At 36.4% G+C, this 125,872-nt stretch overlaps 7 protein-coding genes across 13 annotated transcripts in view; 3 read left to right on the top strand and 4 right to left on the bottom strand.

The window, feature by feature from the left end:
* LOC125650469 (ubiquitin carboxyl-terminal hydrolase 3-like) overlaps window positions 1-5,832 on the bottom strand; it is a 26,422-nt gene extending 20,590 nt beyond the window's left edge. For 2 of the 4 annotated variants that reach the window (XM_048878808.2, XM_048878809.2), the window contains exons 1-2: window positions 5,362-5,815; window positions 1,034-1,094 (exon numbers count right to left, since the gene is read on the bottom strand). In XM_048878808.2, coding sequence (XP_048734765.2) covers window positions 1,034-1,094; window positions 5,362-5,449 — 149 coding nt within the window. In that variant the 5' untranslated portion in view covers window positions 5,450-5,815. Of the gene's footprint in view, window positions 1-1,033; window positions 1,095-1,201; window positions 1,267-5,361 lie in introns of all 4 variants that reach the window. The other 2 variants (XM_048878810.2, XM_048878807.2) reach the window with 2 other exon arrangements.
* A 9,910-nt stretch (window positions 5,833-15,742) lies between these two features.
* LOC125650549 (peptidyl-prolyl cis-trans isomerase FKBP8-like) lies at window positions 15,743-37,192 on the bottom strand. Its single transcript, XM_056164524.1, has 11 exons — window positions 37,111-37,192; window positions 32,371-32,936; window positions 32,016-32,163; window positions 30,751-30,838; window positions 28,667-28,777; window positions 27,297-27,371; window positions 26,995-27,106; window positions 25,454-25,543; window positions 22,624-22,701; window positions 19,429-19,566; window positions 15,743-16,104 (listed from the first exon to the last, which is right to left on the bottom strand). Exons 2-11 carry the CDS (start codon window positions 32,902-32,904, stop codon window positions 16,021-16,023), a joined length of 1,458 nt encoding a protein of 485 aa, XP_056020499.1. The 5' UTR covers window positions 32,905-32,936; window positions 37,111-37,192; the 3' UTR covers window positions 15,743-16,020.
* On the top strand, window positions 37,053-40,914 carry LOC125650548 (U11/U12 small nuclear ribonucleoprotein 35 kDa protein-like). 3 transcript variants are annotated; one of them, XM_048878921.2, is made up of 3 exons: window positions 37,138-37,186; window positions 37,302-37,458; window positions 40,004-40,914. In XM_048878921.2, exon 3 carries the CDS (start codon window positions 40,005-40,007, stop codon window positions 40,731-40,733), a length of 729 nt encoding a protein of 242 aa, XP_048734878.1. In that variant the 5' UTR covers window positions 37,138-37,186; window positions 37,302-37,458; window position 40,004; the 3' UTR covers window positions 40,734-40,914. The 3 variants fall into 3 exon arrangements, with proteins under 3 accessions (XP_048734877.1, XP_048734878.1, XP_056020500.1); XM_048878920.2 differs by lacking the exon at window positions 37,302-37,458 and having other exon boundaries at window positions 37,053-37,186; XM_056164525.1 differs by having other exon boundaries at window positions 37,152-37,458.
* A 9,043-nt stretch (window positions 40,915-49,957) lies between these two features.
* Window positions 49,958-56,234, top strand: LOC125652334 (immediate early response 3-interacting protein 1-like). Its single transcript, XM_048881425.2, has 3 exons — window positions 49,958-50,093; window positions 54,652-54,747; window positions 55,898-56,234. Exons 1-3 carry the CDS (start codon window positions 50,003-50,005, stop codon window positions 55,951-55,953), a joined length of 243 nt encoding a protein of 80 aa, XP_048737382.2. The 5' UTR covers window positions 49,958-50,002; the 3' UTR covers window positions 55,954-56,234.
* On the bottom strand, window positions 55,658-58,804 carry LOC125652333 (uncharacterized). Its single transcript, XM_048881424.2, has one exon. It carries the CDS (start codon window positions 58,611-58,613, stop codon window positions 56,298-56,300), a length of 2,316 nt encoding a protein of 771 aa, XP_048737381.1. The 5' UTR covers window positions 58,614-58,804; the 3' UTR covers window positions 55,658-56,297.
* Window positions 58,805-60,645: 1,841 nt separating this feature from the next.
* On the top strand, window positions 60,646-86,260 carry LOC125651730 (uncharacterized). 2 transcript variants are annotated; one of them, XM_048880460.2, is made up of 11 exons: window positions 68,420-68,528; window positions 68,806-69,102; window positions 76,785-76,912; window positions 77,878-78,056; window positions 79,805-79,858; window positions 82,175-82,325; window positions 82,524-82,639; window positions 82,747-82,837; window positions 83,335-83,844; window positions 84,248-84,459; window positions 84,633-86,260. In XM_048880460.2, the coding sequence occupies exons 4-11, from the start codon at window positions 77,910-77,912 to the stop codon at window positions 84,657-84,659; spliced, it is 1,308 nt and encodes a 435-aa protein (XP_048736417.2). In that variant the 5' UTR covers window positions 68,420-68,528; window positions 68,806-69,102; window positions 76,785-76,912; window positions 77,878-77,909; the 3' UTR covers window positions 84,660-86,260. The 2 variants fall into 2 exon arrangements, with proteins under 2 accessions (XP_048736416.2, XP_048736417.2); XM_048880459.2 differs by lacking the exons at window positions 68,420-68,528; window positions 68,806-69,102 and adding an exon at window positions 60,646-60,950.
* A 14,977-nt stretch (window positions 86,261-101,237) lies between these two features.
* Window positions 101,238-116,572, bottom strand: LOC125650422 (ADP-dependent glucokinase-like). The gene is made up of 5 exons (XM_048878716.2): window positions 116,166-116,572; window positions 114,078-114,303; window positions 112,280-112,345; window positions 108,365-108,781; window positions 101,238-105,451 (listed from the first exon to the last, which is right to left on the bottom strand). Exons 1-5 carry the CDS (start codon window positions 116,357-116,359, stop codon window positions 104,894-104,896), a joined length of 1,461 nt encoding a protein of 486 aa, XP_048734673.1. The 5' UTR covers window positions 116,360-116,572; the 3' UTR covers window positions 101,238-104,893.
* Window positions 116,573-125,872: the final 9,300 nt, after the last annotated feature.

The raw sequence follows: 125,872 nt of genomic DNA, 5'->3' as shown, positions 1-125,872 counted from the left end.
AAAAGTCAGACCCAGGGGAGGGGAAACAAACATTCTTTTAAATATGGCCTAAAGTCAAACCATATTTTATTTGAGCATTTTTATCATTTTGCGAGAATTTTGAAAAACCCTCGAGATGCTGACACAGGTATAGGCGAATGTAAGGAACGATAACTCTGGGTAGAGATTGCACACCACCATTGTACTACCATCACTTCCCTCTACACCCAGTTTGAAAAAAAAAATGGTCAAAGATAATGGTCAAGCCATATTGAATATACTACTTTACACATTTTAAAAAGTGAAATAAACTAATTTTTTATAGATATACGAGAGCTTATGGGAAATAAATAATTTCTAATGAAGCACAAATTTGTACACAGATTTTGCTACTGATAACAGAATTTTTAAAAAAGTAAAATTAACATTATTGATTAATAAGTAAACTAATAATAAATTATCATTTACATAACATCGCAAAAATTCTTAGACTAAAAGAATGTTAAGTAGCCACTTATGTTTATTATGATTATAATAACCTATTGTACTAGAATAGCTGCATGATACATGTAAAATTGTAAAGAAAATAAACTCAAAGTAAAGCGCTCACTATGTTTGCATTTTGGGAAATTCTGATTTGGCTTAAAAATACTTCAGAGTTGGGGTAGGGTTACATCAAATATTGCAGGTAATTACAATTTATACTTCTCTTATCATCATGAAAAATATAATTTGAAAATTATCATATACACGTGCATTCATTATTCACCAATCGGTATTATTTGAATCAGTTTGGAATGAACAGGATCTTCATTCTCTTCTTTTTTTATCCTTATCATCGATGTGACTCGGGTAACATAACAAGCTCAATGAAACGAAGCAATATTTACGGGGGGGGGGGGGGGGGAGTATCTTTGAAAGACATCTCCTATGACCTTTACTAAATAAATAACTTCACAATTTAAAGAGCTAATTGCAAAAATTTCTCTAAAGGTATTTCCTGAAAATAATTTCTCAACATAAACTGAGGGTTTATCAGAACCAATCATCTCACCTTCCACAATGGATACGTCCACATTTTACACAAATCCATGGGCTCTGTTCAGTTTTACAAACTGAAAAAAAGGAAGACATTAATTCAAAAATACTGTAGTAAAGGTGAAATGACTACAACAGGCCTCTACACATATTCATTCACAGTATTGAATAGAGCAAGCCTTGCTTTGTCATTCCTGGTCACAAAGACTGCCTCATGCAGGTGCACTGACAGCATTCATAGTCAAACAACTACAACAGGAAAAGTTCATCAGCAATGCCAATACAAGCTTCCTTAGGTTTCAATCACATGAAAAATCTCAATTAGCATGGGTGTGAGAGTTTTTAACAACAAAAATGAAAAACAAAATAATGTCCTTCAATCAGAAATTCTGTATTAATTCATTTTAGCCATGTTTTTCTGTATCAATACACAGGTCTCAAAACTTGTTTAGAAATTAATGGCATACACATAGACGATAAAAAACAGTATTTATCATTTAAAAAAGAATTTGTTATTCCAGCCTTGAAGACATATGATGTAACATTGTCTAGCTTCTTTAATGTTGCTATTGTGTAGAACATTGGTTGAGTTCAGAGTTCATAAACACAACCATTTTGATATTTTATTCAGTTGATATTGCACAGTTATTAAGGGGGAATTTTTTTTAGCTGTGACGTCATTCCTTTGTTCATTCAGTCTCAAGAATTCACATTTGTCCAGGTGATATTCGTGAGGAGTCTGATATTAATATTGTTATATCAGATTGTCTCTATACAGATATCCTTCAAAATCGGACTGTCTCAGGTAAATCAACAACTGAAATTTGAAGGGCAATGTTTTCAGTGCAATACCCTCTGCAGTTCTGTATATGAAAAAATATCAAGACAGTCTGAGGCCCTGACAGGTCTTAAACTGTCTTAAATTTTTTCATACAGAACTTATTCAGTATACATCAAATACATACACACATGCAGTAATTTTACAACACCAGCTTAATGCATTCATTGTCAAAAATCTATTATTGTTTTGATAAGAATAAATTACTGTTTCTTGAAAACTCATACTACATGGACAGTAAGCCATGCTTATAAATTAATGAACACACATATTATGATTTTGGTAGCTCTAGGCTTTCTTGCTCATCATGAGTATGCACACAGTTTGTCTGCTAGATGTCCTGAAGTAAAGCCTAAAGAAAACTATTGAAAGATGGCATAATTTTATGAGGTTTTGGAACTGCCAGAGCTGTGGAAAGCTGCAGGTCATGCCCACAAGACTACCTTAATTTGGCAGTGACCGATATAAATTGGTCAAAGGTTGGACCACATGACCGATGTTGTTTGCACAGCCCACATGTATATGGGTTCAGTAAGATGCCACAGTGTAAAAAAAATTATCCAGAGTTGTCGTTTCTTGAGATATGCATCATTCAGTAATCCTCGGCTGACTTTACTACACAGTGCTTTATACAATAGTGCAAGATGGAAGCCACTCGAAGATCTCCAAGTGAAACTAAACCGTTTGCCTGGTTCCCGACTCACTGACAAAGGTGACGCAATCAGAACTCCTTGAATGCCTCGCGCACTCGACATAGATCTCGGATGTAATACTATGGCATCCGTGAGTGAATTTGATGCATTGTTAGCTATGACGTATTTAACACAGTGCAGTAGGCTCTGACATCATAGTTAATGCATCAAATTCACTCATGGATGTCATCGTATTACATTCCAGATCTATGTTGAGTGCACTCAACATTCGAGGAGTCCCGATTGAAGGTGACTCAGAGAATAGTAGGGACAAGGGAACCCTGCAAACTAACAGAGCAAAACACAAAACGAAAGTATGGCGTCATGGCCAATCAAGTTTACGTTGAGGACAAAACCAGGCCAAGCATGAAAAATGAAAGGTGAAGTGGACAATAGTAAGAGAAAAGTATTAGATGAGAGTGTTAAGGATGGTAAAAGAGTGATGGGTGATGAAGCGAGTGAGCGTGAGCAAGATTTTGATGAAAATGAAAGAATGGTAAGAGAGGTTGTTAGAGAGTTAGAAATTAGAATTTGAAAACTATTTAAAGCGTCATGTAAGACATCTTACAATAAACTTCTAGAACCAGTGATCTGTGTGTTATTTCAGTTTAATAAATTATTTCAATTTTAACTGTTAATATTCGGACAGGCTTAAGTCTGTTCAGACAGGCAAAGTTGATTAACATGTCAGTCAAAATGACAGGCTTTCGAAACAAACCTTCCACAGGTCTGAACCGCCATTCCATGGGGGCTGGGACCATTTTTGTCCATCTCACCATTTTTCCCTGTATGCTCGCATGTAAAACTTTGATATTCTATTGTGGCCTCACCCTGCCCCCAGGGACCATGATTTGAGGAAACTTGAATCTGCATTATGTCAGGAAGCTTTCATGTAAATGTAAACTTTTCTGACCAAGTGGTTCTTGAGAAGATTTTTAAAGATTTTCCCTATATATATTTGCATGTAAACCTTTGATACCCCAACCTAACCTCAGAAGACATTATTTTAACAAACTTGAATCTGCACTATGTCAGGAACCTTTCATACAAATTTGAAAATTTCTGGCCCAGTGCTTTTTTTGAGATGATTTTTAAATGTCCCCACCATATTTTTGCATTTTCATGTCTATCTCTCCTTTGAAGGGGACATGGCCCTTCATTTGAACAAACGTGAATCCCCTTCACCCATGGATTATGCGTACAAAGTTTGATTGAAATTGGCCAAGTAGTTCTGGAGAAGATGATGAATTTTTTTCTTACATTAGTAAACAAGAAACACAGCAGTCTTTGAAATTAACCAGTGATTCAACGACTAAGACCAATAAAATTGGGCTTGGACTTCTTAAAATACATTATATGTATCAAAACCACAGGTCTGTTGGCCTTGTGATTCTCAATTTAGAAATAATTCAGTAGTGCAATATAAGGTTTGAAATTATCTGATCGTCAAACCATCACTAAAAACAAGAAAACAGCCGAAGTCAAGTCAAGATTCAAAGTGGAAATATGAACAGAAAATTTCTTCTCCAATGGAGCTGGGAAAGCATGGCTGAATTACGAGAATTATCGTATGGTGCATGAACAAAACGTGAGGGACTGCAAGTTAGTCAGTGGATCGTGGAACGCTAACGAGCAATTTCAAATGAATGCAATAAAACAACATGGACAAAGTAAATGACACAGCAGGTTTTTTTTTTTCCATTTACATATAGTAAATCAAATTCTGAAATGAACTCTAGCACAGAAATGCCTGAATCAGCTAGGAGAAGCTGACCATGATTGGATGGTTCTCAGATTCAAGAGAGCACATGCCAAATTGCTATCATAACTGAGCTAAATAAAATGACTGCAAGTGTTTCAACATATTACAAATAAGGTAGCAGCAACTTTTGTACCTTACATTGCAAAATTTAAAGAGATAATATTCAAGAGATCAACAGCTGTCAGATAAATAATGCAAACTTCTCAAGTTCCATATGCGATGGTCCGCCAAGGTCAACTCACTTCAGTCCTATCAAAAGACTTGAAATTATATATGTAGGAATTTGCTTAGCAGGGGAAAATCCCATTGTTGTAAATAGAGATGGAGTCCAGAGTCAGCCTGCTCTAAATATATTTTCACTCATCCAGTCTATCAAAGGTTTGATATGGGCTTATCATGTAGAAGTTGAAAGAGAGCTACCAGTAAACAACACATGTATATGGAGAGAGAAAAAACCACACATGGAACATAAAAACAAGAATATAGTAAATTCATGTTCGATCTAGTAAGCATTACACTCCTACAAGCCTGACTGGCCAGTGCTCAAAAAGTTTTTTCATGAAGACTTGCAGTGTTAATGTTAAAAAAGAATTAAAAAATTTGAATCTAACTTCATACATAGCCTGTCATGCTGTTGAAAGTTATTTAACCTATTTACCAATCAGATGCCCAATTTCAAAGATTTTGTTAGTTTTTTTGTCTAGTTTGTTAGGCGTTATGGTTTTTTTTTTCACTTGGCATATTTTGCAAATGAGTGATCAAATGCATTTCACAATATTTGTAAACCAATTCCTTGTTCTACAAATACCTAAGCTATGTATGGCCGGATCATTGTGATATATTTCTGCACTTGGGGAAGAACAATTTTGTTTTGTAAAATCAGCATCATGTTTTATGGAAAATTATTGAATGAAGTTTCCTCTTTTGTTCAATACATTGAATTAGAGTTATTGGCCTTACTTTCAGTAGACCTAGATTCTACAGCCCGAACTTGGTAACACTAAAACGAGTCAAAAGTAAGTCATTGAGGAAAAGTTGCAATACATACTCACCACCACATAGAAAGCGCGATGGGAGATTCTCACTCTTTATATTCGGTGTCGTTATGCAGGCATTGTCTTGAAGATGAGGGCACTCCATGAAATATATATAGTTCGGATTATATTATGTTCGAAGACCATATAGGAGTGTTCTTTTAATAAAAAACTTAAAATGACTGCTATTCAAAATAGGTACATTAATAAACTTTGCACAATGTTCGAAGCGCTCAAATACGAAACGTGCACTGGATCTAGAGGGCTAACCGTGAAGTTGAAGAAATATGCCCACTCGATTTTTGAAAAACCTAACCCTTTTGAAAATGAATGTCACAGTCTATTTATAAAACTACGGAACAATGATATTACTCCTGAAGACTTGAAATTATTTCAGTTTCAATTTGAAACGCAAGAAGATCATAGATATATATTATTAAGAGACTTAAATTATCATGGCGGAGTAATATGCGCAACGCGCCAATTTCCGGTTTTTAACAGGTCAAGCAACGTCAAAAGGTCATCGGCGGATCAAAAAATCTTGGAGCATACATTCAGCTTCGCTCAGTTTTATCAATTAATTAATGTGCATTTACACCGTGGCCAAAAGTCATTTGGACACAATTCGATTCCTTTACCGGATTATTAAATTGTCGCGCAGCGCTTTAAGGAGGTACTCTACATCGTCATAATGGCTGATTTCCTTTTAAAACATGGATGAAAATATGATTATCAGCAATTATTTGTCTATTCATTTAAAAAAATCATCGCCTAGCTAAGTATTCTCTTTAGAGAAGTCGAGAGGCATAACGTATGCCTCTCGACTTCTCTAGAGAATACTAGCTAGGTAGCTCAGTAGGTTAACAGTTCGAACTGTAGAACGCGGGTTCGAGTCCAGCAGGGAATATTTCAGATTGTTTCTACTAAAACTGCATTATTTTCACTAAATAAAGTAAATTTGAAAGTTTTCAATTTCAAAATGTTGTTTATATCCTCCACTTTTCATCAATATCAAATTTCTCTGGTGTAGCATATCTCCTTATCAACGTAGAGTATAACTAACCCCAACTGTATAGGTAAAACGTTGCCGATATATCCTAATATGGAGTTGAATGCCACAGCACAAGAATTTTTCTTCTCGTGAAGAAGCTTTTGACTAAATTCTGCTTCATAAGAATTTAAAAACAGGCCAGCTAATAAAGGAGCACAATTCGTGTCATATGGGATTTCCAACAAACTGTTGGAAAACCTGATCAAAGATATCGTCAATGAAGAACTCTGGACAGTGTCTTTTTAATATCAACTTCAGAGTTATTGTGCGTAGAATCAGAGTAGTGTTTTACAAAAATATTTTTTTAATGACTGATTACAAAATATGAATGTTTTCTTTTGTCCATTTTTGTCTTTAGTTTATCGTGAGGAATGGTTGTGTAAAGTGTTGAAAATCATACGTTTTGATGTTGCTGATTTGAGAACAGTTTCATGATTTCAATCTATACTAAAAGTTCTTCAGAATTTCTTTTAATCCACATTTGATTTAAATCATCAATTTCAACTTTGTAGACCTACTCGTGAAACGCGAACGAAGTGTTTGAGGTAAACTTGTACGGGTTTCTGAAATTCGGTGACAAATTTGAATGATCAAAATATATCTACCACACTCTATGCAATATGATGTTTGCAGAAATATGGTGTAGTTTATGAGAAAATTGATCTCATACTCGGTGATACTGCGTTTTCTCCACTTGGTAGCCGAGCCCTCATGCTCCACAATGACGACTCCTCCAATGTGACGTTGTATACGGTGCTGATGGACAAAAATTTTGAACAGTGGAATAGATGGAAAATGTTTTAGATTTATATATAAAAAAAACAAAAACAAAAAAAAAAACACCAAAAAACCATGTACAGTGGTGCAAGACAAGGGGGAAAATTTTAACCCCATTTTTATTGTTTATTAATGACCTGGAGGATTACTTATCAATAAATCAAATAGATGAATTTACATGTCCTAATACGCAAGTGCGAGACGACACGTTATGTTAAAACTTTTAAAATTTGTATTCTTTTTCATGCTGGTGACACTGTTTTAATTCCGAAACTGCGTCTGGTTTACAACGCTCGCTAGATATCTTTGCTGAATATTGTAGTTTATGGAAACTCACTGTGAACATAGCCAAAAACAAAGGTATTAATATTTTCTAAAGGTCCTATGACAAAAGGTAAGTTTTTCTACAGTGGTATTGTTGTTGAAATTGTGAGAGTTTAGTTATTTGGGTATATTTCTATCAAGAAGTGGAAAGTTTGATAATGCAAAGAAACATTTAACAGGACAAGCATCAAAAGCTCTTTATGGTATATCACGCAAGATTCATTATTTCAATTTACCAATTAACTGTCAATTAGACTTGTTTGATAAAGTAATCAACCCAATTTTACTTTATTCTTTTGAAATTTTGGGCTATGAAAATAAGGATATTATTAGAAAAAGTACACCTTCAATTTTGAAATTTACCCTGAATCTTAAATCAAGTACCCCAAACTGTATTGTGTATAGAGAAAGTGGTAGGTTTCCATTGTCATTTAATGTTAAAATAAGAATGGTTATGTACTGGGCAAAAAATGTAACAGTCCATAAGAATAAACTTACAAATGTACATGTAATATATTGCTATTTTTACAAGTGTTTTATGGATGGGTCATATATACACCTATGGATAAAATATATACCAGATATACTTAATGCTTGTGGATTGTCGTATATCTGGATAAACCAAATATTTCATAGTCTTAACTGACTAAAGTCTTGTGTTAAAGAAGCCAATTTGTACAAGAGTGTTATTTAAAATAACTCACCTAAGTGTACTAACAATAGAATTTTTAAAACAAATTTTGGTCTAGAAAATTATCTGCTGAACTTGCCTAGATTAACTAAATTGTGAACCTGTAATCGTCATCTTCCTGTAGAAACTGGTAGATGGAATAATATTGAAAGAAATTTACGGATGTGTACAATGTGTAATTGCAATAGTATTGGTGATGGATTTCAGTATGTCATGGAATGTACATATTTTTCAAACGACAGAAAAATATACCTTAACATAAGATTTTGTAAAAACCCCAACATTATTAAGTTTAACGAGTTAATGAATATAAACAATGTGACATCTTTGAAATCACTTGCAAAGTTTGTTAAAAGAATTATAGTGCTGCCTGCTCTTCCCGAACTAATTTACTTACACCTAACTATGTTTATTTATCTACTTGTACGTTTATTTGTAACCCTTACCTATAATCATAGTTTACATATGTATAAAGTTGTTTGTACCTCATGTACCAGTGCTCTGGTTTTGAGTGAATAAAGAATTGAGTATTGACGACTAGGCTGTGGAAACTGATTAAGTTAAGGATTTCTCCTAGATTCATGCGCGTGAAATCATTCAAATTGTTCATTCCACCTGGACGGAACGATTTCAAACGATGCATCCAGGAATTTTCTGTGCTCTTTTTCACTGTATCAGTCCATGTTGGGTTATGATCAATAACAACCACTCACATGTCTTGCCAAAACGTGACCTTTGTTGAGGAGTTCTCTTACGGGTTCGGTCACGCGTTTTGTTCTGATGGTTAAGCAGTGGTTGTAGGTTCTAAGTCTAATATTTGTAGTTTCCCCAACATATAGTTTGCCACATTGTTTACAGTTGATGAGGTATATGCAATTGTTGGCTTTACAGGAGACTAGAGGTGACCCAATTTGCATATAGTGAAGCTTTGGAACGTTTCTGAATCTGAATCACCGTTCAAATTCTATCCTAGGATTCATCCGCCGTGACTTTAAATATTGTTCTAAACCACTAAAGGAAACAGTCTACACTTCACCTGTCCGTTCTGTACTTGATTACGCATCCGTAGTACGGGACCTGCAGCAGGTAAAAGACAGTCCGGCTAGATAAAATACATAGTCCGGCTAGATAAAAGACATAGATCGGCTAGATAAAAGACATAGACCGGCTAGATAAAAGACATAGTCCGGCTAGATAAAAGACATAGACAGGCTAGATAAAAGACATAGACCGGCTAGATAAAAGACTTAGACAGGCTAGATAAAAGACATAGACCGGCTAGATAAAAGACATAGTCCGGCTAGATAAAAGTTATAGACCGGCTAGATAAAAGACATAGACCGGCTAGATAAAAGACTTAGACAGGCTAGATAAAAGACATAGACCGGCTAGATAAAAGACATAGTCCGGCTACATAAAAGACATAGACCGGCTAGATAAAAGACATAGTCCGGCTAGATAAAAGACTTAGAAGGCTAGATAAAAGACATACATGTAGTCCGGCTAGATAAAAGACATAGACCGGCTAGATAAAAGACTTAGAAGGCTAGATAACAGACATAGACCGGCTAGATAAAAGACATAGACCGGCTAGATAAAAGACTTAGACCGGCTAGATAAAAGACTTAGACCAGCTAGATAAAAGACATAGTCCGGCTACATAAACAAGAGGCCCAAGGGCCTAGAATCGCTCTTCTGATAAATTGTACAACCCCACCATTTCTATTCTTAGCCTCTTAGTATTCTAAATCTTTAGTTAAATCCTAAGAATTCAAAAAAAAGTAGGTCAATGTGACCTACTTTTTGTTTTACACATTTTGAGAACCCAAGAAATATCAACTGACAAAGTTTGATGATTTTAAGCCAATTAGTATCTGAATATTGAAATATAGCTGTCAAATTCCAATCGTAGGTCATGGTGACCTACTTTTTGGTCAGTGAACTCCGAACATGCAAGACCCATCAACTGACAAAGTTTGATGACTGTAGGTCAAATAGTATCTGAAATATATAAATATAGCCATCAAATTCCAAAAGTAGGTCAAGGTGACCTACTTTTTCGTTAACACCCTTCAAACATGCAAGACCCAACAACTGACAAAGTTTGATGACTGTAGGTCAAATAGTATCTGAATTATATAAATATAGCCGTCCAATTCCAAAAGTAGGTCAAGGTGACCTACTTTTTGGTCAACACCCTTTGAACATGCAAGACGCATCAACTGACAAAGTTTGATGACTGTAGGTCAAATAGTATCTGAAATATATAAATGTAGCCGTCAAATTCCAAAAGTAGGTCAAGGTGACCTACTTTTTGGTCGACACACTCCATTGACTCAAGATGCATCAACTGTCAAAGTTTGATGATTGTAGGTGAATTAGTGACTGAAATATATAAATATAACTGTCAAATGCCAAAAGTAGGTCACAGTGACCTACTTTTTGGTCGATACACTCCGAAGACTCAAGATGCATCAACTGACAAAGTTTGATGATTGTAGGTCAAATAGTGTCTGAAATATAGTAATTTAGCTTTCAAATACCAAAAGTAGGTCACGGTGACCTACTTTTTGGTCGACACAAACCGAAGACTGAAGACGCATCAATTGACAAAGTTTGATGATCCTAGGTTTTACAGTTCCCAAAATATGCATCTAAAATTGAAAATGTGAAATTTGAATATCTGCAAAATTCAAAAAGTAGGTCACTGTGACCTACTTTTTTATAAATATGTTTCAAGGCCTCAAGATGCATCAACTTACAAGATTTGATGATTCTAAACCTCTCGGTATTTGAAATAACAACTTAAAATATATCTATAAATGATAAGCCATAAAATTCAGAAAGTAGGTCACGGTGACCTATTTTTCAGTTGACGCATTTCAAGGTCCCATGATCCACCAACTGACAAGTTTTGATGATCATAGGCTTCAAAGTGTCCAAGATATGCATCAAAATTAATTTTAAAATAAATACCTGCAAAATTCAAAAAGTAGGTCACCGTGACCTACTTTTGAGACAACTTGACACAAGGTCCTAAGATGCATCAACTGTCAAAATTTGATGATCCTAGTCCTTATAATGACTAAAATATCTAAGATTTAAGGAATTTAAAAAAAATTTAAATTTAGGTCAACTTTGAAGTGACCTTGAGACCACGCCCTTTGCCTCAGGGTAATGCCTTGAACAATTTTTAATCTACAACATATCCTCATCCTTATGTGTAAGTTTGGTGATAATCTGCCCTGTGGTTCTTGAGAAGAAGATTTTTTTAGCAACCACTACTTTTGTTTGTATTTTCCTGATTATCTCCCCTTGTTAAAGGGTCACATCCCTCTATTTAGTATGTATGAAAGCCCTTGGGCCAATGATACCCTGTAACAAATTTGAAAAAAATTGGCCAAGGGGTTCTTGAGTTATAGCCCTTTTTCTAAAAAGTTTACGCACACCGCACAAATGGCCATAGCATTAGCTCTTTGAGTCTTTGGCTCAGAAGAGCTAAAAACATAGACCGGCTATATAAAAGACATAGACTGGCTACATAAAAGACATAGACAGGCTACATAAAAGACATAGTCCGGCTAGATAAAAGACTTAGACCGGCTAGATAAAAGACATAGACCGGCTAGATAAAAGACTTAGACAGGCTAGATAAAAGACATAGACCAGCTAGATAAAAGACATAGTCCGGCTAAATAAAAGACATAGATCGGCTAGATAAAAGACATAGACAGGCTAGATAAAAGACTTAGACCGGCTAGATAAAAGACTTAGACCAGCTAGATAAAAGACATAGTCCGGCTACATAAAAAACATAGACCGGCTAAATAAAAGACATAGACCGGCTACATAAAAGACATAGACCGGCTAGATAAAAGACATAGTCCGGCTAGATAAAAGACATAGACCGGCAAGATAAAAGACATAGACAGGCTAGATAAAAGACATAGACCGGCTAGATAAAAGACATAGTCCGGCTAGATAAAAGACATAGACCGGCAAGATAAAAGACATAGACAGGCTAGATAAAAGACATAGTCCGGCTAGATAAAAGACATAGACCGGCTAGATAAAAGACATAGACCGGCTAGATAAAAGACATAGACCGGCTAGATAAAAGACATACATGTAGTCCGGCTAGATAAAAGACATAGACCGGCTAGATAAAAGACTTAGACCGGCTAGATAAAAGACTTAGACCAGCTAGATAAAAGACATAGTCCGGCTACATAAAAGACATACATGTAGACCGGCTAGATAAAAGACATACATGTAGTCCGGCTAGATAAGACTTAGACCAGCTAGATAAAAGACATAGACCGGCTAGATAAAAGACATAGACCGGCTAGATAAAAGACATAGTCCGGCTAGATAAAAGACATAGACCGGCTAGATAAAAGACATAGTCCGGCTACATAAAAGACATAGTTCGGCTACATAAAAGACATAGACCGGCTAGATAAAAGACATAGTCCGGCTAGATAAAAGACTTAGACCGGCTAGATAAAAGACATAGTCCGGCTAGATAAAAGACATAGACAGGCTAGATAAAAGACATAGACAGGCTAGATAAAAGACTTAGACTGGCTAGATAAAAAACTTAGACCGGCTAGAAGGGGTACAGCGTCGTGCAGCCCGCTTCGTTTGCAACAACTTCAACAGCAGTGTATCAAACATGATGGAAAACCTACATTGGAAACCACTATCTGTGCGTAGATGGAACCAGCGATTAATCCTCCTCTACAAAATCGTACATGGTCTGGTGGCCATCCCTAAAGATTTGCTCTTCATGTACAACACCAGACCATCTAGGACTCGGCATAATAAATCTATCAAGTTGCTGACCAGTAATACTCGCATCTTTAAGAATTCATTTGTGCCAGCTACCATCAAAGTCTCGAATTTGTTACTACGATACTTTGTGAACTGTGAAACAACGGATCAGTTTAAAGCTGCTTTAGCAACTAATAGTGATTGATCATTAATTTCTGCGTACTCAATCATCCTGGATAAGCTTTGCTCAGTACTGAGACAATGCTAAATCTGAAAAACAAACAGTTCTTGTCAGAGCAAGTTGAAAAGCCTCCACTGGGTAAAAGGTTGTCCAATCTGGCCCTTACCAAATCCTTGATATTCCTGGGTCATCTATATGACACTATTGGTGGTTCACTAAATTCTCTTGCCAATCTAGGATTATCTAAGAGTTTAGGAAAGTTATCCTTTAGGATTTTGTTAAAGACCCATCTCATGACCATATGGTCTGTGAAAATGTAGGCGGAGCCTAATCTAAACAGATGTTATTTACCTGGAGTGTCCAGGGTCTACCAAGGTGTTAATTGCTATATCCCATGGCACTCAAGGAAATACACAGAGGCAGAACATGGTAGAAATCTACCTGTCCATGCTTTTTTATAGTTTTGATATACACAGGACCTGTCTCAGGGACCTCTGCAGAGTTTCTGTGGTCATAGTGTTTGAATAATAGTTGTATTCTTAAGGGTAGCTGACACACATTCTACACCCACCCCTCTTTCTCTCTCTCTGTCATTGACTCAATGAATAATTTCTGTTATAAATATAGAGGTATCATAAATTGATGACATAAATTATTTCAATAGGTTACAAGTTTTAAAACTTATTGTGCAAATTATTGTTTGATTTCTGATTGTGTAATTTATAATACATGTACAGGTTTATAGAGGGAAAAAATTATAATTATATTGAAATTGCATTGTTCAGGGGCCTTTTAAAAACAATTGAATTACAAGAAAATAGCAGTTGTGGACAGGTCATTGCTATCAAAACTCAGGTATACTGGGCTTCCTCAAGATCTAAAGAATGCCTGTAGATACTGACTGTTATTGTTATCAAAACACCTCTCTGGGGTAGCCCCAGACCACAGTGTCTGCAGATGTCACTCCACCTGAGATCTATTGTTAAATGTTTGATTGGCAGGCAGCTTACAATTTTGGATGTAGGGTGGCAAGTGGTGACCAGAAGTACTCTTCAGCCTTTGGTTTTTTCCCTATACTGCAATAGTTAAGACCTGTCAGTTGTTTTAACCTCATTAATGGCATTTGTAACAGATAGCAGCTTGTATCAATGAGATAAATGTTGATTTTGTTGTTCAAAAGATTCCTCACTGGAACAAGTTCATCTGGCATAAAATTGCTGCCTTTCGGTACACCCTTGAAAATGTGATATGGGCGACAGCCGGATGGCATTAAATATAAATGGGCGTTGGTCGATTTGGTATGGAGATCAAATTCAATTTCACCATTTCTAAGAGTGGATGCTGTATTAAGAAATGCATTGGTGGTATCTAAAATATCCTCTGTGAACTTGATACTATGGTGACAAAGGAACAAAATTCTCCAAACTTTCCCTTCCTTCAACCCATTTGATTTCTATGCCATCAATAAACCTAAGCCAACTTAGGGGTTTGATGGGGTACTTATGGAAAAAAAAAGTTGTTTTTCTAATCTACCCTTAAATATGTTTGCATAAGAGGGTGCATTTTTAGTTCCCATGGCTGTGCCACTTACTTGGAGGTAATGTTCCCCATTGAACATGAAGTTACTGGGTTTAAGTACATGTTCTAAAAGCTCAACCAAGGAGTAGTGGACATTTTTTGTTGTTGTGTTTTCTACTGTTCCTGAATTCCTTACATGCCTCAATGCCTTCATCGTGAGGAATGTTCATATATAAATAATGCAACATCAATAGTCACGAGAAGCATGTTGTCTGGCAAGTTCGAAGTTGGGGGTTTTGTTCATCATCATGTAGTCTGTCGTGTCTTTGAGGTAGGACGGTATGGTTTCTACATTAGGTTTCTATAATTTTGAAAAGATATTTCTATTGTCATCCCGACCCAATGATGGTACAAACTCTCTACACCATCGTCTGTAGATATGCATGCAATGAAAACCATTATTTTTCTCCATTTAGTATATCAGTGTTTCATTCTTGTTAACAAAGTAGATTATTAATATTTGTCATTTTTTCGTGATGTGTGATATTTGTTTATGTAATATACATCTCCTGATAAAGACTCGGGTTGTGTTGAAAATTTGAGGTTTAAATAACCAACAGTGTCATGGCCTTTTTGACCGTGTTACAGGTCTTTTTCAGTCATGTTTATCTCGTGATTAAACATCTCAAGGTTAAACACAACTGACGAAAAGTGATAATATGGTCGAAATATTTCAATACCCCTTGAGGTCATGATTTGAACAAAACTTGAATCCATTCTATGTCCGAAACTTTTTATATTAATGGCAATATCTGTTTCTTGAGAAGATTCTTAAATGACGTCTCCCTATTTTTTCATTTTCTTGATTATCTCCCCTTTGAAGGGAACATGGACCTTAAAAATTGAACAAACTTGAATCCCCTTCACTAAAGGATAATTTGTACTAAGTTTGATTGAAATTGGCCAAGTGGTTCTGGAGAACATCAGTAATGATTCCATTGCAACAATAATGTACCAGAATTGAATATTAAATTTTAAACATAAGTATGAAAAAACGGGAAATTTAAAAAAAAATAAACACAGCTTATTTTCTCCTTTTTTTACCATTAATTTTTTTTTTTTACACACACTTCCACATATATCTATTTGACAAATTCCAAGAATGCTTAGATAAATGTTTAATTATTATGAAAATCTTGGTAAACACTGCATATTCCTGACAGTTTGAATAATTTGATCTATCAAAAAGTACTATACAGTATATGAAAATTTGATAAACATTTGAGTTCAACATGGCAAATATACTTTGTAGTAGTTCTAACACAGGTATATCTTCATGTATGGTTGCTACCACTGCCCACTTCAGTGTTGCATATGCCTATATGCTGTAATTCCCATAGCAACTACTGCAATTGTAACACCACTAATGACTGAGGTCCACTTCCACTGAAAATAAAAGTAAAAATCTACATGCACAGTTGATGTCAAATTATTTTGATCATTATCACAGACATGGAGTTTTAGAGATAATGATTCTATGTTGACAGCTTATACATCACTACACATGTACTCATGTACCTAGACTTATACATCACTACACATGTACTCATGTACCTAGACTTATACATCACTACACATGTACTCATGTACCTAGACTTATACATCACTACACATGTACTCATGTACCTAGACTTATACATCACTACACATGTACTCATGTACATAGACTTATACATCACTATACATGTACTCATGTACATAGACTTATACATCACTACACATGTACTCATGTACATAGACTTATACATCACTACACATGTATGTACATAGACTTATACATCACTATACATGTACTCATGTACATAGACTTATACATCACTACACATGTACTCATGTACATAGACTTATACATCACTACACATGTACTCATGTACATAGACTTATACATCACTACACATGTACTCATGTACATAGACTTATACATCACTACACATGTACTCATGTACATAGACTTATACATCACTACGCATGTACTCATGTACATAGACTTATACATCACTATACATGTACTCATGTACATAGACTTGTACATCACTACACATGTACTCATGTACATAGACTTATACATCACTACACATGTACTCATGTACATAGACTTATACATCACTACACATGTACTTATGTACATAGACTTATACATCACTACACTTGTACTCATGTACCTAGACTTATACATCAATATACATGTACTCATGTACATAGACTTATTATTACTACACATGTATGTACATAGACTTATAAATCACTACACATGTACTCATGTACATAGACTTATACATCATTACGTGCATTGATGTACATATATACATAAACTTACTTTTCTGATCTTTAGGGGGTTCCAGTGCACAAAGTTTGATGTCTGTTGTGCAAAGGGTTTACAAGATACTGAGGTGACAATAATTTTTTTTACATCCAGAGTACTTTGACCTTGTGACCTCAAAATCAATAGACATCAATCATCTATTCCTTAGGATGCACTAGTGTACTAAGTTTGATGTCTGTCAAGCAATGGGTTCTCAAGATATAGAGTGGACAGTATCTTCCTATGTCAGTTGTTTGATTGATTGATGATATATTGTTTAACGTCCCTCTCGAGAATATTTCACTCATATGGAGACATCACCACTGCCGGTGAACGACTGCAAAATTTAGGCCTATATGCTCGGCGCTTATGGCCATTGAGCAGGGAGGGATCTTTATCGTGTCACACCTGCTGTGACACGGGACCTCAGTTTTTGCGGTCTCATCCGAAAAACCGCCCCATTTAGTCGCCTCTTACAACAAGCAAGGGGTTATTGAGGACCTATTCTAACCAGGATCCCCACAGTATCAGTTGTTTGACTCTTGACCTCAAAATCAATGGGGGTTAACTACTCCTTTGGTAAAACCAGTGTAACAAGTTTGATGTGTGTTAAGGAGATGTTTCCCAAGGTATTGAGCAGACAGTTTCTTACTATGTCCAGTTTGAGCAGACAATATCTTACTATCTCCAGTTTGACCTTTGACCTTGTAACCTCAAAATCAATAGAAGACATCTGTTTCTTAAGGGGACCCAGTGTACCAAGTTTCATGTCTGTCAAGCTAAGGGTTCTGAAGATATTGAGTGGACAATATCTTGTCCACATATCAATGTCCATAGAAGATTGACCCTTAACCTTTGGACCTAAATTTCAATAGGGTCATCAGTATAACAAGTTCAATGTCTGTCAAGCACAGATTCTTAAGATAATAAAGTTCGAATATTGTTTCAGTACATTGATATGTTGCTGAGTTATGGCAGTGTTTTAAACTCACTGTAAAATTAGCTAGACATGCAGGGCTGACTGTTTGTAAAATAGAAGTTATCAAGAAGCTAAAAATGTTCAGTTGTTAATCACTTACCATTTTTGCCCCAACCTGATACTAAAACTCCTATCCCTCGGATCATGAAATTTACAATTTTGGTAAAGGGCTACCTGCTCATTCTAAATATCCATTTAGTTTCAATTTAGTAGCAATAACATTAAAGAAGATGTTTCCTGAATATTTTACATATAAATACTATATACCAAGTTTGGTCCTACCCTAGATTCAGAATCTCTACCCTAGGGATCATGAAATTTACAATTTTGGTAAAGACCTTTGTACTCTACATCACTATGCATTTAGTTTTTCTTACACAGGTGCGATTGTAGAGAAAATTTTAGAGAATTGGTCCATTTTTGGTGCTTTTTGTCCTGCCCCTAAGGCCCCAGGAATCCTGAAAATGAAAATTTACGCCCCCTTGTCCCAGAGATGCTTCATACTAAATTTCAAAAGAATTGGAATGGTAGTTATCAGGAAGAAATTAAAAATGTTCAATTGTTAGCACACGACAACGGATGCAAATCAATTGCAATAGGTCAACTGAGTTTAATTAAGTGACCTAAAAAGTGTAAACAAGAGGCCCATGGGCCACATCACTCACCTGAGTCACCTTGGCACATATTCAAAGATTTTCCCTATATATATTTGCATTTAAAACTTTGATCCCTATTGTAGCCCTAAGCTACCCCTGGGGACATGATCGTTACAAACTTTAATCTGTACTATGTCAGGAAGCTTTCATGTAAATGTAAACTGGTTTCTATAAATATAAATCTGCACTATGTCAGGAAGCTTTCTTGTAAATTTCAGTTCTTCTGGCCCAGTGGTTCTTAAAAAAAGTTTTAAATGACCCCACCATATTTTTGCATTTTTGTGATTATCTCCCCTTTGATGGGGACATGACCCTTCATTTGAACAAACTTTAAAGCCCTTCACCTAAGGATGTTTTTGTCAAGTTTGATTGAAATTACCCAGTGGTTCTGGAGAAAAAGTTGAAAATGGGAAAAGTATACAGATGGACAGACAGACGGACAACAGGTGATCAGAAAAGCTCACTTGAGCTTTCAGCTCAGGTGAGCTGAAAACTGAGTATTTGACTTAATTATCTAAGTCAAAGGGCCATAACTCAGCAGAAAATCAATGGACTGTAGCAAAATTTTAACTTTATCTGTACTTGTCATGGTAAAGAAATTTACCAAATATCAAATGAAATGAAAATCTGCAAGCATGATGAAAAAAAAGCAGAAAACTGATTTGCCAGACAGACGGACGGACAGACAGACAGAGTCTAAACCTTAAGTCCCCACCGACAGGGGACTGATAAGTGAACCAGCACACTGATACGATGCAATCTGACTCTCTTACCACACTGCTGGACTTTGGTGAGGTTTTGCTGACTTTGGCCTCAGGTTTCTGACCCAGCATTTTCTGGTACATATTCTTCTCCGATTGAGTTTCAGCTTGTAATTTTTTACTGAGCTTCATTATTTCCTGGTTGATGACCTAAAGATCAAATATTACCTTTAATCATACTAACTCTAATGTGGGCAGTATATAAGTTTTAAACTCATCTTAGGTATACCCCCTCCCCACTTTCAAATTACCAGTTCTTGTATATTTTTTTGTCAAACTGCATGTTTTTCCTATTTCTGTGTTGTTTCACGCAACCAATATTACATTGAATGTCTCAATCATACAAAGGTGCCTTATAACAAGGAGTTGTGTGAGTGTGCATGCATCTTTATAACTTTGATAACTGGCCTCAAAACCATATTTAGCTTCACAGTTATCAACAACAAAATGTACGAGGTGTAAAACAATATTTATCTCAAACTAAGTGTGTTCATTATGACTGATTGTGAACTGATATAGTTTTTTCTGTTATGGTGTCTTTCTTAAGCACGAATAATACACGATTTCCAAGTTGCGCAATAGTTATTTCCCTTTGTTGAACTCTTACACATGGTGAGGCGCAAAATATGTTTTGGTATTCACATGGTGGGTACAAATGCTTATTGATGCGTTCATATATTGCCTAAAGGATGATTACCAGGCGTCATGCATTCACCCAAATTACTGGGACACATATACACTGTATAAGGTAAGTTTGTGAGTTTTTAATAATAAAATAGCTCAAACAAAAATCGATGATCACCATCTTTCTTTGATAAAAGTATCACTATGTAGATGAAGAAATAAATAATTTCATATTTAATTTAGCGGTTCAATTCAAACAAATTATTTTTGATATGGTCAGTTTAATGTATACCAACTGTTGATATAAACAAAATTTACACTTTCAGAACTTTTATCTTTATTTACATAGTCAGCCTATACTGTATGTATATATCTTGTACCCACCAAAGCGTTCAACAGAATACTGAACATACCTCCATCACAAAAGAGCTGATATCTCGGAAATTGTGTATTGAATAGCTGAGTTTTTCCAAATGTATTGGATGAAAATAATGCACTTATATTTGAGTTGAATTTTTTAAATTGATGTCATGGATGTTTGCATTTTTTTGCCAATCATGGCTTAGCATGGTTGAAAGAAAAGTACTGACACCGCTGCCACATATACAGTGAATATTTATTAATTATTGAATTATGAAACAATTGATGAATCATTTTTTATACTGCTTATATTTCTACTCTGGAAATAGAAAATGAAGTTGATGCCGACACGTTTCATGTTTTAATATCGCAGTCTGTAGCAGCTTGAAGTCACCCTTTAAAGGGACTGATTCATGATTTCCCCCCAAATTTTGTTTTTCACTTTAAATGATCAAAATCTAGTCTAATATGTTTAGAAGGTTTCACAAAAACTTTAAGGTTATTCATCATGACAGAAGCTCACTACAGAGTTTATTAGTTGTTTTGAAAACAAAGATTGAGGTGTGTGTTTTAAAAAAAAAATTTTTTTTATTGTTTTTATCATTTTCAACAAATACATATACACCTTTTACTCACACTCTCATACAGATTAAAGAAAGCGATATAGACAATTACATGTATATTCTAGTACTTATTGTTAAAAAAAAGAAGAAATGCTGTTATCATTAATTGAAAAGACATTTCCATTTAGACCATTTCTTTTTGTAAAATATTTGTTCTGTAAGTTTTTCCTCCAAAATGTAGTAATCATAAAAACATTTCAAAACATCATCAAAAACAATATTGACATTCTTTCTTGAATATTGGAATATGTATCTCTTTACTAAGAGGATTATAAAGTTTAAAACCATGTGTTCTTTTTCTGGAAAACCAAAAATAACAGTTACACTAAATCCTATTCTTTTACCAGATTTTTGAAAAATCCAATCTGATGATTTTGTCCATAGTGTAGAGACAGAAGGACAATAAAAAAAGATATGCTTAAGAGGGTGTCCATTATGATATCAGGCAGAGGTCGGCACATGCTATCTCTCAGATTTTCATGAAACTTTGTGCACAGGTTCCTACTGACCCCAATATGAAATTTGCCAAATAAAAAGTTTCTATCATGTTTAGTTAGGGTTCGACATGGAAAAACAACTTTGAGATAATTTTCGGTGCAAAAAGGTCACGAAATATTGGAAAAAGGTGCTATGTTTGAAATTGTTTCTGGTTCTAGTGCACATATTGAACAAAGTGGAGAGTTTTTAATTTTTGAGATATGTAGGAGTTTGTTAGTATACCTAATATTCTATGAATGATTCTATAGTTGAACCATATCAGTCCTGAATCTTTTGTTACAGATTTGATGTTTGTATATACATGTTTCCAATTTAAATCTAATTGCAAATTTAAATCATTAACCCATTTGTTTTCACAAATAGGTCGATGCTGTGATTTTGATATTAAATAGTCATAAATATTCCTAGAACCTTTTTTGTATTTGCATAGAATTTTAATGAATTCAGGTTGATATGGTTGAAAAGTTGTATCATGTATAAGCAGTTTGATATTAGGCCATGAGTGCATAATACACATGTAGCTTGTTTCAATCCCTCATATGTAGTAAATTTCATTTACTACATAAGATTGAGGTGTGTTATTGTTTACAAAGTTTTCAAATAAATGGATAATTCAAGTTTATTATATATATCTTATTTCAAGTATACTTTAGGTAAAATGTGTCATTTAAAAGTTAAAATTTGTGATAGTACAAAATTAACGTTTCACTGGTTTGATTGTTTACATAAAAAGACTCGAGTCTTTGTTTACATAACACAGAATCAAAGCTAAAATATTGCTCTGGGCTGGGCTAGTAGCTATTTCTTTTAATTGCACACCCCTGGACAGCCAAACTTTCAACAGAAAAGCTTATTTTAAACCATAGGCTGAGGTGAGACAAAAGTTGCAGATTGACAAAAAATATACAAATATTCATAATTTGGAAAGGAGGTGGATGGGGATAAACAGTATCCATACCCCATGTGCCTGTGTGGATTACCATTTCAGCACAAACCACAAATTGGTATTCTTACTTCAGTTCTAAAGGCACTAAAATATAAATCCTGCTAAAATAAGTACCGATAGAGTATTTCTTACACTTACACTGTCCTATACTCCTACCTTTGTATCTGGTTCTAATTTCTGAGCTTTCCTCATATATAGCAGTCCTTCTTTTGTGTCCCCTTTAGCTGCATAGCCCTGTAAATAGCAACCCATGTAACCAAGGACAAGTTATAACACACACACATCATGCATGTACATCATATTAGTTGCTTATGAAAACAAGAGGCCCATGGGCCACATCCCTCACCTGAGCCACCTTGGCCATGCTGATCTTCAGCCATTGTGATTTTAAAAAGATTTATTCCCATGAAAAACTTAGTCCCATGGGGTCACAACATAATCATGACACAAGGTCACAAAGTAAAAAATCATGATATGAAATGTAAGATCTTGCCATAAGGAATCTAAATACAAAATATGAAAGCCTTACCTTAAATAGTACAGAAGATATTGCCTAAGTTAACTTTTCTTAAAAGTAGGTTGTAATCCAATGTCAAGGTTACAAGGTCAAAACCTTGTGTACCGAAAGGAAGATCTTGTCACAAGCAATGTATACATGAAATATGAAAGATGTATCACTCACAATTCAAAAGTTACGAGCAAGGTTGATTTGGGTAAAATTCCAAGGTCAAAGTCACAAGATCAAACATTATGGCATCAAATGAAATTTCTTGACATAAGGAATCTATACACAAAATATTAAATCACTAAACTTAAATAGTTCAGAAGATATTGCCTAGGTGAGGTTTTCTTAATAGTAGGTCAAACTCAAAGGTCAAGTTCACAAGGTAAACAATAGGCCCATAGGCCACATTGCTCATCTGAGTCACTTTGGCCCTGCTGTTGTGATTTTAAAAAGATTTTTCTTTAATCTTTATTCCCATAAAAAATTTCATAGGGCACGACTAACTGAACATGAATTCACACAACATGAGGATGCCTCAACACCAATATAAATATCAAGGTCACACAGATCATGGAACGAAATAAAAGGTCTTGCCATAAGAAATCTATATGATGGAATTTTGAATGTGTTAATGACGGTTTAGTCAGTAGCAAATCAACAAGAGTGATAGCTTAGATAACAAGGTGAAAATAACGAACAGTGAACAATCTCATATCTCCTATAGGGAATACAAAATTACCGGTAACAATAAATTACAATACCAAATACTTCCCGCTATGATATTAGGAATAAAATAAATCTGACTCATCTTCTATGTTTACAGAGCATTTTATGAAGAACGAGCCCGATTTGTACAATCATTATGTACATGTCAATTGTTGACTGCTTTGATGGTTTTATTTTATCAGTCATTCACAGTAAAAAGTCTATTTCAGATTCAGTTGTTGATTCTTTTGATTCTAAATATCGTATAAGACATTCAAGCCCATCTGGCTTCCAAGTATGTAGGAACATGCAGAGCTTCATCTTCGCTATCATCATCTAACGCTTCTGCATTCTCGCTTGAAGTAGAAGTCGCCACCGTTGACAATATTTCATCATCATTAAGTGATTCGGAAGACTCAGCATTTTTATCCAAATTCCAAAATTCTCTGACAGTCAACATCATGTCTGGTCCAAATCAAGTGAGTCTTGAACTTAAGATAGGGAAAGTGCAATGTCAAGATTATTGACAAGTGTGCTATATAGCGTGGGATCACTGTGTTCTCATGTCAAACTTTGATCTCAATTATGGCTCTAGCCTACCTTGGAGGTCCCTGAATTGAACGAACTTGAAATTTGCACTACTTGGGGATGCTTGCATATCAATAAGAGTATTCATGGCTGTGCCGTTTTCCTATACATTCCTATGTAAAAATTTGATCCCATATTGTGGCCCCATCCTACCCCTGGGGGCCATCATTTGAACACATTTGAATCTATACTATGTCCGGAAGCTTTCATGTAAATTTCAACTTTTCTGACCCTGTGGATCTTGAGAAGATTATTTAAGGGACTAGTTCATGTTTTTAGAGAAAAATATTTTTTTCCTTTTTGATGTTAAACAATAACAAGATGTGTTTGTGAAACACAAATGCCCCCGATAATGGCCAATTCTGAAGATGGCCAAGATCACAAGGACAAATATCTTGGTACCAGTAGAAAGATCTGAAATGCTCATGTGCAATATGAAAGCTCTAATATTTACCATTTAGAAGTTACGACCAACGTCAAATTTTATAAAAATAGGTCAAATGTCAACGTCAAAAGGTTTAGTACCAAATGGAAAGGTCTTGTCACAAGGAACACTCATGTGAAATATCAAAGCGGAAGGTTAAAATTTTCAAAGTAAATCAAACTCCAAGGTCAAGGTCACAGGGTCAAAACAGTTGGTACCTACGGAAAGGTCTGGTCATAAGGAATACTCATGTGAAATATCAAAGCTCTATCACTTACTGTTCAAAAGTTATTAGCAAGGTTTTAAGTTTTCAAAAAGTAGGTCAAACTCCAAGGTCAAGGCCACAGGGTCAAAAATGTTGGTACACACGGAAAGGTCTTGTCACAAGGAATACTCATATGAAATATCAAAGCTCTATCACTTACTGTTCAAAAGTTATTAGCAAGGTTAAAGTTTTCAAAAAGTAGGTCAAACTCCAAGGTCACAGGGTAAAAAATTTTGGTACCCATGGAAAGGTCTTGTCACAAGGAATACTCGTGTGAAATATCAAAGCTCTAGCACTTACTGTTCAAAAGTTATTAGCAAGGTTAAAGTTTCAGACAGAATGACAGACAGGACAAAAACAATATGCCCCCCAATCTTCGACCTCGGGGGCATAAAAATATTAAAAGTTTATGAATGGATAGATGAATGCTGGACAAAAGTGATCAGAACTTTCAGCTCATGTGAGCTAAATACTGAAGAAAGCTTGAGTGCATTTTCACCTTTCCTGTCCTAAATAAAGCTTTGACATTGTCTGGTTGTACATCAAGTACCATTCTGCAGGAGTTGATGGCAGCATCATAAGCATCTGTCTGAAAAAATTATCAGCTGCATAAATAGCCAATATCATTATCAATTTTAAAAGCTGAGGTCGATACTGTTCACGCTACTGATGTGTACCTATTCTAGCGTATTTAAGATTTGGCTTAGTAATGCATTATTTGGTGAATACGAGAATTAGCACTTTTGCCATGCAAGTGTTGGATGATGGATAAATAGAGATTTTCAGACTTTAGCACAGAAATGAATTGGTATTCTTGCTTCAGCACCCAGGGCACTAAAATATGAATTCCACTATACTAAGTACACACAGTAGTTTGATCATCATTTAAATTGTGGGTCAAAATATTGCTTTCATCCATTAACTAGAGGATATTGTTTTGTTGTTGTTTGTTTTTTGTTTTTTTTTAAAAAGAAAATAAAAAAAGATGTCTCCCCTTCAAAGTTTGGTTTTCTTATAATGGGCAATAATAATGAGTGCAAGAGCATGATACGGGCAATATCAAGAGCCAGTGTAAATGTCTTGTCGATGTCATCCTTCTTACATCAATATTCTACAACTAACTGTGTTCCTAAGTATGAAATTTTGACCTTGATTCCAAAAATGAGCAAAGTAAACTAAAAAATTTCATGTAATGCATTTATTCTTTAAAATTCCATCTTTCCATGTTCATAGTTTGAAGTCTCTATGTAAAAAGGTTTTCAAAATATACCAAGATTTGTCTTTTATTTGACTTTGAAGAAATGAGTAAAGATAAAAAAAAAAAAAAATGCAATAGACCATAAAATTACTTAAATACAAGTGATATTTCCATAAAAGCAACTTCAAATTAATCGAGATTTTGAGCAAAAAATATATCAAGAATCTAATAGGGGATTTATTTTGAATTCAATACAATTAGGGTATTTATTTTGAATTCAATACAATTAATCATTCAATACAAGGGAGTTCAGCAGGTGTAAGCTGTATAAGTATAAGCTTATATTGTTTCTCAGTTACAAAGTTCTGGTCTAGACACGGTGGGATGGAAAGACGGACAGATGGATGGACAGCCACAATTCTGTGCCCATTTCTAAAGATCTATTACAATTTTATGATATGGCCCATTTAGCCCTGTCCTAACACCTGAAACCCTACAAACCCAGTGACAATGAAATTTTACAATTTTGGTAAAGAGCTCCAACTCATTATACCCATGCACCTGGTTTATGGAGTACTGATTCTGAAGAAGATTTTTAAAAATTGCACAATTTTTCAGAGATTTTGGTCCCTTTCACTCATAGATTCACTATATCAAAATCAATTCAGTAATTTCAGAGGAGACAAAAAAATATTCAAAACTTTATAAACAACAAAAATAAATCACAATAGGTCACCAGAGCTAACTATGGTGAGTTGAATATGGAAGAAGAAAAAATAATCAGGATGAAGGCCAAGTTATTGTAAAGCATTCCTAAATCTATACAAATATTTTCCACTTACTTTCAGTTGACATGCTGCCATGTTATTGTAACACTTAAGTCTGCTCTCTAGTAATTTTTGTAAATTCTCTGCTGTATCTGAACATGTGGCGGGATCTAGAATACTAACGGCTCTACAACACAGACACCACAAAAATATATCTCAACTTTCATAATACTTCTCATGTAATACTAAGGGCTCTACAACACAGCATACACCACAAAAATATCTCAACTTGTAAATATTAAATCTATTTCAATTGCAAAATGTATACTTTAATTTTCACTACTAAATTATCACAAACTATACATGCTATGACTTACTTTGTGTAAGAATTAACAGCTGATACATAGTCTTCTCTTGTAAACAGATAATTTCCTCTCTCTCTTTTACCTTCCCTGCAGATGAAATGTATCACTTTAAACCAGTCTGATTGAAATCAAACCTTTTTATTTTGTTGCATGACAATCAATAAAAAAGAGCTATTTTTAATAAGACTGCACTTTAGACTATATAATTAACCTGGAATTTTAATCATTCACTTTATCTAATTCAGTAACAAATAATTCTGCACCTATTCTTCACATAGATCTTGCCATATTTGCATATAACCTTGTTGATGAGAAGATTTTTCAAACATTATACGTATTTTATCTATTGATTTTGGATTTCCGACATTGGAAATGAGGAATTATATATCTCTGCAATAGCAATTTTTTTGGGGGGGAGAAGTTACTGTTTACATTCATTCATTACATTGGTCTCTAGAAACTAAGGTTATGACAACATGGATACCTAGAAAGTTCTGGATAACAAGTCTCATTTTCATTTCAGCCTGACATGTAGAGAAACATATTACAACACTTATCCCATAATTAAAGTGAACTTCATCTGGTTTTTACATTCAATTCAGTTCTCATGATATTTTCTAATAGTACAATACCATCATATAAATGTCAATCTTGTGAAGATTAGAATTTTTAGAAATGACCTGTAACCATGTTAACCTATCCATGTGTAAGTCTCTCTGTTGTGAAGATTAGGATTTTTAGAAATGACCTGTAACCATGTTAACCTACCCATGTGTAAGTCTCTCTGTTGTGAAGATTAGGATTTCTAAAATTGACTTGTAACCATGTTAACCTATCCAAGTGTAAATCAATCTCTGTTGTGAAGATAAGGGTTTCTAGAAATGACCTGTAACCATGTTAACCTACCCATGTGTAAGTCTCTCTGTTGTGAAGATTAGGATTTTTAGAAATGACCTGTAACCATGTTAACCTACCCATGTGTAAGTCTCTCTGTTGTGAAGATTAGGATTTCTAGAAATGACCTGTAACCATGTTAACCTACCCATGTGTAAGTCTCTCTGTTGTGAAGATTAGGATTTTTAGAAATGACCTGTAACCATGTTAACCTATCCATGTGTAAGTCTCTCTGTTGTGAAGATTAGGATTTCTAGAAATGACCTGTAACCATGTTAACCTACCCATGTGTAAGTCTCTCTGTTGTGAAGATTAGGATTTCTAGAAATGACCTGTAACCATGTTAACCTATCCATGTGTATGTCTCTCTGTTGTGAAGATTAGGATTTCTAGAAATGACCTGTAATCATGTTAACCTATCCATGTGTAAGTCTCTCTGTTGTGAAGATTAGGCTTTCTAGAAATGACCTGTAACCATGTTAACCTACCCATGTGTAAGTCTCTCTGTTGTGGACATGCTGTCATAGTCTGGGGGATAATCTTTTTGAATCAGCTCTATGGTATAAGTGATACTGGAATAAGGTGGAATATCTGGCTTTCTACAACAAGCAAGTAAAGCATACAGAACCAGGAACATATCTTTTGAATACACTTAAGTTTTAATAACATTGAGAGCAAGTTCATATAAATTACTATAAGAGAGGCCCATGGGCCAAAACACTCACCTGAGTCACTTTGGCCCTACTGTTGTTCAGCTGTTGTGATTTTTAAGGTTTTTTTTCAATCTTTATTCCCATGAAAATTTTTGACCTAATATTATGGCCCAAACCTAGCCCTAAGGGGTCACAACATAACTATGATACAAGGTCACAAGGTTAACATGAGGCTCATGGCCACATCACCCACTGAGTCACCTTGGCCCTGCCGTTGTTCAGCTGTTGTGATTTTTAAAAGATTTTTTTGTTATCAATCTTAAATTTTCCCATGAAAATTTTTACCCCATATTGTGGCCTCAACCTAGCCCCATAGGATCAAAACATAACTGAAAATGAATTCACATTACTCAGAGATGCCTCAACACCAATATCACTAACATGATCTTGCTATTCTAGATAAGACCAAGGTCACAGATCATGGTGTGATATCTCGCCAAAAGAAATCTATATACAAAATATGAAAGCTCTTCTCAAATAGTTCAGGAGATATTGAATAGGTCAGATTTTTATTAATAGTAGGTCAAACTTCCAGGTCAAGGTTACAAGGTCAAACACTAAGAATAACATGGTCCTGCCATAAAGAATCTATACACAAAATACGAAAGCTTTACCTTAAATAGTTCAAGAGATATTGATTTGGTCATGTTTTAAAGAAAGTGTTCAAGGTCACAAGATCAAATACAATAGTATCACAAAGTCTTGTCATAAAAACTCTATATACAAACTAGAGATTGTTTTTATGAAAAACAAATGTGGAGGAGAAAGCATAAACAGGAACATAGACATTATGAGCTATGATAAGCCAAATAGGATGAAGAGTGTTCACAGATTATTTTACACCCTCCACCACTCGGATCCACTACAGGATCCTCCTGTCCCTACACTATGCACATCTGCAAATGGCATTGTTCAAGTATTGTATAAAGTTTTAAGTTTATTAGATAAGCCATAAAGGAGAAGCATTCATAAGATTTTGTGACAGACAGACAGACTGACAGAAAGTACAAAAACAATATGTCTCCTCCTGGAAGAGGGGAGGCATATATATGAAAGCCCTACCTTGAATAACTCCATATTTAACAAGTTTTATTTTCTTAATTTAAGTACTAGGTCAAATTCCAAGGTAACAAGGTCATAGTATGAAAATGAAAGGTCTTGCCATAAGAAATCTACATATAGAATATGAAAGATCTACCTTAAATAGTGCAGGAGACATTGAATAGGTCAGAGATTTAAAAAGCAGTTCCAACTCCAAGGTAAAAAGGTCAAACTTCAAGAAATAATGTCTTGTCCAATGAAAGTCCTTCCTTAAATAGTTCAGGACATATTGAATAGGTCAGATTTTTATTTAAAAGTAGGTCAAATTTTCAGATCACGGTCACAAGATCACACACACCATTGCATTACATAAAAGGTCTTGCTGTTAAGAATGTATACACAAAATATGAAAGTCCTAGCTTAAATAATAACACTTTGCTTTCCTATTGTGACCCCACCCTACCCTTGAGGACCATGATTTGAAGAAACTTGAATCTGCATTATGTCAGGAAGATTTCATGTACATTTGATCTTTTCTGGCCCAGCAGTCCTTGAAGATTTTTAAATGACCCAACCCTACTTTTGCATTTTCATGATGATCTCCCCTCTAAAGGGGGCATGGCCCTTCATTTGAACAAACTTGAATCCTATTTACCCATGGATGATTTGTACCAAGTTCGATTGAAATTGGCCTAGTGGTTCTGGAGAAGAAGATGAAAATGTGAAAAGACAACAACAATGACAAAGACGACAACAACAGATGCAGGACAAATTTTGGTTCGGGTGAGTTAAATAAATTTTATCTAGTACTTTCTCACCTTCCTTTCTCTCCATAGGCAAACCTGGCCTCTGTTTGTAGTTCTATAATTTGTCCCTCCTCCATTAGTACCACAGCCAAATCCAAAGCTAAAACAAGATGTGTTTGTGAAAACACTATGCACCCCCATTAAAAAAATGTGGCAAATTCAATCTGAACTATGGCAGACCTTCACCTATATTATTCACATAGCTTTGATCATGACCTCTCTGTTTTATATTAAAGGGACTGGTTCACGATTTTTGAACAAAATATTTTTTATTTTTGATGTTAAACATTAAAAGTATAACTCATTTGATATTGAGAACCAAAATGTTGACCTTCTGAATGCAAGAATAAAAGCTATATTCTAGACTTAAATCTGTGTTATGTAAACAAAGACTCGAGTCTTTTTATGTATACAAACAAACTGGTGAAATATGGAATTTGTAATATATAGCATCTTAATTCTGCATAGTCACAAAATTTAACTTTTAGATGACACACTTTACAAAAAGAATGCTTGAAATGTGAAAGATATAATAAACTCAGATCGATATCCATTTCTTTTGAAAATTTCGTAAACAATAACATACCGCAAGCTTTGTTTACAAACAAATAATGAACTCTCTAAAATGAGCTTCTGTGATAATGTATAACCTTAATTTTTATGTGAAACCTTTTAAACATGTTAGATAATAGATTTGGATAATTAAAAGTGAAAAATAAAATTTTGGGGAAAATTGTGAATCAGTCCCTTTAAGTATAAAGTCAAAATCATGACCAAGGTCAGAGATGTACACAGAGAAAGAGACAGACAGACCAAAAACCAATATGCCAGATCTTTGACTTTAGGGCAGGGTTGGGCGGTTAAAACCGCCCCCGGTTTTAACCGTCCCGGTCAATACTCCCCAAGTGGTCAATACTGGTCAATTGTGATTTAAACTGTCCATTTTCCTATTTTTATACATATACCCAAAGTATCCTGAGTGATTAGTTCTCAATGAAAAGCAAACAACCTTTAATCTGCGATGTTTCTTATCACCCTTTGTGAATTTTTAGGCCTCTTTTGGGGAAAACACCTGCTTTTCAGATTTGGAATGGGGTCAAATTTCAGCCCTCTACAGACCCTAAAAAATCCCTGAATATCTATCTACTTGCAATATGGTTTAAACATAGGGAATTACTATGTATAAATGGCATCAAATTATCACTTAAAATATAACTTTATAAAATTGAAAAAATGTAAAAAAATTTTAAAAACCACTCAGCTTATTAATTGCATACCTTGTACAACATCACCGTCTCCTAAAACGAATGTCAGTGAATCATTTACATCAACAACAGTTTCATCTTCCAGTTTTCCCTCAACTCTGATTGTTACTTTATCACCTGTGATGGGTCTTCTGGCATCAGGGGCAGCTGGTCTTAAAATCTATTAGAGATAAATTCATAAGGACAATCATTTCATAACTGTATATGATCCTCATAAATGTAAATGCCATTCATTATAATTTGCAATTTTGATAAAAAAAAAAAATTAAATGATGAGGAAATTCTAAATTTAAAAAAATGTTTGTATTTTAAAATCCTTTATATACATGTAATACCATATATGCAGTATGTTTATGCAACACATCACCTTTTTCTTCAGGGAACCATTTCCAAGAATGTCTAGGTATTCATCCTCTTCTTTCTTTTCTTTATCAACCTCATGCAAACACTCATCTTCTACATCATTTTCTTTCACATGTTCTGGATCTATAGTTTCCTTCTGAAGATCTGGATTATTGCTGCCCTGAGGGCTAGAGTCATTGTTTCTGTTTTGATCTATAAGCACCTTTTTCTGTGAATCCAACTTTTCATTATCATTCTTTGCAACATTCTCGTTATCTATGAGTCGAGGCATGTCCTCTTCATTCTCATCACTAGATTCTGATTGTTGATTCGTTTCTCTCGCCATTTCTTTTCCATCCTCCGGAAATGAAACACTCTCTGATAGAGGTGAAGTGTCTTTTGATTCTGATGAGTCTATGTGAATAGAACTATTTTGATTGGTATTGGCCTCTGATATATTACTTAACTCTGAGATGACCGAGTCCCCGTCTTTGCCGTCATCAAGAACGGACTTTTCTTCACTTTTCCCGATATTTGTATCCTTAGGTGAATTATCCATATCATAATCCTCTTGACTATGCTGAGATTCCACTGGAAAAAAGTTCATTATTCCGATATAAACAAAACTAAATAGGCCATCATGTTATGATACAGAGTGATGGAAAATCGAAAAAAAATCATAATTTTCAAAAAATAATGGATAGGTCATAATCAATTAAAAAATCGCAAAAATTTTAAAATCATTTCTTCTATATCAAACTCTTCATTCTCTAAAACAAAATCAAATTCAGTTTTGAAAGATATAATACTAATACACTGCACATATAATCACATGTGTTAACTTGCAAAATTTCAAACTGAATTGATGTTCCTGCTTTAAAACTTGCATCTATGAATTCTGATTTTCCAGAAACTTCATTGGAAATCAATAGTTCTTGAATTTAGTACATGTGTATCTATACAACAGAGAATACTACATATGTATGCATATCTCAGGTATCAAAACATGTGTGTATCAGATAATGGAAATGGCTAAAGATCTGCAGGTTAATTGAAGGCCTGCAGAAGACCTAGGGAAGACCCATAGAAAATCAGACAACATTCATCAAATATACTGTTATAATCTTGTTATATAAATATAGTTTATGTGTTCACAATATGATAATTTATTAGCAGTGCTCGAGCTAATGGCGAATTTTTTTCAAAAATGGCGAAAAAAAAAATTAAAGTGGCGAAAATCCCATTTTGTAGTAAATTGTATTTTAAAATCTGTCTTGTGTTTTCCTTTGTCAGTGACACATTACCGCCTGTTTGTTTATGCAGTCAAAATTTGTTTATTCAGTCAACGCGTGCGACCGGAAATCTTGCGCCGCTCCAGTGCACACAGAGCTGGTCACGATGGCCAGATAATAGCCTCAGGTAATGTATGGCTGCAAAAAAGTCGGTGATTATGTAATAAAGTACATCGGACAGCTGTGTACCCTGCTGTGGTCAATTGTTTAACATTTGAAGTCTTATTCATTATCTTGTTATCATCTTCACATTAATGTCAATTCTTAACCCCAGAACCGAACGGTAATTAAATTGGCCATATTATTGTGTATAATGTATATACATCAATTGTTTGTTTTTGCGGCCAAGCTCGTTGATTACAAGATTTTAATTTTGATGGGTTTGATTTTAGTTCGATATTTCATAAACAATGCGGTTGGTCACCATTGATATGGACATAGCAATTTTAATAAAAAAAAATTCTTTGAAGTTCGGTGCGCAACAGTATAAAAATGTTAATCTCACAAGACTATGCACTAAACTCGTAGCTTCTGAGCCAAGTCAGTCTAGAATTTTAAAAAATACCATTGTTTGGCTTTACAGTCAACCCCACCTGCTCAAACATCTTATTCTGTCCAAATTGCAAAATCTTCCATACCAAAACGGAAATTTAATAGGGAATGGTTGAGATACGACTCTAAATTGGGCTTGATGTTTTGTGACATCTGTATCTCGGGCAAAGTACACAATGTTTTCAATGAAGGGTGTAGCATCATGAAGTTTATATTGATATGATTTATTATCTGATTTTTTATTTCCATAATAGAATTTATCAAAAAACAAATCAGGTTCTTAATAATTCAGAAAGAAGTGTTTAGGTATGGTAGGTGGATATGATTAAGTACTATAACTGATTCAAAATGCTAAAATCAGTGTAATGAATAAAATAATATGATGGAAATAATTGTAAAGCATGAGATTATTTGCGCTGCGCTGCAACCCGAAAAAGTGGGGAAAGGGAATTTTGGTCCAGTGGGAGCACTGTTTATTAGATACCCATCAATAATCCAAAATTGATTTATTCGCTGGACACTCTCCATGTGCAGTTAGAGACAACCCTCCCATCAGAGATTTGTCATGAGGTGAGGTCCTCAGACCCCATCCCCCCATCAGAGATTTGTCAAGAGGTGAGGTCCTCAGACCCCATCTCTGACAAATCTCAGGGGTAGTCCGGACCCAACACGAAGTTTATTGCTTATGATTGTTTTCTGGCTAGCTTTTGCTTGCCAACTTCCTAAAAACTCTTACATAAGGGAATAAGGAACCCTCCATCAATATTTTATCATATTTTAGTTGAGTTGATCAAATGATAATAATACTTACAATGGCAGTGAAGTGACTAAATTGTGTTACTTTTCCATTAGAATATTCATATTTATTTCAGAATTACTGAATATGGAAAAGTAGCCCAATTTAATGGTCTACGATGACTATGAAATAATATTTGATATAGATCTATACTTTAAATACGAGTTTCAAGTGACCCATTTGTTTATCATATTTACTGTCTAACAAAACGTAACTCAGTATACAAGATGATACCAAATAAACTGAGGTATTGTGTCACGGTAGGAGTCAGTATGTTAAACAATCCTCACTGTGCAATGGCCTTGAGTGCCGAATAAAGGTCTAAATTTGAAGCCTGGTGCTGTTTCTAAATGAGTAAAAAATTCTCAAGTGAGACGTACGTTAAACTCCAAATAAACGAACAAATATGCCCCGTGTGACATCTATACTTCAACAGTGTCACCGCTGCCTGGCTATGGAAAGTCCATACTATAGTATAGACAGGAGTTGTTCTTGCCAAATAGTATAAAATAACTCAAGGTCATTTCACCAAATTCAAGGTCATTATGATTAGAGGGGTTATCTTACACTGAACAGTGGTATTTGCTACAAAATTTGAGGCTATGATTGTAATTCTGATATGAGGTCGCACGATCAATTGTGTGTTGTTTAATGTCCCTCATTTTTAATCATATGGAGAGTCACCATGAATGTTGGTGGAAGAGCTTCAAATTTTGACCTTTATTTTGGTACTCAAGGTCATTGAGCAGTGACACCAATAATTCTTGGTAGTTGCATATCTGACAGATAATATGTGCACCGTTTCACAACTACATGTGAATTTCCAGTGAGAAATAGATGACATTTTGCAGCTGCAAGCCACACATGCTATTTTGATACTAAATATATGCTAGATTCATTTGGACAGATTTTGCGACACAACTTTAGTTACTATTTCAAAATGGGCTTCAAAATAACATAACTCTGACGTTTAAAGTTACGCAGCCCCCCTCCCTGGAATTTGCAAAAGACATAGTACCATCATGATGTATGAAAAAATTGAGTTATTATAATACATATATTAGTTTGGTATTCTCGATCCAAATTAATTTGAACAGTCCAATTTGGCTTTAAAATTACATGTCTGTTGTAAAATGGCTTACGGTAATGGGAAACGTGGTGCCATTGGAATAATTTCTCAAGTGTCCAATAAGTGTGTTTTTGCAACTGCCGGTGACATTGTCACTGCACAAAGATCGATCTGTATTAAATGCAGGTCATGTTTATATTTTGATCTTTAAGAAAAACATGCAGTTCTAACAGTAAGGTGCAATTAAATGATACCAAAATCAGTGCAATTGTTCATTTGTTATTATTCATAGCATCTTAAAAGTATCGTGACACGTACCGTATTGTCAATGTCTGTATCATGGTACGTATCATATGGCAAGCGTATCGTTGCACATTAAGTAGTGGTGAATGGTAGTGGAAATGCAAAGTTGAACTGATGGATTGTACTGAACAGTACCCCCCCCCCCCTTCAATCTATGATTTTAGGGTTTGGACAGAACTACTTTGCCAACCAAGAATTTTCAGACAAATACCCCCCCCCCCCCCCCGATAATAGATCCGACGAAGCAAGTTTCCAATATCGACCTTCAAAATCATTTTGCAAATATTTTCACATATTGTGTACATACAAACCATATATCACAATACTATAACATCATAAAAAGTATATATAGTATGATTTTCTGCAGATTTTCAATCACATGTAGGACTTATAATATATGGGTCATTCGGCGAATGTCAAGACATTCTAGAACATGCTGCATGTCAATTTGTATTGGGAAATTTAGGGGAGAAACATGACCAAAAAACCCATTTATTTAAAATTAACACATAGAATATAAATTATTTCACATTAATTGTTCAAACTGTAAGCTATGAACAGATTATGAACATAGAAGAAAAAACATATTCCTACTTTCTGTTTCCTTCCAAGATATGCCGTAAGTCAATTTTCACCTACTTTTGCGACAATAACTTCTTGTTTTAAGAAGAAAAGAAATTATATTGACATGAAAATGATATCATTACTTTGAAAATTTTCATATGATAACAATCTAAATACCGCTAGGCCTACCTATCACAGATTGAAATAATGCACTACGACAACCAGAACTCAGAAGGTTATTGTACGGTGCCTGCGACAAGTAAAAGTAAGCCCTATTTATCACCTTATTTTGTCCGAGTGTTATATAGCTAGATATTTTCCATGTGATAATGACTAGTTTTGATCAGATTAGCATCCTTTTATTTTGACTCGAATCACAGCTCCTTGTCGCGCCTTAACCTCAGCGGAGATTATGCTCGGCTAGACACAAGCTAGTGTAACAGAGACCTGTCACGAAATATTAGACCTAGTCCTTGTGAACTGACAACTTCATCGGTGAAGGCATCAGTCCAAAAATCCAGCCGAGTCCAGTCTCAGGCAAGATTAGTCGCACCATAGTATAACAATGAATAGACCTAGTACTGTTAACGCTATTCTCTTTAGAGAAGTCGGGAGGCATAGCCTTCATCGACTTCTCTTCATAAGCATTCATGTTTTGATTCTGGAAAACGTGTAAATGCCGGAGTTGGTGACGGTTTATGCTTCGACCAACCTGTCGACTCGGATGTGCCTGGATTTACGCAATAGACAAGTTGTTTTCAAATATTTAACAGTAATGCACAAAACTGTAGATCAATATATGTCAAGAAATTAGAGCAGTTTCCCTGGGTGGCAATTTTGTAACCAGGTTACAGTAAGGACAATATTTTTTATCCAATTTAGCATATGAAACATATATGTCCTATAGTGCTAAACTTTATTTTAAGGTTGCGAGAGTTAGACCTTTCTCTCAACACTCACTTATCACAATCTAATTAAAATTAGATCCTTTGATCCGCTCACGTATATCGCTACACGCTTGTGTAGCGATATACGTGAGCGGATCAAAGGATCTAATTTTAATTAGATTGCACTTATCATTAACTGTTAAATGCAGGGTTACAGGAGTTACGAGGGTTACAGACCATTGTTTCAACACCCACTTATCTTTAAATGCAGGGTTACAGGGGTTATGAGGGTTACTGACCTTTCTCTCAACAAACTGCAGGGTTATAGACCATTGCTTCAACACCTGCTTATCTTTAAATGCAGGGTTACAGACCATTGTTTCAACATGAGAGAAAGGTCTGTAACCCTGCATTTAAAAATAAGTGGGTATTGAGAGAAAGGTCTGTAACCCTCGTAACCCTGCATTTAACCTTGTAACCCTGTTTTCTAATGTAACCCTTGTAACCCCTGTAACCCTGCATTTAATCTTGTAACCCTGTTTTCTAGTGTAACCTGGTTACAAAATTGCCACCCGGGGAAACTGCTGATTTCTTGCCATATATGCAATTATAGATAAACTGTCACAAGGAAATCAACACTTACGTGCTTTTAATCCATTTTCAACATGTCCCTTGTCCCGGGTTTAAATCACAACTCTGATTACGTCAGCCATTTCTCTAAAATAACTGGTCCCCTATTGTGACAGCTTCTCCCAAGACCAGTTAACGTAATCCTGGGACATGTTGAAAATGGATTTAAAGCAAGTAAATGTTGATTTCCTTATGACAGTATTGTGCATTTATTGTTAAATGTTTGAAAACAACTTGTCTATTGCGTAAATCCAGGCACATCTGAGTTGAAAGGTTAGACGAAGCACAAACCGACTCCGGCATTTACACGGTTTCCAGAATCAAAACATGAATGCTTGCGAGAGAAGTCGATGAAGGCTATGCCTCTCGACATCTCTAAAGAGAATACTGTTAACGCATACAAATATATATAAAAAAGAAGTCACTGTGCTCCTATTCATGATAAGCCATTGTCCGATTGTAATGGGTGACGTCTAGTATTAAGACTCTTTTAAATTCAACCTAGTGGCTAATAATTTTTACCTACATAAACCAATATATTTAGACCAACTCAAAATAACTAATTTCACGTATTCTTTACTTGTGAGTTAAAATGGGAAATAACAGTGCATGTATAGAGAAAAAGAGGTTTTTTAGGCCAATGTAAATGAACCAGTTTATACAAGTACTTGTATGTATGCATCAAAAGTATAAACTCCAAGTTTTGCTCGTTGTGATTACAATGTGTGTACTTGTAAAATCTGCTAACAAGTGTAAACAATGATCATAATAGATGTTGAATCTTCAGACTTGTATTTGTCTTTTTTGGGTATTAATAGATATGTAAGTGTAATAACATAACAAATATAAATAAAAACTAAGAATTCCGGTTTCCTGCTAGTGACTAGACTAAATCTAATAACTACGTAAATCATTGTCTAAAACTGTTGTCATACATTCAGCACCCCGTGCTTAGCTTTGTTTTGGTAAGATTTCCTACATAGTTTGCAATGTCAAGGTTATGGTGCTCCACCTTTTAGTTCTTCCCATAATACAAACATGTCAACACATTTTCCCAAACTTTGGCTCTTTTTGCTTACAGGATTATTAACATTATTAAAGAGAAAATTCAAAACTGGAATTGAAAAATTTCCAGAATACAAACATGTCAACACATTTTGATTAATGGATTTTTAAAAATATCACTAAGAATAAAATAATCAACTTTTTATTATAATCGATTATATCAGAACAACACTAAAAATAGCTATATGTACGTAGGTAGAAATGGCCTCCGTACTAGATCTGGTACTATTCTTTTGGGTACTCTATTTACTTTTTCCTCCTATCATAGTATTATTTTCGTCACTTGTTGTGTTTTGAATTTTGAGAGTATCTGTGATATGATGTGAACATGCATGAATATTAAAAGTCATTGAATATATTAGGCTAAAGTTTTGTTGGTAGCATATCCTCAAAATGAAGTAATGCTTGTCTCTTTAGTCATTAACTACTAACCTATGTCTTGCCCTTTTCTATTGCATAATTAAATTATTTGATTTAATTTTAAATTGTTCATTCTCTAGAATGGCCCAAGAAGATTGGACACCTTTAGCAAAGAAATACTGCCCCCTGATGGCAGGCAGTATCGATATGACTGACACAGAACCTCATGACCATGGAATCATCAGGGCCTTTTCCTCTTCTTACAAACCAAACAAGGATGTGGCTGGTGATCCTAACTGTACAGTGTTTGTATCTCATCTGAACCCCAAAACTGATGAAGAAACACTGGAATCAGAATTCTCTTACTTTGGAGATATAAATAAAATAAGACTAGTTAGGGACATTGTCACTGGGCATTCCAGGTGTTATGCATTTGTGGAGTTTAATGAGGAACGGTCAGCAGTCAAGGCAGAAAGAGATGGACATTTAATGGAAATTGATGGACGTGAAATTCTTGTGGACTTTGAACTGGAGCGTAGACTGCCAGGGTGGGTTCCCAGAAGATTAGGTGGAGGCTTTGGAGGCAAGAAAGAATCGGGTCAGTTGAGGTTTGGATGTAAAGATCGCCCATGGCGAAAACCCATTTCTATGCAGAGAAGGCATTTAACAGACAATTTTGATGATAATGATGGTGAAAGAATTCAAAGTGGTCAGAGACTAAATGATGGGAAAATCAGAAAGCGCTCCAGAGATGGAGGTAGGTCACCTGATAGGATCCAGTCCAGGGATGGTCGATCACGAGACTGGCACAGGAAAAGCAGCTGGTCCCTAGAAAGCAGTAGAAGAAAGAGGAGCAGATCCAAACACTGATGACATGGATCTTATTAAAGACATTTTTTCAAGCTTTGAAATGCCATAATTGAAAGAAATTACTGAAGAAAATGTGTTTTTTCATTCAAACATTATAACATGTTATAAATTAGTATGACATTTTTTTTTTACAATAATGAGACTGGATGCATCAATCTAATTAAAATCAGATCTTTTCTAATCCTGAAACTTTCCTCTTTTATTCAAACCATTTAATCTTTTGGAATATGATAGGTGGTGTCCTGTAGATGTGCAATAAGGTTTCAGAATTTTCAGTAATTGCTAAATCATCTTTTGAAAGGTGATTGCTAGTGTCCTGTAGTTTCGGAATTTTTATTTTCACTCCGGGCCAAATGGGGTCGAAAATGACGTTTTTGTACAAAAACTTGGTTCCCAAAATTCTTCTTTACATTTTAGCAGTAGTAAAATCATCTTTTGGAAGATGATTCATGGTGTCCTGTAGATGTACAATAAGGTTTCAGAATTTTCATTTTCACCCTGGGGAGTAATGGGGATCAAAAAACGACATTTTTTCAAAAACCCTGGTTCCCAGAACTCTGCTTAATACAATTTATGCAGTAGCCAAATCATCGTTTGGATCATGATTTGTGGTGTCCTGTAGATGTGCAACACATTTTTATTTTCATCCTGGGGCCCTAATGGGAGTTAAAAAAAAAAACCAATGTTTTTTCGAGAGAAAAAAAACTTGGTTCCCAGAACTATTACATTTTACACATTAGCCAGATCATCTTGTGGAAGGTAATTGGTGGTGTCCTACAGATGTGCAGTAAGATTTTGGAATTTTCATTTTCACCATAGGGGTTGAAAAATGACATCTCTTTCTATAGAAAAACCTGGTTCCCAGAGCTCTCACATTTTATGCAGTAGCCAAATAATCATTATCTTTTGGAAGATGATTGGTGGTGTCCAGTAGATGTGCAATAAGTTTTTGGAATTTTCTTTTTCACCTTGAGAGGCAAAAGGGGTGGAAAAATGACAAACAAAAACCTGGTGCTTAGTGCATTGTGTCATGTGCAACAAGAATATGTTTGCTTTAAGGGTTGGAATCTCAACCATTTTAAAGATATTTGAGCAAAAAATTATGGGATGACCCTTGGACACTTGCCCATCAGAACACTCATTGTATCTTGATATGTGCCGCAGGAATACATATGGTTTAGGGGTCTAGACCTCAATTGTTTTAAATATATTTCAACAATTATGAAATAGGAATTGGGATGACCCCAGGGCACTTGCCCAACAGAATACTTAATACATCTTGTCATACATGTATTTAGCAAGAATATATATAGGGTATGTTATATGGTAACTATTGTGGCTTCTTTGCTAGTTACACAAGTACGACGGAGAGTATATTTATAGGCAATGCGGATATTGCTGTCATTTGACTTGAGTGCAGTTTATTAAGGAAGCAATTTCTTTTTAATATGCACAACAAACACGGGTGTCACAATGGCCAATCTTTACTGAGAGATTGAAAATTAGCAGAGAAGGTGGTCCAAAATGACTAGAAACATAACTCGTCTACGCGTATGCCTGGATATTTATTTTAAAAGTCGGTGATTGACATCATGTAACTATCCTCAACTTCATACGATATACTGTAATAAAACAAAACAATAATTGTAAACAATGAATTGATACTTACAACACATATGATCATGTATAATGATAATTCAAACTATCCGAAAACTGATTTCAATACAGAAAATTGCTGTTTATAACACAGACTGCACCAAACAAGTAATATTCTGATAGAAATTACAATAAATATAAAGAGCATCTGTATAGAGCACAACAAAACAGAGTTATTGCCCCTAAAGTTACAAAAAGTTTGAGTGCAACCAGTTTGCACTCTATGAGCAAAAATAATATCTATACATGGTCTTACTATATGTCACATATCTTTATACTATCGCTGAATTATATTGCACAATACTGTAATTCTATGAACATAGTTTGCATAGATATTTAGGACGTGAACTACGCACGCGTGTTTACTCAGAGAACATACTTCATATACTGTATCAATTCAAATAAGTACACGTTTTCAAACAAACGTATGGAATGTGCTAATGTTCATCACGGAGACGTTATACTAAAAAGGCTCAAGAAATATTATCATAAACGACGCCCTGTGTCAGGATTTAGGCATGTTCGTCTACTTCATGATAATGCTCCATCACATACATCTGAGCTTGTGAAGCATTAATTTTTGAAGTCGGAGAAGCTTACCGTCTTGCCACACCCACCATACTCTCCAGATCTAGCCCCATGCGACTTTTTCCTTTTCCCAAAACTTAAAAAGTTTTTATCTGGTCGTCGCTTCAAGCCCTTGGCTCAGCCATCAGTCAGTGCTTCAGAGGTCTACCTAAATCAGCGTACCGCGACGCATGAATGTTGTGGACGGGCTTAATTGACCAATGGGTGCAAACAAGTCTCTGTAGGGTCCAGAAGCATGCTGTCAGGGCATGTCATCTGTCTTCTCCGCTACTTGGCCAAAAATCACCTTCAACCCACTTTTTTTCCTCCGGTTAAGAAACCTCTTGCGTCGCTGCCTTCGGGCATTTCTCAGGCGTCTCACTTCACGTCCTCCTCCTGGTCTGGTGAATCCTCCATGTCCCAAGGCTTCACCATTGCCTCTTGCCTTCTGGGTGCATCATTTCAGTTGAGCTCTGGGCAGTCCCTCTTGAAATAGCCAATAGCCCCATACTTAAAACATCGGAGGGTTTCTGTTCATGCCCCTGCTGTGTTGAAGGTCACTTAAATCCTTCTTCATTGCCGGCGTTCCCACCGGATGCTTGACCTCCTTCTGGACCATCATCCTTATTTCCGTCATGGGCGTAAATTGATTTGGTTTTACCAGGAATGCTGGTAGTACTACATCCTGTCCATAACTTCCTCCACAGTCTTAGGTCTACCATCCAGGGCGTACAAACCTGCATCTGGATCCTCGACTACAAAACACAGCCGAACAATGACAATGAAATGTGCATGCACATCAGTCACACATGGGAAAACATGTATAGCTAAGGTGAGGACCCGGTCCCCCTACTGGTGCAGCGATTCTCCAACATTCAGAGACACTGGCTGAAAATCCATGCACTGATGATCCGAAGCACTTCTCGAAACGTCTCAAGATCTCAGCCAGTTAGAGGCGATCATCCATCTCCAACAAGGTCTAATAGTCACTCGAAGTGTCATCTAAGGAGAAGCAGAATTGGTTGTGATTCTCCATCTTTGTCCATTGTTGACTGCAAGCTAGCCGAACAATCTTGTGCAAGAAGGATTTCCAAGTAGACCTCCCATCATACCGCAGATCCGCATGCTAGGCGCGTTGCTACCCGTGCCCATCGCGTATTCCCCTGCACAAGAGTACTGGGGATTGGGGAGGGGGTATGGTGCACTGGGGTTAGCCCCTGGGCAGAATGCTCAGGGAATGGCGTATGTGATTCTGGTTTATCTACACGTAACTGGAGCTGAACGTTGGTTACTCTACTCCCTCTCCCTCCCCTAAAACAGTGGTGCCAGGATGTGCCCGAAAATGAGCAGAATGCTCCTGCTGCTGATAGGGGACGGTCGTGGCAAAAATGTGGTGCATATGCGTGGTCGCATTGCCACCAACCACGGGGAATACCAAGGATTAGGCGTATTGGGCACTCCCCCATATTTAGAGTCAAGGAAATGGGATGCGTAGGTTTTGTGAAGTTGTACTGCATGGTAAAGGGCTAAGAGGACCCTCTGAGGAGATCGGGAGAATGAAGGGACTACGAGACCTGGTGAGTTCCATGGGTTACCCCAGGCTACAGCAGTAGGGCAACTAGGGGATGCGGCCCCGGCATAGGGATATGCTGGCACTGACTAGAACCCCTGATACAAACTCCGACTGAACTGACCTGGGGTCTGGTCATCAACCTATCGGTGATGGGGTTGGGCTGATCTCCCCGAAGCTGGAGTGAAGGGATGCAGTGACGAGGTATGATATTCTGGGGGATTTCCAGAACTGGGTATGTAACCCCCCGACTGTATAGTCGTAGTAGATCTCATTGGGATATCGGGCATAACTGACCCCTCCCCTATGAGGGACGAGTAGTCGTCAGCCAACCTATCTAAGTTCCTGAATCTTCGAGTATCATGGCTAGAACTTTTCTTGGGTGAAGCGAAACTAATCAAGTCCTCCGGGGAATCTCCTGAGAACTGAACTGGGGACCAGTAAACCTCACCCCTGTCATTGGCACCCCTGAACCATCCACCCCTTCCCTCAAACAAGAAGGAAATGACGGAGTGAAATAATAAAAACTCACGGATGTTCCATAAAAAAATCAACTCTAACTCAAGGTCTATCATACCGCTGTGGACACTTCCGCTCCGTAGGTTGTCTAAACTAAAGCTTACATTGCCTTCCAACCCACTCACTGCCGGAGTATCCGGGGAGGGGCAGAAGTCCAACACAGGAAACACCTGATCCGTAGACAAATCCATCACATTTATACACAAAAAATATACAAAGGTACGACATTGTGGTTACAATAATTGATTCTATCCATCTAAAAATAATTACTAAACATCAATTTAATACAAATTGAAAAACACTAACTAAATAGAAAGACCCCGACAAAATGGTGGCAGAACAGCGCACTGCAGGGAAACAGACTTTGCAATCACCCATGGAGACAAGTCCGTGGCCTGGAGTTGGGTGCCGATAAAGTACCACATACTCAATCATTAAAGAGATCTGAAAAATGGACTAAGACTCGGAAGGCCCCAGGTGGATCCCCAACAGCCCCAAACTGAGGGCGGAAAATGATAGTCCTAGGGCTCCCCTTCCTTGCCTGCATACTCCTTTTGTGTACTCTTCAAAGATGAAGTTGTTATTAGCCTTCATTATGACGCTACATGATGTAAAATCATGAACCCAATTTGGTTGAATGAATATTCTATTCTATACATCGAGTGACGATGACACATGTAAAGAATTTGTTAACTTATCGACAAAATATGGAGCATTTTAAATATATACCATGGAATATATACGTCAGTGAAACACTGAGAATTTATTGATATTATGAAGGTATGTTGGTTTCATTCATTGAAAATTGTGTTCAGGGGAATATAAACATTCCATTTAGCATGGCGGTCCGATTTTCCACTGTCATGCACTGGAATAAAACTGCAAAAGTATAACACCACACCGCATATTTCTAGAGCCTTGTTATACACTCGGTGAAAGGTAATAAACTAACCTACCCGATAATTGCTTCTAGAATCGTTTGTGAGGAATGCTTAAGAACCACTGAGCCAGAAAAGTTCAAACTTACATATATGGAAGATTGATCTACTTTCAATAAAAATCTGACGTATACTACATGTCCTGAACTATATATATATAAGATAGATATTTCATTTCTTGTATATACATTTCTTTCTTCAAGATCTTTCATTTCATATATATGATTTTGACCTTGTGATCTTGAACTCGGAGTTTGACATACTTTTAAGAAAACATAACCTATTACATATATTCGGAACTATTTAAGGTGGGGCTTTGTTACGACACGTTTAGTCGCCTTGGCACGTTCGGTCGCCCAGCGACGACACGTGCGGCACATTTGGTCGCCGATGACCGTTCGTGCCGCACGTTTCGTCGCCAGCGACCAAACATGCCGCACGTATCGTCGCCCGGCGACCGAATGTGCTGTGAGGGTGAACACGAATGGTCGTCAATGTTAGGTCATACCCGAGCACGAATGGTCGCCACCCAAGCCCCCTTCCCAAACCCCAAATTTGCTTTTGTTTTGCAAAAAAAAACGTTGTGTGTTCATGTGTGTGTGACTCCTCGACTGTGTATGTGGTTGCTTGAATGAGAGAGAGAGAGAGAGAGAGAGAGGGAGGGAGAGATAGAGAGAGGTTACATGGGGATGCTTAGGGGCAGCGTGGAGATAGCTCTGACTTGTTGAAGAGTAGGCGTCTATGGAGGAATACTACAGTTTTGTGGGTATATCCATGTCATGTTTCGTGCACTCTCTCCTCTTGTAGGCCTACCCTTTTACGCAACATTTATGAAATGCAAGATTAGGCCTATTCCCTGCACACTTGAAACATGTCGAAGGTTTGAAGAGCTGTTTCGAATTGGAATAAGATGTGCTGTGTATTTTATAGGGGGCGTCCATTAGCATCTGATTGTTGATTGAAGGCTACTAGAAAGCGCCACATCTCCCTTAGCTATTACTCGCCAATTCAAAAGACTCGTTCGGTTTGATCAAACCGGAAGAAATTGAAGAAGAAGGAGGAAGAGGAGGAGTATTAGAAGGGAGAAAGAGAAGGAAGGAGAGTAGGTGCTGGAGGAGGAGAAAAGCAAAGTTGGGGTTTTGGAGTGGGAGCTTGGTTGGCGACCATTTGTGCTCGGGTATAACCTAAAATTGGCGACCAATCGTGTCCATCTTCACGGCACGTTCGGTCGCCCAGCGACGATACGTGTGGCACAAATGGTTGCTGGCGACCAAACGTGCGGCACGAATGGTCGTCGGCGACCAACGTGCCGAAACGACCAAACGTGCCGTAACATGGCAAGAACTTTTTATTTCTTGAAGCTTGACCATGTGACTTTGACCTTAGAGTTATACCCCCCTGAACTATTGAAGGTAGATCTTTTATATTTTGTATATAGATTCTTTATGGTAAGGCCTTGATATACTTAGGTGTTTGACCTTGTGTCCTTGACCTGGAAGTTTGACCTACTTTTGATAAAAATATTGCCTATTTAATATCTCTTAAACTATGTAAGATAGAGTTTTCATATTCTGTATCTAGATTTCTTATGGCAAGGCCTTCATATCATATTATGATATATGACCTTGTGACCTTGGTCTTATCCAGAACAGCAAGATAATGTTAGTCATATTGGTATTGGTGCATCTCTGTGTGAATTCATTTCCAGTTATGTTGTGATCCTTTGTGGCTAGGTTGAGGTCACAATATGGAGTCAAATTTTTTTATGGGAATAAAGATTGATATAAAAAGAAATCTTTTAAAAATCACTACTGCTGAACAATGGCATGATTAGCTGCAATAATGTAGCCCTATCCAGTTTTTTTTTATTCTGACGTTTTCGGGATAGGGCTACAATTCCATAGGATCTCCGTAATGGTGCAAACTAATTTCATGAATAAACGATAATAAACTCTGTGTATTAGTCCCAAATGTTGTTTACACCAAAAGGAGTACCAACTTTGTGTTCGGGCATGTCTAATAAAGGTGTTTTTCATTAAATATAATGTACAGCATGCAAAATTCTTCGTCTGCTCCGCCATGCTTGTTATCGCGAGATCTCGTAGGTGGATCTAATGAAAAGCCTAAACATTGACAATCAGCGCGAAAATGTAGTTACTCGAGCCACTTCGACGAAGAAAGGAAAATCATATTGTTGCAGAAAGAATTTACACTCTGCTGTTCGGTTTTTAACTTGATATTAAATTCAAACCTTTTTCAATACCGACAAAATAGCTTTCGCCTCCATACTTGTCCATTGATGTAAATACTACCTTATATGGCATATGCAAATGACTTGACAACCGGAAGTTGAAACTTCAGTACATCAAACATGGCGCACAAATATGAATCGAGAAGTTGGAATTTATCGAAATTGTTGAAAACGGTAGAATAGAGCCTCACAAATCTATGGAGCGCCAAATTAACATAAACTCAAATAATTGAAGATATCTTCAATTATTTGAAGATATCATCAATTCAATTATTGCTCTCTTTAATTGAATTAATGCGCGCATTAAATCAATTATTGCTCTCATCAAATGAATTAATGCGCGCTTCAATTCAATTATTGCTCTCATCAATTGAGTTAATGCGCGCATCAATTGAATTAATGAGTGCAATAATTGATTTAATGCGCGCATTAATTCAATTATTGCTCTCTTCAATTCAATTGATGCGCGCATTAATTCAATTAATGAGAGCAATAATAGATTTGATGCGCGCATTAATTCAATTATTGCTCTCTTCAATTCATTTGATGAGAGCATCAATTTAGTAGAAATATTGCTCGCAATAATTAATTTAGAGCTCGGTATAAATAATTTGATGATCTCTTTAATTCAATTGAAGATATCTTTAAATCATTTACAATGCTTTTGTATAAGGAATTAATGCGCGCATCAATTCTTTTAAAGAGAGCAACAATTCAATTAAAGATATCATTAATTCAATTGTGGATATGTTGAATTGAAGATATCTTTAATTATATAGTTGCTCTCTCTAAAAGAATTATTGCTCTCTTCAAATGAATTAAAGATATCATTAATTCAATTGAAGAGAGCAATAATTGAATTAATGCGCGCATTAAATCAATTACTGCCCTCATCAAATGAATTAATGCGCGCATCAATTCAATTATTGCTCTCATCAATTGATTTAATGCGCGCATTATATCAATTATTTGTCTCTTCAATTGAATTGTAGCGCGCATCAATTCAATTGTTGATATCATTAATTCATTTGAAGAGATCATTAATTCAATTAAAGCGCGCTTCAAATCAGCTGAAGAATTAATGCTCTCATCAATTCAATTAATGCGCGCAATAATTCAGAATTGAAGATATCATTAATTATTTGAAGAGATCTTTAATTCAATTGTTGCGCGCATCAAATGAATTGATGATATCTTCAAATAATTGAAGATATCTTCAATTATTTGAGTTTATGTTAATTTGGCGCTCCATATAAATCTAAAGTTGCAGGTTGTAAATTTATATATTGACTAAGAAACATAGAATATCATTTTATTTACGTAAAGAAAGTCAGGAAATGTTTAGAATGAGCGCAAATGTTGCGGGAGTGAATCACTCCCGCATTTGCACCATTACGGAGATCCTAAAAAAAAAAAATCAGAGAGGGCTACATTATTGCAGCTATGGCATGATAAACGTGACTCAGGTGAGCGATGTGATCCATGGGCCTTTTGTTGAAGAAATTATCAATGTCAAATTAAAAACAACAGTAAAATTACTTTTATATATACAGTAATTAATTTTTTTTCTTTGAATGTTTAAAAAAAGTTCAGCTCCCATGGGGTACTTTCTGTACTTTGATTACACACACCCATATATCCGGAAATACATCCGTTTTCAGTTTGACTTTGATACTAGATCAGCTGAACGTTTTATATGAATATTGTTTCGCTTACTGCATTAAAAATTCTATTTTACACTGATCCCTTGCCAAGTTGTCTTGTAAGAATGGCACTTGGATTATATTCACTAATAGAAGCTGTAATTCTGTGTTTGAATGCTGTATGTGTGCTACACGAAGAAAGATTTTTAGCGAAAAGTAATATTTTTTTTCTAATGAAACAGTAGATAGGAAATTATTGTGCATCATGATTTTATTGCAATGTTATTTAGATTGGCCAGATAAGTTCCGTCTTAACAGGTTGGGAACACTTCCCCTACAGCGAGATATTCTCGCGAAAACGCGATTATCCCTCTTTAGCAAGAGTAAATATATCCGTTCAACTGAGAAAAACGCCCGTGGAGTACATCTCTTCGTGTTTCACGTGAAAAGAAGAAAAAGTGCTAAAATGTCTGATACTTCTGCAAATATATAAATCAAAACAAAAACACTCACGATGTACATTGGATTTCAGACTGCTTTCCTCTTATGCAGCAACGTTGATATGAAATTTCTTGACTGTGTTGTCCATTTTATTGAGACAATTCCTGTCAAGTTGAGGTTTTATACAGTATCAGCATTGCACAGGATTTGCCATTATTTTCAATAAAAACACCAAAAAAGCTTAAAAAGCTTGTTTATGGTAATGTTTACTCTCTCACTAAAGAGGGATAATTGCTCTTTAGCAAGAGGATCTCGCTATAGGGGAAGTGTTCCCAACCTGCTTAAGTTACTTTGGTTTGAATTTTCCTACATGTTCTAGTCCAGTTTCCAACCATATGCAACATGTCAGTAGCATGTATTTATACATGTGCCACAACTCCAGCATGTCCAGTACATGATGTATTTGGTAATTTCCAATGCTTAAATATCTTAGAAATTAGAACTATTTTTGTAGATGCTTTATGGCATTCCAAACTTGTGTTTTAAAAAATGTCTTATCCCACATATATTATGAATCAGTTGGATAAGACATTTTTTTAAAACACAGATAAATTAGTGTTCTGTGGTAATGACACATGTAGTTAAGCTTCCTGAAGCATAAAAAAATGTCAAAAGAGACACCATAGATCGATGAGAAATATTTATTCATGGTTCAAATTTTCTCCATTGTTTACATATATAGGTTGTTCAACATCCTTGACCCAAGTGCCTACGGTTTGCACATGTAATTTCAGGCATATCTTATTGTGTTTTGATTGTCAAAAGTATTGATATGAATTAATGATGAAGAATTGCTGATATACTAAAGACCTCCTGATCTAAAAAAGTCGAGGACTAGTTAATATTTACATACTTTGTTACATCATGACCCTACATTGCTTGCGAAAAAAATCACACATGGGACACATTAAATGTAATCAGTGAATAGAAGAGTATTGTTCAGTCATACTATTTTTATGCCCCCCTTCAAAGAAGAGGGGCATATTGCTTTGCACCTGTCAGTTGGTATGTGGGTAGGTAGACCACATGCTGTCCGTTCAATATCTTGAGAATCATTTACTTGATCATAATGATATATCATATGTGGGTTAGTTATGAGTTGAAGAAGACCCCTCAGGTTTGTCACTAGAAATTCTTGAAGATGAGTCCTGGATTCATGGTTTATAAGCAGCTTGAGTCCCATGAAAATTTTATGAGTCCCATGAATGAGTCTTTTTTTATATAAGACAATTAAAATGAAAACAGTACAAAGCATATCAATTTTAAGGATTTAATTTTAATCATTCGCGACTTGGCCTTGGACATCTAATTTTCCACGCCAACAGAATTATTTCCCTGAATCTCCTATCATCACAACAATCAATGTTGAGACAGATTTTTAGTCATATTGTTATTGTGATAAAATAGATGCATACTAGTTTTGTTTGCCGACGATCTGAAAAACCTACCAAGTTTAAAAACTATACACTACTTTCGATTCCAATAAAAATGGCTACCGGAAGACAAACATTTATATTTTAATATAGATCCTGATTTGTAAAACAAATAAATAAAAAGAAATGAGTAAATAACTGCCAGTGGCAAAATGTTCTTCGTTTTGCATGTTATCTAATTATCTTCATGATCTTTTGAATATTATATTATAATTCGCACCTAATTGACATACGCTAAACAAACAAGTCGGATTGAGACACTGAACTCAGTGGTATTATTTCGGTTCACTAGAGCATAACATTTTACCTAATCTCGGTTGAGATTCGGCTCGGCTGAGTATTTGGATTGATGCCTTCACCGAGTCTTGGAGCAGTCCTTCATAATTCATGTCTGGAAATTTACTTTCAGCTTCGGCAAGTTCTAGCAATTAATGTGCACTTATTTGACACTGCTGTTTGCTTCAAATCAGTTAGTTGGTTGCAAGAACTCAAATGTAGGTACAGTGACATCAGTGTATTCTGTCTTTAATTTCCATGTATTTTTGTTTCTCAAATCATTGTGAAAGAAACGCAACGATTGTCATAAATATGGAATATTTCAGAAAGAGGTAACTTAAATTTGTCTGCTATTTTAGTCATTGTCGGGCATGATGGGTAATTTTGAACAGAAACATGTAGGGTAAGCAAAATTTTCTTGATGAATGTGCAGCTGAGCACTCAAGAGTTTTTTCTGTTCACCAATGTTAGTCAGTGAAACTCTTATCAACAAAGGATTGTTTGTTGTACAAGCTATAATACACAGCATTTGTTTTGTGCAAGAAACAATTGAAATGTGTATCATATGCCTAGTTCTATTTTCACAATTAAAAGGGGCTAGACAGTTGCACCAATTGAAGCTTGGATGGGCCAAAAAAGCCCATCCTTGAAGCAAGACTCTAAAACGTAACATGTATGTGAAAGGAAAAAAATGCAAATGAATAGAGATAATAGCTATATAAGTTCACTAAAATTCTGTTAGCCATATGGGCGCAGCCATTTTGTTCAACTATTGGTATCCTCGGCTGTCTCTGTTTTAATTCGTAGAAAGCAACACAAGGAGTTCCAAGTAATCGAACCATTAGATGCTTCAAAATTTAGAGTTTTCAATCTAATTGCCAAAAGTTCAAGACTCTGACGTGCAAATTGTAATCTAAACACTCAATTTATTTAAAATGGATTGTACAATTATTATCATAATGTAGTAGTTAGGGTTATATGGATCGTTGATAATGAACACCTGATTAGTAATGCAGGGGTCCTTAGTTCAATTCCCAGTCCAGCCCAAAATTTTCTCCATTCCAATATCATATTTGGTGCCGTGGCCAGGATCCAAATACGATATAAGAAAGGAGGAAATATTGGGGTGGACCGGGAATCGAACCCAGGATCCCTGCATTACTAGTCTGGTGCTCTAAACACTGAGTTATCCAGGCTTATACTCATGATCCATATAGCCCTAACTACCACAATAACATTTTAAATAGAAAATAGTAATACGACTAAATAGATTAACGAGTTCAAGAATTTCTATAAATAAAGATATAAGATTGCAGTACTTTGTTAAAAAAAAATAAAAATACCGTAGATGAAATGAATAAATTGTTTTGAAAGTACCACAAAAGATAAGCAGACAAGTTTTCTCATGCTTTTATTTCGTTTTTTGTGCTAACGAATTCTGGCGGAAGTTTTATTTCATGTTGTTCTGACGTCACAATGCACTGTTTACATCGACTGCAATATTTTTATTTCCTACGTTAAACGATTGATTAATTATATCTTGTTTAACGTCCCTCTCGAGAATTTTTACCCATATTGAGACGTCACCAATACCGGTGAAAGGTTTCAAATTTAGGCCTATGCTCGGCGCTTATAGCCATTGAGCAGTGAGGGTTCTTTAGCGTGCCACGCCTATTGTGACACGGGACATCCGTTTTTAAAGTCATCGACGAGGACCCGTGACATTCACACCTGATGCCGAGCGTTCGGCGGTGGGACTGTCACTACCTGTTTTAACGACCTGGGTCTGTCGCGGTCGGGATTCTAACCACGACCTTCCACATGCGGGGCGAACGCTCTACCTCTAGACCACCGCGGCGGTTAAACAAGTAGGCGGATCAAATTCGTAAATTCGTGTTGCAAGATATGAAATACATTTTGATCATCCGCATGCAAATGTACCGTAACATTTCAAACTGTAACATCACATGCATTAGCATCCCCTCAGGCCTGAGTGGACCCTTTTCCAGTTTCATATGAAAAATCTTTGATATTTGGATATTACTGGGCGTTTAGCCCCAGAGAAATTTCATAGACCATATAAAAGTGAGAGAATATTTCTATTTTCAGTTTACTGTGCTTTATTAATTTAAAATATAATGATTATCACTTGAGACACGCCAATGATCATTTCATGCATTGCTCGGTCCAACGGTCATGTCGTTAATTAAACATTACATGAAACCACGGCCAGTTGTGCTTAACGTTAATGAAATCTAACATTAAATCAAAATGAAGCTAATTCTATTCAAATATTAAATGAACTTTAATTTAATTAATTCAATTAACGTGAAATATTTTAACGTTAAATTTGTCAATGTTGAACTAGCGTTAAATGAATAGAATTCTAAAATCAACGTTGATGTGAGGCATAATTTTGGTTATATACTAGTATTGGGACACATATGCAAATCATTATCAGTATGTCATCCAATTGAAAATATTTTAATTCATATAAGTAGATCATGCTAAAACTGACCTGAGTAACAGCAATAATTGTGTTTTATACTGGTGTTTGTTTTCAGTTGGATGGGGCTCTGATCAGAGAGGATTTGGCGAAGAACCAGGGATGAAGACCCAAGCAGTAAATCTTGTTAGATCAATAAGAACAGTCATGAGGAGTAAGTATCTCCGAGTGTGGAAAATCTCACCACCACCCCAATAAAATACAAACAAAAAGAAAAAGAAAGAAATGTAGGGAAAAGAAACAGAAAAAAAGAGTTGGTTTGGTGGTATGTATATTGTTTAACGGGACGCTTGAGAATTTTTCGCTCATATGGAGACGTCATCTTTGCCGGAGAAGGGCTGCAAAATTTGGACCTTTGCTCAGGCTTTGAACAGGGAGGGATCTTTATCGTGCCACACCTGCTGTAACACGGGGCCTTGGGTTTTTCGGTCTCATCCGAAGGACCGCACCCATTTAATCGTCTCCTACGACAAGCAAGGGATACTATTCTAACCCGTATCCCCACGGCGTTGAAAAAAAGAAGAGTAACCAATAGGAAAAAAACCCACCAACAACTTGAAGGTAGTTCCACCCTCATGTGACTTGTTAAAATGACACATTTTAAATGTCAACAGTTTAGAAAAAAACTGCTTATTTATAATTATGTATAACTTAGTTGTTGGTATTAGGGAAAATGTTGTATGGTAGGCATACGGTAGAGAAAATACCAGCATAGGAGTTATTGCCCTTGACAACATTATTTTGATTATAGATAATTGATTATCTATGGGAAATATAAACTTTTTCTCTATCAATAGTTTACCCAATTTTTTGTTTTAGCCAATGAATAAAATTCCTCTGGAAGATATATTTCTATCGTGCGCAAAGTTTGATTTAATAAAGATTTTTGCAAAAAACCTATGACATCATACGAGGATCGATCTACCTTTAAAAAGTCAAACATACCTGGTATTGAGAAGAAAAAAAACAAACAAGAAAAACTCGACATGCTCAGTAAAGACCAAAATAGTAGACAAAAGTATTCAAAAGATTTCAGAATACTGAGATTATTTTGCATAAAAGTATTTTCGTATGAGTATGTAATTTGACATAAACCTGTTAGGATGGTTTACAGCAGAAACACTTTAAAATGACATGAAATTGTATACATGTATATAATTGGTTACAAGGTCTCTAACGTGTTCTAAAGCTAGTAGAATGTATTGCATTACAACAATTGACAACAAAGTAACTTTGCCAAAACAAATTTCATTAATCTCCATATATTGAAATCACAAAATAGAGGGTTTTGTTTTATGTTTCAGTACCACTTGTAGGAATAAACGTTGTGGTGATAGCGCTGAAGCTAGTCTTTGGTTAGTATCACTGCAGACATTACACACCTCTTATTACATCTAATCATCTGAGTGAACAGAACAATTGGTGAAGATGTGTCATCGAATCCTAATTATGGTGCAAAGACGTGATTGAAAGTTTCTGCAGTGGAATGGAGTTTACTTCAGCTGTGTAAAGTGTGATATTTATGATGTGTCCGAGAGAATGTGATTACAAACATAAAACTAACTCATTTTTGTAAATTATTGCAAGGTATAGAAGTGTAAGGATTTTCTTTTCATTTACAATAAAATAAATTACAATGTGTTGTAAGCTTATTTTTGTAAATCTATTCAATCATCGTGGAACACATTATATGGTACAAAAATGTCAACTCATTTCAAATATCTTCACTAAATTTCTGTGGTCGTCACCTACATCAGTCAAAAAGAATTTATTGTGATTGAAACCGATAGCTGCGGGATGCTGAATCCCGCCAGAAGCCGACAGGATAACTCGTGACTGAGAACAGTCGGGCGTAAACTGTACAACATTAGACGACGTTTGTCCGCAGATGTACACGTTTCCTTCGAAGTCAATATCTATACCACGTGCCCATCGGATGTCTTTATGATGTATATCGGTTTTGACATTAAGATCTTCCCTGAGGATCAAACCGCGTTTGTCTCGCGCGGCCGTCGTTTTCTGGGTCACGTAGATTTCGCGCGTGTGTTTGTTGACAGTGATGTGAAATGGTCGGTGTTCGAACATCGGCCGTCCAGTGCTGTCTTTCTTGACTGTCCTATTTATCGTTCCGTCGATATCCATAGTGCACAAAGAAGGAAGAGATTTCTCCATTGGTAAAAGGACAATCAGTTCGTCGTTAATTTTTTCAATTCCATAGCAGACTTTGCCAAGAAGGAGAGAATTGACCATATTCATCTGGTCATCGTTGATGGCAATGATTGATATTTCTCGGTTATTTGGCTGGGTTACGGCTACTGTAGCATTGTCAAGTCTACAAATCCCAAAGGGCTCAGATTGCATAAGAAGTTTCGTAATGAAAACCCCGGTGTCTCTGAACATTTTAACGCAACGATTATGGAAGTCACAAATGATCAGACGTCCGTCCTGCAAGTACAGACCGCTTGTAATGACACAGTCAATGTTATCTGACGGAAGCCTGACGAAGAAATGATGTATTTCTTTGGTCTTTCTCTCAAACATTTGTTTCATGCCTGAGATCGATTTTGGAATTCCTCTTTTGGCCCTAACCACTTTCATTTCCCCAAATTCTTGAATTGAAGTAGGGAAATTGCGAACTTGCTTGTCCATTTGGAAGGAGTAGTCGACGTCTTCGGTTTTCTCAGAAGTTTCTATGGCTTTTTGTTTGTAATCTAAGGAATTTGACTTTGCTTTTAGAAGAGTGGACAATAGTTGTGAATCTCCGCCGTATACTACGGTCGCTTCAACCATTTTCTTTGAATGTTCGACTGCTGTTTGTAGTATTTTTATTTCTCGACTTTGAGTGTTAATTTTGTCGACCTCTTCTGTATGAGTTTCATTGAGTTTGTACAAAAAGTTGTTCTGAATATCATCCAAATGGCAATTGATCTGCTCTCTGCACTCCGTGATTTTGTTGACAATTTCTTGTTTTCTGTTGGATATATGAATACTTTGTCGCAAATTTTCTTGGACAATATCTTCTAGACTTTTCAGACATTCATTGTACTGATGTATGACGCAATCTAGTTCTTCGCTAGATTTCAATTCTCGGGCATAATCCTCTGAAGTCATCACTCGCACACAACGTCGATGTTCAACTGCGACGCATGTAGAGCAAGCAAGAGCTTGATGGTCGTTGCAAAATAAGTTAAGGTTTTCTTTGTGACGTGTGCATCGCATATCTTGACTATCCACAAGCATAGCCGATTCTTTCGTAGCTTTTGCTATTGATACAGGTTGGTGGTCAAGAAACATGGCGTTATGGAAAGACAGGCAGTTTGTACAAAGACAAAGTTTGCAATTCTTGCACCACATATCCGCTTTTGTACCTTTTTTGTTCTGTCTTTCACAGGAATTGCATGTTTTTTCAGCATTTTCAAAACTCATCATATCCATGACGCTCAAGACAAAATTATTTGTAGGGAATTGTTCAGCCCACATGGTTGCATCTACAGTGGTATCAGTTGGTGTAACAGTGGTTCGGCATGTCGGACAAGGAAACCCGCTCCATTTGATGCCCTTGTTTCCTTGCACGAATTGTGTAATATATCGAGAGAGACATGGTAGGCAAAACGTGTGCAAGCACGGCAAACTTTTGGGATTTCGGAATTTGTCCGCACAAATGGAACATTTAGTCACACTCTCGTGTAGCAAACCCCCCTTTTCAGTTGAGGATGAAGTCATCTCCGCGGACGATCGAGATGTTTTTTCCATATTTTCATAAAGATCGGGACTCGGTTCACTTTTCCAGTCCGAATCCTCCAGTTCTTCAGAACTCTCTGTTGCAGTGCGGATTCGGGGACTTTCTACGAGTCCCACAGAATCGTCTACCTGGTTCAACTCCAGGTCTTCCGCATTTTTTTCAATCTGAAGAGATGCTTGTCGAGTGTTTATCGACTGATCTTCTATACTAATGCCTTGGGTATTTGTGAAATCGTTTTCAAATGTTTTTTCAACACTTCCCTTGTATGTGCGGTACATCAGGCATCAAAATATTCCCATGTTTGGTATCCACTTCGTAACAGTTTATAACACTTTGTTATAGCTTAGAATTTGCAATTCTTCAATAGCCACTGTTATTTAGTCAATACACAAAGTTAAAAGTGACTGTATACAAACCACTGCTATGGGATTTCTTTAGTGTGCATTAAACGGCAGAGTACTCCCATTTTAGAGAGTTGAGTGCGTCTATTGGTTTCATGATCAGATAAGAAACATGTCTTTCCTAAATGTTAATACAAAGTAAATGTAACAGCGCGATAGACGTTTTAATTCTCCAGGCCTTCCTTTCTTGTCTTAACGTACCCGGTAAATATATTCGTAAATAGTGGTTGTTTTTTTTTTCATTTCCAAAGTCAATCCAAACTATTGCTAGTGTAGTTTGAAAAAAAAAATCAGTGCAAGATGTGATATTTTTCAATGCGGTGTATTGGTTTAGTGAGCTAATATTGTTTCACACTCGCTGGTACATTTATTTTTCATTGCAAAATTTCAAACTTTAACGTGTGTAAATGCTAGCTGAACTTGTGTGTATTTTAAAAGTCCAACCTGCTAATAATTCCAATACATACAGAATATCTCAATGAAAGTGTAATGCACTGGCTCCGGGGCCAACCCCCCCCCCCCAAAAAAAAACAACATGAAATGATCTTAGCTTTGGTTTCAGTCTCATATTTTAGATTGAGATCAAGATTCAGCCAATCTTAATTCTATGGCCCCAAAAGTGAATAGAAAATTAATTGATTTTCATGGGACATCAGCTCAGAATCAATCTAATTAAAATTAGATGTTAGATCCGCTCACATACTCGCTACACAAGTTTATGTCTAATTTTAATTACATTGGCTCAGAATAAGTACGATGCTGTCATTTATTTTCTAAAATGATATATATATATATTATCTAGATATGAAGAGTTCATGTATGATTTCTGATTACTATACTTGTGTATCTGCCAGGTTAGCTCTATCGTCGGATACCCACGGGTGATCTCGTCTTTTACTCATCACCCGTGGGCAAACTCGCCGAAAAATCATCGCATGTAATTTATATGTGCGGGTCATTTGATTGGCTGTTGCAGAGTCGCGATGGCAAATCAACGAATCAAAGTTTATGTTATGTATGTATGTTCGTCAATGACAAAAACTTTTCCGTAGTTAACACACCGAATGCAACTAAATCCACTCACTGGTGCGTTTCGTAGTTTGAGAAAGGTACTTCCATATAATTTTTGACTGGTATTTGATGTAAGTGACCTGTACGACGTGTCTTTAATCGTTTTAAAACAAAAATTTTCACATTCTAACGGATGTCAAGATATTTAGCATAAATAGCAAACTAATAAACATATTTTCAGCTAGAGTTCCAACTTTCTAAATGGTTGTCAACAACCAACAAATTAGCATATTTTACGACGATAATTTGGCGAGTTTGCCCACGGGTGATGAGTAAAAAACGAGATCACCCGTGGGTATCCGACGATGGGTTAGCACAGTCGTTAGATCACCTAGTAATGCAAGGGTCCCGGGTTCGATTTCCGATTGATCCAATGATTTTTCTCCCCGTCTTTGCTACAATATCTTGGTAATGTCCATATATACAACCTTCTATGATACATAAGAGATTTACATTTTTACTTGCCAGAACCAGGAACTATCAAAATATGCTTACTCTAAAACAGACATTATATATATATATATATATATATATATATATATATATATATATATATATATATATATATATATATAATGCAAGTTAATTGTACCTGAAATGTAACGAAAAAATATATACATGTACTATTGAGAAACGTCGAGTTTGACCTGAAACTATTTTATTTGTTTATATTGATGTTAGATAAATCGTATTCGTCTCATGCGAAGAAAATTAAAAATGATGGATATCTGGGAAGTGTCCGATTGACGCAGCTCATTCGATTCTTTTCCAGAACGTCAAACGTAGAGTAAAAAATTAAAGGGGAGTAACTTAAATTCATAGCGTGTCACACCTGAGACAGACAGTCACAGCTGCAGATTTTAACCAATCGCAACAAAGTTTGACAGGAATTTTTATTGATTGGTATTCAGTTTTGCTTGCATATTGCAATCGATGATCAGGAGTAGTGTATACCTTACCTGAGATATGCGGGGACATTTCGGAACAAGACCGTAACGAATTTTATCGATAACACTCGCTTGATTGGACTGGAGGTCCTGTAAACAACTCATGCCAAATTGATTATCTTAGGTCATGGGTCAACCTGTGATCAATAATAGGTGTTTATATCAAGAGTGAAGAGAGAATGGGAAGGGACGACAGGTAGGGATGTTTATTTTCATCTTAAATTTTATCTGAAATTCATTAGAGATGTGGTTTATTGATTACTGTAATGCGATGAGAATAATTGTCAAGATAGGAAAGTTAAGGTATCATTCTCGACGCCCCTTCACGTGGATAGTGACTAAATATCACCAGTTTTATTGTTTGGTACAAGTCTTGCACCGCAGTTGACAATCCCACTAAATATTGTGTAGTGCAGTTAATTGGTGTATTCTGTTGAAAGTTTTGTACCAATATAGAACCACTTCGCGAATTGTAGATGTATCATTTTAAATTATCATGTGGTTGAGACATTCTAGTATAGGAGGGGGGGGGGGGGGTGACTTCAACTTCTTGTATTTCTTAAACACACGTTCGCATTCTGTCGTTTGTATTATTGCAAGCCGACATTATATGCGTTTGTAGTATTGCAAGCCGACATAATCATGAAGACAATTACGTCCGGTTTTTATGTGTGTGTACCTGTCCCTGTCATCTGTCAGAGACTATACTGCCTTCCTCTCGTTTGACATTCCAGTTCATTGATCACCGGTGCCCAGGAGCCAAGCGTCAGAACAACAAAGCTCTCGTAACAGTTATTTATTTGAAGGATTTTTTTTTTTTACGTGGAATACGAATATACCGATATTGGTGATGTTTACAAGTCAGTGGGTTCAGTGTGTGACCCATACAGCAATTCCCCCAATGAAAAAAGATAACTTCATATTTGAGTAGAAGGAAGGTTTCATTTTCGTATATCTTAGGGTGAACACTATCTGGTATATTCTCTAATCTATTTATACTATTGGAGCTTGTACTTAGATCATTCGAAGATTAAACAAATTTTCTCCAATAATACAGTGCACTGCACGATTTTCTCCAAACAACCTTCTCGAGTATACAATAAAAAATTATTGACCACAATCACAGCTGACCAGCTATTTATATGCGTTTGTAAGAATGTAAAGGACCATACACGAGTCACTAAGATTATCTGAAACATGTGTCCTAACTTTTCTCGGTGATGAATCGGTTTTATGAAATAAACAAAAGAACACATGATAACGTGTCTCCTCCGACGATTATTTCGGATCACTAAGTAAAACACTTTGGCTAGGTTTCGCAATACCTAATACAACATATCCAGTTCATATTTCATTTCATATATTTTGTCATTTAATTGTCTTGTGCATATTTTGAATTTATCAGTCCTGATTAGTAGGATGCCATCCTGATCTTCTTGAGATACAGTTTTGCCCTTCACTTAGAACATCTTAATACTAAGTGAATGAAGGAACAAACGAGCTTTTCTGACTGAAATGTTCGTTGTCTATATAGGCGTCGTTGTCAACGTAAACTTTTCACATTTTCATCTTCTTCTCCAGAACCACAGGAACAAGCATCCTTGTGTGAAGGGGATTCAAGTTTGCTTAAATGAAGGGTGGGGTCATTTAAAAATCTTGAGAACCACCGGGCCAGGAGAGTGGAAATTTACTTGAAAGCTTCCTGATATAGAGTAGATTGAAATTTGTTCCCCATGGGGTAGGGTGGGGCCACGAAGGGGGTCAAAGTTTTACATGCAGATATATAGAAAATATTCTTCTCCAGAACTTAGCTAATTTCAATCAAACTTGGAACAAATCATCCTTGGGTGAAGGAAATTCAAATTTGTTGAAATGAATGGCTATATCCCCTTCAAAGGGGAGATAATCGCAAAAATAGGGTGGAGTCATTTAAAGATCTTCTCAAGAACCACTGGGCCAGAAAAGCTGAAATTTACCTGAAAGCTTTCTGATATAGTGGAGATTCAAGCGTGTTAAAATGATGACCCCTGGGAGTAGGTTGGGACCACAATAGGGGATCAAAGTTGGCACAACTTGGCACAAAAAGCACCCTAAATGAAAGTTAATATGAAAGGTCATGCCCGTCTACAAGGGCATATGTTAATTAATGAATTTGTAGTCATGTTTGATAATTAATGAATTTTTAGTCATTTCCTTTGAAAAGTTTTTTTCTGAACCAAGCTGCTTGTTTTGCTCAAGCTTGTTTATTGCTAGGAACTGATGCTCAGATGAGCAATGTGGTCCATGGGCCTCTTGTTGGATTTTGTGCCGGATTCGGTTTTAACCAGAATTAATAAAGAAAGAGAAATTGTAATGCATGCATATTGTGATAATGACTAAACCGATGATGAGAATACCACTTCTTATTGTGAAATACGTAATCAATGTGGTCATAGCTGCCCTTCTACGGTTGGTTGTTTGCATATTGTTTAACGTCCGCTCGAGAATTTTTCACTCATATGGAGACGTATAAGTATTGCCGGTGAAGGGCTGCAAAATTACGGGAGGGATCTTTATCTTGCCACACCTGCTGTGACACGGGTCCTCGGGGTTTTTTCCCCCCGGTCTCATCCGAAGGACCTAGCCATTTGTCTCTTACGACAAGCAAGGAGGTACGGAGGACCTGTTCTAACCCTGATCCCCACGGGAAGACGTTCTGGGGAATAATTCAGTTCATTAGATAAAGCGATTTCTTTCAATTCAGCAGATTAGTTGATTTATTGATGGTTTTATTTCTTAAAAATTATCTTGAGATAAATCCGAACACGAACTTTACACGCTACACCCTAATTCTGTCAATATAGAGTCCTCTTCTGCTTGTGATGTAATGGTCTTGATACAGTATCACAAGCACTACACACGATGTCAATATTTACTAACGATAACTGATTAAATTACGAATGAAAATACGGTGTTTGTTTGATTTCTACAAATTAATGATTCCCGGGTTCTGAAATGTTTGCAGAAATATTAGAATATTTTTGGGTAGTTCATGCAACACGGAACAGCAAATTATCGCCTTTTCAAAAGAATTTTAGAATTTCATTTATCTCTAATTTCGGGATATTTTTTGTTCTGGTATGGATATAAATACTAATGCCAATAAGTTTTGCTTCGCCCTCAAACACGGTCACGCCGTAAGACTTGTTAAAGCTCTATGTAGGTATACTACAATTAGATCAATGAGCTATAATGGTAACACGTGTCCATATAAGAGAGAATTGGTTTAAAATGAATAACGAAAGTTGACGTACTATCGTGAATTTTTTCTTGTCCCATCCGGATGCCACCATCTTGATCCTTTCAAACAAAGTCTTTGCAGGCTGACCTTCCTTTACTTTGTCAACTTTAAACCTCCATGCAATGACTGTGATCAAACTCATAATTATTTTATTTATTGTCTCCGCAGATCTCGTCGGACCGAGCGTCTGGTTGAACGAGACTAATACTTGTACGTTTTAGTGTCATTGATAATATTGTTTTAAAAACGGCAAAGCTAAACATGACGTTACAATGCACTGCTTATATCATATTTCCCGCGTTGAATGAATAGGCGGATCAAATGTCTAAAGTCGTAAGATGCTAAGATGTTTTGACAGCTGTCCGTACACATCCGGATAACTTCGGAATTTCCTGATTCTACGTACCTGTTATGGATATATGTATACACAAAAGTATACACTGGCTTTGCTGTGTTACCAAGCGTTTACTATCGTACTGCGTACTAGTCTATGTACAGGTCTACATGTTCAGCACCAGTTCGTAGTTCGGATCCATCATACGGGAGCAATGTTTTTTGTTGTTGTTTTTTTTTTATAGCAGACTTGGTATTTCATCATTTTCTATAGGTATGTTAAATTTACTTGCGTATTAAGTACTACCGTTAGTTGCAGTTGTGTTGTCGGCACAATTTGAGCCAGTAATTGTGACCTTCGATTTTTACACACCTATCTCGTGTAAACACAATTAGGCGGATCCAGGATTTCCGAAGGGGGGGGGGGTGGCACATGTCATCATTCATCATCATCATTATTCCACTTCGTCCCATGGGGGACATATGGCGGCTACAGTGGCTTTCCATCTCCCTCTGTCTTGTGCAATGGTCTTAGCTTCTCCACAGGTCTTGCCAATTTTCTTCAGGTCTGCTGTTAATACCCCGCGCCAGGTGTTCTTTGGCCGTCCCCGCTTTCTCTGTCACTGTGGATTCCATTCTAGGGCTTGTTTTGTGATGTTAGTACTGGGTTTCCTCAGTGTATGCCCTATCCAGTTCCATCTGCGTGTTCTGATGGTGATTTCCACTAGTTGTTGGTTGGTCCTCTTCCACAGGTTTGCATTGCTTATAACATCCGGCCACCTTATCCCGAGGATGTTTCTCAGGCACTTGTTTACAAAGACCTGGACTGATTTCATGGATGTTGATGTTTCTCTCCAAGTTTCAGACCCATATAGTAGAACAAACTTCACGTTGGTGTTGAAGATTCTGATCTTGGTGCGTGTTCTCAGTGGCTTGCTTCGCCATACTGGTCTTAACATGGCAAAAGCTTGCTGGGCCTTCCTTTTTCTTGCTTTGATGTCTTCGTCTGTGCCCCCTGATGTACTGACAATACTTTCTAAGTAGGTGAAGTCTTTGATGTCCTCTACTTCCATGTTGTTTATCTTCATAGCGTCAGTTTGTATGGAGTTGATTCTCATTGATTTTGTTTTCTGGGCGTTGATGTAACGGCCAGTTCTTTTTGCTGTTGCTTCTTGGTTGGAGGCTTGATATTGGGAGTCTTGAAGACGGTGAGATAGTGTGCAGATTTCAGGCTGTCAGCAAAGTCAAGGTCTTCCAGACGTCTTACTAGTGTCCACTGAATGCCAGTTGGGCTACTGTAGGCTGTTTTGCTGACCCAGTCTATCACTAGAAGGAAGAGAAGAGGAGAGAGCAGGCATCCTTGTCTCACCCTGGTTGTTACTGAGAATGGCTCTGTGATGGTTCCTCCATGGATTACTTGACATGTGAATCCGGCATAAAGTTGTTGTATGATGGAAATAACTTTGCGCGAAATTCCATAGTGTCCAAGGATTCCCCAGAGCACTTGGTGGTCTACGCTGTCGAATGCCTTCTGGAAATCGATGAAGTTGAGGTAGAGTGATGACTGCCACTCGATTGTCTGTTCGATGATGATTCTAAAGGTGGCTATCTGGTCAACGCAGGAACGCTCTTGTCTGAATCCTGCTTGTTCATCTCTCATCTTTTTGTCCACTTCTCTCTTCATCCTAGTCAATATGATGCTGCATAACATTTTACTGGGTATTGATAACAAAGTAATTCCTCTCCAGTTGTTACAGAGAGAGGAGTCCCCCCTTTTTGGTAGTTTGACAAGGAGTCCTTTGTGCCAGTCTTCTGGTATGCATTCATCATTCCATATCCTATTGAGTAGATGGTGGAGATAGGATAGTGACACGTTGTCCATACACTTTAAGGCCTCGGGAGGTATGTTGTCTATTCCCCCGATTTTCCCGTTTTTCAGATGTTTTATTACTGCGATGACTTCAGCTTTGGTAATATCACCCACTTCGATGTTCAAGGTTGGGCCATGTTCTACATTTGATGGATCCATTGGAGGGGGTCGATTTAACACCTGGAAATGTTCTTTCCACCTTCCAAGTTGGTCTTCTAGCCTGGTAAGAATTACGCCATTCTTGTCTTTTACAGGAGTGTTGCTGTTTGATGATCTGCCTCCTAATTGTCTTGTGATGTTGTATAGGGATTTGATATCACCTTTCCCACATGCACTTTCTGCTTGCTGTGCCAGATGTTCCACATAGTCTCTTTTGTCCTGTAAGCATCTTTTTTCCACGTCACTATCTCTTTTGGCATACTGTTCTGTCGCTTGCCTCTTCTGTTGTCGTGTTGTTGCGTGAAGTACTTTTTCTTTATCTTGCCTTCGTTCACATATCGTTTCCCAGGTCTTTTCGGAAATCCACTTTTTCCGGTTGTGTTGGATGAATCCCAGTGTTTTTTCGCACGACGTAATGATGACATCTTTAGTGCGTTCCCAAGTACTGTTTATGTCCTCCTCGTTTCCATTTAGCTGCTGTAATATACTGAATTTGTTTTGGAGTGTCAACTGGAATTCCTTTGCTATGTTTGGGTCTTTCAATCTTCCTATATTGAATTTTCTTCTCTTTGTTTCTGTTCTTTTCTGTGTTAGGATCTTCAGTCTTATCTTTGCTACTACTAGATGATGGTCCGAAGATATGTCTGTTCCTCTTATAGTAGAGATGATCTCCATCTTCGGGCAATGGCAAAGTGATCTATTTGGTTGTCTGTTTCTCCAGTTGGTGACATCCAGGTTGTTTTATGGCAAGGTTTGTGTGGAAAGAACGTGCCTCCAATGACCAAACTGTTCACTGCACAGAAGTCAGCGATAAGCTCACCATTCTCATTGATGGTTCCAATGCCATTGGGTCCGATTTCACATTCTCGTCCCACTCTCTCCGACCCAACTTTAGCGTTTAGATCACCAGTGATCATAAGGATGTCGCGTTTGGGTACATTGTTAAAAACTGTTTGTAGTGAGGAATAAAAATCTTCCTTCTCATTCTCCTCTGCGTTGTTTGTTGGAGTGTACACTTGAATGATAGTAGTCTTCTGGAATTTAGTCTCGAATCTTGCTGAGATTATCCTTGATGACACTGGGTTCCATTCCAGAAGAGCTCTTGCTGCTTTCTTGGTAAGCATGAATCCTACTCCTTTGTCATGTGGGTCATCTTTGCTAGGGTTGCCTGAGTAAATGATGGTGTGCCCAGATGATAAAGTAGTCATTCCTGATGTGTTCCATCTAACTTCACTGATTTCTAGGATTTCAATGTTATACCTGTCCATCTCTCTAGCCAGTTGTTGACATTTCCCACTTTGGTATAACGTTCTGACATTCCACGCTCCTATCCTCGTGGAATATTTGGTTGAGAACAACATTGTCGGCTCTCGCGTCATGCGTTGTCCTCGTTTCATTTGAATTGGAATATTCTCCTCTTTCTCAAGTCTGAGACGAGTAAGAGGGGTTGCTACTGTAGACGTTTCTGTAACCGGATTTATCCACTGGTTGGTGGTTGGCCCTCCAGCTTCACCAGAGCCCCGTTAGCCGGCTCGCGCCGTTTCCAGGCTCCACGGCGAGGACGAGGGGTTGGACTTTGGAGCCCGGTGGCACATGTGAAAGTGAAGTATTGGTTAAAATAATCAGCCATTTTGGGTGCCAAATTTGGAGTATTCATCAATATATCTTTGATAGTGGCACAACAAAACACCCACACTTTCATGGGCGCCGTCATTACAGCTGACACTTTGAGTACCGGGAATATTTACGGCGATTTCCATTGGTCCTCCTTAGGTCACGTAAGGTCACGCATTTTAATGAGTTACGCGAAAATGTCGTCGTTGTGACCCACGGGAGGTAAACGTACAGCGACCGACCGTGGGTTTCCGACGATGGGGAAATATATAACACAATTGATGTAAAACACTGTGGCGTCATATTTAGCAACGATGCTTAGCAAATTTATGAACATAGGAGACCTGGTACAATCGAGGAGTGATTATATGATAGAGAAAATATGATTTACACATTTTATGTAATATCTCAGAACGATGTGAACTTGTGTAGACGAGATTCAAAATGACGAAATACGTGTCCTCGCGCTTGAAATCGAATCGACGCCAATTTTGACCAAAAGTTCCATAGGACATTAGGTATGGTTTGATTTTTCATTAGTTTTCTAATTTTTCCTTTTAAACATATATTTATATATGTTACTTCTAGGGAGAGCTCCGCTCTCACAAACCTTCGGGCCGTGAGAGGGCTTCGCCCTCTATTATATATTTGTAACTTGACCCCATCCTGTTGAAAACTTTTTTGTCATCTGTTAAATTTTTAGAAAGGGTTTGAAAAGGACTGTATTTTATGGCGGAAGATTTTTTTTAATCAGTAGCATTTTTATTTCAACTAAAATATTGTCTTGTTCTTTAGATTTGTAGCAGCGAGTGGCTCTAAGGGTGAATTATTTCAAAATGCAAAGATTGGGCTACATTGTTTACCCTCATTTTCTTTTGTTCGAATCACGTGACTTTTGCAAGACATCTGCACAGCTCATTCCAAGATTTTTCCATTGACCAGCATTCAAGAACGTGACATTTAGGCTTTTTCAACACGCAGATAACATTACGGAATGAAATATCCAAGATTACTTCAAACTACTACAGAATGTGATTTTGAAACGCAAAATTTTTCAGTATCAACTTAACTTTTTATTTCTGGAGTAAAAACGTAAGTAATATGAAAAACGATAGTTGGTTCACTGTTTACATCAAATGTGTTATGTCCCGTACGAAATGGATCAAATGTCTGAAGTCGTGTTGCAAAATGTTAAGATGTTTTGACAGCTGTCCGTACACATCCGCGGAAATTTTTTATTCTACGTGCCTTTTATGGATAAATCTACACATAAAAGCTGACTGCGCCCTCCCGAAAGGTGGCACCGTAAACACAAATAAACGTAGTAGAGACTTGGAAGTGATTTAATTAAAGGTTGTAGATTTATCATCTACGCGATCCATGCCTGTTGTCTCCGTTCACACTATCTCATAGAGGTAGGGTATGTATAATCTCGGCTGAGATTCGGCTTGGCTGAATATTTGGACTGACGCCTTCACCGAATCTCGGAGCAGTCCTTCATAATTCATGTCTGGAAATTTACTTTCAGCTTCGGCCGGTTCTAGCAATTAATGTGCACTTGGGTGACACTACTGTTCGCTTGAAATAAGTGATTTGACTATTAAACTAACTTTCTATCACTATTAACTTTGCATTGCTTACCGTTTAGGTATAAAAATCCTAAAATGAAAAGAGTCACTAAATTTTTTCGTTTAAATGATGACTTCCATGGCACAATATCTTATCTCCTGAAATTGAAGAGTTCCTATAGTCTGTATAATCTAGTTACTGATACAGTGTATCTCCACATACCGTCTTGTATATCGCTAATTTAAAAAACAAACTATTGGAACTCTTCAGTTTCGGGAGTTAAAATATTGCGCCATGAAACTCATCATTTGAACGGAAAATTTAGCAATAGTATATTTTATGGAATTTATATACTTAGACGGTAAATAATGTAGCATTGATAGTGATACATATTTGGTTTAATAGTCAAGTAACTTATTTGAAGCGAACGGCAGTGTCACCTAAGTGCACATTAATTGCTAGAACCGGCCGAAGCTGAAAGTAAATTTTCAGACATGAATTATGAAGGACTGCTCCGAGATTCGGTGAAGGCGTCAGTCCAAATATTCAGCCAAACCGAATCTCAGCCGAGATTAGGGTATGTACTCCCATATACTCGGTAAGCGTGGCCAGCGACAATGTAAATTCATGAATTTACCTAGGTGGCTCACTGTATCTTGAAAGAGTTTACCAAATCAGCAAGAAATGATACAATCGTGATGGATATAAGTAAGAGTCAAAAATAGGCAATTTTGGAGAGAGAAACATGATTTTCAAAATTTATTTCAATAGATAACACAAAAGACACTGACGGATTTGAACTCGGGATATGCGGTCCTTATTCACTGAGGTTCTTGAACTCGGGATATGCGGTTTAGTAACCCGATACCCTACCCATTCAACTATGGTGGTATACAAACAAATCGACATGGATGCTTACTCCTCTTAGGCAACTGATCCCACCTCTGGTATATACAGGGGTCTGTGTTTGCCCAATTCTCTGTTTTGTATTCCTTATAGGAGTTATGAGATTGATCACTGTTCGTTATCTTCACCTTTCTTACAAGTAATTTCACAAAACATTTAAATCGCCATCTTGTAATGTAGTGGCATAAAATTTAGTGAGCTGTCTAATTTCCGTGGAAAAGAGTGGGTTATTCATATTCGGTTTTTCATATCCCCCTGGTTTCTGTCCAAGCCTTCATAAAGTATGTGGGAAATCAGTCGCGCTTCGGTTCGATTTTATTTCAGGTTACTTTTGATGCGAATCGTTCGAAAACCTACCAAAATCAATCCATGAATGATTTTTCCGCAAGTGAATCCAACTGAAATCATTCAATTCCATACTAAATCGACGATAATCGTCGTAATTTCTTTTCACTGTCAAATTCGCCTCCATGATAAACAATGACTACGCGCATGCGTAACTTCATTTTGTAAGACATCTAGAGGCCCAAGAGGGGTGAACTGCGTTACTTTTAGTAAATCGCACAATAATCGAACCTTTTTAATTTATTTTCTCATCACACGCATTATATTTCTGTGAGTGCAGAATAGGAACTTTTTTCTAGATTGCATAGCCCTTGGGCTAGTGGTACTTTTAACAAATACTCAGGTGACCGATAAGGCCTGTCTACCCAGATACTGTTATCTAATTTTAATTTTTATCTACCTATATATGATTACGTAACTGTATAGTTTTTCTACTTACCTTTGGTTAGTTAGGTGTTTATTTTGTCTACTTATCTCACTACAATGTACTTAGGTTTATGATTTGTCTACTAAATTAATGATATACAGATCGATATTGTGTTTAAGTCTTTGCTATTATGTTGAAGTTTATACCAAACAAGTGAGGTTTAACAGGGCATGAAAAGTATACTTCATATCATATATAATTAATTCTGATCTATCGATTTTTTTGAGTGAGCTATTATGAACTTATTTATGCCAAATAAAAGACATGTACAGTCCTCATTGATTTTTTTTTTTTTTAAATATGATCCTAAAATCATCTGCCATTTTTAGGTGAACAAGACCAGTTTCTGAATTAAGATTGACTTGAAAAAATCCACAGAGAGAGAGAGAGAGAGAGAGAGAGAGAGAGATTTTAAGTATTTATGCCAGTATAGAATAAGGAATTTAGGAAAGCTATAGGGTTATACAATAAAGAGGTATGCAAACTACCCACCATACAATGAATCACAACACTTAATATGCTTTGGTTACACAATTTTACTATCAATCAATAATGTCCAATGTCGAAAAGTTTGCTATGATATCATTGGATGCGGCGTGGGGGTGGAGCCTCTGATCTAACTGTCTCTCTATCCGGGGCTGGAGTCTCTGATCTAACTGTCTCTCTATCCGGGGCTGGAGTCTCTGATCTAACTGTCTCTCTATCCGGGGCTGGAGTCTCTGATCTAACTATCTCTCTATCCGGGGTTGGAGCCTCTGATCTAACTGTCTCTCTATCCGGAGCTGGAACCTCTGATCTAACTGTCTCTCTATCCGGGGCTGGAGTCTCTGATCTAACTGTCTCTCTATCCGGGGATGGAGCCTCTGATCTAACTGTCTCTCTATCCGGGGATGGAGCCTCTGATCTAACTGTCTCTCTATCCGGGGATGGAGCCTCTGATCTAACTGTCTCTCTATCCAGAAGACTGACACTTATAGTTACAGTTTAGGAATATATCTTTCAAACAAACTAGTCTTATCAGAATATCATGAAGCAGCTGTGACGCCACTATAAATGACCGAAGCATTAACCTGTTAAAATACGGAATTTCTAGCTTAAAATAGTGATAATGAATTCATATGTTATACGAGGATGATATGAAGTGTAGTATTTCCATTGCTTTATTCCAAAGGTCAACACTTGAAATTTTCTTCTAATAAAGCTACCCCGTGGGGATCCGGGTTAGAATAGGTCCTCAGTACCCCCTTGCTTGTCGTAAGAGGCGACTAAATGGGGCGGTCCTTCTGATGAGACCGCAAAAACCGAGGTCCCGTGTCACAGCAGATGTGGCACGATAAAGATCCCTCCCTGCTTAATGGCCATAAGCGCCGAGCATAAGCCTAAATTTTGCAGCCCTTCACCGGCAGTGGTGACGTCTCCATATGAGTGAAATATTCTCAAGAGGGACGTAAAACAATATTCAATCAATCAATCTAATAAAACTCGTCCTTGGACATTAGAAAAACATTTTGACTTTCATATTACCAATAGCAGGTACAAGTTCTTCCAAAGTCTAATTTCCATATTTTGGCAGTTTTTTAAACGTGTGGCTAAAATTACTCGTTTTTGTTATGCACATCAATAATCGTGTTTTGATATTGTAAAATTCACAGAGTGTGATCCGATTGATATACGTATATGCTTTAAAAATGAGAGGGGGATTTTCGTCAACATGGAACTAAAAAAAGACGAGGTAATTAGCGCTTGCGCACTATATATACACCAGAAGTGTCAGAATAGATATTCGGGGGTGAGTGTCAAAACCACGCATGTAATTTGATTAATTGTGAGAAGCATGCTTCTTTATCTGAATAATAAATACTTGTTCTGTTCATTTCAATAACAGGAATTAACTCATAACGAGTTAAGTCTAAATATCTAGCCTAACAGCTTTAGACCAGCCGCTATGATCTTGAACCAGCTGACTCGTACGGCCACGTGCTACCCTGATAAGTCCATGCAATTGGAACATCGCTCAACCTAAAAGAATTTATTTCCAACGGAAACTTATCGCCTTTGATTAACGTTAGGAGACGTACAAAATATATTAAAAATTCCTCTTTATTCAAACGGTTAACTACACCAGGTATCATATCTAAAATATTCCTGACTGTTTGGTCATATTGAGTTTGATCAAATACACATTTTCCCCTTTTCTTTGTGCGGTTTTTATTTTCCTTGATGCGTTACAGCCTTGCTCCGCAAGATGCATACAAGTGTAATTTTTTTTTTAAAAGAAATTTTCATATCATATGTATTTGTGCCGTCATTATGATTTCGTCTTTTAGGCTTATTCAACCACAAGAGTGACTTTATTTTCTTTCTGTAATAATGTGTGTGTATGTTCCAGAGTTCAATAAAGAAATAACATGTATAGCAACAAAGTCTGAAAATGTCTGGTGTCACATAGTTTGTGTGACAGAAAGGGGCCGTTACTTAAACATGAAATAAGGGTCTGTTTTCTTTCGTATTGGTGCACTTTCTTAATATTCATTAGCATTGCTAAATTTCTTGTATTCCCAAGAAAACATATATGTTTATCTTATATGTGATCATTATCTACGTGACAGCATGTTTTGTCAAATCATAATGTGCAATAGGCGAAAATAACATTTGCATCGCGATAAACAATACCTCCCTAATGTAGGGTAATACCACTAAACAATAATGCCTCCCTAATGTAGGGTAATACCACTAAGCAATGTCTCCTTAATGTAGGGTAATACCACTAAACAATGCCTCCCTAATGTAGGGTAATACCACTAAACAATGCCTCCCTAATGTAGGGTAATACCACTAAACAATAATGCCTCCCTAATGTATGATAATACCACTAAACAATGCCTCCCTAATGTAGGGTAATACTACTAAACAATACCTCCCTAATGTAGGGTAATACTACTAAACAATACCTCCCCAATGTAGGGTAATACCACTAAACAATGCCTCCCTAATGTAGGGTAATACCACTAAACAATGCCTCCCTAATGTAGGGTAATACTACTAAACAATACCTCCCCAATGTAGGGTAATACCACTAAACAATGCCTCCCTAATGTAGGGTAATACCACTAAACAATAATGCCTCCCTAATGTATGATAATACCACTAAACAATGCCTCCCTAATGTAGGGTAATACCACTAAACAATGCCTCCCTAATGTAGGGTAATACCACTAAACAATACCTCCCTAATGTAGGGTAATACCACTAAACAATGCCTCCCTAATGTAGGGTAATACCACTAAACAATGCCTCTCTAATGTAGGGTAATACCACTAAACAATGCCTCCCTAATGTAGGGTAATACCACTAAACAATGCCTCCCTAATGTAGGGTAATACCACTAAACAATACCTCCCCAATGTAGGGTAATACCACTAAACAATACCTCCTTAATGTAGGGTAATACCACTAAATAATGCCTCCCTTATGTAGGGTAATACCACTAAATAATGCCTCCCTAATGTAGGGTAATACCACTAAACAATAATACCTCCCTTATGTAGGGTAATACCGCTAAACAATGCCTTCCTAATGTAGGGTAATACCACTAGACAATGCCTTCCAAATGTAGGGTAATACCACTAAGCACTACCTCCCTAATGTAGGGTAATACCACCAAACAATGCCTCCCTAATGTATGATAATACCACTAAACAATACCTCCCTAATGTATGATAATACCACTAAACAATACCTCCCTAATATAGGGTAATGCCACTAAACAATGCCTCCCTAATGTAGGGTAGTACCACTAAACAATACCTCCCTAATATAGGGTAATGCCACTAAACAATGCCTCCCTAATGTAGGGTAATACCACTAAACAATGCCTCCCTAATATAGGGTAATGCCACTAAACAATGCCTCCCTAATGTAGGGTAGTACCACTAAACAATGCCTCCCTAATGTAGGGTAATACCACTAGACAATGCCTCCCTAATGTAGGGTAATACCACTAGACAATGCCTCCCTAATGTAGGGTAATACCACTAAACAATGCCTCCCTAATATAGGGTAATGCCACTAAACAATGCCTCCCTAATGTAGGGTAGTACCACTAAACAATGCCTCCCTAATGTATGATAATACCACTAAACAATACCTCCCTAATATAGGGTAATGCCACTAAACAATGCCTCCCTAATGTAGGGTAGTACCACTAAACAATGCCTCCCTAATGTAGGGTAGTACCACTAAACAATACCTCCCTAATGTAGGGTAATGCCACTAAACAATGCCTCCCTAATGTAGGGTAGTACCACTAAACAATACCTCCCTAATATAGGGTAATGCCACTAAACAATGCCTCCCTAATGTAGGGTAATACCACTAAACAATGCCTCCCTAATGTAGGGTAGTACCACTAAACAATACCTCCCTAATGTAGGGTAATGCCACTAAACAATGCCTCCCTAATGTAGGGTAGTACCACTAAACAATACCTCCCTAATATAGGGTAATGCCACTAAACAATGCCTCCCTAATGTAGGGTAATACCACTAAACAATGCCTCCCTAATATAGGGTAATGCCACTAAACAATGCCTCCCTAATGTAGGGTAGTACCACTAAACAATGCCTCCCTAATGTAGGGTAATACCACTAGACAATGCCTCCCTAATGTAGGGTAATACCACTAGACATTGCCTCCCTAATGTAGGGTAATACCACTAAACAATGCCTCCCTAATATAGGGTAATGCCACTAAACAATGCCTCCCTAATGTAGGGTAGTACCACTAAACAATACCTCCCTAATATAGGGTAATGCCACTAAACAATGCCTCCCTAATGTAGGGTAATACCACCAAACAATGCCTCCCTAATGTAGGGTAGTACCACTAAACAATACCTCCCTAATATAGGGTAATGCCACTAAACAATGCCTCCCTAATGTAGGGTAATACCACTAAACAATGCCTCCCTAATGTAAGGTAATACCACCAAACAATGCCTCCCGTATATTGGTGTTTTTGATAATTTGGAATACATTTATTATCTTATAAAATATATAAGGGGGTATATGATAAATGAATCATTAATATAGTAACTTGATCCGAAGAGTTCGTTGACAGGCGCGGATCATCAGATCAAACTCGACGACGCTTCGTGTCTTGAACGATTTTTCGGATCAAGTTGCTGTAGTAATGATATATATAACATGATCTAGTGATGATCAAATATATTACGAAGGGTGTGTGTGATCTGGAATGATATAGTTTTTGCCAAATAGAGAAATTGCAGTCTCCGAAATCGCAAGGAATAACCCGTTTGAGGTAAATTATTTTTAAGGGCGACTCATAGTGATTCGCCACTGTGGTTGATTGCCACAGTCCAACTTTAGAATTTTTTTTAGATTTTTGAAAGTGATGTGTATATTCTGAAACAAAACGTATACATCTCTTCTCCCTTTCTTATTTTCTCCCCCCCCCCCCTTCTTCTCTTTTATGAAATCTTAACCCTTGTTTTATTCATATTTTCCAGCACCAACTGCGTGCAGGCCCACAGCTTTCTGAACGGCCTGTGTGTGGAATGTTATGTGACTCTTCTCACCATTCTGGACATCATATGTATCACCATAGAACTCGTCATCAGACTAGGAATAATTAAAGGTATTCAAATAGTAGTGACAGAGAGCAGGGAGAAATTAATTATTGATACTCAAGAAGAATCTCACTATTCTGCAAATCAGATCTGCATGAGCTAAGTCATGTGAAAACCTCGTGTTTCAAAATACCGGTCGTCACTACACAATCCAGTAATTATCCACCCGAGTAGGTTCTAGAGTCGCGAGTAATTAGGAAAATTGTCGTCAGTATTGCTTTATGTAATCTTCATATCCAGCAGTGTATTCCATAGGGAACAATTATTGAATGGGTTTAGACGACCATGTTCGATATTTATAAAATAATGTTCATTTACCTGGAAAATAACCGTCGAAATAAAGAATGTCCTTAATTCACGCCAATTAGAATAGGTTTGTTTCATAGGAATCTTGGCCCATAAAATTTCGTGTTCGAATAAAAGAAAAATTCATACAAAATTGAATTGTTGCAGTCTACATGAAATTCATGATTCTGAATTCTCATTAAAATATCAGCAATAACAAAGTGGCGGATCCGGAAATTTTTCAAAGAAGGGAGTTGCAATTCAAGATAGTATGTTTTCCCTTAGGGGGGGGGGGGTGCTGCAAAACCTCTAAAATGACAAGCACATTTCCCCATAAATATGGGAGGGGTGCAACTCCGAAAACACACGACTTTAAAAACGGTGGTCCCTGCTGCGGTAGGCGTGGGCACGATAAAGAACCCTCATTGCTACGGCCCTGAGCGCCACGTATAGGTCTCAATTCGCTGGTGGCGTCTCTATGTTCGAATAAACGGAATAGGACATTAAATATAAACAAATCAATGAAAATCATTATTTTTACAGTTATGATTTATGAAAATATTCATTAATGTTAATCAAGCAGTGGAGAACACATGCTATATATTGAGGTACCAATGAAGTAGTACGCGAATTACGTATTCAAATTATGCCGACAGAAATAATGTAACATTTTTATTATTTTCAATAGACCCACAGACTAATCCTACTGAGAGTCCATTGATGTCTATCACGAATGTTACCAACGGAACACACAATCCGGATCCGGGTGGGACCTGCCAACAGTGCTCTATGGAAACCTCCTTGGAGGTAGCACACTGTGTTGCTCACTACTCAAGTGTCACAATAGCATGTGTGTTCATGATTGAGGTAGGCAATTTCATATGTATTATATAATTTTTTTTCTAAGAAAAATGCATTGATGTAAATCCTTGTGAACTTTATTCACCTGGTTATTTGTAATCGAGCTGTGAAGGACATGCTTGTATCAAGAAGGGGTACGCGACTCGAAGTAATATTTGAGGAATATATGACATTTTTGTGCAAAAATATGTAGTTTGACTCCTTCCAAGAAAATTTATTCGAATTGGATCCTCTGGGGAAAAATTCTGAATCCGCGCATGAAGGAGATTCGAATATTTTTCTTTCGTGTTCAGTTTCGTCTAGTATTTGGGTCGTTTGTACACCTGTGAAGCATTTTACAAGCTAAATGCGGTTCCAAATGATCACCTTAAGTGGTTGTTGTAAAGAATGCTAGGAACTCAGATGTTATGCCTACATGATAGTGAAAGGAGGCTAAATGGAGAGTTTGGTTCTGCAAGATACCGGTAGTGAAAGGAGGCTATCAAATAGGTTGTTTCATTTTGCACAATAGTTGAAGGATCGATACTGAATTGAAAGCTTCGTTCTCCTTGGTAGTCGTGCAATATTTGAGTTTTCTTGATAGCTGAAGAATGCTAAATGAAGTGTTTGGGTCTGTATGGTAGTTTGAATATGCTAAATGGAGTGTTTGCGTCTGCATGGTCGTGAGGGATGTTCATCAGGGTTTGGGGTTAGCAGTATAGAGAAGGATACTATACTTCACTTCAGTATTTCACTCTCTACAGTGGTCTACTCAGATTGTTATTGTATCTGATGCAAAAGGTGAAGATAACGAACAGTGATCAATCTCATAAACCCTATGAAATACAATTAAAACGAAAACAGGACAATGTCTCGATTACAAAAGGTTTTTATTCGTTAGTGAGGGAACAATGTGTCTCGATTACAAGAGGTTTTCATTCGTTAGTTAGGGAACAATGTGTCTCGATTCTGTTTTGAACTTAATTGAAAAAATCATGGCAATTAATTACATGATATGTTTTTGATGATATTCTTAATGTTTTAAAAGTACGATATTTTGATGAGTTGGTCTACATTGATTATGCTATTTATACACATGTACTCCATAGAAATAAGTATTGTATTCTGATAATGGACACGTAATGTCATTAAACTTGAGGGGGGGGGGGGGGGATAGAGGTTTAGCAATCTCGTATGTCCTTTGAAAATGTATTTATTTACACCAATTAACTGTATGAAAAGAAGAAAACAACTCATACCGCATTTTCCCGTGATGATAGTAAACCTTTTCTACTGAATACATATAATGCTTCACTTTTTATACCAGAAAATAGTGAACGTATTTCATGTAGCATAATGAGTATATTTATATTTTCAACTGTTTTCTCTGTGATAAACCTTTGAAAATTCAATGTGTTATTTTCCCCACAACTCACAACTGGATGTGAATTTCTCTTTTCATGCAAAAGGCGGGACTATGGAAATCAACATTAATTTCAATTTCTAATAGACAATAGTTTTGATATTTCGATTTTATATTTTCATATGAATATAAGAAATCGCTGTCTTGATTGATGGGTATGGGGGTGATTAACTAGTTTGATGAGTATTTGGGGGTGATTAATTACAAATGTATGTACAATGGAAAACATGATAATTTATGCATAGCGGCTTCACCGTTAACGGTTATGTAAATTACCACGTTTTCCATTGTAGTTATTCGCCTCACTTACTAGACTAGACTACAGTGATATCTTATATCATTTCATATCTAGGTGGTTGCACGAATCGTTGCTGGTTGTCCTGGCTGCTGGAAAGATTTTCTTAATGTGAGTAATCAAAGAGGTTTTCTTACACAGTTCAAATCTGACTAAACACACTTGTAAGCACGTGGAGCGTGCATTTTGCAGGGATCAGACTCTTTTGGCATTGGTAGACTTCTACTAGAAATATGAATGTGTAACAAAATGAATTCTACTTTTACTAATGACACAGAAAAGTAAGAATATTGAAATCGTAGACATCTAGTACTACTAGTAAATACAATTGATGTAAATCTCTATAAATCTACTTAAGAGTTGGGCTTTATAACACACAAGACATTAGTAATAGTGACAATGTGGGCGAGGCCTGCCCGACGGATAGTATTTATTACAGGCGATCTACACAGTGATGATTCATAAACCAATAATGTCATTCCAACTTAGACCTTACAATGGCATTTATTGTCCGCGGGTTTTGAAGACTCTACTAGAATTGTTTCGAATGCAAAATTGTCCGTGAAAGTTTGTATTCGCTCTATAAATATAGTCTGCTTAAAGAAATGACATGGTTTTGTTGAACTATGCGCTAGGTCAGAATGATATTGAAATACGCATTACATATTAGCTCACTTGAGCTGAAAGTTCAAGAGAGTCTTTCTGATCACCCGTTGACCGTCGTCCGCCTGTAAACTTTTCACATTTTCGACTTCTCCTCCACAACCACTGGGACAATTTCAACCAAACTTGACACAAAGCATTCTTGGGTGAAGGGATTTCAAGTTTGTTCATATCAAAGGGGATACAATCACAAAAATGCAAAAATAGGATGGGGTCATTCAAAAATCTTCTCAAGACCACTGGGCCAGAAAAGTTCAAATTTACATGAAAGCTTCCTGACATATTGCAGATTCAACTTTGTTAAATTCATTGCATATGGTGGTAGAATGGGGTCACAATAGGGAATCAAAGGTTTGCACGCGAATATATAAGGACATTTTTTGAAAATCTTGAACAGTTGAAACTTACATGAAACTTCTCAACATAGTGCAGATTCAAGTTTGATAAAATCATGACCCACAGGGGTAGGATGGGGCCATAACAGGGGATCAAAGTTTTATATACTGATATGTATATAGGAAAACTCTTTAGAAATAGCTCTTGAACTATTTAAGCTAGGGCTTTCATATTTTGTATATATACATTCTTTATATGACCTTTCATGCGATCTAATGGTGTGCGATCTTGTGACCTTGGCCTAAAAGCTTGACCTACTTTTATTGAAAATGTGACCTATTCAATATTCTGAACTACTAAGGTAGATCGTTCATATTTTGTATATCAATTTCTTAAGGCAAGACCTTCATTTCATATCATGTCCTTTGACCTTGTGACTTTGAACTCGAGTTTGACATACAATATTAGAAAACATAATCTATTAAGTATATCCAGAACTATTTGAGGTAGGACTTTCATATTCTGTATATAGATTCTTTGTGGCAAGACCTTGTGACACAATAGTGTTTGATCTTTTGACCTTGGACTTTGGCCTACTTTTAATTTTAAAAAGATGATATACTCTTAAAATATATCATGAAGTATGTAAGGTAGGGCTTTCATATTTTGCATATAGATTCTCTGTGGCAAAACTTTGTTATACTTTGGTGTTTAACCTTGTGACCTTGAACAATGAGAGGGCCAATGTGGCTCAGGTGAGCTTGTAAGTATATAGGCGCTAGCTGATAGTTACTAGTATATGTTTTAACCACGTAATCATTGATTGTACTTAAAGGCCAAGAAGTGTCCCAGTGTGGCATAGCATATGTGGCTCCACTATAATCCTGGAGGACATTGTCCAAGAATACTTGTAAAAGTTTTTGACCTACACTAGCCTTGCTGGTCCTGAAAAGCTATTTATTGAAAGATTTCTCAATATCAATGTAAATCTATTCTTTTATTTCAAACTGTAATTACTTTGCGCTTTAATTGTGGCATCAACGAGAGGTTCATTCTGTGAGCGAAATTTAAAAATCTACAATACATACGGATGCTACAAACAGGTTACTTATTTTCATATACTGGCAAATAAAACTTTGAAACCCGGCCTAATGTGACAATACCTTGTTCTCGGGGATCATGATTCGATGGTTTTTGAATTGATTCATAGATTCCTGTCATTTCTGATCTTATGCATGGTTCTGTAGAATATATTTAAAATATTTTCATGGAGTTAATAATTTTGTTAAATTGAGCCTTGCATGGTTGAAAATAGATAATTTTCCTTTTGTGATGTATTTTGTCATGTTACGATCTGGAGCATATGTCAACGCATTGACTAGTATAATCCTCTTCATCGATGTTGAGTTACACGCTTTTTCTTTACAGGTGTTTGACGGCCTAGTCGTGCTGGTCACCTGCGTTATGGAACTTTTGTTTACCATTTTTTGGAACGATGTTATTTGTTATCATGTGGCGGTAGAGGCGGCGACCTATGTGGTGGTTCTTCGCTTTTGTCGAATTCCAAGAGCTTGTAGTGGTAGGAAATGATTACAAGCAATAATTGAATTTACGTTTCGTAATTATTTTAAAATGGTTTTACGCAGTTTTATGAACTTTGCATTGAATTTAATGTGGTAGAAATATGTTCTAACATAATGTAATAATGTAAAATTGAAAGAATAGCCACTATTACATATATCTACAAATAATGGGTAAAATGTTTTCTTTGAAATAGTTCGAAAGAGAATTTATTCCGAGCGGTTAGAGAACGAGATGCACTATTTAAGGAAGGCAAAATCCAAGTCTGAAGAACACTCAAGGGAACTAACCACAAAGCTGAAACGACAACAGGTGGTGCTAGTAGAGTGTATTCTAAAACATGCATAACTGACATTGTGGAAAGCAGAAACAATGATTTCAAAATAAATCAATGTACATGTATACATCTTATCTTTCAGAGAGAAATATATGAATTACAAAACCGACTTTCGTCATTATCGATGGATTTTTCGAATGAAAATATTTCATCTATATCAACAAGCGATTTAAGTAAGAGTTTTTTTTATTTCATTTGTAATCAATATGTCGCAAGAGTATCTAATTTTTACTAATATCTGTCTGTATGTATGTTATATGCAGGACCATATTGAAAACTAGCGTTATCGCTAAATATGTAATCCTGGATAAATAAAGGCTTTATTATTTTATTATTATATACATGTATATATTATTACAATTAAATAACAATTTCCCTATGCTCTTTTAAGGAGGAATAACACACAGGAGAAAACAGTTATGAGTGAAAAGTGGGGGATATGTACAATGATATTCAAAAATGGACAATTTGAAATTTACCTTATCTTTTGAAAATTCTGGGGGAACCTCCCTGCTAGATTCGAACCTACGATCTTACTCATTAATCACTGAACTATTCAGCTATGCAATAACTTAAAAAGGACAAAAAATATATTTCTGATAATTATATTCCATTTGTGTTTTGAAAAGAAATAAGCCAGTATGATAAATCATTCCTCTTAATTCGGTAGGTACCCCTCAGATCAGTAATGGGACATTACCAAACGGCTTTCACACTACCTCATTCGATGAACTGGACTCTGCGATGTTATCAAGTTCTACCGTCAAACAAGCTGATGCTCTCAACACCAAAGAAAATGGCCCAAAAGAATTAGCCTCAAGACAAAGTAGTGTGCAATATAGTTCTCTTCTAAGTGAAATAAACTCAAAAAGAGAAGAAATTCACCATAGAAGTCTCAAACAAAAATCAGGTAAATCTGAAAACGGTTCCCCAAAGACTGAGCCCGAGGACCCGGATGTGATATACTCTAACACTCAGGAGACTACTTACATGAACACTACTGGGGTGTATGATGGTGGGGGTGGATCTTCACAGGATAATACTGCTGCAGACATTGTGTTCCAGTTGGACAAAATCATTCGCGACAATCAGTCTAATGGCGCCGTGCCTACCGTCAGAGATTCTACACAATCTGCCCAGTCTGTGGAAACAGAAGATGACGAAGCACTCCTAATAAGAAGTAATTAGTTAGTTCAGTAGTCACCAAAACTATTTACAGGAGAGAAAAAAAAAACAGTTTTAACTTTTCCTTCATATTGTATAACAATATATTCCGGCCATGGGGTATGATAGAAATACTCCAGCAGCCGCGGGTAGCTATAGAAATTGTGATAATAGAAATTTTTTTTTAAATTCGAACTATCTTGTCTTATTGAATGTATTACGCCAAACGTTTTTTTTTCTGTTAAAGAATGAAGTGTGTAACATTGGGGATACAGGAGGTTATGAGCTTCTTTGGAGCACGTGATATTTTGCATATGCAGTTTTTAAAAATATTTCAAACCACTACTGGAGCTAATCCTGTAAAATATCACGTGCCATTATGATATCCCAGAGACTTAATGTTTATTCATGATTAACAGGAAGTTACGGTGCCAAGTCAGGGTCCCATGTTCGAGCTTCATTTGCGGGGAGAGAGAATAAAGCGTTCAGCATGGAGAAGACCAGGGCTTCGTTTACAGCACACAATAGTAGGGCCAACTTTCAGCCCAGGCCGGATGTCAGTGAGGAAGTGAAAATGAGAAATTTGGAAGTAATGGCCGAATACGAGGGAACAAGAACGTATCGTAGTGCTGTAAGTTTTAGTCACATTTAGTTGGTCTGCAAAGAAGTAACGGTACTAGTACATGAATTTCCTTAAATCATAACCCATATACAATGCATACTTATAAATTACAGGAGTATATTATTTGTGAACAACATGTAATTCATATTTGTTCTAACTTTATCAAAACATTCTTTTTTCAGGAGGGTATTCCACTTACAGATTTATAGAATTTATCTAAATCTTTTTCGATTTTGCCTGCTGGCCCAGGAACTACAAAGCATGGATTAAACTAATATCAAACCAGACCTAAAGCTGTCGTTTTTAGATAACATTAGGCCATGTTAAATTAGTTTTGTTTCACATAGCATCCTTTCCTTTCACCCACCAGAAAAGTAAAGACATTAAAAATACATTTTTATACAGTAAATCTGGTTAATATACATGTGTATGTGTTAGTTTGGCTGTCTAAGAAACAATTTTGTGAGTCTATTCGAAAGACAATTTTCGCAGCAATAAAATCGATCCCGCAAACCTTTGATAAACATAATTAAATATGTTGCATTTTCACCCAATTACGCAAACATTTTCTAGTCATTAGATAGAATATGGCGTTTTTGTTGTCAATATTCGCCTCAAAAGAAGTAGCGTAAAGTATCAAACAGTTGTTTTGATTTTTCTTACTTGAATGAAAAATGGTTTTTTTCGTGCGCATGTGATTTTTTAAATTTTTTATTTATTTATTTTTTGATGGATGGGTTGTAATTCACCTTTTGGTGAACAATTTATTGTAAGTATTAATGATGTTAATGTTAACACAATGTTCACATATCGCATGGTTTGGTGTAGAGGAATATATCTATACCACAAAGTTAACCAGGGGCTTTTAACCTGTTTTCAATAACATGCAGAAAAGGCGCTCTTTCTAAGGACTTCCACCGTCAGCGATTGTTGGAAGGTTGCACTTACCACCCCCCACCCCCAAAAGACACCCCTCCCCGAAAATAGTGTCCCATTTGGTCACGCTACATAATTGCTCTCGTCAGAAAATGACGATATGATTTGAATTCAACAAAAGATGCAGTAAGGAAATGAAGTGTGTATGTACATCAGTGTGTCCACCCATGGTCAATACTTTTTAACTATGAAAACCAATGTTAGGAGAATATTAATAAGAAGTTTTCTGTGGTCAATATTTGGCATGTTAATTCATCCTAATATTTTGTCCTCGGTATTTTCATACAAAAGAAATATCACACGCATACCCCCACGCTTAACTGCCATTAATTTTGTCTTGCGTTTTGGAAATTGCTCTGCTGCAGATAATTTTGTATGGTATTATGCTGTTTTTCTGTCATTTATATAAACGTTTTGCATTAAACCATCATCATAATGATTGTATTATCCTCTGTGATATGTTTGATTAACAGACAGTGTGTTCGATCCTAACTATTTACCGCCAATGAATCACCTAACTATGAATGGCATGGCTGAAATGCAGGTCGTTGAGCGATGCTTCAATCCCTGGAATGTTTAGACTGTGATTTTCCTGTTATAGCAATATTACTATTGGTTCATGTTACGTGTACGTTACTTTACCCACGCCTCATACATTTGCCTTTCCAAAGTCATTTCTATTTACATGTGCATTTGTATAGATGATGAAACTGTACACAGGCGTAAATATTTAGTATAACAATTTAATTATTAATGAGCTTTCATATTTTTGTATTGATGTATTTACCCATATAGATTCTTACGTTTTTTATCGTTATATTTGTTGACAATTCTTTTGTTTCAAAGTTTATGTGAAAATAAAATGTTATCTTCATCATGTTTCACAAGTTTGTACAAGGAATACGTGGAAATAACACTTCTGTTAATCGTTTTACAAGAGATCCACGTGCTCCTCACTTAGTCATGCTTTCGTAGAGACATGGCTTTTTGAGTATGGGAGCCCAAATTATGGCAAATGTAACGACCCGATTGGTATTGGACAAATCAGTACTCTCTGTCTCTTTGATATTGGAGAAATGTTTTTGTACGATTGGCAGACTATGGAAAAGTTTGTATTAGAAAAGCTCATTTGAGCAAGTTTCAAGGTGGGTTTCTTTTGGGGGGGGGGGCTTTTTTTTTTTTTTTAAAGACAAAGACCTCGACTGGGGCATATAATTGAAGTAACGTGTTATATAAATAGAATTGGAATAATATGAACAAAGCAGACCAGTAGGATCATATGGAAGGTACATTGTATACGAAGAAGTTCATGGATATCTTGGTTACTGACAACAAGGTCTGGCATTTTTGGCAAGACCGAAGAGGACTTGAGTATCTTCATTATTCAATAATTCTTAAATTTAATTACAATGGTTTTATTAATATAATATTTAAGTAAAATTTTTTTCGTGCAGATCTACAAAAGTCACACTCCGGGAATCGTTACACTCCGGGCATCGTCGCAAATCACGGGTTATTATTTCCATTCCATTCTACGAACGGAAACAATAACCGCGGTTTGCGATGATGCACTTCAGGAGGTAGTGAAATTCACCAATATTTCTAGATTCACATAGATTACATTTTCTATCATCCCTGCCGACATCCCAAAATCTACCTTGCTCTATTGGAAATGTATGATTAATACACCTAAAATGGCACAGGGTTACATTTAAATCATGTGGAGGACACATGAGATGCTGCTTATCTTAAAGATTCAACAATTGAGAACTTTGGGCATCTCATGAATTTTGTTTGAATTGATCCATCAACCAAGACTTAAACATTTTTGATAGGGAAACTTGCCTTGGAAATCCAAACTTCTGATAAACCGCTACCGTTCAGTGTTTTTCCCACACGTTTACTATTCTGATTGTAGTAAGTTGTGCTCCTTAACTTTTAGTCAACAATTATATAGTAAGAAAATATATGTTCTCTTGTTTACCATTGATGATTCCTTTGCCAAAAGTCAATAATTCTGGATTTGATAAAAATTTCAACTTGATATCTGCCTAATTCACCAAGTGACACATTGAAGGTGGACTTTTTCAGGTTTACATTTTGTAAAATCAGAAAAAATAATGTTTCATTAGTTAGGTTATTTTGATTGATTGAGGTTTTACGCCGATCTGGCAATTAAAATCCCAGACCTCACAAGAATATAGTAATATATTGGCACAACCATGCTGTCAAAAAAGTTTGAGCTGTATATCAATAGTAAATCTAAATTTCTGATTTTCTTCTATAAACTAAAACACGGCTTTCCTACTTTGTTCATGTAACTTCGTTTTATTCCATTGCTGGAGAAAATGACACATAAGTAAACAAATTCATTTTCTACACACACATTTTCACCATTGTATCTGAATGTAGGTAAACCGTTAATCTGTTACTTACTGAAAATAACAAGTTTAGTTTTTGAGGTATTTACCTGCAATTTCCATGTTTTTCAATACAAAAACACAGCATTAATTGCAGTCTGTATTTTGTCATTTTGAGCATGTATTAAAACGTGATTCCCTATGTTTCTCATTCCCTATACATTAACATCAGAGATGTGCACTGTTCAAGTGCAGCTAGAAAATCACTCGGGTGTAACAATCATTTCGGGGTATGTAAAGAGAGTATCTAGGCTATCTGAAAGTGGGCGATCGACTCGAGGAAGAGGAGATGGACCTACCTTCTGGAGGACCTAACCACCCCCGAATCTTCAAGAACACCCGTCCCTGTTTCCAGGAGATCCGAGGGTCGACCATCATCGTCGCCTCGCCGCAACAACCCTAGTGTAGCAGGGCCCTTACAGGGCAGTCTGTAATATAAATCTACACCATCGTCGTCATCTGAAAGAAACATGACGGATAAAATGAGAATATTGTACGTATTTCAGAATTTATGTCAGCTTTAAGTAATACAACTGGTTCTGTTTGTCGTCTTTTTACATGTATTTTGTCGATTTATCGACTTTTCGCATGGCGAGTTGACGTCTGACTCTCTTCTCAAGACCGTCTAGAGGCACGGGCACTGGAAGTTATATATAGTATGTGCATGTATAAATCAAAGTACTTAAAGTACTCGTGGGAGTTGAACATTGTGGAAATTCAGTTAGAAAAGATAGTACTGGAAGGGTAGGGAGATAAATGACTGAATATTATCATGATTTTAGATACAAATCAACTGTTGTTGTTTTTCAAAGCGTTACAACAGCAAACATGGATAATGGAAGGCCCATGGGCCACAACGCTCCTCGAGTAACTGAAGTCGTGTTGTTGTTTTCTAGAATTTCACTCCTTTATATTCTCATGAAAAATGTGACCACATATTATGGCCCAAACATTCAAATCAATATGGTTATCAATGCCTTGCAGTTATGAAGAAGTTTTTCCCCTGTATATATACATTCAAGTTTAACCCTAGTTATAGCTAATTCTAAGGATTCATTACTTGAAAAGGTAGTCCAATATGCTAAACTGTCACCTGAGTATACTACAGTCCTGTAGAGGATCAATGGAATGGTAAATAATTGTATAATAACTCAAAATAAATGAAATGCAAAAAAATTAAAAATTGTCGGGCATCGGAAATGCACAAGCCGAGTTGCGCAAGGAATGGGCATAGAGGGAACCGGCAGAAAAGTTTTCAAGAATTATCAAGCAGGGAGCAAAATTTTGCGAACATAAATTTCAGCCGACTTAAATCCTTTGTGACCTTGACCTTTAACCCTTGACTAAAATCAATAGGCTTCTTTGTCTCATCAAGGGCGATAATCCATCTAAGTTTAATTGAGATCCTATAATTTGTTAAAAAATTATAGTGCAGAAAACAAAATTTTCTCCAAATTTCAGTCTATTTATAGCCACTGTGACTTTGACCTTGTGACCCCGGAATCGATAGGCTTCTTGTCTTACTTAATCGATCTAAGTTTGATTGAGATCCTATAATTCGTTCAAGAGCTATGGTGCGGAAAACAAAATTTTCTCCATATTTCAGTCTATTTATAGCCAGTGACCTTGACCTTTGACCTAATGACCCCAGAATCGATAGGCTTCCTCATCTTACTGAGGGTGACAATCCATCTAAGTTTGAATGAGATCCTATAATTTGCTCAAGAGCTATGGTGCGGAAATGAAATGTTGATGCGAGCCCGCCTGCCCGCCCAAAGGCACTTCATCAGATCATAAGCCGAGTTCGACTTCATCGCAACTCCGCTAAAAATGAAACACTAGTCAAAGTCAAATAATGTTATTTATTGCCAAGGTATTTGGGATATTATACTGTGGCTCAAACAGGGGGTGAATGAACCTGACAGTATGGAAAGCATATAGTGGAATCAGACTTGTGATGCTGGAAATCTATAGTGATTAATAAACTATACACGTACAAGATCCATAACTATTTTTTTTTCAGTTTGTGAGGGAGAATCCTCATGTCTCTTTCATCTGTAGACAAATAAACAATGTGTTTTGACCAGAGCAATTTCCAATCCTTTTTGCAGCATAAATTCAACATTGTGGCAACTGGGTTAAACTTTGATAGTGAAGTAATACATGGCAGCACCTTATCCCATGCTCTTAAAATTTCTGTTTGACACACACTCATGACATCCACTCAAACATTACAGAGTACAGCAAAATCCCATTGTAATAGGGAATTCAAAATGGATAATTGGTACAAAATATGGTACATACTATTCAAAAAGGATAATGAATTTGACATATTGATGTCTTGGAAAAGGAAATTCTGACATCGGGGTTCTAAGCGTTTTCAAACATTGTCATTTGATAAAAGTGTTCTACATTTTTAAAAATAGAGATTAATATGTCTTTACATACATAGGTGAGAAAGTTTCCATTATTCCTAGCCGAGACATACCATGTATGCGCAAAAAATTCATAAACAAATATCACACTACTCACGTAGAAAATGTGGACCTTACCGTCATCAAGCGCAGCGAAACACGCCATTTCGAGATTATAGTCGACGAAAGCTCGGTAACAGTAATGAATAAGGTACACTCATTTTGTATCTATTTTGTGACTTTCTTTATTAAAAGGAACAGTTCTCTAATGTGTAACGTGCAATTACTACGTAATTCAATAACTTGAAGCATGAAGCAGTTTCACTTTGCCACCGGATATAAGAAATTTTATTTCGTATTCCGATCCCAATCGAAAGTTGTTGACTGGGAATGACGTGTTTTAATTCAATCTACATGTAACATCTAGCATTTTTTATATCACATTAAAAAAAACCCAAATATATACACATACACAATGTTGTAGAGTTATTTCTTGTAAATTTTCTGAGGTTTCGCACCATATTCGATATTTCGCGCAACGGTGTCAATAGGGCTTGTGTGCAGTTGTCGTTCGTTTCCCTATCAATGTTTATAGGTGACGCTGCGTTACAAACGACAATTTTTAACCTTATCTTTTATTTTTCTATGTCTATCAGTATCAATTTGATCGAAATCTTTGAATTGAATACAATATCATTGCATTTATTTACATGTCAATTATCAAAATTAGATTAATTCAGAAAAGTTACATGGATTATTTAATGGCGGATGTTTATAAAAGTTTATGTTGATTTACCTAGGAGTAAATCAGCTGACACAGAACCCCCGCTGACGACCACTATACAAATCAATACAAATTACTGCGCAGAAAAGTGCGTGATGACCCAGGGAGATTGAACATAGTTCAACTCCCAAAAAGGAAGGGTAGGACACTCTTTTTGAGGCAAATTCGGGTTTGGGTTATTGTGGGCGTTTTTCAAACGGCCTGACGCGATGAATCGTTCACATATACCTTACTTTCAATATATGTACGGTTTCTTTCCGTTCCAATGCCGTTCATTCGAAGAAAAAGATGTTTTTACACCTCCAAGTGCCTAAGAATTTCGCTAGACTGTCTTACTTCCGGTTTAATCGCACTGAATCGAAAGGTAAGTTCTGATAGGTCAATAATAAAATTGAAGTCTGAATTGACACACGTTATCTAATCCATAAATACATACGTAGAGAAAATAATTCTCAGGATTATTACTTCATGATGGTGTTAGAGACTAGTGGTTAAGTACATGAGCCATGTTTGTTTTTATAGTTCAAATATTCTTATCATTATTTCACAACCAATAAGAATATGACATAAACTTATAAATGTTTATCACAAAAAATAAAGGGGACTCCATCCCCCATATTTTTTTCCACAGACACCTGATAACTATAATCCCCCCTTCTGATTTTTTTTGCGGTGATAATTCCTCCAAAATATGTGGATTCCTTGTCTCTCTCAACCCAATTTCGATTGATGTAGTTGTTTCACGCTTTTCACAAGCTTTAGAGATTGGCCTTCTACTGGACTGGTATAATATAGAATATACTTATTATAAACAGTATAAGGTATTTAAGGCTTACAAAAAAGCATGTTTACGATTACATAATACGAAATTAGGATGGAATAGACGGGGAATCCACACATTTCGGAGAAATAATCGCCGCCCCAAAAAATCAGAAGGGGGGGGGGGTGTCCATACTTCAGATGCCTGTGAATTTTTCCATATCGGCACAGATCCGTAATATTAGGGATGCGGGGGAGGGGGTTCGCCAGATAAGTTGTAAGTTGCACATGGCTTGTTTACATTTCCTGACAGATAATGATAAAAATATGATAGTCATGATAAAGACCTTCAGAACCTTAATCAGTGTGTGCATGGGGGGGGGGGGGGGGGGGGGGGTTCGTTATATAGTGTTCGTCATTGCTGTCTCAATGTTTTCCCCTCAGGCTGGGAGGGGGGGGTCATTCTTTGCTCCAGGGCTTCAATTCATAACTTTCAAGCTTACATGCATTAATATCTTCTCATTCACTACTACATCGTACTATCAAAAATAGTGGAGGGGCCATTCTCGCAATATATCTTCATTTGCATGCATGAAAATAACAGTTAATGTTAAGGGTTGGCCAGTCGCCTCCGAAAAACATTGATATGTGCCTGCAACGTTCTTGGTACTTATGGTGGGTTTCATAAAACTTCAATGTAACAACAGGTACTTGCCACATTGATCAATACATACCACAAAGTCAATAACACACCACTAAAAAAAACCTTTCCTTGCTCTATATTGCATTACTTACTTACTTACTTAGGCCTGTCGTTCCGTGAGGAACATAGGCCATCTACGACAGTCCTCCAACGAACACGATTCTGGGCTGCTTTTGTGGCGTCATGCCAGGTCATGTCCTGCGCTTTTAGTTCTACTTCTGAGTCACGCCTCCAGGTGTTTCTTGGACGTCCCCTCTTTCTCTTACCCTGTGGGTTCCAGGTCAGGGCCTGGCGTGTGGTGCTGGAAGGTGGCTTCCTTAGGGTGTGTCCAATCCAGCCCCACATCCTACGTCTGATTTGTATATCTATGGGTTCCTGCCCTGCTCTCTTCCATAGTTCTTCATTTGTGATCTTTTCAGGCCATCGGATGTTGAAGATGCGCCTGAGACAGGTGTTGTAAAATGTCTGGATCTTCTGCAGGGTTGTTTTGGTCATTCTCCATGTCTCTGCTCCATACAGCAAGACGGACTTAACATTGGAGTTGAGGATCCGCAGTTTGGTAGTAATGCGTATGTTCTTTGAGGCCCATATGTTCTTTAGCATGGTAAACGCTGCTCGTGCCTTGCCGATTCTTGACTTGATGTCGCGGTCTGTGCCACCCTGTCTGTCCATCACACTCCCCAGGTAGATGAAAGACACAACTTCTTTGATGGGCTCACCACCAACTGTGACTGGTAATTGGACAGTGGTGTTGATCTTCATCAATTCTGTTTTCTTCAAATTGATCTTGAGTCCCGTTCCTGCTGATGTTGTTACAAGGTGAGTTGTTTTGTCCTGCATCTGACTGTGTTTGTGTGAAAGGAGAGCCAGGTCATCGGCAAAGTCGAGATCGTCGAGTTGCATCAGGAGTGTCCACTGTATACCATTATTCCTGCCTGATGTGGTAGTCCTCATGATCCAGTCAATAACCAAGAGGAAGAGGAATGGTGACAGCAAACATCCTTGTCGAACTCCTGTCTTGACCTCAAAACTCTCTGACATCTGGCCAGCATGGGTAACCCTGCATGTCATGCCTTGGTAGATGTTACGGATCAGGGAGACGAGCTTCTCGGGTACTCCATAGTGTCTCAGTATCTTCCACAGTGTCTCACGGTCCACGCTGTCGAACGCTTTCTCGTAGTCGATGAAGTTGATATAGAGGGATGACTTCCACTCCAGTGATTGTTCGATGATGATGCGCAGACTGGCTATCTGGTCAGCACATGATCTGTTGCGTCTAAAACCAGCCTGCTGGTCACGGAGCTTTGGGTCCACTGCCTCTTTCATCCTCTCGAGAAGGATCCTGTTGAGGACCTTGCCAGGCACTGACAGGAGCATAATTCCCCGGTAGTTACTGCAGTCCCTCAAATCACCCTTCTTTGGTAGCTTAATGAGGATGCCTTCTTTCCATTCCTCTGGGACGTTCTCTTCCTCCCAGATCTTCTTGAAGAGGTTGTGCAAGATGTTAACAGCTGTCTCTGTATCAGCTTTGATGGCTTCCGCTGGTATCTCGTCAGGCCCTGCTGCTTTTCCATTCTTAAGTGTGGTAATTGCTCTCCTGATCTCTGTCTTTGTTGGCTTGTCGCAGTCGATAGGGAGGTCTGCATTGGCTGGTTGTATGTCTGGAGGCATATCTGGTGTTGGTCTATTTAATAGCTCTCCAAAGTGTTCTACCCATCTCTTCAATTGTTCTTCTGTTGTTGTGAGAGGGTTCCCGTTATTGTCCTTCACTGGCTTGTCTGTCTGCTGGAACTTGTTGGAGAGCTTCTTTGTGACCATATACAGTTCTCTCAAGTTTCCCTGTCCCGCTGCTTCTTCAGCTTGTTTGGCCAGATTGTCTATATGATCCCGTTTATCTTTCCTGATGCTTTTCTTGACTTCTTTATCTGTGGCTGTGTAGTCCTCTTGAGCTTTTGCCTTTGCTGCTCTTGTCCGGCTTGTGTTCAGTGCCGCTTTCTTTTCCTTCCTCGCCTCCAGTTTTCTCTTGGTATCAACAGATATCCACTCTTTGTGTTGTGCCTTTCTTCTGCCGAGAACTTCTTCACATGTGTCTCGCCACACTTTCTTGATGTGCTGCCACTGGGTCTCGATGTTGGTATCATTGTTTTCTAGCTGGTCTTGTAGCGGCTGGAATCTGTTGGACAGGCTGAGGTGGAATGCTGTCCTCACTTCCTTTGTTTTGAGGACACTCACGTTGTACTTTGTCCTCATGTTTGTCATGTTGTTAAACTTTTTGAGGCGTAGTCTTACTGCCGTCATCAGCAGATGGTGGTCTGATGAAACGTCTGCTCCTCTCATCACCCTGACATCTTTCCATGCTCTTCGAAATTTCTTGCTGATGCAAATATGGTCGATCTGATTTTCTGTAAAATGATCAGGGGATCTCCATGTGGCCTTGTGAATCCGTTTATGAGGGAAAATGCTTCCTCCTATTACAAGCTGGTTAAGGGAGCATAGGTCTGCAAATCTCTCGCCATTCTCGTTCATGTAGCCAAGTCCATGTGTGCCCATGACTTCATTGTAGCCAGTGTTATCAGCTCCGATCTTTGCATTGAAGTCGCCCATAAGTATTGTCATATCTTTCTTCCCTGCTTTATCCAAGACTGCCTGTAGTTGCTGGTAAAAGGCGTCTTTCTTTTCGTCATCAGTGTCGTTGGTGGGGGCATAACACTGGATGATGTTCAATTTGATCTTGCTTTTCTTGGTGCTGAACTTAGCTGTTATTATCCGTGAGTTGACAGGTTCCCATCCGATAAGAGCGCGTTGTGCCTCCGGGGATAGCATCAGGCCTACACCTTCGGTGTGGGGGGGCTCTCTCCGTGGTGTGTCCTGAATACAACACTGTTTCTCCGGTGGTCAGCCTCAACTGTCCTGTCTGTAGCCACCTCGTCTCACTCAGTCCTAGGAGACAAATGTTGTAGTGCTTCATCTCCTTTGCAACTTGTGCTCTTCTTCCTGCTTCATACACATTGTTCTGATGTTCCAAGTAGCGAGTCTGATGGTTTTCCTGGGTGTCAGAAAGGGAGTCAGCCCTGCAGCTTCCTTTCGGCTTTCATTGCACAGCATCATAGTTCCTCTTGAAGTAGGCCCAATCTGGCCCAGGTTATGTTGATTTTGGTTTGTCGTTGATGCTTCTGTAATTTGACTTTTTTATAGGTAGGGTTGTTGGCCCTGCGCAAACCTCTAATAACCTCGAGGAAAGGTGGTTTAATTTTGGAATTTCCTTCCTAGACTGCTTTCCATCCCTTGATATTGAGCACAGTCCGCCCATTGGTTTTTATATCAGTGATTTCCTTCACCTAGCCTTTTACATAAGTGGGTATGGCCGCAAGGCAGCAGAGGTTTGGAATCAGAGTTTTCCTTCTCTTAGATGAGCTGTCCTCCCAGACTGATGAGCCCCATCTACCCAAAGCACTGGTTTTCAGGCGCCAGGTAACCCGCCTTCACCCCTTCTCCTATCAGTAGTAGCAGTTCCGCCGGGCTTGATGCAAACCACACGAGCAGGCTAGGAGCTGGACTTGGTTGTCAGAGGCTATTAGAGGCGCACACCATGAGGAGCATTTTATAGACAATGGGAGCTTATCCCCATCACCACCCCTCGGCTATGACAACTTTTGGAACCTCTATTTTGCATGCTTCCAAATAATCTTTTATCTGTATTTTCTCTGACTTTCCATAGATCTGCATGAAACATGCAATTGGCAGAAATATTTCTCATACTAGTTAACGAAGTTGTATTTACAGTAAGTCATAATTTCATTATTATCTTCATCAGAAATGATTCCGACACGAAAATATTTTTAAATCTCCACTCGGGAAGTCTTAGCTTCTATCTTCTGATGACATGTAAAATCCCGAAACGTACGAACAGCTTTGGTTTTTTTGAGTAACTAAAAATAGCGTACAGCGCCTTCAATTCAAAATTTTTATTTTGTTAAATATGTTCAAGATTTTTTGGTAATAAACATCGTATCAATTTATTATGATAATAAAACAATGAGACTTTATTTTTCAACACAACGAATATACAATTTTCATTCTGTGCGGTATCAGTACATAGCACTTCGTGGTATAAAACGGAAAAGCCATTTTTTGTTGCAGTTTTCGGCGACAAGAGGCAATGAATGCAGTCATGTCATACATGGTTTTTAAGCTGAATGATTGTACAATACAACGGTAGTAAATACATTAGCATCGCATATTCCTTGGAGGCTCAAAAGGCCGACATTCTCAGGGGGTGTCATTCTGTGTCATTTGAAGCTAGGTACCTTGTGTTGTTATTAGTATACAGAGGTCATAAGTCATTTACAGAAACAAGTGCCTGTGAGCCCTTCACCGGTCTTGGTGACGTCTCCATTCGAATGAAAAATTCCCGAGAGGGACTTTAAACAAGATACAATCAATCAATTCATCATACATTAAAGCATGTCTCGAAATATAGACAGGACAGCAAAATGCCAACCGAAAAGACGACAAAATTGGTCACTGATTTGCGGACTTTCTTTGTACAATGTATATATTTTGTCGTATTTTTGATTTTTCGTTTTTCTCTTCATTTTGTATCCTTATAATAGAAGTTGAGATTGATCACTGTTCGTTATCTTCACCTTTTCATTCAGTAGCAATATAAAACAAGATGTGGACAAATGCCCCCGAAAGTACTCAGACTGATGGTAGACTTTACATGAAATGTGTTACAGTCACACTATGATTGTTTGGCCCCGGCCCAAGAGTCGGAACAATGGGATTGCAAAATTTCCAATTTTGGTACATACTCTTTTGCTTATCCTAAATATGCATTCAGATTTTATACAGTATCAGCAAAATTAAAGTCACTATGATAATTTTGACCTCACCGTAAAAACAAAACTCCTACCCCTGCGATCATGAAATTTACAATTTTCGTAAAGGCCTCTTTCTAAATTTCTATACATTTTTAATTCAGTATCAATAACATTAAAGAATGTTATTATAAAAATGTTTTACACATAAACGTTATATGCCAAACTTGGTCCGACCATGGAATCAGAACCTCTAACCCTGGGATCATGAAATTTACAATTTTCGTAATTTTAAACCTTCCGGCTCTATAGACTATGCATTTAGTTTTTCTAACAGATATGCGGTTGTGCAAAAATATTTAGTCAATTTTAGCACCACCCCTAAGGTCCCAGTCTTGAAATTTACAAATTAGGCCCCCTTGTCCCAAAGATGCTTCATACCAAATTTGTAAATAATTAGAATGGTAGTTATCAAGAAGTTAAAAATGTTTTTAAAAATGTAAACGCACGACAATAAGTCACCTACGTAATTCAAGTGATCTAGCTAATAAACATGGAATTTAAATGAATAAGGATTTCAATATCAATTAGCACATGTATTCTCTAATTTTAGAGATTATACATTGTACACAGTGAACTCGAAATAAGACACCACAGAGTCGTCCACTTCTATTTTATTGAAAGTAGATATCAACGGCAAACTAACAACTCAACTTTTTGTCAAACGGGACGATTTCAACTTCTCCATCGTTAACTTCCCATATTTATGTAGCAATATTCCATTATCACCTGTATATGGTGTTTACATCTCTCAACTGATTCGATACGCAAGAACTTGTTCTGCGTATAGTAGTCAGCAGGCTACTGACAAACACGTTGATGGTGTAGGGGTTCCAAGTCTCGTTTAAAATCAGCATTTCGCAAATTCTATGGTCGTTAAAACAATATAGTTTGCCAATACAACCTATCATTGGGTCAAATGCTGTCTGGCGCGTTTCATGCCGATTGTTAGGCCGTTCTTGGAACACTGATTTTGACTACGGATAACTCCGTTTACCTGATCGAGATATAGGGCTCACGGCGGGTGTGACCGGTCGACAGGGGATGCTTACTCCTTCTATGCACCTGATCCCATCTCTGGTATATCCAGGGGCCCGTGTTTGCCCAACTCTCTATTTTGTATTGCTCATAGGAGTTATGAGATTGACTACTGTTTGTTATCTTCGCCTTTCATGTTTTTATTTACAATCTCAAAACAAGAGGTCCATGAGCCACGTCGCTCACCTGAGCTCATATCTGAAGACTTTCCATATATATTTGCATGTAAAACCTTAGTCCCTATTGTGGCCCCAACCTACCCCTGGAGGCCATGATTTTTACAAACGTGAATCTGCACTAAGTCAGGAAGCTTTCATGTAAATGTCAACTTCTTTGGCCCAATGGTTCTTGAGAAGATTTCCCCTATATATTTATATGTCAAACTTTAATCCCCTATTGTGATTCCAACTTAACCCCGGGGCACATACTTTGAACAAACTTGAATCTGCACTATGTCAGAAAGCTTTCATGTAAATCTCATCTCCTCTAGCTAATTGGTTCCTGAGAAGAAGATTTTAAAAGATTTTTCCTATATATTTGTATGTAAAACTTTGATCCCCTACTGTGGCGCCAACCTACTTCATTTGAACAAGCTTTCAGCTCAGGTGAGCTAAAAACTTGATTTTGTAGTATCTTTTTGCTTTTCCTTTAGTTTCTAGTGCCTTTATATTTCTATTGCCTTTCAGTTATACACGTGTAAATGTCAGCAAGCCTCCCTACAAAGTATGCAACTGATGTTATTCAGTGTATCAGTTGTTTTCTTGTTGCCCAAGGGAAATTCATTTGTCCAGTAAACCAACTCGATATAAATCCTGAATATTTCAAGAAGGTGGCTTTTACTTTCGTAACAGTTTTAAGAGGTACCCCCCTTTCTAGTGAAAATATAAGAATAAATCGTCCAGAGAATGTGTTGTATTTTTTTGTCCAACAGATGGCGCTATCCGATACTGACACATCAACTTTCGCTAAATATTTACTTCGCGTAAGGGCTCGCTTCGTAACCGGGAGGTCCTGAGTTCAAATCTCGCTCAAGTCATTTTGTCATATGTCAAACCCCTATGGAGCGCCAAATTAACATAAACTCAAATAATTGAAGATATCTTCAATTATTTGAAGATATCATCAATTCATTTGATGCGCACAACAATTGAATTAAAGATCTCTTTAAATAATTAATGATATCTTCAATTCTGAATTATTGCGCGCATTAATTCAATTGATGATAGCATTAATTCTTCAGCTGAATTGATGCGCGCTTTAATTGAATTAATGATCTCTTCAAATGAATTAATGATATCAACAATTGAATTGATGCGCGCTACAATTCAATTGAAGAGAGCAATAATTGATCAAATGCGCGCATTAAACCAATTAATGAGAGCAATAATTGAATTGATGCGCGCATTAAGTCATTTGAAGATAACAATAATTGATTTAATGCGCGCATTAATTCCTTATACAAAAGCATAGTAAATGATTTAAAGATATCATCAATTGAATTAAAGAGATCATCAAATTTTATTACATCGAGCTCTAAATTAATTATTGCGAGCAATAATTCTACTAAATTGATGTCGCATCAAATCTATTATTGCTCTCATTAATTCAATTATATTGCTCTCTTCAATTCAATTGATGCGCGCATTAATTCAATTGATGAGGGCAATAATTCAATTGAAGCGCGCATTAATTCATTTGATGAGAGCAATAATTGATTTAATGCCCGCATTAATTCAATTAAAGAGAGCAATAATTGAATTGATGATATCTTCAATTATTTGAGTTTATGTTAATATGGCGCTCCATAAATCCCCAAGACGAAACTCTCGACATTCAGATGCGAGAATCACGGGTCTTTCGGATATGACCTTAACGGAGGTCCCATGTCGCAGCAAGTGTTGGCACGTTAAGAACCCTCACTGCTATGGCCCTGAGCGCTTTAAAACACTTGCAAGTCTAAATTTCTAGTAACAAAGTGAAGTCTCATTATGAGCGAAAAATTCTCAACGTAAACGAAACAGCCAACCTTCAATAGGAATATAATTATGCTCCTTAACTCCGGTTTTTTGCCGTAGTATACACCGTTTGAAAACTACGCCATTTGACACTGCCGAAACAACATTGGATATAAACCCGTAAAAATGACTCGATCGTGGTTATGCGTATTTTTTCTGCAATGATTACTACCTTCTTCATCCGATGAAACAACAAAGAAAGACATTTTATTGTTTATATTTTCATACATTATATAAAAATATCCACTAGAATTAAGATCTAAAATATCTTATGGTTGCCCCATTTGTTACGTTAAAAGCAACAGATAATGCACCATTTGACCTTGATGACACTCCATATTTGGTAATGATTTTGCAGACAGGTGGTACTAGAAAACCGTGATGAAAGCAATGTTAATTTCAAAAGAAATATAAGAGAAAAGATTCAGTGAATGTAAATAGTTTTGTTTACAGTCTGCAGACCTAAAAAAAACCCCGTGAAATTTCAAACTGAAGCCTAGTCAAAATACAGTATATATAGATGTGGGCCTCCGTGGCCGAGTGGTTAGAGCATCGCGCTGAAAATCACACGGCATCTGGTCGGCGCGGGTTTGAATTCCCCTCGCGCCAGGAAGTGAGAACGTTTCCCAGTTCCGGAACGTCGGTCTCATCCCATTGTATCTTCCACCAAAAAAAAAAAAAAACCCCACCTGAGCAGACAACTGTGGCGGAAAAATTAATCAGTCTTATGCATTACATATTTACAAACCACGGTATAACTTCTGCGACCTTGATCAGGTGTCAAAATACAGTGACCTCATGGTTCACATTCCAGTCACATCATTAAACAAAGCCTAGCTGGTTATCACATGTTTATTTGTTATATATATTGATTACGTTGGACAACTCAACATAGATACAGTGGTGTAAATCAAAATTACGGTCAATTCAAGAACTTAAGTGTAGGTGCATTTAATAGAACTTTGAATGCCTAACTGGAACAGAGCGTAATCTGGTTTTAACGAACATTCTTTGAATATTGAAAGGCCTCGGGAACAAGGGTAGTCTTTGTTGTTGTTTATTAGTCAAAAGCAAATACAGCTTATAGACAAAGTATACAAAGTCATTAATCTAAAATCATATAAAGGTAAAGAAAGAATAGAAATTGTGCTTATGCATTGGTTTTTCTAATTTCAAAGGAATTCTTAATAAATTTACCCAAGTAACATAATTCCTTTGCATTCTGTGTCGATAAAAGTTGAATTAGTCAGAGTGGACCTATAGTCAGTGAGGAAGATGATACAATGTATCAAAAGTGGCTTCTGTGTAAATATATTCTGTTTAAATATGTAAATGTAAGAAAAGTAAATACTATCAAAATAAATGTTTGACTACAGTAAAATCATAAATGCAGGCAACATCCTGGGTATACCTATGAGCAACGAAATAACGTGATATCACAAGAATTCTATGTATTCAATTACTCCTTTAATGTTTATCATTTACTTAGTTTGTTTATCAGTCGAATTTGGGTGATGAAACTGCATATGAGAAACTTACAGATCACATCGCAGTGAAGGATATTTGTCCCACTCCCACATGTAAACAAACGTGTTTCGCACCTTACTGTGTACAAGAGTTCTTTAACACACACACACACACGTCTCTGTTTATATGCTTCTGAGGGAAATAACTCAAAGGTATCTTGAATCTTGCACTGGAACAGAGGACCTGAAGCGGTACATAATACACTCGTTACGAGCTTATGTAGGGTGATTTGTAGAGCTTTACTGAAGGTAGTATCAGCCATGATCAAGCTGTGACATACTTTTGCAATAAAAACAGGAGGTAAAGTCGTTTACAAGGGCCTTAGCTCGAAAAGTGAGAGGAGTTAAATGGGCAAACCATGCTAGCTTTAAATGTATTATTTTAAAATTCAACGACCTACAATTCTCTCAAAAACTGAAAAATCAAAATCTCTGCCATGTGCAAATCTTCAATACTCATAAAAAGACTGTGAAATATGAAGATCCTCACTTGTAAACTCTATCAGAAGTTAGATGCACATAGTACATACTAGTACTGTCTAAGTAATATTTCCTCAAAACTTACTCAAAGTTCACAACTTGTAATTTTCTAAAAAATTAAAGACAATCAAAACCTTTTCACATCTTTGATACCCATACAAACACATTGTAAAATAAGGTCCCCACTTGAACATGTGGGAGGAGTTAGGCAGACAAATAATGCAACCCCAACCCCCATTATGGCAGTAGATTTCAAATAAAGCTGCAACACTCCTGTGAGATGCCAAAATGTATCAAAATTGCAAAATAAACTAGACTGGCTCTCAAAGAAGCTAAATAGCAAGTTTTCAGCTTGACATGAGACAGAGAAATGAAAACAGAAACATAAAACCCTGAATTGACTTGTACATGAATCTTTGTAGAATAACTTCACAACTAGCTAGATGTCCTACACAAATACATGTGTATGGCACAACTATGTTTTGTTGACTCAGAACCAGAAAATAACTTGCATTTATGTATTTTGATCTATCAATAAATGCAACAAAATAAACATATCAATTGCAAGTTAAACAATAATACTTTAGGTAATACAATGCACTGATATTTTGTAATAAACTGTTACACATTACATTTTCAATGGCCCATTCATTTAATTGTAAAGCTTGTACCCTTATATACATAAATCATATGTGTTAAGGTCACACCAAAAACCAGTTCTTCTGCTATGACCTTCCATTATTAGAAACTGAAAGCAGTCTATAATGATCACAACTACTCAACAATTCTCTATGTGCTAAGAATATCATTTAGACTATCTTTAAAATGTTTGTTTGCCCTCTCCCAACTCAGTATTAAAAAAATTGGGTTGGGCAGTAGGTTGAAAAAAAAAATTCCCTGAAAATTTTAATTTTTTAAAATATATTAAATTTAAAGGTACTATTAATAAATGAAAGTAAAATACAGGTTAACAGGATGAGAGTTGCCAGAATGAATAATAACTAATTGTTTCCTGGAGGTTAAATTTTTTTTTGAGTTTGACCATTTATATAGCCTGTCGCTCGGGAGAGGGCAAGCAAACAAGTTTTTAAAGATGGCCTTAACGTAGCTCAAGAAGATGAGCAAAACTCATTTGAACATGCCGATTTAAATAAAATAATCATAATTTTATATGATATCATTATCAATGAAATTCTAAGTTCCAAAGAATCATACATGTGTAACAGGAAGAGAGAAAATGCAACAGACCAGACTGGGACTCGAACCCGGGGCCACCGAATCTCTAGTAAGGTGCTCTACCAACTGAGCTATCTGGCCACCGGTGATCGAACCCATCTGACTGCCAAACATGTAATAGAGATAGAATTTCACAAGCTCTTCATGACTTAAACCCTTGAATGATAGGAGTTGGTAGACAGTGTTTTAACCATCTCTCAATGAGATGTTCTGTTTTCCAAAATAAAAAGATAATCTCTACATTTCATATTGCAACATATATATACATTCAAAAACAAACTCCCTTGGTGAAACATACATATGTAGTAAGGCACCAAAGTTCTATCCTTTCCTGTTCTCTTTAGGTCATACACGATGTTTCTGACATTTTTTTTCTAAAATTATATTTTCATTTCTTCTAAATAAAGAGTTTTTGTATGACTTCCAAAACAGGTTTAAATTTTATTGTTGTAGTAATATTTTAAATACCTATTACCATACTTGGTATGTCGGCCTGGGTAAGTCAGTGGTTAGACCCCCTATCTACATGTAATGCCAGGTTCAATCCCCGATTCATACAAAGATTTTTCTCCCTTTCTTTGCTACAAGAACTAAGTGATGTCCATATATATACAACCCTATGTAATACATAAAAGCTTACTTTATATTTTTACTTGCCACAACTAGGAACTATCAAAATACAGGGCTCGAAATTAACATATGCCCATCAGTCCCTGACTGGTTAAAAGTCTGGTGGACAAACTGATATTTGTTTTAGTTAGTCTGATGGGACTGGTCAATTTTCTAAAACATCATTTTGAAAAACTTACTTATCGAATCTTAAACACACCACCTTTGGCATTCCTCAGTAGATATCAGACGAACCTGATTAATGTTGCAATATTGTCTGAGGCATATCAAGTTAAATCCCATTATTTTATTTTAATAACATTAATGAAATACGTTAAATTATTTCTGGAAAACTTTGGTGGACTGTTAAATTTTTCTGCGGACTTGTTGAAAATAAAGACTATCAGTCCAGCTGGACTGGCGACATAAAAAGTTAGTTTCAAGCCCTGAAATATTTGAACTAAAAAATAAAACCTGGAAATATACCCCCTTCTTTTTCGTAGAAACAAGATAGGATGCAAGTGAATTGTACCCGAAATGTCACGAAAATTTCCTTGAGAAATGTTGCATATATCCTTAATGATCCCATATATACAGTCACTCCATACCTGATTGTCAAAGTGGTCTACAAATTGTTTTAACATCAGCTATTGAAATTAGGGACATACTCAGAAAACATAAGTCCTGTAGCGGAGATAGAATCCCCTAATCCGACTGTTTTCAGCGGTTGCTTACAAACTAGCACTGGACTAATAGAAAAGTGAAACCCATCTTTTGTCCAATTCATTATTGGCTGACTTTCATTAAAGGTTCTCATCTTGTCTCCACTAAACAGTTTAAATTGCTTTGGGAATTTCAGAGTCACAAGGTCAGGATTGGGAGAGTCAACATCACAAGCCTGGATCCCTGCTATCCTGGTGCCAGCTCCAACTGCTGATGGATTGTTCTTCCATGCTGAGGGGTGGATACCGATGATGTGATAAGTCAGGCAATGGAAGTGGACTCTTGTTAACTTATAGGAAGGATTTTCTTTGGAATAGCCATAAGTTTTTAAAATCCATAAAATGATATCACTTATTTTATATATATCTGGCTGGCCATGAATATTCTCAAAATATTCACCATGTGGTCCGTTTGCAGCATGGGACAAAAAAGTAAGTTCTTGTTCATTCAAACCAAGAGATGATATCTTCGAAAGAACCTGAAAAAAATATTTTCAAAAACCTATATCCTTCAATGTGTGATTCTTAAATACATCTATATTTTCTTTAAAAATAAAACACCAAACAAAACTAAACAAAACAAGAAACCTATGGGCCACAACACTCACCAGAGCCACCTTGCATATATGGGGATCTTACTAGCATATTCAATAGTGTTTCAACAACAAGTATAGCTTTTTAAAAAAGCTTCCAGTCTTTTAAAGAAATAATAAAGAGACACTCTAAACATTAAAATATATGCATGTGTACACCAATACTGGAAGTCAATGCAAATACAGTGGAAACATCCATAAAATTTTCATCAACTACCAGTTCATGTGCGTGAATGCAATTTTTAGGCAATCTGATTAAAATAAGATCCTTTGATCCGCTCACGTAGATCGCTACACACGGTAGAGATATACGTGAGCAGATCAAAGGATCTCATTTTAATCGGATTGTTTTTTAGATAGCAAGTCTTTCAGGCGAGGAAATTGTCACCTAAAATAACGATTTATGTTACTGCTCACAAGGACAAGGTTTTATGGAAATTCAGTATGAAAGAGAATTCTGACCTTATAATTTATATGGCTCAGGGCTCTACATTGGGAAAGGGGGTGCTATGCCAATTTTTTTGTTTTTGTTTTTTTTTTTTGGTTTTTGTACACATAATAAAGTACATGAATACAACAAGTCATATATAATTATCATTATGTGCATGGAGAGAGATAGTGAGAAAGAGAGAAAAAGAGAGATGCATGTTTTAAGTAAATATTAAGTTCCATTTGTTCCATTGAGTATCAAATTTTTAACAATCATATATGGGCATGCAAAAATTAATTTTATGCAAATGAATTTATCAAAATATAGAAATGCTCTTACAATGACTTCAAGAATTAAAATGTCAGTCACATTTAGTATAATGTTATTTTAAACAAATCAAAGAGTCAATAATGTTAGACAAGGTTGCTTTTGCAATTCATTTTCTAATTCTTTTTTAAGATTGAATTTTTTTTAAAAATATATGCTAAATACCCAAGGAATTGAACATTAAAAAATACAAGGGATTGAGGTATTAATAGAAGTCATGTCCTAAAGCACCTGCGGAATTATTAAATAAGGATATCGAAGCTTTCATGCAAGTTTAGGATTTTTTGGTTCAGAATAAGACTTTGAGAAACTCTCAAACCTATTTTCACTATTTCTTTCAAATCATGCATGGAAATCAATTTGTATCCTCGTGAATCTTAAAAAAGACTTTAAATGAATTTTCCTACACATACAGGTATTACTTATGGTAAAACTTTAAACCCCTATTGTAGCCCCGGGGCCTCATGATTACACAAACTTGATTCTACTCTATATAAGGATGCTTGCATATTAACATGACAAAGGATACCCCAATAATTCATGTGTGAAAATGCCCCAGTTGGAACCTGAAACCCCTATTGATGTCCCATCAGACAAACTATAATTGTCATTTATACATGTACAGGTATAAGGAGGCTTTCACGCAAAAATTTAAATTTCTGGTGCAATGGTCCTTGAGAAGATTTTTGAAAATCCAAAACTAAATTTCATTATTTCTATTAATCACCATAAAAGAAAAGCTCCATAGCCCTTTATTTCAACAAACTTCAATGCATCCCTACAGAATGATTTTTGTAATAAGTTTGGTTGAAATTGGTCCAGTAGTTCTCAAGAAGATGAAAATGTGAAAACTAAAATACACCTGATAGACATACAGATTGATGCCAGACTAAATTTGATCAGAAAAGCTTTGGTGTGCTAAGATAAAACACAATGTCACATAACGGTATGTAATCTGATTAAACCACTCCAATATTCTGATGTCGCTAATACAAAGATCTGAGGACATCCTGTATAGGTCACATCAGAATGACCTTTAGATAAACCAATCAAATTGTAGCTGGCAAAATCATTGGCGGTAGGAATAAGTGACAGTAAATCTCAAAGTGATCAAATAATAAATTCGAAAGGAAACGTAAATGCTGAATTCAATATGTAAGAATAGGTTTGATTGGTTCTTCTAGAAGCATTTGATCGGATGACCTTAGGTCACCAAAGTGCATGCTGACATGACCCTATACAGGATGTCTACAGATCTTTGTATTAGCGACATCAGAATACTGGAGCGGATCAAAGATCTGATTTTAATCAGATTGGACTGGTATGTAGAATCTGAACAAATATGCTTAAAATCACTCTTTAAAGACCCAAGTTTTAGTTACTGCCCCCCCCCCCCTCTAAATTTAGGTATGGCTATCCTCTATATGAGTTAGGTTTGTTGACATCAAAAGAAACTGATAATTATCGGCATTCTTAGATCATGAAGTGAGGGTTATCTGTGTTTTGACACATTTACATGTCCACTCTTACTTTTTCCATTAGCTTGATTGACTAATGAACTAATACTATGATTTAATCTAAATTCAACCCAGAGGTTCATAACTATGAATAACCAATGTTATAAGTAGAAAATAATTACAGTTTGGTTCAGGAATTTACAGCTATCAGTAATGAAATGAAAATCTGTAATCTCCCAATGAAAATACAAGGTCATAAAAATGAAAGTATGATTTTGAATGAAATCAAAATTAAGAGGCACTAATTTCATTGTGAAATTAAATTAGACTGCAAATTAAAAATTTATTTTGATTGTCTAATTCAACAAATATTCTGGTGTTGCTTGATTAGAGGTTCTCTCAATTTCCTGTGTATTCCAGCAAATAACACTAATTTTTATGCATATTCAATAACTGTTTATAATGATTAGTGTCCCTTCTGACCCTGTGGACTCCAGGTAAATAATACCTAGTGAAAAATCGGGTCTTTAAAGCTGTCCAAGTGTACAATTCAATGCATTGAGTTCAAATACCACATCACTTTACCTGAAGGGCAATTTCTTTGACGAACTTCTTATTAGCCATGCTTGCCAGTTCTAAATGAACAGGTGTCTGCTTCGGAACTTTGTCCAGTTCACTTTGAATAAATGACAACTTCTGATTAAAAAAAGCTGCTGATTGTCCTTCTAATAAATGAAGTCCAGAGAGTATGATTAAGTCGGGGTGAAAATTTTCAGTGTATTGAAAGAAGGCTTCTATCATTGTTGCTTTTGAGTTTGATTCATCATAGCTGGTGATGAATCTGGTAGCCACTGGAGCTGTGTGATTTCCCCACAATTCACCTGGTTGGTATTCCATTATTAGATGAACTTCATCTTTTGCTATGTGGCTAATCTTGGGAACAATTATGGAAGATGGAAGCAGTTTCAGTAACTTTGGCCCTACAGGTCCAACTAAATGCAGCTATAAAAGAAATAGTTGAAAAATCCTTCTTTTTAAATATATTCTATCAAAGCTTGATGAAGAATTTTTTACAAAATGCAAGTTGGAGTCAATAGTAACTAATAATGATAAGTTCAACTTCACAAATCTCTAGTAACTAATTACAATGTACATGTATTATTATTAATTCACAAATCTATGATATGATTATCAATTAAAAGATCCAGGTGAAAAACAGAGACAAAACCCCTTGAATTTTACTCTGATAATTCTATACATTATCATTCTATTAGGAAATCCCGAGTTACAGTAACTATTCAAAGAGAATAACCATCTGAGGCATACAATCAAACACTTTGTACCAAAAACACTTTCATTGGCTGAAATTATTTGTACATGAATAATGTGCATCACATGACGAACAAGAGGTCCATTGGCCACATTGCTCACCTGATTCATCTTGGCCCTGTTGTGATTATTAATAGATTTTTTAAAATCTTTATTCCTAGGAAAATTTTGACCCCATACTGTGGCTCCAACCTAGCCCCAAAGGGTCATGACATAAACCATGATACAATGTCAAAAATCACCATATGAAATGTAAGGTCTTGCCATAAGGAATCTAAACACAAAATATGAAAGCCCTAACTTAAAAAGTTCAGGAAATATTGCCTAGGTAAACTTTTCTTGAAAGTAGGTCAAACTCCAAGGTCAAGGTTACAAGGTAAAAAACTTTAGTACCAAAAGAAATGTCTGTGTCACAACAAATGCATACATCAAATATGAAAGACATATCACTCACCATTCAAAGGTTATGAGCAAGGTTAAAGCTTGGTTAAAGTTTTGAATTTGAGTCAAACTCTGAGGTTAAGATCACTGGGTCAAACATCATGGTATGGAATGTAAGGTTTTGCCATAAGGAATCTATATAAAAAAGATATGAAAGGAGATACTGCCTAGGTTAGGTTTTCTTAAAAGTAGGTCAAACTCCAAGATCACAAGGTCAAAACTTTGGTACCAAAGAAAGGCATGTCATATGGAATGAACATATGAAATATGAGAGTCCTGTCACTCACCATTTAAAAGTTAAGAGCAAGATTAAAGTTTCAGACAGAGAGACAAACAGGAAAAGCAATATAATGCCCTCTACTTTAGTCGAAGGGGCATAAAAAAACATGAATGCAAACAATTCAGGAATGCTAGCAATTGCATTTTGATACGATTCAGTGTGGGCTACTCTTGAAAAGTATTTTAAAGGGCCATAGACATAATTTGAGCTGAAAATTTTATTTTTCCATATTAATTATATCAACGCTTAACTCTCGTATTTCTAATGGTCAGCAAACAGCTCACAATTCTTTGTTATGTAAACAAGGCTTGTATCATGTTTTAACTTAAATAGCTTAAATATACTAGTAAAACAAATTTCAAAGCAGATTTTTCAAATTATGAGTTGATTCTGAACACAATTAAACATTTTCTAGTGTTTGCCACATCTCATTTTATTTTAAATATATTTTCCTATAAAGCAATCCATATGTAAACAAAAACATGGCATGAACCTTATTTACATAACAAAGAATTACAAGTGCTGTATTTCACTTGTAGCTCAACAACTGACATTTAAATTTTTGGCTGACCATTAGAAATACCTAAGTTAAACATTGCAAACATTAAAAATGGAAAAATAGAATTTGAAAATTTTCAGTTCAAATCGTGTCCATGCCCCACTAATCAATTCCCCGTGCATTCTCATATCACTAATTATGACCCTGATGTTGTTGAGAACAAGATTTTAAAGATGCTTCCTGTATATAATATACATGTGTATTCCCATACACAACTTGATTCTGCACTCCCTGTGGATGCTAGTATGAGTAATCATGACCCTGTTGTTCTTGAGGAGTAGATTTTAAAGGATGTTTCCCAACATACTTAATCTTTATGTAAAACTTTGATCCCCTATTGTGGCCCCATCCTATCTCTGGGTACCATAATTTGAACAAACTTAAATCTAACTACCTAGGGATGCTTGCATATTAATATGAGTAATCATGGCCCTGCTGTTATTGAGAAGATTTTTAAAGATATTTTCACTATATATTCCCAAGTAAAACTTTGATCCCTTATTCTGGCAGCACCTTACCCCGGGGACAACAATTTGAACAAAATTGAATATGAACTATGGGGATGCTGGCATATTAATATGCGTAATTATGGCCTTGCTGTTATTGATCAGAATATTTTTCCTATATATTCCCATGTAAAACTTTGATCATTCTTTTTTGGCTCCACCCTACCCTCCGAGGATCACAATTTGAACAAACTTGCATATTAATGACTCATCATGACCCTGTTGTTCTTGAGAAGATTTTTCCTATACATCCTTAGGCGTAAATAAAAAAATGTTGTGTTTCCGGTCACCCGACCGACTGTCCTTCAGACCCCCCGACCCAAAAGTTTCTATTGCTTATCTTGGAAAAAAAATAATTTATAAACCTACCAACCGTCTTTTTCATAAGAAAATAAAAAATCTAAGTCCCTCAATCTTTTTTGCGTCCTGAATTAAAATAGCGCTAAAAATATCCAGTGTTTATTTTTAGAATTCGCTGGAAAGTAGAAACCGCTGATCTAATTATATATGCGTGAGCATGCGCAGTGGATACTTTCGTTTGTCATTGTTTAGACATGGCAACACAACACGTTCTGTAATAAGAAGATCTTCCTAATATTATAATCCCCAGGGATCTTCATATAAAAGTTGAAAATACTTCGAATTTTATGGTCACAAAAAAAAAAAATTAAAAAAAATCCCTATCTACCGACCCTTAAAAATTTCAAGGGGGTGATCGGAAACACAACATTATTTTTTTAAGGCCTTATGTAAAACTTTGATCCCCCTAATGTGGTCTCACCATATCCACGGGGGTCTTGATTTGAACAAATTTGAATTAACAGTATGTCATGAAGCTTTCATGTAAATTTAAACTTTTCTGGCCCAGTGGTTCTTAAAAAGATTTCTGAGTGACACCCTCTCCCTACTTTTGCCTTTTAAAAACTTTTCTCCCATTTGAAGGGGGCCTGACCCTTTATCTGAACAATCTTGAATCCCCTTTACCCGAGGATGATTTGTGCCAAGTTTGACTGAAATTGGCTCTGACTGGATCTGGAGAAGTAGATGAAAATGTGAAAAGTTAACAATGACGACAAAAGATGCCACACAAATTTCAATCAGAAAAGCTCACCTGAGCCTTCAGCTTAGGTGAGCTAAAAACCCATTCACATATACAATATTTTCCTGCTATACATCAAAACAAGGAAAAAATAAAATAGCAGAGTTATTACATGTACTTCAAGTCTTCTCTTATAAATTATTATTTAATGTTCAATTCTAACCTAAGTAGGTTCAAACAGAATAATCATTAATATAAATCTAATTAGTGATTGAGGAAAATGCATCCCCAACAGAGTGTGAAATAACTCAATGTTTTATATTTGACAATGTAGATAAGAAATTACCTTTACATTTGGAAATTCATTTGCTATTTTACTTCCCATCAAAGCTGCATTGCCTCCAATGTAAAACTGTAGTGAACAAGACATGCAAAATTAATAAAGAGTTACAGGTACATTATCATACAAAATTCAAACCATATTCATGTTATTGGATAAAATATGTTTTATACTACGTTCTTATTCAGTTGTGCAACTTAGTGTGTGTGCATGCCTATTATAATATGAATAACAAGAGGCCCATGGGCCACATCGCCCACACAAGTCACCTTGGCCCTGCACGATGTACTTTAGGTGAGCTATTGCAATATTTGAAAGAATTTTTGCAATCTTTACTAGCATAAAAAATTCTGACCCCATGTTGTGGCCCAAACCTAGTCATGATACAATGTCATATGAAAAAAGTCATAGTATGAAATTCTTAAAAGAAGTTTCCCCAATATATATTCCCATATAAAACTTTGATCCCATACTGTGGCCCCATCCTACACCCAGATGGTTGTGATTTGAATATACTTCAATCTGCACTACCTGGGGATGCTTGCATAACAATGAGTATTCATGGCCCTGCTGTTATTGAGAAGATTTTTCCTATATATTCCCATGTAAAACTTTGATTCCCTAATAAGATCTCACCAACCCCCGGGGACCATAATTTGAAGAAATTTAAATCTGCAATACCTGGGAATGCTTGCATATTAATATGATTACTCATAGTCCTGTTGATCTTCAGAAAAAGATTTTTAAATGATTTATCCTACATATCACCATAGAAAACTCTGATTCTTTATTGTGGACCCATCCTACCCCTGGGTCCCATGATTTGAACAAACTTGAATCCATACTATGTCAGGAAGCATTCATATCAATTTAAACTTTTCTGGCCTAGTAGTACTTAAGATTTTTAAATGACACCACCCTATTTTTGCCTTTTCTTGATTATCTCCTCTTTAAGGGGAGCATGACCCTTCATTTGAACAAACTTGAATCTCCTTCACCCAAGGATAATTTGTGCCAAGTTTGATTGAAATTGGCCCTGTGGTTCTTGAGAAGATCTTATTTAAAAGTTACCACAAAATTTTCACTAATTCTTGATTATCTCTACTTCAAAAAGGGTGTGGCACTTCATTTGTGTGCTTGTGGAGAAGAAGTAAAAAATGTTAAAAGTTTACGGACGGACAGACAGACTGACGACAGACAAAAAGTGATCAGATTAGCTCACTTGAGCTTTCAGCTCAAGTGAACTAAATATAAAAACCTACCAAAACTCTGAAAACAAGAGGCCCACAGGTCTTAATGTTCATCGAGTATTGGTAGAAGTATCACTAACCCAAAGGGCAATGAAATCTAAAAAAAAATATCCCGTTCTGCATATCTAAGCTAAATTCTAATATTCAGCAATAGTATAAAAGAAGATGTGTTCCTAAAACTTAATTGTCCCCGAAAGTGACTATACTGATGAAAGACTTGACATGATATAATATACATACATATCCTCTCTGGGCCCTATGGACTCTTGAGGCCGGATATAATATATGTAACATTAACATGATACACATATATGACTAATTTGGACCTGTCCTAGAGTCAAACCCTGAGATTGTGATATTCACAATTTTGGTGTATCTTTTTCTGCTTTTCCTACATATGCATTTAGGTTTATATCATATCAGCTAACCTAAAGAAGTCTTTCAAATGATAAAGACAATAAAGTCCTTGTTAACGCACGATGGAAGACGACAAATGCTGACCAATTGCAATAAGTTTACTCAGTTGACCAATTGAAAGAAAAAGAAAAATTTACGTGTGGATTAGACAGTTTTTCTGCCTCTGAGACAATTTTCCCAAAGAGATCAACATCCATAAAAGCTCTTTCTGCAGCTGAGCCCTTCCTGAAGAAATAGGAGAAGGTTTCTTGTAGGTGATCCAATGAATACAGCTGGTCATGGTTGAAGTAATTCCCAGGAGTAACATTTAACTTTAGAAGTAGCTCAACACCAGGAACAATGAGATCAACATTGGAGTTTATTCTGGAAAAAAAAAGGTTGAAAACAGAGTAGTGAACTTAAACAAACATGTTAAACCAAAAATGTTTATATAATGTCATATTATAATATGTCCGACAGAAAAATCGACCACTCAATATGATTTAAGGAAGTCTAAACAAGACTATTCACTAAATAAAAATTCAGCAGTTGACTGGTCAGCATTTACGTGTCGAATGAAAAATCATGTCATGTCCTTTACTGCACACTCTCATACAAGAAGAAGCCCATGGGCTGTAACTGTCACCTGAGTATGCACACTTTTTACCCTTTATAAATCCTTGTGTTAGCATTAAACTTTTTATTCTTCTCCAATTTTATACTTTGTACTAGATTATAAATATATGGGTATAACTATCATATACGTTTAATGATTTTTTAAAATCACGTTTATAGGCGAGTATCTCTCTCATAAAAAGAGAATTAACATTACATATATGGATAAATATATATTCATATTCTTTTGTATCTACTTTTGTGCATATGTATGTTGACTGAGTGAAAAAAAAAAATAGATGTGCCGGCATGACATGAATGCCCTGCCTACAGTAAAGTCAAATGTAGGAAATCCATCAAAATAAAGTATAGCATTGAATGTGGTATTCAGATTGTATGTTTCAAGCATTTAGTACAATGAAGAACTCAACAACAATCCTTTATACGTTTTATCAACTATAAAATAAATACAACCCCATCAAAAATCAACAAACTGGTACAAAACTATAACTTGATTAGTATTGGGCTCATATTAATCATGCTAATAGTTTAACTGGTCTGCTGCATTTCCTCCCTTCCTGTTACATTTGGTCCGAAAACCAGTCCCTCGAACTGACACATGAAAATGCCTGCCATGGGATAAAGATCCTGGGTTAATCAATGCCTTCAAGGTGTGAAGACAATTAAAAGTAAATGATGTACTAATGATTAATCTTGTTTCCAAACTAACTTGTACAATGTAAACTATTCGATTTCATCCCAGATGAAAGGAAAGGGTAAAAATTTTTAGTTCATTCTTGACCACTTTAACTCTTGGGCACCTTCGGTTGGCTTTATTTGTATAATAATTAAGCATTGCATGTGCCTTCTTCACACATGGTCAGAAGGAATGCAATGGCATCAGTAAGTTTTGAAATAAAGTTTATTGACTATAGATATATAGAAGTAAGGATATAATTTATTAAGGTAGATCAGGTGCAAAATACTAAAGGGAGGTTAGATATGCACAGATCCAAGAATGATTGGGAAAATAGCACCTGGAATGCTAATAAGACATAAGGAGCGGGCGAGAAATACAGTTTAACCCAATCTAATCAAAACAAGCAGCCGGAGTCCCGAATTACTTTGTGCGACATTGGTCTGAGATTCAGAAAAGGAGTCAGTCCAAATATTTAGCTTGATGAACCTCACTGAGATTAAACCAATAAACAGGTTGGGAACACTAAAACGTGATTATCCCTCTTTGCAAGAAAGTAAACAACCATAAACAGGTGTTTAGTTTAGGTAGCTTGGTTGGAAATAATGGCAAATTCTGTCCAATGCTAAGTAAGTACAACACAAACTCAACATGATGCGAATTGTCTCTATATAATTGACAACACAGTCAAGAAATTTCATATCATTCAAATCCAATGCACATCGTGAGTGTTCTTGTTCTAATTTATATATTTGCAGAAGTATCAGACATTTTAGAACTTGTTCTTCTTTCCAAGTAAAACACGACCAGATGATACTCCACGGGTGTTTTTCTCGGTTGTACGGGATATAGTTACTCTCGCTAAAGAGGGATAATCGCGTTTTCGCGAGAATATCTCGCTGTATGGGAAGTGTTCTCAGCCTGATAAACGTACCCAACAAGCAAATCATTGAACGGATTCTTTGGCAATGATATACTCTCTGACCACGATAATATAATCTCCTGTTCAATCTCACTGCTATCCAAAACCCGATATCTATACACAAAGAATCCAATTAAAACTGAAAACACAAGAGCGGATACGGATTGAACAATCATCGTGTTCAACAGAGGTGCCGTGGAACTCATCTACGGAAACGTTGGTGCAGAAACATAGTCCTTTCTCCTGCGAGCAGCTGGAGAAGGTATTGCCCCAGCTGAGAGCAAATACTGCATTAAGAAAAGAGCAATTTACTAGATTTATTATCCTCCATTGACTTATTTGATACTTGATCACCTATAAGACTCAATTATGATTTTGACGAAATATCAAATTAATGCGCTTGAGGAAGTATGTTGTACAAAGTAATTTCGGATAAAATTGTAGGCCTACAGTGCAAAACTTGATGAATTTGAAAGCTCTACATTGATGGGAGCTGGGGAAGGCGGTTGGTGGTGTCAGATTTTGCCCAATTATATATCTCATCCTTTTATAGGAATATACTTTATATCTTGAAAATTTGCAATGGGGCTCAGGGACAACCCCCCCAAACATCGACAGGCCTACTGGAAATCTATATTGTGATGGTTCAGTATATTTATCTACTTCTATATTTGGTATTTCCCTTGCAGTCATTATATCATTATCACTTACAGTTACTTCCGATTTGTTTAGGCCCGGCCGGGTTTCATAATGAAATAAAGTGAATAAACAGGGAAAGAGATCCATATGATAGTGTTAGGTATGATAACTAGGCTCTCCAGAAATATTACACAAAGATCTGAATAGCAAATATAGGGTTATCCACGGATTGGTGAGTTTACCTGTAGTTATATCTTTAGATATATCTATTAACAATAATAATTTTCATTCATATCAATCATATGTCGATTAAATATATTCTAGTGAACTCGAAATAAAAGACACCACAGAGTCGTCCACTTCTGCTTCATACTTAGATATTTTATTGAAAGTATTATGACAAACGGAATGATTTCAACTTCTCCATCGTCAACTTCCCATATTTATGTAGCAATATTCCATTATCACCTGCATATGGTGTTTACATCTCTCAACTGATTCGACACACAAAAGCTTGTTCTGCGTATGGTCAGTTTTTAAATAAAAGGCAGTGGCGTAACTAGGTTTGAACTATTTGTAAGCAGGGGGTCTGGGGACATGAGGAAATTTTTCGTAATATGTAATAAAAATTTAACGAAAATATTTGTAAGCACGTGCTTATGTACAGTGCTACAATGTAGCTACGCCACTGGAAGCAGGCTACTGACAAACAAGTTGATGGTGCAGGGGTTCCAACAGTCTCGTTTAAAATCAGTTTGCCGATACAACCTATCATTGGGTCAAATGCGGTCTGACGTGTTTCATGCCGATTGTTAGGCTGTTCTTGGTACACTGATTTCCTCCTAAGCACCTGATCCCACCACTGGTATATCCAGGGGTCCGTGTTTGCCCAACTCTCTATTTTGTATTGCTTATATAGGAGTTATGAGATTGATCACTGTTCGTTATCTTCGCCTTTCCTTTATTTGTGCATAAAAGAATATAGCTGACCTGGAAAAATCTTATTTTTCACTTTGAGTAGAGATACTTCTGTCAACCCTTTCTAAAGAAAACAAAAACTTCATTTCATTGTAAACAATTTTCTCTTACATATATATGTATGAATGTATACTAGATGAAACCCCGCACAAGCGCGGGAAATCAATTAAATACATGCAACAGAGGAAGGGCTTTTTTAATGCGTGTTTGAATTGTCGCACACATGAATTGAATGAACGATATCTTTAATTCAAATGAATTTTAGAACAATTTTTGAAGAATTGCGTGCTGTGTAATATTTATTGATATCATATACATTTGTACAGTGAATAAAACTTGATTATTAGGAAGTCACTTGGCGCTCCAAATTAAATGTTCCTTGTATAACATAAATGATCATATATATTGTAATTTCTCATGTACATCATTATTTGGACTGAACTTTGTACCTAAAGGAGAAGGCTTATATAGGTGCTGCCTGCTGCCTAACCCGTATTATGTTATACACAATAAAATACAGTTTACAAAAAACAAAAACAAAAAACAACCATAAATTATCTCTCTCCGGATTGAAAATTGGACAATGATTTTACGAATGTATATTGTAATCCGTCATGCCGATTAGTTGACCAAAGACAATACTTGTATGAACGCCGGTCGTTTATAATTTAAAAATTTGAAACCCAGTATTGCAACTGTGTTTATAATGGTGTCCAGTGTGATAATTTAAGGGTAAAATTAGGAATACACTTCGCGTTTCTTCTCGTCACTCGCAATAATCGAAAACATAATGCACTATATGAATGACAAACAGAAAAACTGCTATATTGTAAATAGTGACCTATATAATTTATTGGACATAGTCAAGTACATGGCTCATGACGGGTGTGACAGGGGATGCTTACTCCTCCTAGGCACCTGATCACACCTCAGGTATACCAGGGGTCCGTGTTTTGCCCAACTCTCTATTTTGTATTGCTTATAGGAGTTATGAGATTGATCACTGTTCGTTGTCTTCACCTTTCATATATGATGATGTCTGTAAATGGTCATATATTATATAAAGCTACACAGAGTTTACATTATTATCTTAAAAAATCATTTTAACATATCCATATTGCATATAAACTAATGTAACCCTCTCCGGTGTGTTTGGAGAGGGCTACGACTTCTTAGGATCTCCGTAATGGTGTTAATGCTGGAGTCATTCACTCCTGCAACATCGTCAATTATTCTAAACATTTGCTGGTTTTCTTTACATAAACAAAAATGATGTTTCTTAGACTATATATAAATTTACAACCTGTATTCGCAAATTGTGTGACTCTATTCTACCATTTTTAACACATTTTATATATCCCAATTTCTTGATTCATATTGTGTTTGATGTACTGAAGCTGAACTTCCGGTTGGTTGGTTTTATACTGTTTAACGTAATTCTCGAGAATTTGCCACTCAATGCTTGTGAAGGGCATCTTCACAAGTCAAGGGTTATTAATTCGTTACCTTGCACTAGAGGTAACGAATCAATAACCCTTGACTTATGAAGATGGGCGAAGGGCTGCAAGATTTAGGCCTATGCTCGGCGCTTGCGGGCTTTGAGCAAGGAAGGATCTTTATCGTGCTACAACGATTTTTACAGTCTCATCCGAAGGACCACCCTATTTAGTTGCCTCTTGCGACAAGCAAGGGGTACTGAGAACCTACTCTAACACGGATCCACACGGGAACCTAACTTCCGGCTGTCAAATTATTTGCATATGCCCTTATAAGGTAGTGTTTGTTTTGATGACTGTATGGAGGAGCAAGCACTTTCGTCGGTAATGGAGAGGTTAAATTTGATATCAAGTTAAAAAACAACAACAGCATAGTGTAAACTTTTTCTGTCACCATATGATTTTCCTTTCTTTGTCGAAATGACTCGAGTCTATGTTGAACAACTACATTTTCACGCCGATTGTCAACAATATTTTGGTTTTTTGAACAGTGTACTGTCCAAATATGGATAAGTCCCGTCTCTTCCACTGAAGACATCTTGCGATAATAAGCATGGCGGAGCAGACGAATGCTTTTGCATGTTGTACATGATATTAATTAAAAACACCTTTGTTAGGGTACTGACTAAAACCCGGTCTCGGTCCCGGTCTTCGGTCTCGGTCCCGTGACTAAAACCCGGTCTTTGGTCCCGGTCCCAGATACTTTTATTCAATAAAAACAGAATATATCAGGATATTTGAGCCCCATTTCTCAATAACTTAGGTATGACATCTCATGCCTGCATTCTGATAGTAAATTGATCATATTATTTTCTTTTGTAAAATAATATGTGAAAACTCCGGGACCGGTGGGACCGAGAAATAAAAACAGTGCTAAAAGCCGGTCCCGGTCTCGACATTTTTCCTCAATAGCCGCTTTAATCTACCTTTTCATAAAAAATATAAGGACGTGATACTCAATGGCATCCCTTTGTATACATATATTTATTGTGTGTATAGGTTTTTTATTCCAATATTGTTTATACATGTATTTATGTCAGAATCGAACTCAACTACATGTACATGTACGTGACATTTTATCCCAAATGATCGCGTTACACTACCTTTTCATTAGAAGATAAGGATGTAGAAGGAAAATAATATATATGTACTTATCCTGGTGTATTTGTTTGTAATTTACAGTTAGTTTATTTGTTCATTTATTTTATTTCTTCTATTCCTGTCAAAATCAGTTTTCAGAGATTCATGTTTGGTATTCCGAACCCGATCTCTTTATATGGGTATAGTTGTATATAACCAATAAATAATAACTATAAAATATATTTTCCTTTCTTATTTCATACTTAGTTTTCTTTTCTTTTTTTTCAGTTGTGGTTCTTTTAGATACAATGCTTTTAAAAAGGTCCACCTAATATATTTATAGTATCTATAAAAGTGTGTCATACATAGAGCACATGCTCACCAAAAATTCTCAGATTCTGTATACTTATACAGAAGATACCCTCTGACTTTAGATGATCTTCAAATACTCTATGGTATGTTTTACTGTAATATTATGTGGTAACTATATTTATTGTGAATAGTTATATACGTATATGTGCAAACATATATGTATTAATTATGCTGCACAAAAACTGTTGGTTTCCTATTTTCAAAATATCTTATATTTCAAAGTGCATAAATTTGACATAAACTGATAAATTTACAAACAATGAAATCTACATTTATAAATATGCAAGACATACATGTAAATTTATTTAAGAAATAAATTTCAGTTTTGAAAATACAAATAGGCCTACTGTTAGCGCTTCATGAAAAATATGCCTGCGTGAAGCATTTTATACCCTCGTGTATTTTTACTAACCATTCAAGAGTTATGTCTAAAGCTAAAGATTTTCAAAAGTAGGTCAAATTTGAAAAGTGAAGAATTGCATGTAAAAGAAAGGTCTTGTCACAAGGAGTACGCATGTGAAATATGAAAACCCTATCAAAATGCATTCAAAAGTTATGCCGAAGGTTCAAGTTTTTGCTGACAAACAGACGGATGGACCAAAAATTATATATATGCGCCCCGAATATCCGATTACGGGGGTATAACATTTGCTTTTCAAAAGCATCATTCTTGTATTCAGAATCTTTCTGGAAAGGGGCAGGGGAGGGGTTGTTGACTAGAGTGCACATTAATTTTGTTTCGCTATCAAAACAATTATTCATCATGTTTCAATAATCAAAATAAAATTTAAGAACAATATTTGGGTTGTTTTTTTTCCACTTCACTAATGAACATAATTTTTTAAAGTACTTCATACATCGTACATTCTGGACTCATATCTTGCACGTATTATTCTAATATTTACATAGAGGCTTTTCTTCCCTGATTAAAACAACTAATATAACATCATAATTTAACAAATTAATGCGATTCTCACGATACACTCGTAAATGAGAGAGAGAGAGAGAGAGAGAGAGAGAGAGAGAGAGAGAGAGAGAGAATACATGTACATATACAGAGACCCGGTTCGGAATACACCAGCATTGAATTTGAAAATTTTATCAATCGTGTGGTCAGGTGTTTGACCTAAATGAAATATAAAAAAGACTTTGTAAATACTACATCCAACAGTAAATTACAAACAAATACACCAGGATAAGTACATATATATCATTTCTCTTCCACACCCTTATCTTTTTATGAAAATGTATTGTAACGCGTTCATTTGGGAGAGAAAAATCACGTAGTTGAGTTCGATTTTGACATTAAAAAGGAAAATTGGAATAAAACACAAACATACAATAAATCAGAAACATACATGTGCATACAAAGGAATGTCATTGAATATAACACTCTTATCTTTTTCTCATAAAAAAGTAGATTAAAGCGGCTATTTAGAAAAATAAAAAACATCGAGACCGGGACCGGCTTTTAGCACTGTTTTTACTTCTCGGTCCCACCGGTCCCAGAGTTTTCACATATTATTTTACGAAAGATGACAATAATATTATCAATCAACTATCAGAATGCAGGCATGATATGTCATATCTAAATTAACGAGAAATTGGGGCTAAAATATTCTGATGTATTCTGTTTTTATCGAATAAAAAAATCTGGGACCGGGACCGAAGACCGGGTTTTAGTCACGGGACCGAGACCGGGTTTTAGTCAGTACCCTTTGTGAGACATACCCAAGCGCAAAGTTAATATTCTTCTTAGTTAAAACAGCGTTAGCGACAAATACATGTAGCCTATTATAGGTTATTCATCAAATTACCGGTATTTTGCAACATTACGCATTAAGATCATTTGGAATTGTAGCCCTCTCCCGAAAACGTCCGGAAAAAAATTGGAGTGTTACATTACAATTAACCCAAGTAATTAGGGGCAAAATATGAGACCAAATAATAGCTGTATTAAGAGTACATGAGCAAGATTTGAATGTTTTGGAGGCGTTTAAGTGTGCTATGAGAGTGTCCTCCACACAATGAATGATAATTACATTTGGAGCCTTCTGGCTTTCTTACAAGAATTGAATTGTAGGGGGTACCCGTAAAGTGCGAAACGAAACGAAATTACCGAAACGAAACAAAACCTACATAAACGAAACAGATTGTATAACCGAACTCTTTTAATCATAATAATTAAAAATGGTATCTCAGGCCCCTGTGAAAGTTACCACGTATAAATAAAATCCGCCTCACCTTTGATGTAGGCTTTCGGGTTGACTAATACAAAGTTTTAAAAAGTTGGAAAGGGGGAATGAGTAAGCACAAAGTACATATCCAAAGTTGATTAGCTTATGAATACTATGTACAATTAGTTTCAGATCCAAAATTTCAATAAGGAGGGTTACAGTCATTCTCGAATTCTCTCACCAGAGGACGCGTTACACAAGCTTCTCTTACACCTCTGTCAATGCTTGAAATCACGTGACAATAGCAACTGGTGATACATCAGGCTCTTTTCATAGCCCAATGGCACTTTGATAAGTACATATTTACCATATACCGGTAGCTGTTTGTCTCTTATTTTAAAAGTTTTATCGTATTCTTTACAGCCTTTCTTACTTTTGATTCTACATGTATTTCCACCACGTGAGTGTCCTACATTCATACGCATATTACGAAGTAGTTGCAAATTTAGGACCAGAAAACAAATATTTTAAACAATTTACAGTAAGCATCAATTTAACTGTACCAAAAGTATTTCATAAGATGACTAAATATGTAGTCCAAAACGTACATGTTGGATATTTGAAACTTTTACAAGATTTCTGTAAAAAGCCGATGACAGAGGTGTACAATGCAAGTAGCGCACGGAACTCTGGGTAGAGAATAGTTAGGTTAGTCTCACAGGTCGGAGGTCTGGGGAAACACACTAAACGAGGGGTGGGGTCGCCGGTGTTGGATCCGCTTTGGGGCATAAATATATGTTTCAGTATTTTTTGCACAAATGTATGGATACATGTGGATGTTGTCATTTGTATGTAAGTATATCAAACGGTGGATTCTGAGTATGTCTTCCCGTTCTCTTTGTAATTTCTGCTTCCCTTGTTCATAAGCCTTTTGATTTTACAGAATGCTGACCTTCTCCTGATATTATTGTATAAAATATTTTACATTCTCCGTTCCGTTTTTAATTACTCGTTTTAGCAACACCAAACATATAGAGTTCTCTTTAGACTTACTGCTTGTCACATATTTACAGTGATTTTCTTTTGTTGTTCAGGAATTATATCTGGTTATCATCAACAGGATCTTCAATTGCTATCGCATATGTGATAATACGAGCTCCTCCCACCTGCTGTACTAACATCAGAAATACACAACAGAAACGAGACAGGGGTAATCAGTTTTCGTGAAGTTACTTTTGCTGTTTTACGGGTAAAGCGTGTGCCGATCGATGTCTGGGGTGTTGAAGCAGACAGGAAGTGTTATGTAACAGATATACACATACCTGTGACCGTTTTTTCAGTCAGTAATGTTAAATAACTCTCTCTCTCTCTCTCTCTCTCTCTCTCTCTCTCTCTCTCTCTCTCTCTAAAGAGTTTGCAAATGCAATCTTTAATCCTTTTCCTACTTTAATATTTGTGCTATACATGTTTTCTTAAAACATTTGTACAAATACATGTATACCATTAAATTCTTGAAAAATAATTTATGAAGCCACCAATGATTGATACTGACAGGGATAATCAGTTTTCGTTGGTTAGTTTTGCTGTTTTACGGGTAAAGCGTATCAGATTTTATATACACATGCATCGTCCGACGATGGTATATGGCAATCTACCATTGCATTGAATGTATGGTTCAATACAGGTAAAGTGAAAAGCTTTTGAAATATGTGACAAGACGGTCATCTAGCATCCTCGTAAAATTTAACTTATCAAAGAGATGGGTGATCCTTCTCTCACTCGTGCGCTCCGCGCACTTGTGATAGAAGGACCGCCCATCTATTTGATAATGTGAATATTACTCAGATGCTAGAAGATAACCATTACATATCAATAATGATACGTGTATATACGAGGGCTGTTCAATATGTAATGTGTATTGTATCACAGCGCGATAACACTTTGCACGATTTCGTGGATGATGACTCTTGAATAGCTCTATTCAATACCTTTTCAACGGTATAAACACGAGCCTTCAGCTCCACATAGTTTTATTCAATAGAGCCAGTCGTTGACCACTGTTGTAAAAATGGTTGGGAAATGGGTTGAGAAAAATTGAAGAAATTAGAGCTTATATAAAAGTTCGCACAAAACTCGGTCATTCGGTAATGCAGATTTTTACTGAATTGAGGGAAGTTTATGGGTCTGATAAGGTATCTTACATATGTATGAGACAGTTAGTAGGTGGAGAAAGAAATTTCTGACTGGCACAGAGTCTGTCAAAGATGCAGCAAAATCTGGCCGACCTGTGACTGTAACATGCAAAGCAAATGTCTCAAAAGTCAGGGAAATAATTGAAAGTGATGGCAGATATACGATTCGTGATATTGCCAAAGCTGTTGGCATATCGCTATCGCGGGCGCATTTCATTTTGAAGCGAAATTTGAAAGTACAAAAGATTTCTGCCAGATGGATACCGCATATATTGACAGATGACCAAAAACGGGTACAAGTACAAACCGCTAAGCAATTGCTCAAAATGTTTCACAAATTCAATCAAAGACAATTTGCAGACATTGTTACTGGAGACGAAACATGGGTTCACTATTTCGAACCAGTAAGAAAAATTGGAAATAAAATATTGCTAACTAAACACGGTAGAAGGCCTGTAGTTGCCAAAAGAACCATACGCACAAAGAAGGTTGCATATTCTTCTCGTGTGATGGTATAGCCGTACAAATTCCGGTGCCGAAGGGCAAAAGTGTTACAAGTCGGTATTACCAAGACGTTATACTAAAAAGCTCAAGAAATATTATCATAAACGACGCCCAGTGTCAGGATTTAGGCATGTCCGTCTACTTCATGAAATTGCTCCATCACATACATCTGAGCTTGTGAAGCAATTTTTGAAGTCGGAGAAGGTTACCGTCTTGCAACACCTACCATACTATCCAGATCTAGCCCCATGCGACTTTTTCCTTTTTCCAAAACTTAAAAA

Source organism: Ostrea edulis, chromosome 5 (genome assembly GCF_947568905.1).
Source record: "Ostrea edulis chromosome 5, xbOstEdul1.1, whole genome shotgun sequence".
In the NCBI taxonomy this organism is placed as follows: domain Eukaryota; kingdom Metazoa; phylum Mollusca; class Bivalvia; order Ostreida; family Ostreidae; genus Ostrea; species Ostrea edulis.
Note: the sequence above shows the minus strand (reverse complement) of the source record. Positions and strands in the feature narration are given on the sequence as shown.

What these genes read in the sequence shown, in the direction of transcription:
- LOC125651730 (XM_048880459.2), top strand. An exon ending in CATGTGTGTTCATGATTGAG is followed by an intron (nt 78,057 to 79,804) that starts GTAGGCAATTTC and finishes TTTCATATCTAG; the next exon opens with GTGGTTGCACGAATCGTTGC. An exon ending in GCTGGAAAGATTTTCTTAAT is followed by an intron (nt 79,859 to 82,174) that starts GTGAGTAATCAA and finishes TTTTCTTTACAG; the next exon opens with GTGTTTGACGGCCTAGTCGT.
- LOC125652334 (XM_048881425.2), top strand. Translation starts at nt 50,003, where the DNA reads ATGGCACTTGGATTATATTCACTAATAGAAGCTGTAATTCTGTGTTTG. An exon ending in AGAAAGATTTTTAGCGAAAA is followed by an intron (nt 50,094 to 54,651) that starts GTAATATTTTTT and finishes GTTTGTTTTCAG; the next exon opens with TTGGATGGGGCTCTGATCAG. An exon ending in AATAAGAACAGTCATGAGGA is followed by an intron (nt 54,748 to 55,897) that starts GTAAGTATCTCC and finishes TTTATGTTTCAG; the next exon opens with TACCACTTGTAGGAATAAAC.
- LOC125650549 (XM_056164524.1), bottom strand. Translation starts at nt 32,904, where the DNA reads ATGGATAATTCACCTAAGGATACAAATATCGGGAAAAGTGAAGAAAAG. An exon ending in CTTTATTTAGGACAGGAAAG is followed by an intron (nt 22,702 to 25,453) that starts GTGAAAATGCAC and finishes TGCTATTTACAG; the next exon opens with GGCTATGCAGCTAAAGGGGA. An exon ending in CACCAAAGTCCAGCAGTGTG is followed by an intron (nt 16,105 to 19,428) that starts GTAAGAGAGTCA and finishes TTTTATTTTCAG; the next exon opens with TGGAAGTGGACCTCAGTCAT.
- LOC125650422 (XM_048878716.2), bottom strand. Translation starts at nt 116,359, where the DNA reads ATGAGTTCCACGGCACCTCTGTTGAACACGATGATTGTTCAATCCGTA. An exon ending in ATGAATTTCCAAATGTAAAG is followed by an intron (nt 108,782 to 112,279) that starts GTAATTTCTTAT and finishes TTTCTTTTATAG; the next exon opens with CTGCATTTAGTTGGACCTGT. An exon ending in TCAAAGAAATTGCCCTTCAG is followed by an intron (nt 105,452 to 108,364) that starts GTAAAGTGATGT and finishes TATTTTTTTCAG; the next exon opens with GTTCTTTCGAAGATATCATC.
- LOC125652333 (XM_048881424.2), bottom strand. Translation starts at nt 58,613, where the DNA reads ATGTACCGCACATACAAGGGAAGTGTTGAAAAAACATTTGAAAACGAT.
- LOC125650548 (XM_048878920.2), top strand. Translation starts at nt 40,005, where the DNA reads ATGGCCCAAGAAGATTGGACACCTTTAGCAAAGAAATACTGCCCCCTG.